The following is a 144,179-nucleotide window of genomic DNA, read 5'->3' on the forward strand; positions in this document are numbered from 1 at the left end:
AAAAAAAAGAAAGCTGGAGTGACTATATTGATATCAGACAAAGTGGACTTCAGAGTAAAGGGATAACTAGGGACTTTACAAAATGACAAAAGAGTCAATTCATTAAGAAGAAGACATTTGTGTTGGGGATCCCCAAGACCACCCCCAGGTTCAGTGATTCACTAGAAGGACTCATAGGACTTATCATATAGTCATACTTCCAGCTAAGATTTATTACAGTAATGGATACAAAGTGAAATCAGCAAAGGGAAAAGGCACATGGGGTGATGTCCAGAAGAAAACCAATGGTAAACTTCCAAAGTTCTCTCCAGTGCATTCACACAGGATGTGCTTAATTCTTCCATTGATGAGTTGTGACATGTGCAGTGTTGTCTACCAGGGAAGTTCTTTGAGTCTAGAAATTCAGGCTTTTTATAAAGGGTAAGTAATATAGGCACCCTCTGCCTAGCATGTACCAAAATTCTAGATTCCCAGAAGGAAACTGGGTATTCAGCATAAACTATATTTTTTATATAAACAGTTTAGCCACAGTGAGCCACTCTTAATATTTAGGAATCTTTTATGTCAGTATAGGGAATTGTTTACCAGTTTAGTTCCCAGATACTAGCCAAGAGCCAACCTTGCAAGCAGGCTTTTCTAAGAATCGCTGTTTCAGGACTAGCATGGTAATTTTTTTTCTGCACGACATAATAATCCAAAGTTTTTTGCACAGTACTTTTTTTATTCTACATGAGTAATATACAAAATATCCCCACTTCCCTGGAGAAACAGTATCATATCTAAAACACACTTTGATATGCACTGAACAATAGAGCTTCAAAATAAAGGAAGCAAAACCAGACAGAACTGAAAGGAGAAATAGATAAATATGCAATTGTAGCTGAAGACTTAACATTCCTCTCTGAAAACCTGATAGGACCTGTAGACCAGAAAACCAGCAATAACATAGAAGAACTGAAAAACACCATCAACAAATTGGATCTAATTGACATTTATTGAACACTCAACTCAACATCAGAGTACATATTCTTTTCAAGTGTCCACAGAACATTCACTAAAGCTTATATTCTGGATCATAAGAAAATATTAAAAATTTTTAAATAATTGAAATTATACAAAGTGTGAGTTAAACTACAGCTCAATAACAGAAAGATATCAGAATGATCTACAACACTTGGAATTAAATGACATACTTCTAAATAATCCATTGGTCAAAGAAGAAGTCTCAATGGACATTAGCAAATATTTTAAAATGAATAAAATATAAACCCAAAATATCAAAATTTGTGTGTTATAGCTAAAGTGCCAAGAAGAAATTTATTGTATTAAATGCTTATACTAGAAAAGAAGAAAAGTTTAAAATCAGTATTCTGAGCTTCCAACTGAAGAAATTAGAAAAAAAGAGCAAAATAAACCAAAGCAAGCAGAAAGAAGGAAATAATAAAGATAAGAGTGGAAATCTATAAAATTGGAAACTGAAAACAGAAGAGAAAATCAACAGGGCCAATGCTGTTTTCCTGAAAAGGTCAATTAAAAAAAGGGAAAAAGATTCAAATTACCAATATCAGAAATGAAAAAAGGGCTTTCACTAAAGATCCCCCAGACATTAAAATGATAAGAAAATAATATTATGCACTCTACCTACATATATACTTTTGATGACTAAGATTAAATGGACCAATTTCTTGAAAAACACAAACTACCAAAACCAACCCAAGATGAAATAGATACATAGCCTATTTCTATGTCCTATTAAAGGAATTGAATTTTAAATTAAAAATCTTCCAAATGGAAATATCCAGGTCTAGATAGCTTCCCTGGCAAATTCTATGAAAGATTAAAGAAATATCCCCAATTTTTACAAACTTTTCCAGAAAATAGAGGAGGGGACAGCATTACCCTGATACCAAAAACAGACAATGATAGTGCAGGAAAGTAAAATTAGAAATCATTATCCTTCATAAACCAGATGCTAAAATCCTCAAAAATATTTTAGCAAATCAAATCCAGCTACAGGTATACCTCAGAGATATTGTGAGTTTGGTTCCACATTACCACAATAAGGCGAATATCACAATAAAGAGAGTCACAGGAATTTTTTGGTATTCCAGTGCACATGAAAGTTATGTTTACACTGTACTGTAGTCTATTAAGCATACGATAGCATTATATCTAAAAAACAACATACATACCTTAATTAAAAAATTATGCCGTTGGAAAAAATGGCACTGATAGACTTGCATGACACAGGGTTGCCATAAACCTCCAATTTGTTAAAAAATGCAATATCTGTGAAGCACAATAAAATGAAGCACAGTAAAACGAGGTATGTCTATATTTTCAAAATGAATAATACACCACGGCAAAGTAGAGTTTATCGCAGAAATGCAAGTCTGGTTCAATATTTGATTATCAATTATGTAATACACCATATTTATAGCCTAAAGAATAAAAAACAAATGGTCATATCATTTGATGCAGAAAAAAGCTTTGACAAAATTCAACATCCATTCGTAATAATTTGTGGTAAATTCGTAATAATAGTAATAATAATAAAAACTCTCAGTAAACTAAAATAGAAGGGTATGTCCTTAACTTGATAAGGGGCATCTACAAAAAATCTACAGTTAATATCATAAGGCTTCCTCCCTAATATTGGGAACAAGGCAAAGAAGTCTACTCTCACTCCTCCTACTCAACATTGCACTAGAATTCTTAGCCAGCATAATAAGACAAGAAAAATAAAGCCTTATAGATTGGAAAGGAAGAAGTAAAATTGTCCCTTTTCACAGACAACATGTAAAAGATTTATGTAAAAGATTCTATGTAATAGACAAAAACACTTCTATATATAGAAAATCAATCATATTTCTATATAATTACAATAAACGATTGCAAACTGGAGTTAAAAAATACCACTTACAATAACCCTAAAAAGATGAAATACTTAGCTATAAATCTAACAACACATGTATAGGATTTGTATACTAAAAACTAGAAGATGCTGATGAAATAAATCAAAGACCTAAGTAAATGTTAAGACCTGTTGTGCTAATGGATTGAAAGATTCAACATAATAAAGAGGTCAATTTTTCCCAAGTTGCTTTATAAATTTTAATGCAATTCCCTTCAAAATCCCTGCAGCATATCTTGTAGGTATGGACAAGCTGCTTCTAAAATTTATAAGAAAAGGCAAAGGATCAAGAAGAGCCAAAATAATTTTGAAGAAGAATAAAGTTGGAGGAATTACATTACCCATTATCAAGATTTACTACAAATATGCAGTAGTCAAGACAGTGTGGTATTGGCCAAGAGATGGACACATAGATTAATGGAACAGAATAGAGTCCAAAAATAAGCTTGCCCAAATATGGCCAATTGATTTTTGACAAAGTTGCAAAAGCACTTCAACAGAGGATAGATAGTCTTTTCAAAAACGTTACTGGAATAACTGGACATCCAAATGCAAAACCCAAACCAAACCAAACCAAAAGAAACCTCATAAAACTTCAACCTAAACTGCACAACATAATTAACAATTAATTTTAAAAGGATCATAGATCTATATGTGAACTATGACATATAAAACTTCTAGAAGAAAACAAAGGAGAAAATTTTCATTAGGCAAAAACTGCTTAGATATGACACCAAAAATACAATTCAAGAAAAAATTGATGAATTGGACTTTATCAAAATTAAAAACTTTTGCTCTGCGAAAGAAACTGTTTAGAGAATGAAAAGATAAGCTAAGACTGGGAGAAATTACTTATAAATCACATACTTGACAAAGGACATTTATGCAGCCTATATAAAGAAACTCTTAAAAGTCAGTGATAAGAAAACAAACAACTCAATTAAAAATGCAGAAAAGATCTGAACAGGCACTGCACCAGAGAGAATACACAGATGGAAAATTAGCACACAAAAAGACGCTCAACATCTTTAGCCACTAGGCAAATACAAATTAAAGCCACAATGAGATACCTCTACACACCAATGAAGATGGCTAACATAAAAAATGCCGACAATTATGAGTATTATTTAAAAAATTTTTTTTCTTTTCTTTTATTAATTTATTTATTTTTGGCTGTGTTGGGTCTTCGTCTCTGTGCGAGGGCTTTCTCTAGTTGCGGCAAGCAGGGGCCACTCTTCATTGCCGTGCGCGGGTCTCTCACTGTCGCGGCCTCTCTTGTTGCGGAGCACAGGATCCAGACGCGCAGGCTCAGTAGTTGTGGCTCACGGGCCCAGTTGCTCCGCGGCATGTGTGATCTTCCCAGACCAGGGCTCGAACCCATGTCCCCTGCATTGACAGGCAGACTCTCAACCACTGCGCCACCAGGGAAGCCCCAATTATGAGTATTGATGAGCATGCAGAACAACTGGAAATCTCCTAGATTGCTGGTGGGAAAGCAAAATTCCCAAAACTACTCTGAAACAACTCTGGAAAATTGTGACAGTTTTTTATAAAGTTAAACATGCATTTAGCATATGATCCATCAATCTCACTAGTAGGTATTAACCCAAAAGAAATGAAAAGTTACATTCATACAAAGACTTGTATACAAATGACTTTAGCTGCTCTATTCATTAATTGTCAAAAACTGAAAACCACCCAAATGTTCTTCAGTGGGTCAATTGTGGTACAACGGAATACTACTGAGTAATAAACAGGAATGAGTCACTGATACATACAGCAACTTAGATTAATCTCCAAAGGGTAATGCTGATTGAAAGAAATCAGTTTCAAAAGGTCACATCCTACCTGATTCCATTTATATGACATTCTCAAAAACACAAAATATAGTAATGGAGAGCAGATCAGGGAGTTGCTGGGGGTTAAGGGAGGGGGTGGAGGAGGTGCAATTACACAGAAGTAACACCAGGGAATTTTTTGGAATGATGGAGTTGTTATATATCTTGATTGTGGTAGTGGCCACACAGATCTACATACATGTTAAAACTCAGAATTTTACCCACCCCCAAAAGTCAATTTTATTGTGTTAACTAAGAAATAAAATAAAAAGTAAGGATAACCACTAGAAGTATAAAATGGAATTTACAACTTCCAAATCAGCATAAGAAAAAAAAGGGGGAGGGTGATAAAGAAGACTTTATCAATCCAATAGCAAGTACGAAAGCTGAAAATATGAGGGAAAATAGCAATGGTAAATAGAAAACACAAAATAAGATGGTATAATATAAATAAAACCAAATATTCCAGGAATCACAGGAGTAGAGCTATGGCCAGGCACGTGGTCATCCCGTGGAGGACACTTCCAGCCTCCCTTGCAGATAATGTGGCTGCGTGACTGAGTACTTGCCAATGAGATGAGTGTAAATAGCGTGTGCTAATCCCAGGTCTGGGCTTATGACATCAGATGGGCCTGGTCCATATCCTCTATTTGCCTTCTCAGTGGTTGAAACCTAGATATGGCGGCTACTGAGCTTCTGCCACGCAGGTGATGCTGGTGCCCTGGGGGTGGTGGGGTGATGACTAGGATGACCCAGAAGGTCCATAAGGAGCAAAGCTGCCCCACTGACCTGGACGATTTTTCTGTTTAGATGAGAAGGAAATAAACATCTAAATTTTTAAAGCCGCTGTATTTTAGAGTATCTTCATTAGGCTACAAAGCCTGCCTCCTTGTCTAGGCCCTGAAGGAAGCCAGAGCCAAATCCCAGGCTCCTGGTGGAGGGAACTGCAGAGTTTCCAGAGCCTTCACACTCTTGTGCCCCCTTTCTGCTGTGGGGTCCAAAGCACCTGCAGACTCGGGCTCCTGGTTCCAGAAGAGAGCCAGGCCTGACACCGTGGTGACAGGTGGAGATTTTAACGAGGGTAGGAGAGTGGGGGCATCTGGTGGGGCCCCGGCTATAGGCTGGCCCTCTTCTTCTCCGGCTGGGCCCTCTGGATCCCTCCTCAGTAGTGGACGCAGTAGAGCTGGACGCTGCCACTGATTCGCAGTTCCCGCAGCCGCTCCAGGGCCTGCTGGCCCAGGCTGGTGGCCCCCACGCCCTGCCCACTGAGCGCCAGCTTCAGCTCTCCCTCTTGGCATAGGAGCAGAACCTGGGAAAGGAGGGCATGGGGCTCTGCAGGCTTCCAGACCCTCTCTTGCCTGCCGGATGCCCCACCTGGCAAGGACACAAAGACTGGACCCCTGGGGCACCCAGTGGTGGAAAAGACCAGGACTAGGGGCCCAGCTCATTATCAGCCCTTCCACAAGGATCTGCCCAGGCCTTGGCCTCAGTTTCACCATCTGTAAAAGGGGTCGTTGCTCTCCCTGGACGAGTGGTCTCAACCTCAGCAGCACACTGGAGTCATTAGGGGGGCTTTTTGATAATGCTGAGGCCAGGGCCCCCCCTGATTAATTAAAGAGGGGTTTCTGGGCATGGGATCCCCAGCCCAGATCTCCTCTCCCCCAGCGGGCACTGGCTTTCCTGCCTCCCCGACGCACCCCCAGTCTCCCGGATGGGAATGCAGCTCTGCACTCCACCCCAGAGGGACCAGGCATCTTGGCTCCGACCCACCTCAAAGAATCGCTGTGGGTAGAAGAGGAAGGGGGCCAAGATCAGTTTCTTCCGGCCCCAGCGGGAGACCCAGGCCAGAGTTCTGTCAGCGAAGGAAGCCCTGAGCGTCACAGGAACGTGGGCGGCCTCGTCCAGCAGACTGAGCGTGAAACTGCGGAAAGGGGCCGGAGAAGGGGCTTGCAGGCTTGATAAGTGCCAGGTGTGGTGCTAAGCCTTGATGTCGGTGGCCCAGGGCTGACTTAACCTGTAGAAATGTTCTGGCTGGTCCACGGTATTCTTCAACTTTAAAGTACTACCATTTTCAAAAATTGAGAAAGTTTATATAAAAGATAGCTTTCAGCTTCTCTTTTAAAATAATTAGAAGATCTGGCATCAGAAGACCTATGGAAATATTCTTTCCACTTCACCACATTCCCAACCTGGTGCCTCACTATTTATGTGACCTGCCTGGCCTCTGAGGACACGTGAATTCGTGGCCCTTGAGAGAGAGCAGTAAAATCATTCGCTGTGTCACTAATAATAACCATGTGAATTGAGCTAAGATAAGCACCTGGTCTCCTGTCTCCAAGCTTGGGGAGGAGTGGGGGTTCTTTCCCTCACTGGGAACTTTTTCATTTTCCCTGTAGAGTGGGATTATCTTTCTCCTTTTTTTCTGATGGGGGAACTCAGCACTCCAGGCTAAGAGAGGTGTAGTGACTTGCCCAAGACCACAGTTTTTAAGAGGCAAAACCAGGAATCCAATCCAGTCATGCCCGGCTTTGGAGGCTCACGCTATCCAGGGCTGTGCTGCACGCCTGCCCATAACTCACAGGCCTGATCAAGAGCATGCAGGGCAAGGGTTAGTGAGGTCAGTGACTTCAAAAACAAAAACAAAACAGAAGGGGGTAGGGCAGGGAGAACATAGGGCACTAGCCTTACTTCCCTGGCCCTCCGCCCAAAGAATTCTGATATCACCACATTTGTGGACCACTTGCTATGTGCCTGGCACAATTCTCCGTATTTACACCATCCCTGAAGCTGGCACTATTTTTATCCCTTTTTACAGACAAGGCAACTAAGGCACAGAAAGGAAATGTAACTGCTGTGAAGTTGCACAGGTTTTAAGTGTCCTCAGCAGAAGTCAAATCCAGGAAATCTGGCCCAGAAAAGTCATGAAATCCCATGCAATTCCAGAAGGAAGGAAGGGAGGAGGGAAGGAAGGATGGAGGGGAAGAAGGAAAGGAAAGAAGGAAGAGGAAAGAAACAAAGAAAGGGAACGAGGAGGACACTTGTCTAACTGGCTTGGAGTCCGCAGGTTTGGGAAATGGGGCAGGAGCCCCCCCTATGGGAGAAGTCAGGCAGCGTCCACTGGGTTACTGAGTCCCTCCAAGTTCCCACCTCCCAGCACTGGGCCTCTTCTCTGGGGTCGCCTGGCTGTGTTTCCTAAACCAGGGCACTGTGGGAGGTCACATCCTCTCTCTGGGTCTCAGCCTGTGCCTTTAAAGGGCCTTTCCTGAGGCTCCAGCTGGGACCTGCGGTGAGAGGCTGGTTGGCCTGACCACATGCACAGGCAGGGAAGATACGCCCAGAAGTGGGAGTTGCTGGTGCCACGAGAGCCCTGGACCCAATCCCAGATCAGACTTTCACAAGCTCTGCGGCCTTGGGCAACTTACTTCTGCTCTCTGCTCCTCTGTTTCCTGATCTGGAAGATGGGGGTTAAGTAGTGGTGCTGGAGATTAAAGCGGTGATGTTTATCAAGCTTGTGCCTGGCACAGAGATGCTCCTCCTTTCCCTCCTTCTGCATACTTACTCCTTTGGCTCTGGCAAGACCAGCCCCCTCACTATGATGACCTGTCCGGGCCAGAGACCCTGGGGAAGGGCACGCGAGCAGGGCACCTCCTGAAGGAACACGGGAGATGACTGAGAGGGGTCTCACAGAGGGGCTCGGGGAGGGATACTGCCCCTAGGAGCTGCTTCATGGGCTGCCCTCAGGGGCCAGGGAGCCCTGGGGCAGGTTAATCTCTGCCTCTAGGCCTGCAGCCAGGAGGAGACAGCTCTGCTCAGTTATTAAACATCTACTGCAGGCCTGTCTCCAGTCCTCTGCTCTCTCTGGCCTCCCCCCTACCCGCCCAGCTCCCATGCTGGGAGCCCCTAATGCTGTGCTCCAAACTGTAATGGCTCATTCATTGGTCTGCCCCCCTACCAGCCTTTGGGCAGCTGGGGGGCTGGGACTGATTTGTCCCTCCATCCTAGAGCCTGGCTCTGGGCCTAGCACAGGAGAGTATCAGATAATTTTGTGCAGAATAAATGGAGAAAAGGTAAAACGAAGCTGGAGCTTCAGCCTGAAGTCGACTGGCCCACCCATAGCCTGCAGTGTCCTATAAAGAAGGGGAGACCCTGATGCTGAGGCCATATGCCACCAGCGTCTGGGATATGAGTGGGAGGGGGTGCCCTCCCACTCCTGATGGAGCAGGTGAGGGACTGTCCCTCTGCCAGGCCGAGGAGGAGGTCACTCACCAGGCTGGGGCTCTTCAGCAGGAAAGGCTGTCAAGGAAAGAAAGAGGGGACATGGAGGCCACATGGTGTTTGCTCATTGAAAGGGAACCTCTTGATATTATTCTTAAAAAAATGGGGATATTTGGGGTTTGCCCCTCTCAGAGATAATACGGCGAAATGACTGGAACCCCAGTGGGGCCCTCTTGAATTCAGATGGACACCAGCTCTGGAATAATGCAGAAGAACTGGACGGGGGGTGAGGGGTGGGGGCGGTCCTGTTATTCACTCACTCTGTGGCTCTGAGCAAGTCCCTGGGCCTCAGCTCCCCTTCTGCCCTGCAGGCCAACCCGCTACCTCACAGGGAGGCTAAGAAGTGAAAGCTCCAATTGAGACGGATCTTCTGATAGGAAGACTGGGGCCCTGCCCATTCCGGGAAGCCAGCGCACCCCAGCCATCCTCCCGAGCTGGCCCTGGCGCTGGGAGAGGCAAATCCAGGCTCCCAGGGGCTGAGGCGGGGCCAGCCGTCTCCATGGCAACCGCCCAGTGAGGGAGGGGGCAGCTGGGCCTTGTGCAAAATGAGCAGCAGCCCAGCGAGGGGCAGGTCCCGCTGGGGGAGGAGGAAGAGCCAGTGGCTCAGCTGGTGTGGCTGGGACCGCGAGGGCCAACCCTGCTCCCAGGAGACTCACGTGTCCAACCGGATACTCGCTACCGTCCTCCACAAATGGCTGTTAGGAGACAGAAAAAGCAACAGGCCAGATTCGGGAGCACTGCAAGCCCCAGAGCTTGATTGATTTGGCTCCCACCTGCCCTCCTGTGCCTGGGAGGGGGCAGAGGCCAGCTTTGGCCTTGATACCTCCTCCTCTCCCCCGAGGCCTTGTCAGGGCTTCTCAAACCCGGCATTTTGAACATGCTGATTCCTGGGCCCCACCTCTGGCTTACTGAATCAGAATCTCTGACGGCGGGTCTCAGAAATCTGCATTTTTAATCAGCTCCTCAGCTGGGAATGATACCCCACGGGTCCAAGACTCCAAGTCATTTGCCTTCTGGCCACCGCTCCTCATTGACCAGACCCCATGCCCAGGATAGGATTCTGCCCGAGGCTCTCGGACCCACCTTCTCTGGTCACCTCACCCCTCCTCATGCCCAACACCTGGATGGATGCCCTCCACCTTGGCTATAATTGGTGTGACAGGGCTTCTCTGGGGCGGGAGGGGGTCCTGGGCCTGTCCAGGCATCAGGGGAAGTCAGAGGCTGCTGCCACCCAGGACTTGACCCCAAGGGAACTTACGCTGATGTTCAGGAATCCAACGGCCGTCACCAAGATATCTCCATATATGCCCAAGGTGTCTACACGAGACAGCGGGAGTCGGTAGCGGTAATGGAGAAAGTGTTGTCCATTTACACTCACCTAGAGAGACAGACAGACTAGGCTGGCTCAGCAGCAGCTGATGTTCCTGAGTTCACACTAACGTGCCAGGCATCATGAGCATCCTTTCTGGAATTTTCCTCATTTAACTTCACACCAACTCTACGAGGCAGGCATGTTTTACAGACCAGGTGCCCGAGGCTTGGGGAGCTTAAGTAGCTTTCCCAAGGTTGGGGAGCTGGCAACTTCAGTGCCCGTCCTGGCCCCTGACACCCCATGCTGGCCCCATTTCGCCTCTCAGCTGACCCACCAGCAGCTGGAGCAGCAGCCCCCCGAGCCCTCCCCACCATCCACAGGTGAGGACCCTCAGGAGGCTGTGTGACCCCTGTCCCACAGGTCCCTCCCTCCACTGCTGGCTCCCACCAGCTCCCTCTCCCCTGGAGAAGTCTGAAGATCTTCCTGGCAGGAGTTCACATCAGCGGTGAAAGCCTTGAGGCTTCACCCTCTCTGTCCCTTCCTCCTCTTCCGTGAGATGGGGAGAATGAAAGTGCCCTCCTCGTGGATTGCTGTGAGGATGCAGTGAGCTGATATTTAAGGGATTAGAACAGCTCCCGGCATACTGCAGGCACTCTCTAGATGCTCCTGCGATGGGGGCAGTGGCGCCCTCTGCAGGGCGGCACCATAGGGCCTGCTGAATGCTGCCATGCGTATCGGGCCAAGTGGGCCCAGGGCAGCTTGGAACCGGGCTTGGCAGCTCCTTGGTCCTCTGGGTACTGGACTCTGTGCCCCATCCCCCCAAATACCCCTTAACACAGTGACATGGGGAACTCGGCTGAAGGAAAGAGAAGCAGAAGGACACAAGTTCTAGACCCCCTGATTTCCCCTTCCGTTCACCTTCATCTCCTCATTTCCAAAGAGAAAGAGGATGAGGAAGCTCGCTCCTCTCTGCAGGGCCAGATGGGGCCACCGGGCCTCGGCTTGCCAGCGCCCACCGTGCAGGGTGTTGCAGATGACGTGCGGCTTGGTGGTGTGGAAGCGAGGGTTGAAGTGGATGGCGATATCTGGCCGGGGGTGCAGGCTGCAGCCACACTGGAAGTCCACCTGGAACCTAGGGGAGATGAGGCCCTCAAAGGGCACCTCCGGTCAGAGGCTCCCGGAGACCCTGAAGGTAGAGAGGGAGTCCTGTGGCGCACTCCCCTTACCTGCGTGCATTTACAGGGACCGCTCCCTGGAGCATGACCATCTTGCCTGCTCGCAGGCCACCAAAAATTGTCGTGACATAAGGAACCACCTGAACAAGGGGAGAAACCCATCCATACAGGGTTGAAGAAAGGGCCTGGGGACCCCTGGGTCGGGGGTGGGGTGGGGAGGGAAGAGGAACAAGAAGACTCAGCTCTCCCACCCCAAACAGAAAATGTCCTAATGGGGAAAAATTAGTTTTCTCTGAAGTGTTCTCTTCCACCTACTCCCCTTTCCTGGACCATCACACATCAAAGCCACACCGCACGGGCAAACCAGATTCAGCCCCACTGCCCCCTTGGAGCACCAGCCCAGCCCCTTACCCCAGCTCCTAGGGCACAGTAGTGTCCCCAGTGAGGCTTACTGTCCTCTGGCTGCCACCCTGGCCTCTAGAAGCCTGGTGTCAAGGCTTCCCAGGGACTGTTTATTGGCCAGAGCCTGGGAAGTGGGAGGCAGAAGGGTAGACAAATTGGGATCTGAGCACAGACCCTGATATGGACGCCTGGAGAGATACCTGATAATGACCCAGACTACCTTCCCAGCTCACCTTTCCCCTGGCATTCCTAAAATACAGCGTACACTTTTACCACTCCTGACCCTTTCTGGGGCTGTTTCCTCTGCTCTCCTTCTACCCTGTGAAATCTGACTTGACTTTCCAGGCTCTGACACCTTCTCCAAGCATCACCCATTTTGGTGCCTGAATTATTCCTTCCCTCACCGTGCTCTCCGCTGGCATGGCTAGTTTGGCCCTTGGCCGTCTGGCTTAGAGGGAGCTGAGTGGCTGGCTCTTCATGCTGGAAGGCACAAGCCCTTCAGAGCCGAAGCCCTGTCTGTCGCTTCTACAGGCTCAGTGCCTGGCGTGCCACACAGCGGACTCAGAGGAGGTATGTGCAGAATAAATGTGAACGTGCAGCAGGTACACACTGGGCAGTATCACAGGACTGGGCCTCATGCGGTGTTCTCCAGCTCCTAGCAGGCTTCAGAAGCCTGAACTGCCCAGAAAGAGCTGAGATCCAACCGTGTTGCCCTCCAGGTGGGATTTCGCAGCTTGCAAAGCAAGGAGCCACTGTAACCAGGGCGGCTGCTTGATCCCATCACTCAGGCACCTGGGGAGGTGTGGGAGACCCCCGGCTGTCAGAGCACTCACAGCTTACCCAGGCTCAGCATGTCAGTCCCTCCTGCTTCCCAGGCTCTGGGCCTGGCCTGTAATTAACTGAGCCAAAGCGGTTCTCCTGGGAGGAGAGGACCAAGTAAAGAGAAAGTGATAATTAGTGCTCATTAGTGGGAGGGTGGAGTCTGCTGGGAGTTCAGCCTCCTGTAAAGCACTGTCAGCCTTCAGGAAATCCGCAGGGCACTGAGCTGAAGGAGGAATCGAGGAAACCCCAACACCATCTCTCACTTGGGGGTTCCGACCTGACTCCCAGGCTGGAGAGGAGCCTGCCCTTCCTAGTGATCAGTGTCCCCCCAGTGATACTCCGCACCCCCCGAGACCCTCCTAGCCACCCATCGTACAGAAGGGGACACCACTCTGTCTCCAGGCCCTACTACTGTTAAAACGCAAGGACCCTGTGAACACAACAGTCACTGACACGCGAGTGGGAAGGAGCTGTCAGCCGCTTTGCTAAGCTCAGGACGGCCTTCCAGAGCCCGTGGGCAGGGGCCAGGGAAACAGGACCCATGACTGAGGGCCCCTCCAGCCCCCCACCTGGGAGACTGGGCCCAGCTGGAAGGGGGAGCCCTGAGACCCAGGAGGTTCCAGACCCGAGCGGCTGCTCACCGGGTGGAAGACTGGCGGCTGCAGGATGAAAGTGTCAGGAAGCGGGTCCAGTTTTTCTCCAGGTGACATGGTGGTGGGGGGGGCGGGCGCCTCCAGCTTGGGCTGCAGATCCTGATTTCAGGAGCCCTGCCCCCAGTGGACTGACTCACCTTTCCCAGCCAGATCCTAAATGCCTGGGGCAGCTCTCCCAGCTGTCAGTCTCACCTGCACCTGGCAGGGTCCTTCCTAATGGTGCTTGGAGCAGGTCTGGGAGGGCAGCTGTCCAGCGCCCCACCCCAGCTCCAGCCCCACCGGCTGAACTGGGTGTCAGAAGAAATCCGTGCTGAAGGGCGCGAAGCTTGTACTAACTAACCCTCAGGGTCTGAAGCACAGAGCCCGTTGCAGAGGGAAGCCAGAGGCTGGCTCCTTTGGGGCCAGCGGGGGTTTGTGGTTTCCGGGGCTGCAGCCTGAGCCCTCCAGGGGTCAGAGGCAGGGGTGATGGTACACGGGGGCAGGTCCCAGGAGAAGCCCCGCCCCCAGCTTCCTGGACACCAAATGACTGGCTTCCCCTCCCCTCCCCACAAAGGTTTCCATCTCTCTTCCATTTCCCCGCCCCTTTCCCCACTCTTCTCCCTTTGGCAAATTTTACAGTCCTTTGGGGCCCCATTTCAGCACTGGGTGGAAATGCCAGGGCCCAGCTGGGGTCACAAGAAAGTGCGATGGGGAGAGGTGAGAAAAGGCAGGGAGAGAGAAGACCCTCTTAGGCTCGGAAAAGGCAGTGGTGGGCAGTGGGGAGCACACAGCTGCACCGAAGGAGACGTGGGTTCTTGCTCAGCTTCTGCTCTAATGTGCTGTGTGCCCTGGAACAAGTCACTTACCCTCTCTGGGGCTCCCTTTGATTATCTGTATATAGAAAGGGTGATCACAGTAGCGTGTCTCCTGTCTCGAAGGGAAGTCTGTATCTGGGGGTGGGTCTAGATTTCTGTCTTTTTCTTTTTCAAGCTCCCCTATGATCCTCCGGACTGGAATCATTCCGGTTCAGGTTCAAATTCCGATAAGCCTTTCCCTTTAAAAAGCAGCACAACCTCTCAACTTTATCCTGAGTTGGGAGGCCCCAGGATCTGACCACAGCGTCAGACGTGGCAGCAGGGAATTGCTGGCAGGACCAGGCTGGGCAAAGGCTCAAGGGCACGGGGTGGTGAGGGAAAAGTAAGCAGCTGCTCTGATGGTGGGGCGAGTACTTGGGCAGTCCTGGGGAAAGACGTGTGTTAGCCATGCTACTGAAGGGCTGCCTGGAAGCTTGTTAGAAATGCAAACTTTTGGGCCCCACCCCAGAACTACTGGGGGGGGGGCAGAGCCCAGGAATCAGCATTTTAACATACTCTCCCCGTGATTCTGATGCATGTTAATGTTTGAGAAGCACTGACTTAGGTCCTAACTGGCAGGGCTTGGGCTACAGAGCCAAGGTGTTTGTTCAGATCCTTCTGGGTAGGTGGAGCTGCGTGGCTGAAGGTGTTTCGTCTGGGGAAATTTGATCAGCGGGTGCATTCAGGAAGGAGGAGAAATGAAAGGTGGAGAAACCAGTTGGGCAGGGACTAGGTTGGCCTTGCCACTGGGAGTCAGATCTGGGTCCTGGTCCCAGCCTGGCAGCACCCAAATGGTGCCCCTCCCCCACTCCCATCCCAGCCTCAGTGCCTCTTCTGTGAATTGAGGAGCCAGGGCCACCACAACAAAATACCATGAACTGGGTGGCTGAAACAACAGGAGTTTATTTTCTCACAGTTCTGGAGGCTAGAAGCCCAGATCAGGATGTCAGCAGGGTTGTTTTTTGCTGGGGCCTCTCTCCTTGGCTTGCTGATTTTGTGTCCTAATCTCTTCTTGTAGGGAGACTGGTCATATTGGGTTAGGGTCCACCCACTGGACCTCATTTTACCTTAATTATCTTTTTAAAGGCCTTATCGCCAAATACAGTCACATCCTATGTACTGGGGGTTAGGACTCAACATATGACTTGGGGGTGGGGAACTCAGCTCAGCCTGTAACAGAAGAGTAGTTATAACTGTTCTCTTTCTGAAGCTCCAAGGTATTGCAGCAGTCGGGAGAGGGGGATGCTGAGGGCCTGCACTGGGAAGGCAGCAGAAGGAAGGCGGATGGTGCATTTCATTTCTCTTTTCAGGTGACCCCAGCTTTTGACAGCTGGGAGAGACCTGGTTGGCTTAAAGCACATGTCCAGAACTTGTTGAATCTGATCTAAGAGGCTCCAGAATAAGTGAGGGTCTTAGTGTCTGTTGGTCTGTCTTGGGGTGGGCATGGGGGGGGGTAAATTCCTCTTCCTGAGCCAGAGTGAGGGGGGGACTTGTGGGAGAGCTCCAGGAAAGGGCTGATGGTGACCCTGACACTGGCAGGTGGGTTTCCCCTGCCCCAGACTGGCACCCTCCCACCCCATCCTCCCAATTCCCTCCACCCTGTACTTTTTCCTCAGAGCACTTAGCATAACTTGTCATTATATATTGAAGAATTGTTTGGAACTTCCCTGGTGGTCCAGTGGTCAAGACTCAGTGTTCCCAATGCAGGGGGCCCGGGTTCGATCCCTGGTCAGGGAACTAGATCCCACATACCGCAACTAAAAAAATAAAAGATCCCGCATGCTGCAACGAAGACCTGGCGCAGCCAAATCGATAAATAAATAAATAAATATTAAAAAAAAGAATTGTTTAATGTTTGTCTCCCATTCCCCCTACTCCCCACCTATAAGTTCTACGAGGGCAGATTTATTCTTACACTCTCAGTACCAAGCAAATGCCTGACACAGAGGAAGTGCTCAAAATCTATTTAAAGACTGAATGACTGTAAGAGGTGATGGTTTATGGCTCCTGTCCTGTCTCTGCCTCCTTCTCTGTCTCTCCCCCAGCAGGTATGGAATTGTGGCCCAAGCACAAAATTGTCCATATACTCTTCTAGCTGGCCACAGATTGTAAATGAGGCAATTTTACTGATATCTGTCAATTACCAGTTAATAGCCTGGGAAACATAATCCATGGTCAGGGATCTCAAGGTGCCCCACTCTCCCCCTTTCTATGATCCAGCAGCCTCTTTCACAATCCCTGCTCCTGAATGGGTATAATTCTCTGGGCCTAGGGAGGGACTAATGCATAGATTAACCTACTTTGGTCTACATCTCCACCCCTTTCTTCTATCTGATTCCTTCTATCTGGAAACTCTCATGGATCCTCTTTCTCTCGGGACCAGTTTTGCATCATCCTGGAACAGAGGGTAGGATAATTAGGAGAAATACTAGGCAAGAAGAATTGACAGAACCTGACAGCTGCCTGGATAAGGGAGACAAGGAGAAAGGGCCCCAAAAAGTGACTCCAACATCTTGAATCAAATGATTGGGAAGATTCTGGAAAAACAGGGAAGATCTAGGTATAATCTGGGGAGGTGGCAAGCTGGCTAATTTCAGCCAAGACCATTTTGGAGGAGGTGGGCGTACAGGAATCAGTCTGGATGGAGTCCAGATACCAGGGATGTCCAGTCAGTGTTTTTGAAGGGATGGATTCTGTTGCCTAAAAGCATGTTCATATACTCTTGAGAAAACAGTTTCAATTTCTTTCGGTGCTATTCTGCCCTGTAAGTGAGTTTTAGTGGCTGCAACAATTTTTCATAACTGGGTGCTGTGGCCGTTAAAGGGATCAACAATCAATCTTGCTCTCAGGGAGCTTCCAGTCTAATTGGAGAGAGAAGACATACACTTGGAGGGGAGAACCAATAGGACAAAGCTAGCTTCTTTTTATTTATCTTTCCCCCCCAAAGAGATAGAACCATTTGGATAGAAATATAAAATCGGACAAAGAACAAGCATCACCCATAACCTCAGTAAGCTAGCATGTCGCTTCTTGTTACTTTGATGTATATCCTACTGAACTTCTTCCCTCCCCCGCGGATCATATATTTATTACGGAATCTCAACTCAAAACCTGAAGTAGCTTGATTTTTTTCCAACCACTGCTTTTGACCATATATGTTGACTCTCTCTTCCCTGATGGGTTGAAGACCCCATAATATCCCAGGCAGTTCTTATCACTTTCCAATCACTTTTGGTTACTGAAACTCAACCCTGTTTAGCACTGATCATCAATGGTTGTTGACATCACACAAAGAAAGAGAAGCAGACATATTTACTTCCTGATGGTAGAACACATCGTCACTAATGAAATCCTCTTGAAGAAAAAGCCATCTGACCTAAATTTGATTGAGCCTCTAGACTTAACCACCAGCTTACAGGAATACAGGGCACAACTGATCATCTTGAACAATAGCAGCAAAATTCAGACCCTGGGAGACTTTACAGGACCAATGACCCAGTTTCTTCAATTAAAAAATCAAAAGGGAAAAAAAAGGTGGAGGAGAAACCCATAAGATCAGAGGTTGGCAAACTTCTTCTGTAGAGGGCCAGAGAGTAAATATTTTAGGCTTTGAAGGTCATGAAGTCTCAGATGCCACAGTAACTATGCGACCCTGACCTTGTAGTGGGAAAGTTGCATAGACAATATGTAAATGATGGGCATGCCTATGTTCAAATAAAACTTTATGGATGCTGAAAGTTGAATTTCATATAATTTTCACACGACACAAATATTCTTTTATTTTCGAAACCATTTAACAATGTATAAAACCAATCTTAGCACTTAGGCTACACAAAAACGGGCAGCGGGTGGTAGTTCGTGGGTAGCTTGCTGACTCCTGCTTTAATTTTTATTTATTTATTTATATATATATTTTTGGCTGTGTTGGGTCCTCGTTTCTGTGCGAGGGCTTTCTCTAGTTGCGGCGAGCGGGGGCCACTCTTCATCGCGGTGCGCGGGCCTCTCACTATCGCGTTCTCTCTTGTTGCGGAGCACAGGCTCCAGACGCGCAGGCTCAGTGGGTGTGGCTCACGGGCCCAGTTGCTCCGCGGCATGTGGGATCCTCCCAGACCAGGGCTCGAACCCGTGTCCCCCGCATCGGCAGGCGAATTCTCAACCGCTGCACCACCAGGGAAGCCCCGACTCCTGCTTTAGTTAAAAGAAAGTATGAGGCACATCAACCAGTTCTAACTTATGGTTTTATCTGGATTTTGGTTCAAACAAAAAAGAGTTAAACAACGTACAAACAGTCAGGGAGATGTGAACATTGATTGCCTATTTGAGGACATGGAACTGCTAAAATGTTTTAAAATGTGCTAATGATATTGTGATCATCTTTATTTCTTATCCTTTAGAAATATGTAGTGAAATATTTACAGATGAAAGAATAAGGCATCTGCCATGTGCTCCAAAATAATCTGGGTATAGAGGAAGTGGGTGGGGGATATAGATGAACCAAGACTGGCCATGTCCTGATGACTGGAGAAGCTGGGTGACAGGTAAATGGGGACCCATTATTCTGTTTCCTCTACTTTTATTTGTGTGTGAACATTTTTGTAATAAAAATTGAAAAAACCCAAACCAGACCAACACCAACATTAACCAAACGAAAAACCCCAAATCCAAAACCACAGCTCAATCAGTGCACAGCTTTTGATCTCCTATCCTATTCACCTGGGGAGAGATGTATGGCTTCATGGCCTGGAAGTGCGGGAGCACAGTCTGCTCCTGTGGACACCGTCCTACTACAGTACCCTGAACAGCAGGGGTGGCGGGAGCTACTGCAGTTGGGGGCAGGGGCGAGGAACAAGGTTGACAGATCCCAGGCAAGCTATGGGGGCTGTCATGGACTCGCTCTAGCTCTGGACAGTTCTAGTCTTAGGGGTGGGAACCTTGGTAGAAATAGTGTGCACTATTTCTACCAAGTAGTAGAAAGTGTTCCAGCACTCTCTGCCATGGAGAAGCCCCTCAGAGAGGTACCTGGATCTCCCTCTGGGCCCTTCCAGAAGTAGGAGCCCATCCTCCCCCAGCCCTCCTGCCCAGCCTGGCTGCCTGAACAGCCCTGTGGCTTTTGTTCCTCCACCTCGGCTCCTTCACATGATGCCAGGAACCTCATGAGAGCCAGGAGTTAATCACCCACAGACGTTCACTATAGGAACTTCAAAGGGCTATACTTTAGGAAGAAGAAAGATGACCTCAGAGGGACCCACTGGGCAAATCTAAGCAAATGTCTGTATAATATAATAATGGTAATAATAAAAATAAAAATAATAATAATAATAATAATAATAATAATAATAATGTGAATTTGGGGTTAAAAAAAAGGGCAGAACTAAAATAGCATGGAAGGGGCAGATTGGAGTAAAAGCATTCCAAGGTCCTCACATTGTTTCAGAGAGGTGTTTAGGATATTACTTTTAGACTTTGAGCATGAATGTTAAAATTTCAAGGGCAATAAATAAAAGAATAGAGTGTAAACTTCCAAATGAATAGAGAGAAAAATGTAATACACACCTAAGATCAGATCTGTATGAAGAATATTACAAAACTCCATTGAAATACATTAAAGAAGTCCTAACAAATAGAGAGACATAATATGTAATAGATCGAAGACTCAATTTTGTAAAGATGTCAAAATTGCCAAATTGATTTCTGGATTCAGTGTAATGTCAATCAAGATGCCAACAGAGTATTTTGAGCACCTTGACAAGCTAATTCTGAAATATTTATGGAAGGGCAAAAACTCAAGAAGAGTCAAGACACTCCTGAGGAAGAATAAGGAGGGGGAATGTGAAGCTATCCATATATTAAGATTTATCATAAAGGTATAGTAATTAAGATTGTATGATAGTAGCACAAAGACAGACACATTTGCCAGTGGGGTAGAATAGAGCCATCAACGTCCTGCTTGTCCATGAAAACCTGAAACGTGACAGAGGTGGTCTTGCTCATCACAGAGGGGGGGAAGGAGAAACTATCAGTAAGTGATGCTGAGATAAATGATTATTCATATAGGGAAAAATCAGATTGGATCTCTGCCGCACACATACACAAAAATCAACTCCAGGTTGATTAAATGAAAAAGACAACATTTAAAAACTTTTACAAGAAAATACAGGAGAATATTTTTCTTACTGCAGGGCAAGGAAGGACTTCATGAAAAGACACAGAGAGCTGACCACAAAAGAAAGAATTGGTAAATTCTACTTCTTTAAAGTCCATAATTTCTCTTCATCGAAAGACTTCATAAAGAGAGTGAAGAGACAAGCCTGGAACTGGAAGAAAATACGTGTAAACAAATACAACCGACTAAAGCTGAGTATCAAGGATATATAAACAGCTCCTACAAGTCAGTAAGAAAGCAACTCCAAAGAAAAATGGGCAAAAGACACGAACAGGCACTTTTTAAAAGAGGAAGTCTAAATGACTAATAAATATATGTAAAGGTCTCAATCTTATTAGCGATCAGTTAAATGCAAATTAAAACTTCAGTGAAGTACTATTTTACATCCACTCACCTGGAAAAATTAAGTAAGATTGTACTAAGTGTTGGTGAAGATGTAAATCAACAAGAATTCTTACACATTGCTGGTGGAAGTGAAATTGGTACCAACAATTGGGAAAACGTTTTAGTGTTCTATTGTAAAGTGGAACATTTTCATACCTTCTTAGCTATTAAATCCTATAGACTCTCTTGCATGCATACACCAGGACACAATTTGGGTTCTTTTCAATAGTTTTCTAAATCCAAATTAGAAAACAAAACAGAACAAAACCAAGTGGTTTTATCACCATATCAATAAAATGTGGTCTATTCACATAATGGAATATTTTCCAGCTCGGGAAACAAATTACAGATCTGTACAGCAATGTGTATGTATTATAGAGACAACTTTAAAAGAAGCAGATTGCAGAAGATAATACAGCGTGATACGATTTTTGTGTGTGTGTGTGATACGATTATTGCAAGCTTCAAATAAGCAAAACGAAATAACGTGTTAGGACTACAAAGAAGAGATTTTTAAAAAGTTTTAAAAAGCAAGAGCATGATAGACTGGAGAGAGGTGACCTCTGGGGGATGGGGGTGGAGGTGAGGGTGGGGCAGGGAGATGGGATCAGGGAAGAACACACAGGTAGGAGGAGCCTCTGTGCTAGGTGTGTTGCGGTTCTTACGTAGGATGGTGTTTTCACGGGTGGTAATTTTATCGTCCTCTTTCATAAGTACATGTATTCCATGGATTCTTTTGTATATATATTACATATTATGTATATAATTTTAATAAAAACATATATAAGATTATCGATCCCTCGATCTGGTCTGAATCGCCCAAGATTTTAACTCCTGAGCGTACGTCCCCAAGCCCTCCTAACTTGGCCTCAACCCCTGTCTCCAGAGGTCGCTCCTCTGTCTGCTGCGTGGACCTCCAGCTTCTCCAGCCGCATCAGATGCCACCTCTGAGTCTTACAGAAACTGTTCTGTTACTTTCCACCCCAATCGCTTCCTACGCCGCCTTTCCCTGCCTTTCCTCTCAAAGCGCCCCCCGCTGCCCGGTCCCGCGCAGGCTCCTGGGCTTTCAAGCGCCCCCATCAGCGCCGGCTGTGTTCGGGCACGTGCTCACCGCGCACGCGCCGCCCTCGCCCCGCGCGCTCTGGCCGCGCGCCCCCGCCGTTCGCTACGCGCCCGCGTGCACAGCCCGCGCCCCTCCGCCCTCCCAGAGAGCAGCGTCCCGGACACCGCGGCTCTGCCGACCCCGGGCCGCGCCGACTGGGAGCTGGCCTGGCGCGTCGCGCCCTGCGAGGCCCGGGGAGCGGCGGGGCGGCAGCAGCGGGATGGGCCTGAGCCCCGCCGCCGAGCGCGAGTGCGGGCGCCTCCTCCCTAGGTTCCCCCGGCCCCGCCTCAGGCCCGCCCCGAGAACCGCGAGTGTGCGGACGAATGACACCCAGCCGGCTCCTGGGCTTTCGCCTGGGCCCCAGTCGGGTCGCCGCGGGAGGGGGGCTCCTCCTCGCCAAGCCCCCACGCCCGGGCCTGGAACCTTCCGGGGTCGTTCTCCAGGCCCCAGCAGGCCGTCGGACCCCCAGAAAGGTCACCATGATTTCTTTCAACTCTCCTTCTCGTAGATATTTGTTCATTGTGCGAAATGCTTGTTAACCGAAATGAGTGAATATTTCGGAATGGTCGTTGGTTATTAATGTAATCGAAGCGAGCCAGGCGTCCAGTGACTCTCTCGAGTATTTACCTTCCTGTTGTATTTAGGGTGGAAATGGGACAGACCGGGTAGCTGCCGGGCAGGTAGAGTTATAACAACAGCTCTAGCTCCGCAGAAGCTTCTGCCGTTGGGTTTAGCCCCGAGGGTTCTGCCATCTGGGATAGAAGCATCCTCTTCCCGAGTCTATACCCAGGAGTTCCAAAGCCTCTCTTCCCCGGAGGAACTGAGCCCTCTCCAGGATGGTCTCACAACCCCCTTTATCCCACAGTTTATTGAGGGCTAACCAGGTGCCAGGCTTGGTTCTAGACTGGAGCTCCCACCTTTGCATAGCTGTCAAGGTGCTCGCTCCAACCCTCCTTTCATGGGTTTCACGCCCCATAGGAGGCAGCTGTGGTTTAAATATTCAATAACATTTTTTTCCCCCTTGAATTAGAAGAATCTGTGGGATCTCAGGAGTTGGTCCAGCTCTTGCCCAAGCAGCCACAGCAGGGCACGTTAGAACAGGGCAGGAGCAGCGTCCAGCAGGGGTAAGATTCTTTCTTTGTATGGAAGGACTGGGTCTTTGGGTGGTTAGAAGCCTTTTGAAGAACCGACTTTGATGACAGTTTTGTAAAACAAATCCTGAGCTGGTTTTGTGAACCAACCTACCACTAAGGAAGGCTGGTGTGATCCTGGTAATAACAGCCAGAGGGCAGTCCTGGGACCTGCTGGAGGGAGGCTACCTTGTAGCAGTTTTTCTAGCCGCAAGGCCATTCTGCAGACTCCTGAGAACTGAATTGCTTTCCAAGAGTGCTTACAGTATTTTGCCAGCTGGGCTCGGTAACTAATGAATGATGCAACCTTCTTGCCAATTTCTGCAATTCGCTTTCATTAAAAACATGATAGTTGATTTCTATTTAAAATTCTGAGAGCTGAAAGTTTGGAGAAGAGCAATATGGAAAATGAGGGGTTCCCCCACTCCCCCGCTCCCATATGCTGTACTTTTGGAGAAGAGTTAAAATTTGGGGAAGGTAAAGAAAATGCCGTTTTGGGGTTGGTAATGTATTAGATGTGTACGTATGCTTTCTCATTTAACCCTCTTGACAACTCTGTGAGAAAAATATTAGCATCTCTATTTTATAGACAAACTGAGGTTCAGACAGACTAGTTTACTAGCTCAAGGTTGAACAGCACGTATCAGAGCCAGGATTCAAACCCAGGTCTTTTTGGCCCCCATGTATCTCACTCTGCTTTTCTACCCCAAAAGCATATTCCTGCGTTTAGTTTCAATCCTCTCCTGTAACATTTTGTTTCCAAGGACAAAACATACTGATTTCTTTCACATTACTTGCAGTTACAGTGTTGTCAACAAGATTTCTCAGAAATATGGAGCTAATTATTGGAAGAAACAGCTCAAGAGTTCAAGGGGCTTGCTTCTGGCCAGGAGGACTGGGAGGGGAAGGGAAAGAACAGAAGCCTGTTGCAATTTCTTTATAAGTCATTATGTACAGTTACCATTTTAAAAAAAGCTATGTCCAAGTATCACTTTGATAAATATTAAAAAAAAAAAAGATTATCAGAGGGGGGAAAAAGCCCCTGAAAGCAACTCATTGCTGTCATTAGCATTTTAAACAATTGTCTGAAAAGCAAAAAACAGCCATTATTTTGTATGACAGCAAATGGCATCACAGAAACAAGCTTCGGGGGTGGGGGGAATGTTTCCTATAATCTGAACACTAAATGATATCTTAAAATCGTAAATCTGAAGTAATACAGAATTTCTAATAATTGTGGAAAAGTGTTTTGTTTATTAACTATATGATCACAAAATTCATTTAGGGAGAAGCCCTTGGAGTCCACACCCAACCAGAAGAGAGCAGAGTGGAATTCAGCTCCGGAGCCTGGGAGTGCAGGAAGGTTAATAAAGCAGGCAGCAGAGGTGGGTATCTCGGGAATTCTCAGACCAGGCATATCTTTAACTTCCTGGCGACTTCTTCCCTACATAATATTGTATTTACTTTATTTATACTGTGGCAGGTTGAATTGCGCACTGATTTGGGATGTGGCTTATGCCTTTAAAATTTTTTAAAAACAGCTTTGCGGAGCTGATTATTGAGCTTTATTGAGGTATAACTGACATACAATAAACTGCATATATTCAGAATATACAGTATACATTTGGATTTGTTTTGACATATGTATTCACCCGTGAAACCATCACCACAATCAAGATAACGAACATCTCCATCACTCCCAAAGCTTTCTTTGTTCCCTTCTGTAAACCCCCTCCCTCTTCCCACTCCCATCCCCAGGCAACAACTGATGCACTTTCTGTCATTATGCGTTAGTTTGCGTTTTCTAGAGACTTATATAAATGGAATCATATTGTATGTGCTCTTTTTTGTCTGTCTCCTTTCACGTAATTATTTCAAGTTATATCCATGTTGCAGGTTATCAGTAGTTTATTCCTTGTTATTACTGAGCAGGATTTCATTGTATGGATAGACCACTATTTATCCATTCACCCGTTGATGGGCATTTGAGTTGTTTCCAGTGTCTGGCTGTTACAAATAAAGCTGCTATGAACATTTGTGTACCGATCTTTGTATAGACATATGTTTTCTGTTGGGTGAATACGTAGGAATATAGTGGCTAAATCATTTGGTAGATGTTTGTTTAACTTACTGTTTTCCACAGTGGTTGTGCCATTTTACATTCCCACCAGCAGCATGTGAGAGTTCCAGTTCCTCCTCGTCCTCATCAGCATTTGGTTTGGTCAATCTCTTTAACTTTAGCTATCCTAATATGTATGTAGGTATCTCATTGCTGTTGTAATTTGCATTTCCTTAATGACTAATGATGTTGAACATCTTTGCATGTGTTTATTTGCTTTCCTTATATTTATATATAATCTTTGGTGAAGTATCCAAATCTTTTGCCTATTTTTTCTCTTGGTTTACCTGTTTGAGAGTTCTTCAGAAATTCTGTATACAAGTACAGATGAAGTTCATCATCACTTGCAATATTTTCTCTCAGTCTGTGGTTTGTGTTTTTGTTTTCTTAAGAGTATCTTTTGAAGAACAAAAAATTCTAACTCTGTTGAGGTCCAATTTATAAGTTTTTCTTTTATGAATTGTGCCTTTGGTGTTGTATCTGAGAAATCTTTGCCTAAACCAAGGTCACAAAGGTTATCTCCTCTTTTCTTCCAGCTATTTTAAAGTTTTAGATTTTACATTTAGTTTTTACACATTACATTTACATCTTCGATACATTTTGAGTTGATTTTTGTATATGGCACGAGGTATAGATCGACATTTATTTTTTTTTCCTCGTGGCTATCAAGCTATTCCAGCACCATTTCTAGAAACGACTATCCTTTTCCCACTGAGTTGCCTTTGCACCTTGTAAAAAACCAGTTATCCACATACTAGTGGGTCCCTTTCTGGGCTATTTTATTCCATTGATCCTATTTGTCTATTGTAAGGCCAATACCACACTGTCTTGATTACTGTAGCTTTGTAATAACTCTTGAAGTCAAGAATGTTAGCCCTCCGATTCTGTTGTTCTTCTTCAAAGTTGTTTTGGCTATCCTAGGTTCTATAAAACGCCTGCTGAGATTTTCCCTGGAATCACATCAAATCTTTAAGAGAATTGGTGTCTTCACAATATTGTCTCCTGACTCATGAACAAGGTGTTCTATTTACTTAGGTCTTCTTTAATTTCTCTCAGCAGTGTTTTGTAAATTTCAGCTTCGGATCTTGCACATCTTTTTGAAAGTATTTCATACTTTTTGATACTATTGAAATGGTATTTTAGAAAATTTAAAATTTCAATTTTGAACATTTAAAGTGAAAAAAATGTCAATTTCTGATTGTTTATTGCTAGTAATTGGAAATACAATTGACTTTTGTCAGGGTACTTAGATAAGGATACTTGTATCCTTCAACCTTATTTACTGACTTATTTACTTGAGTAACTTTTTTTGGGTCGATTCCATTAGACTTTTTACATATCATGACACCTATAAAGATAGTTTCACTTTTTCCTTTCCTAGCTGGATGTCTTTATTTTTGTCTTAAATTGTATTGATACTAGCCAGAATCTTCAGTACAATGCTTACTGGAAGTGGTGGGAGCAGACATCTTTGTCTAATTCCTTAACTTAGAGGGAAAGCATTCAGACTTTACCATTTAGTATGATGTAAGCTGTAGGTTTTTCATAGATGCCTTTTATTAGGTTAAGAAAGTTCCTTTCTTTTACCAGTTTGTTGAGAGTTTCTTTGAAAAAAAAAATCAGGACTAGACATTGAATTTTAACAAATGCTTTTTCTGTACCTATTGAGATGATCATATAATTTTTCTTTTTTAGTTTGAATTATATTGGTTGGTTTTCAGATGTTATAACAACCTTGAAATCCTGGGGGGAAAAACACATGTGGCCATGATGTATTATTCTTTTTATGTATTGTTTTATACAATTTACAAAATTTTGCTTTGAATTTTTGCATTTATGTTCATAAAGGATATTAATTTGTTAAATTTTATTTTCTTGTAGTTGTCTGTTTTGGTATTACGGTAATGCAAGCCTCATAGAATGAGTTTGGAAGTATTCCTACTCCACAGAATTCTTGTGAAGAATTGGTATTATTTTTTCCTTTAATGTTGGTTAGAATTTACCAGTGAAGCTGTCTGGGCCTGGTGTTTTCTTTGTTTGAAGGATTTTAACTACAAAATCAATTTCCTTCATATATTTTGGGATGTTCACATTATCTGTTTCTTCTTGAGTGAGCTTTGTCAAATATATTGGCATAAAGTTGTTCATAATTTTCCCTTGTTATCCATTTAGTATCTGTAGGACATGTAATGATGTCGCCTCTCTCATTCCTGATATTGGTAATTTGCATCTTTTCTTTTTTTCCCGATCAATTTGGTTAGAGTTTTAACAATTTTATGGATTTTCTCAGAGAACCAACTTTTGATTTCATTGATTTTCCTCTGTTGTTTTTCTGTTTTCTATATCTCTGATCCTGTTCTGATTTTTATTATTTCCTTTTTTCTATTTACTTTGGTTTTAATTTGTACTTCTTTTTCTAATGTCTTAAGGTGGAAGTAGAGGTCACTGATTTCAGACTTTTCTTCTTATCTATTATAGGCATTTATTACTATAAACTTCCCCCTAAGCACTGCTTTGTGGTTTCCCACAAATTTTGGCATGTTGTATTTTCATTTTTGTTTAATTCAAAGTAATTTCCACCCCCCTTTTTATCTCCTGTGGGTTATGAAAAATGTTATTTAGTTTCCAAATGCTTGGAGATTTTCCAAGATATCTTTTGGTTATTAATTTATTCTGTTGTGGTCAGAGAATGTATTTTGTATGACTTGAATCCATTTCAATTTAATGAGACTTGTTTTACAGCCCCAGATATGGTCCATCTTCGTAAATATTGTTAGTTTTTGGGAAGAACGTGTATTCTGCTATTGTTGGATGGAGTAGTCTATAAATATCTATTAGGTCAAGTTGGTTCATAGTGTTATTCAGTTCTTCTGTTTATATTTTTCTATTAATTACATAGAGGAGTACTGAAATTTTTGACTATAATTGTAGATTTGTTTATTTCTCTTTGTAGTTTTATCAGTTTGTTTTTAATGAATCATAAGGCCCTATTATTAGATATGTAAACATTTAGTATTGTTATTCATTATTGATGAATTGATTCCTTTATTATTACAAAAGATTCATTGCTTTGAAATCTACTTTGTCTGATATTACTATAGTCACTCCAGCTCTTTCAATTAGTGTTAGCATGGTATGGCATTTTCTTCCTTCTACTTTTAACCTATTTATGCATTTATATTTAAAATGTGTTTCTTGTAGGCAGCATAGAGTTGGGTTTTATTTTTTTATCCAGTCAACAATCTCTACCTTTTAATTAGGATGTTTAGACTGTGTACTTTAATGTGACTATTGATAGGCTTAGATTTAAGTCTGCCATCCCACTGTTTATTTCCTATCTGTCCTATCTGGTTTTTTGTTTCCTTTCTCCTTTTTTCCTGACTTCTTTTTTTTTTTTTAATTTTTTTAAATTTATTTTATTTTATTTATTTATTTATGGCTGTGTTGGGTCTTCGTTTCTGTGCGAGGGCTTTCTCTAGTTGCGGCGAGCGGGGTCCACTCTTCATCGCGGTGCGCGGGCCTCTCACTATCGCGTTCTCTCTTGTTGCGGAGCACAGGCTCCAGACGCGCAGGCTCAGTAATTGTGGCTCACGGGCCCAGTTGCTCCGTGGCATGTGGGATCTTCCCAGACCAGGGCTTGAACCCGTGTCCCCTGCACTGGCAGGCAGATTCTCTACCACTGCGCCACCAGGGAAGCCCCTTGACTTCTTTTTGATTGAGTGTTTTTTGTGATTCAGTTTTATTTCATTTGTGGTTTATTGACTATAATTCCTTGTGTTTTGTAATTTTAATTCTTGTTTTAGTTTTTATATTCTACATTTTTAACTTATTATGGTCTACCTTCGAGTGATACTATACCACTTTATTTATAGTATAAGAAGCTTACAGTAGTTCCATTTCTCCATATCTGGCCTCACTGCATTGTTAACATACATTTTGCTTCTACATATGTTATAAATCCCAACATACATTGTTGTTATTGTATTTTTGCTTAAGCTGTCAGTTACCTTTTTAAAAAATGACACCTTTATTGAGATATAATTCACATACCTAAAATTTATCCTTTTAAAGTGTACCATGTGGTGGTTTTTAGTATATTCACAGAGTTATGCAACCATCATAATGGTCTAATTTTAGAATGCTTTCATCACCCTAAAAAGAAACTCCACATCCATTAGCAGTCTCCTCATTTTCCCTTGTCCCCAGTCCCTGGAAACCACTAACCTGATTTTTGTCTCTAAGTATTTGCCTCTTCTGGACGTTTCACGTGAATGGAATCATACAATCTGTGATCTCTTGTATCTGGCTTCTTTGACTTAGCATAATGTTTATAAGGTTCATCCATGTTGTAGCCCGTGTCAGTATTTCATTCATTTTTATTGGCCAGTAGTGTTCCATTGTATGGATATACTATCAGTACATTTTGTTTAGCCATTCATCTGCTGATGGACATTTGGGTTGCGTCCACCTTTGGCTGTTAGGAATAATGCTGCTACGAACATTCATGTACAAGGGTGGACCTGTGTCCACACTTTCAATTCTCTTGGATATATACAGTTATCTTCTAAAAGAATTTAAATTATAAGAAAAGATGAGTAGATTGATCCGAAGTTTTGAAGGTGTCTTCTAGCAGTGATTATAGTGTCATGTGGTCCAAGGTATTCAGGGTCTGCTAGAGAGCTTGGCCATTACAGTTACTGCTGGGCTCACTATGACTCGCTACATTGTACTTGTTCAAATGGAGGTGAGACTCTTAATCTCTTTCGTAAAATAATAATCCTTACAGTCAAAGGTTTTTATTTCTCATTCTATGATAGGAGAGGAAGGCGCCAATTGAGTTGGTCTCAATTGTATGGTTTAGGAATATAGAGGTGTCAAGATTCCAACATTATTGCCAGGCCGGTGAGTTATCAAGCCCAACCACCAATAGGAATTTCAGTTTCTCCTTGAACTACAACAATTTCTAGAATGTCTCAAGACCACTTTGTTCAGATGATATTCTAAGGACTGATTTATATTAACAGAGAACAGAACAAGTTGGTGACAGTTATGAATATTCAGGAAGCCTCCATATTGCACAGTATCTCAAGCCTGATACGCTTGTAAGTATTTTCAATTTGATACTTTATCAAGTCAGATTCTTTAGCAAGCTTGATGCTGCGGAAAGATACAGCTATCTCTGCGGCTGCAGTGAGGCCATCACTTTAAACACTTAATTTTATTTATTTATTTTTAACATCTTTATTGGAGTATAATTGCTTTACAATGGTGTGTTAGTTCCTGCTTTATAACAAAGTGAATTAGCTATACATATACATATATCCCCATATCTCCTCCCTCTTGCGTCTCCCTCCCTCCCTCCCTATCCCACCCCTCTAGGTGGTCACAAAGCGAAGACTCCTTTTAAATGGAAATTTATAAGGACTTGCATTTTTTAAGGTTAGGCTCTGGAGTTTCTTTAGTATATGTGCTGCCCAAGTGAGCACTCTGGAGTTTCTTTTGATAACGTTATAAGCAAAAGCAGGTCTGTAGAACTCAGTGTTACTGGCAAAAATGTAATACGAGATGAATAGGATTTTACTTAATAATAGCGAAATAAGGAGTATATAGCATTGCTTCTCTACAGTTTTTTACTCAGCAGAGATCTGGGAAGATAGTCTTGTCCTTGGCCTCAAGGTGCTCGTGGACTATTTGGGTAATAGGAGGAAGAGAGGAATTTATCTTATAATATGACAAGCAACATCATTACCAGCTCCCCATTTGAAACTTTGTGTAACATTAATACATGGTTTCATTCACTTGCCCCTGTTTCAGAGAGTCAGGACAAAAACCTGCTGGGATGTATCACTTCAAGCTGTTCTGTTTTCATCTTAACCTGATTGAGGTCTGTGCGTAGGTCTTTGACGGGCGTGCTTACTTTTCACCTTCACTAACCTTGTGCCATTTTGAGGCTCTGGATACATCCCTTCTATCATTTGACTCCTATTTCTGCTGATTTCATCAAGACATGTACATACCCTTTAAAATACGTGGAACGACTTACTGCTTTGTGTAACAGGGGTGAATTAATGCCAAGATAGGACAGATGAAATAAATGCATCTTGAGGTCCTAGCACATGACGAGCGCCAGCTCTTTTACTCAAATGAGGCCTCAGAGATTGCTCACCATGGACACATGTCCACCCCCACCCTGCCCACATTCTCTCCTTTTTGCTTTCTATCGTCTGGATCTGTATATCATCTCCACATTCATCTTGTATCTCTCTCCTCCCCCTGATCACTCTGTACCAGCCATCCCCGCCTCTTTTCTGTACATTTCATGAACCCAAGTCCTCCCTTTCTCAGAGCCTTTGCACTCACTGGGTTGCCAAGACTGCTCTTTCCTGGTTTTGCAAATCCAGCTCACATATGTTGTTATGGACTCAGTGTATGTGGGTCCCTCCCTCCCCCCCACCACATTCATATGTTGGAGTCCTAATCTTCAGTATGACTCTATTTGGAGTAAGAAGTAATTAACGTTAAATGGGATCATAAGGGTGGGGCCCTAATATGATAGGATTAGTGCCCTTATAAGAAGGGACACCAGAGAGCTAGCTCTCTCTCTCCACACACAAAGAAGTAGTCACTTGGGAGTTCCCTGGTGGTCTAGTTGTTAGGATTCAGAGCTTACATTGTTGTGGCCAGGGTTCAGTCCCTGGTTGGGGAACTGAGATTCTCCCATGTGTCGTCACGTGAGCTTGCAGTGAGGTGGCAGCTGCCTGCAAGCCAAGAGAAGAGGCCTCAGAGTGAAACCTACCTTGCTGGCACCTTGGTCTTTGGACTTGCCAGCCTCCAGAACTGTGAGAAAATAAATTTTCCTTGTTTAAGCCACCCAGTATGTGATATTTTGTTATGGCAGCCCAAGCAGACCAGTGCGTGTCTTCTGGTCAGAAAGGCCCTCCCTGACCTCTCTATGGGAAGGCCAGCCCCTCCACGGGGGCTCTTGATCTCAGCCCCTCCCACTTTTTCAGGACCCTTTGCTGCTGATTAATCTCTCTCTGCTGCCTTCAACATCTCCCTCCCGCCGGAGCCGTGCTACCAGCACTCACATGTGCTGTCGTCTTTCCTGTCTTGAAAATGCCCTCCCTGGACCCCTGTTTCTGTCCATTTCCCACCTGGTGCCCCTCCTCCCTTTCACAACCAGTATCCTGAAGGACTCGTCTGCCCTCATGGTCTCCTGTCTATAACTGGCGTCGGAAAGACCTCCACCTCCACCATGATGGGGTCCCTTTCTTCTTCTAGAGTCTCATCCGACCTTCTCTCCCTGCATATTCAGCCACGCTAAACCCTCCTGCCCAAGAGTCTTTGTCCTGCCCCTGCCTGGAATGACCCTCCAGATGATCACATAATTTTCTTCCTCATGCCCTTACCTTCTCAGCCTAAATCTTACCTCTTCATAGAGGTCTCTCCTGCCCTTGGGGCCCAGAGTGTATCCACAGTCACCCGCTACCACACCACCCCCTTTCAGTTGGATTATAGAAAACCAGCTTTAGCTAGTATAAGTCAAGAAGAGATTTTTTAAATTGGAAGGTTACTAGGGTAATTTAGAGTCAGGGAGGACTCACTGTAGGAACCTGGGCAGATCTGGGCTCTTTAGAGACTGGAACCAGGATCTGGGCCCCTGCCGCTGCCAGGGGATCCTGTCTGTCTGGCCACCTCTCCCCTTGGTTTCTTTCAGATCGATGACCTCAATTTTCTTCTGCATCAACAGCTTCTTCCATGCGGTTTAGAGAAGGGAGGCCCCGCTTAACAACCCTAGAAGAAATAGACAGCATCCCTTCCCTTGCTTTAAACACAAAAAATCCTGAAAACAGACAAACAAACAGACCCCAACCAACCAACCAAGCAAACACAAAAACCCCCGAGTTCATAGATACAGAGAACAGATTGGTGGTCGCCAGAGGCAGGGGGTGGGAGGTGGGCAAAACTGATGACGGGGGTCAAATGGTACAAATGTTCAGTTATGAAACCAAACAGCCTGTGATGTACAGCATGGCAGCTATAATTAATAATGCTGTATTGCATATTTGAAAGTTGCTAAGAGACTAAATCTTAACAGTTCTCTTCACAAGGAAAAACAAATTCTGTAACTATGTATGGTGATGGGTGTTAACTAGACTTATTGTGGTGGTGACCATTTTGCAATATATACAAATATCAAATTATTATGTTGGATACCTGAAACTAATATACTGTTGCATGCCAGTTATACCTCAATAATAATTTTTTAAAAAAAATCCCAAGGGAAAGGCTCAGATTGGCCTGAGTTGAAAGGGTGCAATGATTGGCATCCCCACGAGGATCACAGGGATGGGGAGGAAGGGAGAAATTACCCAAAGAGAAATGAGAGGGCTGCTATCAGAAGAATCCAAACCATCTACCATGGCTACACTTTAGTACATATGGTACTAAAGTAGTCTTAGCATTCCATCATATCACCCCATTTATTGCCTTAATAGCATGTATCACATTATATAGTCATTTTGCTTATTGACTGTCTGTCTCCTTCCAAAAGAGGGCAGAGCTCTTGTCAGCCTTATTCACTGCTATATTCCCAATGCTTAAGCTAGTAGGTGCTTGGTAAATATTTGTTGATTGAATACATAAAGGGAGAATTTCTGGGGGGAATAAAACCATCATATTCACTGCAAGGGATTAGAAAAAAGCTCACCATGGCAGATTCATAACAGAGTAATTAGGATTGAGGCGCTCCATTGGGGCATACAATAATGTTTTGACATTTGTAAAATGTTCTTTTGTAAAGACCAACATCTTTGCTCTCTAAGAAATTCTACTGAGAATGTGTCGAACACCTAGTAAGTGGCAGAGTTGGGATTTGAACCAGGTCTCCTAACAACAAAACCTGTCTTCTTTCTATGACTTTGCAGCTGCCTACCATTCTAACTCAAATCTCTCCTTGGTGTCATGTCAGTGTCTGAGGCTTCAGGTTTTATTTCTGAGATATCATCCGGGTTAGGGTCAGAGCTGAAAGTATAATTCCTAATACCTGTATCATGATGATTTTCTTCTGCTCCTAGCTTCCCACATCTGCTCCAGTGCCTGGTCAGGGACTGACCCAAGAATCAGTGTGTTTCAGAAACAGCTAGGGACTTTCCATTTTTACTCCCAGGAGTTCAAAATAAAGCTCTTTCTTTGTGGTTTTGTTCCTGCCTCCCTGCCACATGCTGCAGGCAGGAACGAGCCCTCCACCCACTTCCCTGCACCACCCCTGTCATAGTTATAAGACTTTCAGAAACTGTTATCATCCAGGGGACTTATGAAAGACTGGTTTTTCCAACCAGGTGCCTATTTCTGGGAGAAGGGCCAGAGCTGGGTTGCCAGCTTGTGCAAAGGAAATAAATAGCAGATGGATGGAGGATTTCGAAGCCATATCTTATTCCAAAGAGAGAAAAAGGGGCAGAGAAACCTTAATCTGGATTTGAAGATTGGAGCATCAGCTGGGAGTGGAGTTCACCCTGGAGGATATAGACAGGTTCCCTAAGGTTCAAGAAATGCTGGGGACAGGGTAAAGTCAAGGAAAAAGGAAGGATGGGACCTTGGAAAAGCTCCCAATATGGCTACAACCTTGGCTGCCATTAGAGTCACCTGGGAAGCTCTTAAAATTCTGATTCCCAGGCCATACTCCACATCAATCTTAATTTTTAAAAGCTCCGCAGGTGATTTCCATGTGCAACCAAGGTTGAGACCCAAAGCTCAATACCATCAATTTATAGTGGGAGAAACTTCAGCAAGAGAGCAGGTAACTCTAGGTGACTATTAAGTCTGTTGTGAATCCCATTCAAGTTTTCACCTGAGTACCCCTATCCAGTGGCAATATTGCAGGTGGAGAGTACTGAGGAACAAAAGAAAACTTAAAATTCAAAAATCCACTCCCCTCAACCGCAGAAATTTCTGTTTCCTGTACCACAAAGCTTGTTCAACATCCTTGATGACCAGCACATGGATTTCTTTTGATTTTTTTTTTTGGCTTAGACTAGCATCACAATGAATTGTGCTGTCTTCCTACTGGCAGATAATTCGAGGGAAAAACAGCAAGGATAGTGATTCTGCTTTCCAGATGAGAAGGCTAGTTTGGAGCGCCCTCTAGTGGGAGCTCAGTTGCCACCATATTTTCCCTTTAAGGCAGAAGGAGTTGGTTTGGTCAGGGACCCCAGTTCTGGTCCTAGCTCTGCCACTGACTTGCCTAGGACCTTGGACGAAGCACTTCATCTTTCTCGGCCTCAATTCCTTCCATGTAATATCACTGAGTAGATGGTCTGCTCTTTGCCAATAAAAATTCATTCTGTCAGGTGGGCAGGACTTCTGGAGTGGCTAACTGATCATCTCAGAAAAATCTCCCCAAACAGCAAAAATAAAGCTGGACAAAACCATCAAAGACAACCATTTAAAGACTCTGGAATTTGACCAAAGGCATACAACAAATTGATAAGTGTTGAATCAAGAAAGCCTACTGAATCTTGGAGTCTCAGAACAATGGAGATCTGTAGTGTCTTAGTAAGTCCCCCGCCTCCCCCAGCTCTGTGGTGGGGAAGTTGCACCTGGGTGGGTGGGACATGCCAGGAGGACTGGCAGTGGCAGCAGAGGGCAACTTTATTTGGAGCAGAGTGTGGAAAATTCCATGCGCAGAGATGTTGTTGAAAACAGTAGTTATCTCAGTGACAAACATCATGGAAGGCCAAAATTGCAGCTAGCCTGAGGTTGCAATACTGGTTGGGACAATGATGGACTAACAGACCAGCCAGAACTTTTTTTTTTTTTTTTTAAATAAATTTATTTCTTTTATTTATTTATTTTTGGCCGCATTGGGTCTTTGTAGCTGTGTGGGCTTTCTCTAGTTGCGGCGAGAGGGGGCTATTCTTCATTGCAGTGCATGGGCTTCTCATTGCAGTGGCTCCTCTTGTTGCAGAGCATGTGCTCTAGGCGTGTGGGCTTCAGTAGTTGTGGCATGCGGGCTCAGTAGTTGTGGCGCCTGGGCCTAGCTGCTCTGCGGACCAGCCAGAGCTTTAATACAGAAACCCAGGTAATGAGACAGCTAAAGAGGGTCTAGAAAAGCTGCTGTTCTCTAAGGGGTGCACAAGGCTGCACACACATTTGGGAGAGACTAGAGAGGCCTGCGTGAGTCTCTAGCTCCTGGAGGAACACGAGGCCTTGTGAATGCAGAAAGTAACAGCTGGGACAGACTTTTAAACTTCAGAACCTGAAGGAATTCTCCAAACCACACCGAGCTCCGTAGGCAAAGATTGATGCCTTATTGGCCCAAGATGTGGCTTAACCTCTGACCAGTCACTGGCTGACCATTATTTTTATGCCAGGCTTAAAAATAAAAGCAAGAAAAAACAAACAAACAAACAAAACTGAAGCAGATACACCAGTGGTTGCATGCTCTGAGGGAAACAGACATCACAGAATCAATCCAGGCAAGCCTCTAAACAAACAAACAAAGAAACAACAGCAACCACCAGCCCTGGGGGGGAATCAGAATCCAAACAGCTGAAAGCCAAACACAAAGAGAAAATCTTGAAAGCAACAAGAGAAAAAAGAACTCATCATGTACAAGGGAACCACAATAAAATTGATAGCTGGCTTTTCATCAGAAACGACGGAGGCCAGAAAGCAGTGGAATGGCATATGAAAAGTTCCAAAAGAAAAAAAAGCTGTCAACCAAAAATCCTATATCCAGTAAACTGTCTTTCAAAAATGAAGGTAGAATAAAGGTAGTCTCAGATAAATGAAGACTGCCTTAAAGGAAATAGCAAAGAAAATTCTTCAGGCTGAAAGGAAGTCACACCAGATAGTAACTAATCCACATGCAAAAATACAAAGCATGGGAGATCCCTGGTGGTCCAGTGGTTAAGACTCTGCTCTCTCACTGCTTAGGGCCCAGGTTCAATCCCTGGTCAGGCAACTAAGCTCCTACAAGCCATGCGGTGTGGCAAAAAGAAAAAGAAAAAAAGCACCCATAAAGGTAATTACATTGGTTATTATTATAAAAGAGTATAAATATATATTTTAGCTTTTATCCTAACTAATTTAAAAGACAATCGAATTAAACAGTAATTATAAAATATTATTATTGGGCTTTTAACATGCAAAGATGTAATAAATATGACAATAATAGCACAAGGGAGGGAGGCTGAAATGGAGCTATTTTGGATCAAGGATAGGACACTAGACAGTAACTCAAATCAACAGGGAGAAATGTGACTCAATTAAACGGTCCAGAAAAGGCAGAGATCACCTGACTTGATAATACAAGATCCAGTTATATGCTACCTACAAGAGGCATAGTTTAGATTCAAGGTCATAAATAGGTTGGAAGTAAAAAGATGTAAAAAGATGCAAGCAGAACCACAGCTGGAGTGGTTACACTAATATCAGAAAAAATAGACTTTAAGGGAAGAAGTATTACTAGGAAAAAAGAGAAACTGTTTGCAATGATAAAAGGTTAATTCATCATGAAGATATAACAATTATAAACACACACATTTAACAACATAATCCCCAAATTCATGAAGCAAAAGCTGATAGAATTGAAGAGAGAAATAGACAATTCAGAAATAATAGTTGGGGGACTTAAATACTACACTCTCAACGCTGGATAGAACAATGCGACAGAAAATCAGTGAGCATATAGAAGATTTGAACAACGATATTAACCAACTTGACCTAACTGACGTTTACGAATAGTCCACTCAACAATAGCAGAGTACATATTCTTCATAAGCAGACATGAATATTCCCCAGGATAGGCCATATTCTAGGCCATAATGCAAGTCTCAGCAAATTTAAAGGGATTGAAATAATATAAAATATTTCTTTGTTCACATGAAATTAAATTAGAAATTAATAACAGAATGAAATTTGGGAAATCTACAAGTATTTGGAAATTAAAAAACATACTTCTAAATAACCCATGGGTAAAAGAAAAAATAGAGAAATTGGAAGATATTTTGAGTTGAATGAAAATGAAAACAGAGCATATCAAGTTTTATGAGATGCAGTTAAAGCAGTGCTTAGAAGAAAATTTAATATAGGCTGGTGCGGGTTCGATCCCTGGTCGAGGAGCTGGGATCCCACGTGTGTCATGGCCAAAAAGCCAGAACATAAAAAACAGAAGCAATATTGTAACAAATTCAATAAAGACTTTAAAAATGGTCCACATCAAAAAAATCTTAAAAAAAAAGGAAGATTTCAAATCAATAATCCAAATTCCTACCTTAATAAACTGGAAAAAGGAAAGCAAACTAAACCCAAAGCAAGCAGAAGGAAGGAAATAATAAGTATTGGAGCAGAAATCAATGAAATAGAAAACGGAAATAAATGGAGAAAATCAGTGAGGCTGTATGTTGGTTCTCTGAGAAGGTAAATAAAATCAACAAAACTTTGACTACGTTCATTGACCAAGAAAAAGAAAACTCAAGTTACCAAAATCAAGAATGAAAGAGGTGGCTTACTACCAGTCTTGCAGAAATTAAAAGGATAATAAAGGAATACTATGAATAACTTTATGCTAACAAATTAGAAAACTTACATGAAATGAACAAACTCTCAGGAAGACACAGATTACAAAACTGACTCAGGAATAACTAGAAAATCTGAACAGACCTATAACAGGTAAATTGAATTAGTAAATAAAAATCTTTTCACAAGGAAAAATTCAGGCCCAGAGGGCTTCACTTGAGAATTCTACCATACCTTTGAAGAAGAAGAATTACCAATCCCTCACAAACTCTAAAAATAGAGGAGGGAATGCTTCCCAACTCATTCTGAGGTCAATGTTACCCTGATACTAAAGTCAGGCAAAGACAAGAACTACAGACTAATATCCCTTATGAATGTAGACGTGAAAGTCCTCAACAAAATAGTAGCAAACTGAATTCAGCAACATATAAAAAGGATTATACATCATTACTAAGTGAGATTTATCCCAAGAATGGGAATTTGGTGTAACTCCCCAGCCCAAAGCCAGAACCTGCAGGATAACCTTTTCCTCTTGCAGTGTCTCTCTAGCGCCCTCTATTGAGAAAACTCGCATGGTGCTGAGTTTCAAGGAGAAATGCTTACGGGAGCTCCTTCACGTATCACAGGGCATGTATACATACGGAGCTGTGCCTTTGGAACTGGCACTGTCAGCCTCGGTGGCTTTAATAATGAGGGTGGTAGCAGGAGTGGGCGGCTCCCTCGACCATTTGTGTGAAGAGAGCTTTTTGCAGCCTGAGTTTCTGTAAAGTGATGAAAGGCAGTGTCTTCAGGCTGAGCTGTAGCTGATCCCGAAACAGGGTCTCTGGAGTTCCTTGGGCATGTGAAGTCTCCTTTATTTTATTTTATTTTAGTTCATTTCATTTAATTTCATTTCATTCCATTCCATTCCACTTCCATCATAGGGTAAACCAAGACCCAGACCTGGAGACCTGATTGAGATTTTCCGGACTGGCTACGAGCACTGGGCCGTCTATGTGGAAGATGGCTGTGTGGTCCACCTGGCTCCCACAAGTAAGAGTGATGCTCTATTGAAATATGGATATTGAAGTTAGCAAAGTAAAAAGAAGGGCAGTTAATTACTGTGTTGCTCAGCTGCTGCCTTACTTTAGCAACAGAACACCCAAAGCATGACTGGACCTTCATTTACTGTGTGATACAGCTTGGTCTCTGTCCACCAAAAACCACTGAGTGTCCAGCCCTAAGACAGATGAAAGTATAAAGATCATTCCTGGGCTTCCCTGGTGGCGCAGTGGTTGAGAGTCTGCCTGCCAATGCAGGGGACACGGGTTCGAGCCCTGGTCTGGGAAGATCCCACATGCCGGGGAGCAACTGGGCCCGTGAGCCACAGCTACTGAGCCTGCGTGTCTGGAGCCTGTGCTCCGCAACAAGAGAGGCCGCGACAGTGAGAGGCCTGCGCACCGCGATGAAGAGTGGCCCCCCCGCTCGCCGCAACTAGAGGAAGCCCTCGCATAGAAAACGAAGACCCAACACAGCCATAAATAAATAAATAAATAAATAAATTTAAAACACCACACACACAAAAAAAATCATTCCTAAGTTCCCTGACCACCTAGACCACTCTTTCTTTTAAAATAGAAATGTGAGAACTGGAGCCTCCATTTTGTAATGACAGCAGTTCAGTATCCTTCCTCTGTTTCTGAGGGTCCCCTGGGAGGGGTGCAGATGCTTATGCGTTCTGATTGTCACTTGCTTCCTATTGTCCCCAAATGCTGCATCCACCTGGCTTCCTAGTCACCTTTGGCACCTCCATCCTCACCTTGTCTCCCCGCTTTTCCAACCCGTCCCAGGCTGCTCCGCCCCCAGTGTGGACATCGTTCTTCTTTCATTGCAGCGTTAACACAAGGCTGAGATTAAAGGGGTGACTAATTAAATTTTAGTGAAGATTTGATGGGGGCAGAAGTGGGGATAGTGGAAGATTACAGCACAGAATGTGAAACAGCTTACAACTGGACATCCAGAACCATTGGTCACATGGTGGCCTCAGGAGAAGGGGGAGCTGAGAGAAGGGGAGGCGGGGGCTCCTCTGTGTAATCTTTGATGCTTTTGGGATTTTGCCTCCTGTGCAAGTACTGCCCGTTCAGGATGAGATTACAGAAGGGCACCGGTACCAAATGCCTGTGGCCGCACCTTGTTCACAGCTCTCATCCTTGTCTCCTGTCCCCCTCAGTTGGCCCCGCCTCTCACCTGACTGAGACCTTCCTGCAGAGCAGAGCCCCTCTCCTCTCGCTTTGCTTCCCCACCCCATCCACTCACACCCGTCCCGCTTCCTGTCTGGATGCCTACACGAAGAATGAAAAATTGCTTCACGTTGCATTCATCTCCACCTCTCCTTTCCAGACTAAGTCCAGGAGCCTTCCTCTTGCGTAACCAAAGAGTTGTACAAGTTAACAGTTTTGTCACCACCGCCCCCCATCAGATCTTCCTCCAAAAATGAATTCTGCCATCTTTGTTCCTGAGAGCCGAGTTGCCTACTGCCAGCTTTTGTAAAATCAGCAGATAGTCCTGAAATACTTCAGAAAGGTACAAGGGACATTTCTTGCACTCAGACAACTTACAGAGGGGGAGGGTTCCCACGTTTGCCTATCCATATGGTTGTAGCAGAAAAACAGTCCTGATATTAAATTACCACCCACCTGGCCTTGGGCAGCTTCCAGACCTTCTCTGGAGCTCTCTCTCCTCTAAGGACTGAATATGATAATACAGCAGTTTTCAAACATTTCTGTTTTTCCAAGCTGTGGAACCCTGTTTTCAAACAAACCCTCAGTGAGAATCCTGATACTTGAGTAGAGAGAAAGGCAGAGTGCCTCTGGGTGGAAGCGGGTTGGAGCGGCTCTGCGTGGCCTCACCTGCGCCCCTGCAGTGGTGGCAGAGGGAGGCCTATCCTGGAACCGCACGACAGCCCCTTGTCCAGGAGCTGACTCTTACATGTAAGGGTATTCGTCACATGTTTGTGAAGATTACTGGAGTCTGGTTAGGAAAGCAAGACTCCAGTCCTAGGACTTGGTGAGGTCAGTACACAGAGTGGAGTCTGGGCCTACACCATAAGGTACCCCTGGAGCTTGATGAGAAGGAGATTGCAGTGGTGGTTGGAAGTGGGGAGTGCGGAAAGCTGGCCCTTTGCAGTTCATTTAGTCCAACTCCCCATCCTCTGCTGTGTCTTTTAGAGACGGTGAAACCAGGACCCCAAGAGGAGCCATGGATCCAGCGCCTGGAGTGAGCCGGTGCTCGGCCCCGCTGCCCCTTCCAGCTTCCAACTTTGGCTTGTCTTTGGCCCCTAGGTGAGGAATTTGAGGCCAGCGGCATCGCGTCCGTCTTCAGCAACCGGGCGGTGGTGACATACAGTCGTCTGGAGGACGTGCTACACGGCTGCTCCTGGAAGGTCAACAACAAGCTGGATGGGACATACCTGCCCCTGCCCGTGGACAAGATCGTCCAGCGGACGAAGAAGATGGTTAACAAGATAGTGCAGTACAGCCTGATCGAAGGGAACTGCGAACACTTTGTCAACGACCTGAGATACGGCGTGCCCAGGAGCCAGCAGGTGTGGCAGCCCCTGCCCCCGCCCGGCTCTGACTCGGGGTCTCGGCGCTTGTTGCTGCCTCAGGGGTCCAATCGGTGATCGGTGTTTCCATTATTATTTGTGGGGCCTTCCATTGCTCCAGGGCGGCTCAGGAGGTGTTTTCTCCTCTACTGACCCATGGAGGAGTAGAGGGGGCACCGGGCTGCATAGGAAGACCACCAGGTGGAATCCCTCCCCAGCCACTTAAGCTGGCATGGTCTCCTCGGTCAGATCATCTTAGTTCTGAAGCTGTTTTCTTCCTTTACAAAAAGGGGAAAAACTGCGGTAGATACTCAGAGCTAAAGTTGCAGACTAGCAGCCCGCGGGCCACATCTGGCCCACAGACGTGTTTTGCTTGGATGACTAGTATTTATTTATTTTTTTTAATTTGAATGACTTGCAAACATTTAAGAATATAGAAATTTTATATAAAAAGATCTAGATTCCCAGCCTCTCTTGGACAACCTATTGATCAGGCCACTGGGCCCTCGTTCCAGCTTGCTAACACCCCATAGGGCCGAGTAGGAGCTCCCCCTTTAGATGGGGTGTGGGGCATCGGTGTGTCACCTACCAGCTTCACCCACATTCCCTGCCTGGCTTGTGTGCATTTGGGTCTGGCCTCCTTCCCCCCTCCCCGCTCCCCCCCCCCCGCCCGCTGCCATATAGGATGGTGATAAATTAAATGCGGTACACTACATGTGAAAAAGCTTTGGAAGCCTAAATACCTGTGACAAGTTGAGCTGCTCTTGTTACTATTTGGACCTTTTACTAAAACCCCATGAGATGAGAGGAGGAAGTGTGTACTGTTGCCTTTTTTTTTTTAATTTTTATTTATTTATTTATTTACTTACTTATGGCAGTGTTGGGTCTTCGTTTCTGTGCGAGGGCTTTCTCTATTTGCAGCAAGTGGGGGCCGCTCTTCATCGCGGTGCGCGGGCCTCTCACTATCGCAGCCTCTCTTGTTGCGGAGCACAGGCTCCAGACGCGCAGGCTCATTAATTGTGGCTCACGGGCCCAGTCGCTCCGCGGCATGTGGGATCCTCCCAGACCAGGGCTCGAACCCGTGTGCCCTGCATTGGCAGGCAGATTCTCAACCACTGTGCCACCAAGGAAGCCCCCTGTTGCCTTTTTAATAGATTAAAAAGATCAAGGTTTAAAGGTGGAACATAATTTTCCCATTTTCTTTTCTATGTTACTTGTGTTCTCTTGACCTACGGGGCTCGAATCCCAGCGCTGGTCTCTCTACTGTCCCTCTCCCGTTTCTCAGTGAGGGCTAGCAGCCCCGCCCACTCGCCCCCTCCACCCTCTGCATCTCCCTCCTTCCTGCTCTGCCTCTTCTCTCCGCCATTCCCCGCTTGTGAGACCTTGTTCTAGTGCTCGGGCCTGGTGGGCTCTGGTATGCGGGACCTCCTGTCTCTTGAGCATCTGTGCATGGAAAGAAGACCCCAGGGAGCAAGAGGGTTATAGGAGGTCCTGCTAAGGAGCCTGGGCCTGGCGTTCATGAGACCCAAGCCCAGATCTAAGTGCGGATGCTGTTCACTGTGTCACTTTGTCCAAGTGAGTTCCCCTCCCTGGCTCTCAGCTTCCCTGTGTGTAGAATAAGGGACTCAGTGGCTGTGCTCCTCTGAGCCCCATGCTAGTGGCAGACCGTGGGCTGAATGGCTCTCGGGGAGGAAGGGGACCAGGAGCCCTGGATGCCTCCTGGGGAAAGGGCTCGCTCCTGCCTCTGATGTGCACCTCAGGCCGTCCTGGCTTCTCCAGGTCTCTTGCAGTTCTAGGGTCTTTGGGAATCGAGGGTGGCTTCTTCTTAGGCAGGCCAGCTCCTGATGGGGTGTGGTGAGGTGGGGGTGGGGCAGGGTGCGAGCCTAGGAGCCTCACGGAGGGTCCTATGAACTGGTCTGCTTTGCAGGTAGAGCACATGCTGACGGAGGGAGCGAAGGCTGCAGGGGCGGTGCTTTCAGCCGTGGCGGGCAGCCTAAGGCCCAAACCAGCAATGGCCCGAAGGCTCTGAAGAAGAGGAAGAGCTACTGACGGCGGCAGAGAGAACGCGCCTCCTTCCCTCCCCTGCCTTGCTCTCTCCACCGCCCCGTGTAAGAAAATTGTGAGTTTCTGGAAGAATCTAGAATGTACCCAATTACCCCTCCAGAAATACATCCAATATATGTGCTCATCGACCCCTGGACTTTCAAGGTGGGAAGAACCTAATATTTATTCTGCATCTATTAGGTGCCAGACACTGTGCTAGGCATTTCACATACTTCGTCTTACTCTCTTTGTAGGAAGGAGCCTTACTTACTTTTTAGGCTGGACCTAGTCTGTGGCGCTTGAAACATCCTGGAAATCTCTGCCGAACGTTCCCAGGAATGAAGAACCCTTTTCAGAAGGTCTTTTTATTGCCCTTTCAGACCCACAGTGCGATTCAGGGGAGGAGGCCTTTTAGGAAACCTGTAACTCGCTGCTCAGGGCCACCTGTGCCTTCATCTAGGAACACCTTTCCCAAGAAATATTTTCTTTTAAAAATTATACATGAGTTTTTTTTTTAATTTATTTTTTTATTGAAGTAAAGTTGAGTTGCAATGTTGTGTTAAATACTGCTGTACAGCAAAGTGACTCTTACACATACGTACATACATTCTTTTTCATATTCTTTTCCAGTATGTTTTATCACAGGATATTGAATATAGTTCCCTTTGCTATACAGTAGGACCTTGTTGTTTATCCATAGCTTTATTCTTTATTGTCTAAAAAACCTCCCCACTTAAAGTTTAATCAACGAGAGCATTTATCTTGCTTTTCTGCGTCATAAGCACCAGAAAATTAGAAATTTCTATCTTCACTGATTTCAGAGGAATACTTAAAATAATTTAATCAATGGACTTCGGTGTGAATGAGGGAGAGAAAGGAGTGGTTTTTGTGCTTTGAAGAATGTGGACATGATGGAAGATCTAAGATGATGGCTGGAGATTGTTAGTGCCAGCTGAGAGCTGAAGCCACCCCAGAAAGCCAGAGAAGGGCTCTCGAAATGCCCTGGGGAAGCATGAGGAACGTGAAGGAACATGAAGAGAGCAGGATGGAACCCCCGAGCATCTCACGTAAGATCTGTTAGGATCTTCTAGAGTCTTTCTCCTGTTTGGAGGAAATAGACCTGCAGGGAAACTCTTCAGTTTCCCCCGCTCTGTTCTGTTCTTAGCAATCCAAGCTTGACTGCCTCTTCCTGTTTCCTAGATGCTGGAGTGTGGGTGTGTCTCTTTGATTGTCTTCCCTCTGCCCGTCCCGAGCGGCCCCTCTCTCTGCTTTGCACAGCAGTTACAGGTGCTGGTAGGTGGAGCTCGCCCCCATTTCTGTGAACCATGACTAGGATAAAGCCACTGTCCCTAGTTCCCGTAATCACCCCCTCCCCACCCCACAAAATCACTGGAGTTCCCAATACCCCTCCCTCAGTCTCTTTATCCACGATACGGTCTAGGTTGGAATCTTCCTTTGGAGGAGAGCCCAAGTGCCGGGAATTTATACTTTATAAATTTTAGCTTTGAATTAACTCAGTCATGGATTAGCAAACCTTTTGACCTGAAGATCACTTTGAACTCATAGACCATATTAATCATTAATCAAGGGAACCAGGTGTTGTTTGATTAACAGACCAACAACTCCCCCACCCCAGGGCGTATGTAGTAACTTCGAAATACAGCCCTCATCTGTCTCTCGCTTATTATGTTTGGGACAGAAAGACACTTCCCTGGGTCCTTTCTGGTTTGTACCCAGTGAGGCAGAGACCCTCAGGAGCATTTCAGGGCTTATGTTCACTCATTCATCCAACAGACATTTTGGAGTGTCTGCCACGTGCCAAGCCCTGGCTCCGCCCGCCTCTGCCTGAACCCATGGGCGGTGGTCAGGGCTGGCAGCGAGCAGTTCTGAGATGGTTGGGGGGATGCAAGACACAGTGGAGCATGGGGTGGAGACTACCTGCTGGACAGTGGTCTCCCCCTGCTTCCAAGCTGTCCATAGAGTCATGAGCTCTGGAATGCACACACCACACTTTGCAGATGAGGAGTGGAGTGTTTCCTGAAGTGTTACTAAAAAACCTGTAGCAGTTCCTGCATTCTAGGGTAAAAACAACTCTGCTTTGAGTGGGACCCCTTGGTGAGCCTATTTAGTCTTGTAGATATAAGGCACGTACCCACCGTTGGAGGGGAGATCCCAAGGGAAAGTCATCTGAATACAAATGTTTCTGAGATGTTAAATACTGGTCTCTTGTTTGTGTTCTTATTTTTTTTAGTGTTTATTCCTTTTTGCTTTGGGGGGGATGGGTGAGTGGGGACAGTGGTGGCATTGGTTCGCTTGGCATATCACAGGGAACAGAGAACAGAAACGTGCTGTGTTCCTTAATAGGGAGGCCCAGTCTAAGTGACACATGGCCCGGCAGGTGCTATGTACAACCCAGATGTTTTGCTTAATGATGGAAAGATGGACTTCGGGAAACCCTGAATAACCTCTGCAGAGATTATTGTGATGACAAAGGGATCTGGTTTTGCTGGCCAGGAGTGGGAGATAACGAGGGGAAAATATACCAGTCAGGCGTGCCAACTGACACGAGGGGAATGAACCCCATCTCTGGGGCAGCAGGCCAGAGGCTGAGGGGAGAACCAGACAGAGGGGACCCCCTAGTGACACTGGGAGTAGGGATGAACTGCTCCCCAGTTCCTAGTTTCATGTTTTTGTCTTATGCTTATAATCACCTTTTGTTAGCCTCAAGCCTCCTGCTCGCTGTGTGTGTGGGGGATAAAGGAAGGGGCCAGTGTGCATGGCTTTTAGCACCTGAGAGGGCTGCAGCTACGGGGAGAAGAGGTTCAGGGACCCCCAGAGGGAGTCCACTGGGAGCAGGCAGACCAGAGTTTCTGTGTGGGAGTCCTCTGGAATCTTCTGGGACAGAACTGGATTTCCTGCAGTCAGGCGGGAGGGGAGCTTGTTCAAAAAAGTAAAGATTTTAAAGGGAATCATGACTTTTGATTCTGCAGGACTGGGATTTTTATGTCACACGTAGTCAAGCACAGCACAGGGGAGGGGGTGTTGGATGCATGGCATGCTGATGCTAATAGACCATTCTGACCCTGCACTGTGCCTACTGACACTTCTTTTATCACTTTAGCCGAACAATACAAACTCTAAGAATGCTTTCTGAGCCACTCAAAGTTCTGTTCTCTTGAAGTGTCTGTTCCCAGTGCTTTTGAAGCCCACCAGCCCATCGTTAACTGGGCAGATGCTTTAACCAGAAGACAACTATTTATGGACCACATGATGTCTCTTGTTGCAAAGTCGTTCGTTGTTTTTTTTTTTTTTTCTTCTTTTTGTTTGATTATGGTGGGTATTAAAAAAAATATATTCGGTTTACTAGGTTAAATATAAAAAGACTTAATTTTTTCTGTGTGTTTTCAGAAAGATTGCTTAAAGTTCAACTTCAAAGTTAAAGCATATTTGAGTTTGTAGTAACATGGGGGGGGTGCCTTGTAAATGAGTAATTTGGGGTTCTTCCAGTTCCGTTTCAAAAGAAGGGCGTTTGAAAAGAAATCAATGGAGGCCACAGGTTCCTGGCATTTCCATCTTGATGCAGGATGGCTCCCCCAACCTTTGCTTGATCCTGCGAGCCGTGAGCCTGGTGGCAGGGAGAATTCTGAGTTGGAAAGACAAGGGAGGTCTGGCTGGCTTTAGTGGATTTTCCGGAGCCCTGGCTTCTGCACTTTGCATGAGCATCAGAACCCTCCCTTTAGGCATAATATCATCGAGCTGCCTGATGAGTGAAACGGGAAAAATGGAGCAGCTCTGGGTTAGGCAGGGCCCAGAGCTTCACTTGGGCAGCCTGGGGGGCGTGTGCTAGACCCAAAGACCTGGCGGACAGGCTCTGCCAACAGTTGAGGGGAATAAAGTAATAATGACAAGGACAGCAGTGACATTCGCGGAGCGTTCATGCTGTTCCAGGCACTGTTTCTTTCTTTTTTAAAAATCTATAGTGAGTTTTATTAAAAAAATTTTTTTAATGTAATTTTTATTTTATATTGGGGTATAGTTGATTTACAATGTTGTGTTAGTTTCAGATGTACAGCAAAGTGGTTCAGTTATACGTATACATATACCCATTATTTTTCAGGTCCTTTTCCCATATAGGTCATTACGGAGTATTGAGTAGAGTTCCTTGTGCTATACAGTAGTTCCTTGTTGATTATCTATTTTATATATAGTAGCGTGTATAGGTTAATCCCAGCCTCCTAATTTATCCCTGTGCTGTTTTAAATACTTTTGGACGACCTTCAGTCACCCTGTGGCTCTATGTGTTCATTATCTCCATTACAGACTCCATTACACAGTCACCCTGTGGCTCTATGTGTTCATTATCTCCATTACAGACTTGGCCCCCGTGAACAAGTAGCACCCACTCACCCAGCTTTACACAGTGCTCCAACTGGGTAAATGTTTATAGCAGTAATGTCTCCACTTGGCAAAATAAGGACTTTAAAATCAAGAGCTGCTTTATCATGAACCCAGAGATAAGTACCGGAAGAGGGTATTTAAGGCCTGAAGATGCATAATTGAAAAGGGAAATGTGGGCAGGGAGAAAGGGCTAGTCATCCACGGGGCTCACAGCAGAGGCAGAATTAATTGCATATAATCCTAATACCAGACCTTGGCTTTTGGGTGAATAGCAATAGATATTCATGAGTAGGATAAGCTTTCGAGCTGACCTATGATACCTTTGGGACAGAAAGTCCCTGCAGGGTACAGACACTGAATTTTGATTACCCAAATGCAGTGTCTCTCACAGGGCTGAAGCAACAAGGTGTGTCCTCTTTACCGGGAGGTGGTGGGAAAAAACTCGATCCCGGCAGGAACTCGGGAGCCATGGATCATCAGAACCTCTTTGGTGCGAATCCACTTCCAGGATTGATGCTGCACAGGGCCACCCACCAGTGGCTGCAGCAGAGCTTGCCCGGACGCTGAAACCCATCGGGAGGGCAGCTCTGGCGTCTCAGGGATCCCAGTCTGGCACATTGTAGCAGGAGCAGCCTTCACCACCATCTCGGCTCAGGGGGATAAAACGAGAAGTTTCAGTATTTCTCACTCACGTGCATGAGGGTTCTGTTCTTCCATTCCTCTGTGCCCCATGGGTGGCAGCCCTGGGGCTTCGCAGGGCAATAGGAAAACAGTGCTCTAAACTGATGAAACTGCCTTTTGGGGGCTCACACTCAGGACTTCTACTCTGCAAGGCTGGGCTCCGGAAGGGTGGGGCGGGAGAGGCTCCCTGAGCCTTGTCTGTTTAAGGGCACTACCCAGACCCCAAACACAAGGACCCGGTCAGATATATAATATTAAGAAAAGTGTGGAAAGAAGGATATTTGGCATGGTTGAGCTGTCACCCTCCAAATACAGGGAAATAACCTGTGAGAGACGTCTTGAAGTCTCACCTCTGGATATTCCCTGAGCCACAAGTAGACCTGTGTTAGGACGCTCTTAGTTTCAAGGGACAGAATACTCAACAACAAAATTGCTTAAGCAAAGTGACGAACTTACTGGCTTAAGTGACTGTCAAATCCTGGAACAGAAAAGAGTACATCTGGATTTAGGCTTCATAACATCAGCGTCAAAATACCCTGATGGGCCAGTTCTCCAGAACTGTGTGATTATTGTGGATTAGGAAGTGAAGGCGTCAGGCGGGCAGAAACAGCAAATGACCACAGTACACCTTATGATCTTAGATCTTTGCTCTTCTGCTCCCAGTAGGACCCCAAACATGACCTAGTGCACAGAAGCTGATCGTTCTGTCCAGACTCATGGCTGGGATTCCTTAGAGAAGCTTTATATGTAGTGAGATACACGGGTAGCACTTGTTAACAGATTTCCCCCCTTAGGTTACTCCATAGGAAATGTGTGTTTTGGGGTATACAGTTTTTGTGGTTTTAGTTCAATTCAGCATCGTAGAGAATCTATGGTTACAGATCGGGCTCCGTGGAAAACAGAGACTCTGAGGTGGAGGTTCGTGGGCAGGAAGCTTACTAGGGGAAAGTGGAGGAAGCAGGCTGGGGCGGAGGGAGAAGCTGAACTGTAATGGGGTCCCAGCAGAGGCCCAAGCCAGCCTAAAGGGAGCTCTGGGGCTGGGATGGCCTTACAGAGTGGTCCTGCCTTGAGGCAAGAGGGCCAGTCCTCTCCGCCTCTCCATTTATTAGTGTGTGGCTGCCAGCTGCCAAGGATGCGGGGGTGACCTTCCAAGAGAGGGACTCAGCTGGGAGCTGTCAACCACCACCAATCCTAGCAGTTGGGGGAATTTGCCCCTCAGACCTAAAGACGGGAACCGGGCAGCACACACTTTTCACCGCACCTACCGTTTTCTGGGCAGTGTGTCAGTTTCTGGAGGTTCAGTGATAGAGACTCCTTGAGAAATTCAGCCTCTGGAAGAGACACCCACAGGAGAGAAAACCACAGGGTTGCCTGCCCTCCGCATATGCTATCAATGGGATCCTGTCGGCAAATGTGAAAATGATTTCCATGTTAAGGGTGTTTGGATTTTACTCACCAATGTAGAAGTTGCAGATGGGACTTTCTTTACAGCCAGGTAACTAGTTTGTGCAAAAGTGTAACTTAGAGAAAAAGAATATAACTTCACCTCTACTTGGAGTCCCAATTCTGTCTGATGGCAGACAGCACTGGTAAACTCAGTCATTTCAGGTTTAAATTGAGCCATTTCAGAATATTTTCTTCTCTTTCTTTTGCCCAAGAATGGTACCTAAGTGACACGGGAGGAGGCTGGAGTCCAGTCTTCTACTCCCCTCTGTCCTATTCTTGCATCTGCCCCAATTGAACTTATCCTGTCTCAGTCTGTGACTGTCCCTCTGACCCAGCATCTTGCTGAGGAACTTGCAGGTTTGTTCCTTTCCCAAAGGTGCAGTTCATACCACTTTCCAGTAGGGTGCACCCTCCTCAAGACTCTGAAACTCTTCAAGCCATCGGCCCCCAACTCCCTTTTTAAAAATGGAAATATAGTTGACGTGCATATTATGTTAGTTTTGGGTATGCTACACAGTGATTTGACATTTGCATACATTATGAACTGATCACCACGATGTCTAGTAACCATCTGTCCCCATACCAAATTAAATATTATAATATTATGGATTGTACTCCTTAATGCTGTACATTACATCCTTGTGGCTTATTTTATAACTGGTGGTTTGTACCTCTTAATCCGCTTCACTTATTTCAAGCCATCAGTTCTTAGCTTTAGCTGTTCTCCTGGCCTGTTTGGAGGCCTTGAGAGTCTTGGGTCTGTCGTCACGCCCTTTCTGACATATAGTTGCCTTTACTCTGCTGCTTCCTTATCTTGGGGCAGGGGAACATCCAGACTAGAATGCAGGGGATTTCCCCGGTGGTCCAGTGGTTAGGATTCGGCGCTTTCACTGCGGTGGCCCTGGGTTCAATCCCTGGTCGGGGAACTAAGATCCCACAAACCACATGGTGCGGCCAAAAAAAAAAAAAAAAAATTGCAGACTAGAATGCAGTCAGCTGACAAAAGCCTCCCTTGGGAGTGGGGCACAGATTCCTTCCGCTCTCATTTCCCTAATTTGAGGGGGACAGAACCTGGCGTACATGTCACCTGGAATGGGTCATATTTTAAGCACTTTATCCTCTATGTCAAAATTAGTTTTGGTAATAGTCATGAAATGAAACAAATAATAATAATAGCCAGAATAAATATATAGTGAAAAAAAATTTTAAACTTCGTATACATAACCATGCAACAAAAACAACAGAATAAAGTAAAAAAAAATTACAAAGCACAACTACTTACTCAAAAGTTTTTGTTCTACCTTACAGCTTGAACTTTAGTTCTTTAACTACAGCCTTATATAATAACATTTTATGTAAATAACTGTCCAGTAAGCAAATTAAAAAAAAAAGAAACATCACCAAAAGGTACAATCTAGGCAGCTATTAAATTGTACCACTGATACAATATTTTGTTTTCTTAATTTTTCTCTTTAGTTTTAAATGAGTTAATCACTTAAAAACTGTAAAATTCAATGTAAAAATATTCAAATTCAGTAAAATATTTCATGTGCAAAATGAAATGTTCACTCACAGAACAAAAATTTACATCTCACAGTTTTTGTTTTACTGTTTTAAATTTTAAACACAGATAAAACTTCAAGTTGTCACATAAAATGACATAGTCAAAGTCATTCAAGTTCAGGTTCTCTATCTTTCCAATCACTATGCTTTCATTGTTTATTTTGAATCCTCTATTTAAAGTCAGGAATATGTCATACCACAGGGACTGCAGACATAAGTGTCCAAAGTGAGCTGGTATGATTCTGAATCCTCATGAACTTGTTCTTGAAATGAATGTGTGTAGCTAGGCCCACAGATGCCTGAAACCAACTGGAAAACTGGGAGTTCTCCAAATCAATGTCCATGTAGGGTACAGTATTTATTAAGTGATAAGTAACAAAATGTGCTAATTTGAAGCCTGCAGATATATTATTAAAACTTAACAGTAGGGACTTCCCTGGTGGCACAGTGGTTAAGAGTCCGCCTGCCAATGCAGGGGACACGGGTTCGATCCCTGGTCCAGGAAGATACCACATGCCTCAGAGCAGCTAAGCCCGTGAGCCACAGCTACTGAGCCCGAGCACCACAACTACTGAAGCCTGCACCCTAGAGCCTGTGCTCTGCAACAAGAGAAACCACTGCAATGAGAAGTCCGCGCACCACAACGAAGAGTAGCCCCCAGCCTCGCCGCAACTAGAGAAAGCCTGCGGGCAGCAAGGAAGACCCAATGCAGCCAAAAATAAATAAATAAATAAAAACAAAAAACAACAGTAATCACATCAATTATTTAGAAATTAGACCAACAAAATATTGTTTTTGGTTGGTTAGAAGGAGCTTATCATTTACATGAAAGTCACCGATGCTCGGTGATAATAAAACAGAGACTGACTTTGGGTTAAGTTTTATTATTGTTTTCAAATTCTCTATGTAAATGCACCTCCTTTGTTTCCTACTGAGTGGGTGAGTTCATTGTCTCCGTTGTGGATGGTGGGGTGTGTACCCTGACCAAAGTTCTTTATCAGCTCCTACTCTCTCTCTCAATTTTTTTTTTTTTTTGGAGTCTTAAAAGCTCCTACCCTCTTGTTTCCTCTCAGACACTCCTTCTCCACCTTAGAAGATCTTTGGCTAGTTTTGGGGTTGAGGGAATGACATAGAGGACAGGACTCGCTAAATACAATGCCTTCCTAAATCTTTCTTACACTTGGACAAAGATTTTTGAACCCAAAGTAAAAAATTTGCTCGCTTCACCTTGACAGTTTCCCTCCTATGACATGGTGACTTGCTTCTAGGTTTAATAATTCATTTCTAAATGGTTCTGAAGAACCTAGGGGCAGGGCAGGAATAAAGACGCAGACGTAGAGAATGGACTTGAGGACACAGGGAGGGGGAAGGGTAAGATGAAGTGAGAGAGTGGCATTGACATATATTCACTACCAAATGTAAAATAGATAGCTAGTGGGAAGCAGCCGCATAGCACAGGGAGATCAACTTGGTGCTTTGTGACCACCTAGAGGGGTAGGATAGGGAAGGTGGGAGGGAGACGCAAGAGGGAGGGGATATGGGGATATATGTATACATATAGCAGATTCACTTTGTTATACAGCAGCAACTAACACAACAATATAAAGCAATTATACTCCAATAAAGATGTTGAAAAAAAATTCATTTCTAGCTAGTTGACCTGAAAAGAAAGGTCTTAGGTAGGATGATCATAAAAATGAAACAGGCACTTTCGGTAGTAAAAGGAGACACTCTGAATAATTATTCCAAGATAACAGGTGTAGGCTGGGCAAACCAAGATGTATCCACCCTAGTGCATAAGTGAAGAAGTTAAATGGAGGTGTGTGTGTGTGTGTGTGTGTGTGTGTGTGTGTGTGTGTGTATTTGGGGCTGGAGAAAACATAAGACATAACAGTTAGTACTTAAAAATATTATCTTGTTTCATGTAAAAATATAACATACAGCATGGATAAATACCCCAGGCCTTTAAGATAAATTTTTGATGATATAATTCTAGCATTGCATATATTATTTTAAATTATGTTCTTTCCCTTTGCACTAAATACAGAGTCTTCTGACTTAAGCCAAAGTATCACCTAATGTAACCAAAAAAAAAGTTTTCTAGTTTTTAAGAATGCCAGATAATTTTTTTCTTTTCCTCAGCAATCATTTTCTGAGACCGTATGTTTCTTTTTTACTAAAAAAATGTGGTGCTTTCATTTTTACATTTTCCAGTTATTTTGTAAAATTATTTGCTGCTTTCCCGGCATTGCTCAGAAAAGTCATTAACTATTTAATAAATCAGTCCCTGATGTAACTCAACCTGGAGTTCACTACCGGATTTGCCCCTGTGCGAAGCAACTGGATTCCAAATTCCAACCCTTGTCATTCAGAGCATTTGTTCTTATGCCCTTCAACTTGGGACCGTATTTTAAATTATACTTGAAATCACATTGTTTTCTCTGTCTTTGGCCTCCTTTGGGGCTTTAGGTCCTGCTGCTCTAGAGGGTGACTGCTCATGCTCTTGAGGTGCTTTGAAGGTCTAGCCAAGAAAGTTTTGAGCCTATGAATGGTCTAGATTTTAAGGCAGACCACCCCCCAAATAAATTCCAAATTTAGTGAAATCCATCCAGCGGTTTTGTGTGATGTTTTTATATACAGACAGAAAGTAGCTTTTGTTTATACAGATAAAAGTGTCAAATACATCAAGTATAAGTGCCCAAACTCTGCTATGTAGTCAGAGATGGTGGTGCTGCCACAATGGAACCGTTAATCTGGTGGGCAGTATAACTGCTCGGTAGCTGCAAATGTTTATCCATTGGTGTATGAAGAGCAGCCCATCAAAGGTGCATTAATGTACTAACACATAGAGATGAAGATTGTATGAAACTCAAGTGCATGGAAGACGAAGCTGTTCCTTGCCCCGGTCAATGCAGCATCACAATAGCTACCGAGAAATGCATTAGTCTTCCAAAAGGCAGGAAGTGAGGGAAGGGCACTTCTTCAGAGAAGAAAGAGCCTATTCCCTGTCTACTGATAAAAGAGCCATTTATTCATGGCTATGGATGAATACATTTGAACTAAGCTGACCATCTTAAATGGGGTATCTCTGCCCTTGGATTAATCTTTCACAGCTAGGGTCGACTGGATGTGAAATATGTATGAGGTTGCTGGAGAATCATTCTGAGCAAACATTTCTGTCCTGGGAATTTGAAACTTGGCTGAAGAGATGCACAGAAGGGAAATTGTTGGGTTGAGTCATTTTAATGGCTTCAGAGTACAAGTTCCAGATTCCTGCTGCCCGGGCTCCAGAGGTACCCTCATCCCTGCCTTTCTGAGACCTGTTTCTTCAAATCTTCTTTTGATTTTCTAAGCTGCCCCAATATCCTTTCAAGAACCCTCCTTTTGTTGCGTAAGCTAGCTGGCTCTATTGCTTGAAGTTTGAAGAGCCACCTCCACCCACCAAAAAAATCAGAAACCCTGTTTGATTGTCAGGAATTGTTTTTCAGGCTAAGATGGGTCAAAAGTCAGTGAGACTTCCGTTCCTTACTCCTGGATGGGAAAACTGTAGCCTGTGACACACGGTGGGGAATCAGTTTGTGGTTGTCTGTTCTATGTCTTCGGTGAGAAAGAAGGTGCTGTCTAGACCAGAGGTAAAGAGGATGAGGAATGGGAGACTCTGGGTTGGGGTAGTGGCTTCTAGCTGCTCTGCATACCTTAAAATGGAGCTCAACAGAGCCAAACCTTGACATTATTGGTCCGGCACATGAAACTCAGGGCATTGCCTGAGCCCCCGAATATCCTCTTAACCACTGCGAGATAATTGAAGGGAGGAGACCTTGGTGTTGTGCGTCAGGACTCTCCTCTCACTGAAGAGTCAAGTTTTAATTACCACAAGCCCTACCCCCCACCAAACTTTAGGGGCTCCAAAAAAGCCCAGGGTTCAGGGAGATGGGGTAGGAGAAATACGGCCCCTCTTTGTCCATTGCTGGTCCTCCTTTTGCTGGAGGGTGGGTGCAGGTCCCCAGTGCCAATAGGCTAGAGGAAGGATTCCAAAATCCTTTGATGTTGCCACCTCTAGCATTATTGAGGTAGAACAAGCTCCTCAAACTGGCTGCTACCAACGTCTCCAGCGGGAGTCCCAGTTCCCTTCTGCCTCTCCAGGGGGCTCTCCAAGATCAGCCAGTGGGTCTGACCCAGGCTCCTTTCAAACTACTACCTCTGTGCTAGGACTTGGAGCTTGTGAAAATTTGCATGCCCCATTTAAGAGTGGACTTTGTTTCCTGCAGCTCTCTGGCTCTCCTGAATATAATCCCTCTGGTTTTCAAGTGAGACTTTCTGGGGTCTTGTCTTCCTGGTGCAGCACCCTTGGGCTGGGGAGCCTGATGTGGGGCTTGGACCCCTCACTCCTTGAGGAGGACCTCTACACTTGTGATAGTCCTCCCATTTGTGGGTCACTGACCTGGGGGTCTGGATCATGACAATATCGTGTCTCTGTCCCTCCTCCTGTCTCATTGTGGTTCCTTCTTTATGTCTTTAGTTGTGGAAAATCTTTTCTGCTAGTTCTCATAGATAGCTGTTCTGTAAGTAGTAATTTTGGTGTGTCCATGGTAAGAGGTGAGTTTTGGGTCTTTCTACTCCACCATATTGGTCACCTGCCAAATCACTTCACTGTGTGAAGTAGTTGCTTCACACAGGGGCAAATCCTAAATATTGAATTTAGGAATAGGAAAAGGGAAAAAATCAAATTGACTCCTAGATTTCTTTCTTCTGCATCAGAATGACATTCTCTAAATACAGAATACGAGAAGGGCAGATTTATGCTTTCCTTCTATTATTTTTTTGGGGATGTCTAGGTAGGGTTTTCTAGTTGGTATTTGAAATATACGTTTAGACAAACTAGAGGGTCTAGGTTGTAGACATAGTAGGTACAGGTGCACACTAAGTCCCTATCTGTGTCAGGAGTACCAAAGAAGGTCATGTCAAAGGAGAAGAGAAGAGGGCTAAGGATAAGCTCTTGGAACTCTGATTTTAAGTAGAGCATTGAGAAGAGAGAGCCAGCAAGTAGATATTAAGAGTGGCTAGACAAACTACAAGAGAAAAAGAAATGTATCTTGCTACTATCTCCTTCTGATATTCTACCTCTTGCTACCACTTGCTCCTCTTGTTTATCTCTGTAAATCGTACTCCCCTTCACCCAGTTACCCAAGTCAAAGCCTTTACAATACCCTTTGACTCTCCTTTATACTCACTCAAGGCTCAGTCAGTTCCACATCCAGTGAATCCTACTTACTAAACATCTTTCCATCATCACAATAAGACCAGAGAGAAAATTGTAGTGTTGCCTGACTTCATATGGTTCTAGCCAAAACTGAAGAAATGATATTCATGTTAATTTGGGCTGCTTCACTGCAGACCCATGAACACTTTAGTATTTGTCTCGGGCTGGTTTCCTGGAAAAGAAGTTCTGAGGCACAAATGTGCACACAGGAGGTTTATTACAGTGTACTCTTAGAATTACATTCCATAAGTACGTGATGGAAGCCTGATTGTTGAGAGGTACATGTTGAAGCATGATAGAGAATCCTTAAGCCATTTCATGCGCAGGTGTGGAGATGGAATTGCCCTTCAGAAGTGTCTGGAATTAAGCCATAGTGGGAACCTTTGTAACCCCACATTGACTAGTCAATAGATACAGGCTGCCCCTCACTGGAGGGATGTAACCTTGGGAAATGTAGTTCCCTTTGACCAAGGGCAATTCTATGGGAAGCTATGAGCCATCACTTGCCAAAACTCACAGCAATGGGGGATTAGTATTTTGGTCCTTAAAGGGAGATTTAGGTGGTACATCAAAGCTATCACAGTTTCCATTACAGTCCACGATTTGTGCCACACAGATCCACTTGACTTGTATGAATTCATCTCACCAGGGAACAGCTCCTTCAGGGAAAATTTATAGGAGAGAGTTAGAGTGGTGATCTACACACAGATCCCACCATTGTAGCTGGTCTCAGTGTTGCAAATGTTACTTATCATCTCTCTCCTGCAAGATCCATTCTAGATATCTCTTGGTCTCCTGGTCTGGTCTGCACACCAGGAGGAATGACACAAATCCAATCCCTGAGGCATCAGAGGTCCTATTCACCATGACTTTTTCAGGTCCTGGCAAATTCTCATGTCCCCTTATTGTCAAAATCATGCAGGGTGGTACCAAGAGATGTCCCAGTGGAACACTGATAGCAGAGAAAAATGATGTCAGGCACACTGGGAAGATCAGCTCTACTTCCTGCTGCTGATCAGGGTCTGTTAATCTAGTCAGATTGGTGACTCCCTTCTAGAAATCTAATGTGAATTAAGGTAGGCATAGCTTAATGTTTGAGGCTCTCCCTGTGTCTCCTGGTGGAAATGTTCCCATTCCGTATACCAGGATCTCTGTACTCAGAGACCCTTGATTTGCAGTGAGAGAAAGAACACACTTCCCAAATGGGGCGCTGAGAGTTTGATAAAATTGAGCCATTTCAACTTCTACCATTTTGTTCTCAGGCTATTTAATTCTACCTATGGGGGAACAGTACACCATATACTGGTCATTGATTTAGAGTATATACTGCATCTAAAAAAAGTTTCGCATTGTAGCAGAGCATCATCTGCTAACTGAAGTCTCAACTGCACTTTCACAAGGCTGCGCCATTGCTCTTGGGATTGGCATCTTCTAGGTAGTAGAGTGTGTGATAGAACCAGGGGATCCCATGGTTGTGAATCCACTGCCATGCTCTTTTCCTTCCACGTCTGTTGGTTCAATGAAATGTTATGAAGAATCCTGTTTGGTTGACCATACATTCTCAATGCCTTTGGATAGTTGAGGACTGGTTGAGGGCATGAAGGCAAAAAAGAGAAATCTTTGCCCAGAATATATGTTAATTTTATTCACGATGACCTCTACCCCTTTGGAAATGAAAGGGATCTGATGTAATCAATTTGTCATCAAGGTGCTCGTCGGTCTCCTTGAGGAATTGTGCCATATTGGTGACACAGCGCTTATGCCTATTGCTTGCAGTTTAGACATTTGGCAGCAATGACAGCTAGTTCAGAGGTAGTGGGTGGGATCCCATGCCATGGGACCTGTACCTAACCTCAATCCCTGCCTCCAATCAGAAGCCAATTTTGCTTACACTGGAGAGGCTGATGACAGACAATGGTGGGCATCAACTCTAAGTCATTTTGGTTATCTCACTGCTTAGTGCCTCGTCTATCCTCTGTGGGCTCTAGTGGGTGATAAATATGATACAAAGACCTTCACAACTCATGCCACTCCCATAGGCGCCTCCACATGCCTCTTGCCCAGGCCTTCTATCCCCCTACTATCCAATCTTTCTGTGTTTAGGCCCAGACTAACAAGCTAAGCCATTTGAAAATCCCTTTAATCCATATATATCTGATGGCAGGCTACTTCTCTTTTTATACAAAGTAGATGATCAGGTGTCATGCCTGAATCTCTGCCCATTTAGAGAAGTTCCTGTAAGCACTGACATTCAAGGTCACCCAGAGTGGGCCAATAGTTCAGAAAACAGTCAGTTTGTGACTTGTATGCATATACCGAGTCATTCCACATGTGAACCTAGCTCAATTATTTTCTTCCGCTGTCTTCTAGTCATGACAGATACCCAGGGGGGCTTGGTGTGAACTGAGATGAAGTGTAATATTAGTAGATAACAGAGACTCTGAACTACACTCTTATGTAACTTATTTTTGTCCTCTGTCCCTGCCTGTGCTTGTCCCTTGCTTCAGAATTCTTGATCCTCAGAAACTGTGAGAGAAAACAAATGTTTCTTGTTTTAAGCTGCTAAATATTGGAGTGATTGTTTTGCAGCAATAGATAACTTCACATTTCTACCAACGTTTATCTTTTTTCTTTTTTATAATAGCCATCCTAACAGGCATGGTTTTGATTTGCATTTCCCTGATGATTAGTAATGTTGAGCACCTTTTCATATCCCTATTAGCCATTTGTATGTTTTCTTTGGAAAAATATCTATTCAGGTCCTTTGCACATTTTTTAATTGGATTTTTTTTTTTTGCTATGGTTTCATGAATTCCTCATTTTCAATACAGTTACTGTATTTTTCAGCTCCAGAACCTTTTACAATTTCTATCTCTTGTCCTTATCTTGTTCATATACAGTGTTCCTGATATCTTTCAGTTCTTCGTCCATGTTTTCCTTTAGCTCTTTCAGCATATTTAAGGCAGTTGTTTTAAAGTCCTTGTCTATTATGTCTGAGGCCTATGTTTACAAAGGGATATTTTCTGCTGCCATTTTCTTCCTTTGATTGCGCCATATTTTTCTGTTTCTTTGTATACTTTGTTTGGTTGAAAACTGGGCATTTGAAGAAACAGCCACCTCTGCTAATCTTTGTACATTGGCTTTCTTCTGGGAATGTCCATCACTAGTTAGCAGAGTGTGTTTTGAGCCTTAAAATCAGCTCAAGGTGAAGCTTAAGGTCTTTTCTGAGAATGCATCCTGTGTGGGTCTTCATGTGGCTTTTACAATTCCTCTGTATACACTGCTGCTTTTGAATTTCTTAATTTTGCAAAGAGTCTCACCTCAGCTTCCCCTCGGGGCTTTCATGGTTTATTGTATTTCTCCACCAGTAATCTCTGCCTGAGGCTTCTGTAGATCTGTGGTCCCGCCCAGTTTTTATAACCATTGCCCCTTACTCTTAGTTTCTTTTTTTCAGCCTGAGATCTGAGTTATGCACCTTTTCCTGTCCTGAGCTCTTTGGTGAAACAGAGACCAGTACTTCAGGCAGCCCCCAAATCAATTAGAACATTGCAAATAAGGTCGTCTTTGCTCCTTCTGGTTCTGCAGAAGGGATTGGGAGCTGGGCTGCTACTTTCCCTGGATTATTACTGTGTTACACTGGGGAAGGGGTGGAGTAAATGTGAGTAAAAATTTCTTACCCTTTTGAATGTCCTTTTTCTTGATTGGTGTTCTCTTGGTTGCTGTAGTCCTTTGATTGTTTTCCAGATCTCCTATAAAATTATTTTAGGCAGTCTCTAGTTTTTTTTTTTTTTTTTAATTAATGTTGCCATGGGGGAATGAGTGCTTTGTGTTTCCTCATTTGCCATCTTTCTCCTTCTTATATTTTGAAGGTCTCTTATTAGGTGTGTAAATATTTGTAATTGTTAGATGTTCATACTGCATTGAAACTTTTATTAATATATAATATTCTCTTTTGTCTCTTGTAAACTTTTAGATTTCAAGTCTATTTTTTCTGATACTGATATAGCCAACCCAGACCCATTTGCATGGAATATCTTTTTCCATCCTTTCACTTTCAACCTATTTGTCTCTTTGGCTCTACAGTGAGAACTATAAATATATCAGCCCCTGCCTTTTTACCCTTGTGTCTTTCCCACATTCCTATAGTTTGTCATGTCTGTGCTTCTTTGTCTCCTGGAAGGCATTTTGCAGGTGAAAAGCAGAAGAAGCTTGTAAGACTGATTGACTTTGTTTTAAAAATCTGAAGTCCATGGGGATAACTAGAAGGTCTCTGGAAGAGGTAATGAAAGAAGGGGAAAGACACTGAGTGTTTGGGAAGGGTAGAAAAATGGGGGAGATTCTGTGGGTTATGGAGGAGAAGGACCCAGTAGCGCCCTGGGGAAACAACAGACCTATAACAGAGTGGCTGCATGAACTGTTGATCAGTAGGCCAGATTCCAGCGCCTGATGTGGCGGTGAATGGCAAGGTGGTAGCAACCAAGTGTGTACAGGGCCAGTATTAACAGATAACTGACAATCAGCTATCTTGTTCTTAACTCATCACTGTGGCATTGCATATGCCCATGGGATCTAGACAGTCCTGGTAGGGAAGGATTATAGAAATAATCCCCCAAACTGACTTGTGATTGACTGTGAACCTGGAGGAAAAGGGAACTTAAAATTATGTTCACCTGTAGAAAATAAAGATGTGAGACCACACCTGTAGCTGTGTACTGCGATATATACTGTTACACCTGCTTTAGGCCCATCTTTTTCATTTCATCTGTGTATGTAGATTGCTTACCACACTCCTTGGTAATTACTATGGGCTCGGTCAACGGCTGCTGGATTAATGAAAGTTTATTTTAAAGCTCTTGATAATGATGCCAAACTGTGTTTTTAGCACCGATCTAGCATGAATTATTTTATAATTCCACCATCGATTAATACATTTCCGTTGAACTGCACTCTCACTAGTCTTGACAATAAACACACTTTAATTTTTGGTCTTTTGAAAATAAAAGTTGATATTTCATTTTAACTTGTAGGTCTTTAATTTCCAGTGGGTTTGTTCAGTTTTTCATACATTTATTACCCATGTGGCATTTTTTTTCTCTTACAAATGTTATGTTCTGGCTCTTACCCATTTTTCTATTGACTTATTTATTATATTTTTTTGGTAGATATTTATGAGAATTCTACATATTAAAATACACTTTGAAAATTTTTTATTTTGTCATTTGTGCTTTCATTTTTGAAACCTTATAATATTTTGAAATTTTACATATTCCTTGATTAAAACTTTGAATACAGAAACTTATAGAAAAGAAAATAATAATCACTTAAAAGTCCACTATTAAAAGTGAATTGTTGGGACTTCCCTGGTGGTGCAGTTGTTAAGAATCTGCCTGCCAATGCAGGGGACACGGGTTCGAGCCCTGGTCTCGGAAGATCCACCATGCTGTGGAGCAACTAAGCCCGCAAGCCACAACTACTGAGCCCGCATGCCACAACTATGGAAGCCTGTGTGCCTAGAGCCCGTGCTCCACAACAAGAGAAGCCACTGCAATGAGAGGCCCATGCACCACCATGAAGAATAGCCCCCATTGCTGCAACTAGAGAAAGCCTGCATGCAGCAACGAAGACCCAATGCAGCCAAAAATAAATAAATAAACAAATAAATTTATTTTAAAAAGTTAACTGTTATTATCATTATGGTGAATATTTTTCTAGTTTCCTTTGATAAATTGTTAGACATTTGTCAAGCATAGGCTTTAAATGAGTATTATTCAACTTACCTGTCTTTAAATTTTTGGCATTTGCTTTACTATTCAGAATTTTTTTTAACATCTTTATTGGAGTATAATTACTTTACAATGGTGTGTTAGTTTCTGCTTTATAACAAAGTGAATCAGTTATACATATACATATGTCCCCATATCTCTTCCCTCTTGCATCTCCCTCCCTCCCACCCTCCCTATCCCACCCATCTAGGTGGTCACAAAGCACTGAGCTGATCTCCCTGTGCTATGCGGCTGCTTCCCAATAGCTATCTATATTACGTTTGGTAGTGTATATATGTCCATGCCACTCTCTCACTTTGTCCGAGCTTACCCTTCCCCATCCCTGTATCCTCAAGTCCATTCTCTAGTAGGTCTGTGTCTTTATTCCCGTCTTGCCCCTAGGTTCTTCATGACCATTTATTATTATTATTTTTTTAGATTCCATATATATGTGTTAGCATACAGTATTTGTTTTTCTCTTTCTGACTTACTTCACTTGGTATGACAGACTCTAGGTCCATCCACCTCACTACAAATAACTCAATTTCATTTCTTTTTATGGCTGAGTAATATTCCATTGTATATATGAGCCACATCTTCTTTATCCATTCATCTGTTGATGGACACTTAGGTTGCTTCCATGTCCTGGCTATTGTAAATAGAGCTGCAATGAACCCTTTGGTACATGACTCTTTTTATATGGTTTTCTCAGGGTATATTCCCAGTAGTGGGATTGCTAGGTTGTATGGTAGTTCTATTTTTAGTTTTTTAAGGAACCTCCATACTGTTCTCCATAGTGGCTATATCAATTTACATTCCCACCAACAGTGCAAGAGGGTTCCCTTTTCTCCACACCCTCTCCAGCATTTATTGTTTCTAGATTTTTTGATGATAGCCATACTGACCGGTGTGAGATTATATCTCATTGTAGTTTTGATTTGCATTTCTCTAATGATTAATGATGCTGAGCATTCTTTCATGTGTCTGTTGGCAATCTGTATATCTTCTTTGGAGAAATGTCTATTTAGGTCTTCAGCCCATTTTTGGACTGGGTTCTTTGTTTTTTTGATAATGAGCTGCATGAGCTACTTGTAAAGTTTGGAGATTAATCCTTTATCAGTTGCTTCATTTGCAAATATTTTCTCTGATTCTGAGGGTTGCCTTTTCATCTTGTTTATGGTATCCTTTGCTGTGCAAAAGCTTTTAAGTTTCATTAGGTCTCATTTGTTTATTTTTGTTTCTATTTCCATTTCTCTAGCAGGTGGGTCAAAAAGGATCTTGCTGTGATTTATGTCATAGAGTGTTCTGCCTATGTTTTCCTCTAAGAGTTTGATAGTGTCTGGCCTTACATTTAGGTCTTTAATCCATTTTGAGTTTATTTCTGAGTATGGTGCTAGGGAGTGTTCTAATTTCATTCCTTTACATGTAGCTGTCCAGTTTTCCCAGCACCACTTATTGAACAGGCTGTCTTTTCTCCACTGTATATTCTTGCCTCCTTTATCAAAGATAAGGTGACCATATTGCATGGGATATCTCTGGGCTTTCTATCCTGTTCCATTGATCTATATTTCTGTTTCTGTGCCAGTACCATACTGTCTTGATTACTGTAGCTTTGTAGTATAGTCTGAAGTCAGGGAGCCTGATTCCTCCAACTCCATTTTTCTTTCTCAAGATTGCTTCGGCTATTCGGGGTCTTTTGTGTTTCCATACAAATTATGAAATTTTTTGTTCTAGTTCTGTGGAAAATGCCAGTGGTAGTCTGAGAGGGATTGCACTGAATCTGTCAATTGCTTTGGGTAGTATATTCATTTTCACAATGTTGATTCTTCCAATCCAAGAACATGGTATATCTCTCCATCTATTTGTATCATCTTTAATTTCTTTCATCAGTGTCTTATAATTTTCTGCATACAAGTCTTTTGTCTCCTTAGGTAGGTTTATTCCTAGATATTTTATTCTTTTTGTTGGAATGGTAAATGGGAGTATTTTCATAATTTCTCTTTCAGATTTTTCATCATTAGTGTATAGGAATGCAAGAGATTTCTGTGCATTAATTTTGTATCCTGCTACTTTACCAAATTCATTGATTAGCTCTAGTAGTTTTCTGGTAGCATCTTTAGGATTCTCGATGTATAGTATCATGTCATCTGCAAACAGTGACAGCTTTACTTCTTCTTTTCTGATTTGGATTCCTTTTATTTCTTTTTCTTCTCTGATTGCTGTGGCTAAAACTTCCAAAACTATGTTGAATAATAGTGGTGAGAGTGGGCAACCTTGTCTTTTACCTGATCTCAGTGGAAATGGTCTCAGTTTTTTGCCATTGAGGACAATGTTGGCTGTGGGTTTGTCATATATGGCCTTTATTATGTTGAGGAAAGTTCCCTCTATGCCTACTTTCTGGAGGGTTTTTATCATAATTGGTGTTGAATTTTGTCGAAACTTTCTCTGCATCTATTGAGATGATCATATGGTTTTTCTCCTTCAATTTGTTAATATAGTGTATCACATTGATTGATTTGTGTATATTGAAGAATCCTTGCATTCCTGGGATAAACCCCACTTGGTCATGGTGTATGATCCTTTTAATGTGCTGTTGGATTCTTTTGCTAGTATTTTGTTGAGGATTGTTGCATCTATGTTCATCAGTGATATTGGCCTGTAGTTTTCTTTCTTTGTGACATCTTTGTCTGGTTTTGGTATCAGGGTGATGGTGGCCTTGTAGAATGAGTTTGGGAGTGTTCCTCCCTCTGCTATATTTTGGAAGAGTTTGAGAAGGGTAGGTGTTAGCTCTTCTCTAAATGTTTGATACAATTCACCTATGAAGCCATCTGGTCCTGGGCTTTTGTTTGTTGGAAGATTTTTAATCACAGTTCCAATTTCAGTGCTTGTGATTGGTCTGTTCATATTTTCTATTTCTTGCTGGTTCAGTCTCTGAAGGTTGTGCATTTCTAAGAATTTGTCCGTTTCTTCCAGGTTTTCCATTTTATTGGCATATAGTTGCTTGTAGTAATCTCTCATGATCCTTTGTATTTCTGCAGTGTCAGTTGTTACTTCTCCTTTTTCATTTCTAATTCTGTTGATTTGATTCTTCTCCCTTTTTTTCTTGATGAGTCTGGCTTATGGTTTATCAATTTTGTTTATCTTCTTTATACTCTAATAAAGATGTTAAAAAAAATGAAAGTGGAGAAATTATAACTGACACCACAGAAACAAAGAATCATAAGAGATTACTGTGACCAATTATGTGTCAATAAAATGGACAACCTAAAGAAATGGATAAATTCCTAGAAATGTACAATCTCCCAAGGCTGGATTCAGTCAGAAAACTGGAAGACTGGATTCAGGAAGAAATAGAAAACAAGAACAGACCAATCAGCAGTAATAAAATTGAATCAGTAACAAACTCCACCAAAACAAATGTCCAGGATCAGACAGCTTCACAGAGGAATTCTATCAAACATTTAAAGAAGACTTAATACTTATCCTTTCAAAATTTCCAAAAAATTGAAGAGAAAGGAACACTTCCAAATTTATTCAAAAAAGCCAGCATCACCCTGTTACCAAAACCAGACAAAGACACTCACACACACCAAAAATACAGACTAATACCACTGGTGAAAATAGATGCAAAAATCCTCCACAAATATTAAGAAACTGAATTCAAAAATACTTTAAAAGAAAGATACAACATGATGAAGTGGGATTTATCCCAGGGATGCAAGGATGATTCAATAGTCATAAATCAATCCATGTGATATACCACATTAACAAGCTGAAGAATAAAAATCATATGATCAGGCCAATAGATGCAGAAAAATCTTTTGACAAAATTCAACATCCATTTATGGTAAAAGCAGTTGACAAAGTGAGTAGAAAGGGAACATAATAAAGGGTTATATATGATAAACATACAGCCATCATCATACTCAATAGTGAAATACTGAAAGCATTTTCTCTAACATTGGGAAAGAGACAAAGATGCTCACTCTTGCCACTTTTATTAAACATAGTACTGGAAGTCCTGGCCACAGAAATTCACAGAAAAATATTCAAGGGATCCAAATTGGAAAGGAAGAAGTAAAACTGTCACTGTTTTCAGATGACATAATACTATACATAAAAATCCCAAAGAGGCCACCAATAAACTGTAACAACTAACTAATTTTGTAAAGTTGCAGGATATAAAACTAATATACAGAAATCTGTTGCATTTCTATACATTAAAAAATATTAGAAAGAGAAATTAAGAAAACAATCCCCTTAAAAATTGCATCAAAAGAAAATTTAACCAGGAATGTGAAAGACTTGTATTTGGAAAACATAAGACATCAATGAAAGAAACTAAAGTAGATACAAACAACTGGAAAGACACACTCATCTACAACACAAACCACAAGATTCTATATTTGTCTCTATATTTACCTTTATCAGGGATTTTATACTTTTACATGGTTTTGTGTTGCTGTTTATTGTCTCTTTGCTTCAACTTGTAGGACTCCTTTTAACATTTCATGTAGGTCTGATCTAGTGGTGATAAACTTCTTCATCTTTTGTTTGGGAAAATCTTACCTTCTCCTTTTTTTTAGGGATAGTTTTGCTGGATATAGTATTCTTGGTTGGCAGTTTTTTTTTTTCCTTTCTTTGAATTTATCATTCCACTCCATTCTAGACCACAAGATTTCTGTAGAAAATATGCTGATAGTCTAATAGGCACTCTCTTGTATATAACAAGTTGCTTTTCTCTTGTTGCTTTCAAGATTCTCTATCTGTGGCTTTTGACAGTATGATTATAATAATGTATCTCAGGAAAGGTCTCTTCAGATTTATCCCAATTGGAGTTCTTTGTGCTTCTTCAACTTGTATGTCTATTTCTCAGACTTGGGAATTTTTTGGCTATTATTTCTTCAAATAGTTTCTCTTCTCCTTTCTCCCTTTCTTCTCCTTTCAAGACTCCCATAATGTGCATGCTGTTCTGCTTGGATGTGTCCCATAAGTCCTTTTGGCTCTCTTCATTTTTCTTCATTTGTTCTTCTTTTTGATCCTCTGCCTTGGTAATTTCAAAAGTTCTGTCTTCATGTTCATTGATTCTGTCTTCCGCCTGGTCAAGTCTGTTGCTTAGTCCTTCCCATAAATTTTTCAATTTAGTTCTTGTATTCTTCAGTTCCAGAATTTCTGTTTGGTTTTCATTTATAGTTTACATCTCTGTTGATAGTCTCATTTTGTTCATGCATTTCCCCCCTGATTTTGTTTAGTTGCCTTTGCTCTCTTTAATTCATTGAGCATCTTTATCATGGTAATTTTGCATTCTTTGGCAATTCATGTATTTCTGTTTCCTTTAGGTTCAGTTTCTGGAGGTTTAATTGGTTCATTTAAATGTGTCATGATTGCCTGTTCTTTTTATGTCTTGTTATTTTTGTTATTGAGGTTTTTAGCATCTGAAGAACGAGCTAACTCTTCCAAACTTTGTACTCTGGTCTCATACAGGGAGGACTTTCTTCACAAAGCCTGGCTAGAGATTCTGGAGACCTCTCAAGCCTTTTCTTGGTATGTGCCCTCTCTGGCTTTTGTGTGTAATCTCCAATTTGAAGAAGTTGGCTGGTTTTTACTCAGGACCTCTCCCTATTGTTTGTAGTATTGAGACCTAGCAGACACTGTAGTAAATCACTGTCCGGGGTCTCCACCTAGTGTCTATTTGTGGTATTGCACATTCTGGTGCAGGGTTTATGTCTTTTTTTCAGAGGATGCCCCCCCCAACCTGGCATCCATTCTTATTTGTATAGGTGATGGTCTCCCCAGAAGTGGCCCCCCCAATAAATCAGTTGGACATACAATCTTCTAATTTCCTCCCCAGAAAGAAGATAGGAGTTGGTGGTTTCCAATCCGATGCACCTCAGTGTGAGGTGTGGGGAGGGGCTCTAACCAGAGAGAGTGGAGAGTGTCAGGAATTCCCTACTGGTTGATGCTGTTGGCTTCATGCTCATCTGGGGTACATGAATTTTTAACTGGCTTCTGGATTTCTCACAGAAGTTTTTTGTCATCTTCTTGTTAAATCTGTGGGGAAGGAAGGTCTAGGGCTTCTTATTCTGCCATCTTGCTAATGTCACTCCCAGAATTAATAGAATTTTTACTTTGAATTGGTTACCAGTGAATTCCTAAGGAAAAGTGAGAAAAATCCTATTGGAACCTGGAGAAGTGAGGATCCATATTATGTAGTTGCAGAAAGCTTAATAACACTGTCCTTACTAATATGTGGAAAGTGGAAAATGGGCTTAATAAACTGGGTGATATATCTAAGAAAATTATCAAGCAAAATGTCAAAGATGTCACTTGATTTTTCTTGCTGGTTTTAGAAAAAAATGAAGGGAGAGAGATAAATTAAGAACTACTAAAGTAAGAAGAATGAGGACATGATGGTTTTTAGTTTTATTTCTAGATAGCAGGTGAGCTAAAAATTAGCATTGGGGCTTCCCTGGTGGCGCAGTGGTTGAGAATCTGCCTGCCAATGCAGGGGACACGGGTTCGAGCCCTGGTCTGGGAAGATCCCACATGCCGCAGAGCAACTAGGCCCGTGGGCCACAATCACTGAGCCTGCGTGTCTGGAGCCTGTGCTGCGCAACAAGAGAGGCCGCGATAGTGAGAGGCCCACGCACCGCGATGAAGAGTGGCCCCCGCTTGCCACAACTGGGGAGAGCCCTCACGCAGAGACGAAGACCCAACACAGCCATAAATATATAAATAAATAAAAATAAAAAAACAGGAGCTGAAAAAAAATTAGCATTGGATTCTCAGGAAGGACCAAATCCAGGCTATTATCAGAAAAAACATTTTTACACATCAAGTAGAGATGTGAGTATAAAATCATTTGATAAGACCTCACAAGGATCAAGGTGTTGCTATAGATGAGTTTATGTCATCTGATAAGCTGCTATGGATGAGAATATGGAAGGCTATAAACTTCCATTATGGGTATTGTAATTCAGGCCTGGGTTTGTAATTGAAAATAAGATAATGAGACATTCACCCAGATTCAGACAGACCAATTTGTTCAATTTGCAGCATCAAGCTACTAGGGACAATTATGTTTTCTCCTGCTCCTTGGACAATAACATATTCTCTTGTGTTTCTGGAAAATGATTCAGCTCCTGGGCAATAAAAACCACAGAATTAAAGCCTGAACACAAACTATGGTATATGCTCTTTAGGCTACTGGGCAGTTAAACAGGCCAATTGAAGATCCATACTGTAGGACTCTTATGTATCTGATGATTACTTTAGGGGGTACCCACAGGAGTGACTGATAATGTTCTCATGATGGATATTACCTATTGATAACAGGCCAGCAAATGGCAACAAACTTTTAAGATCCAGATTGAAGATCAGTGAGCTTTCTCATTTATAGTGCACAATCTGGCTCCCTCCCGCCTATGCTGTGTGGAATGGTATTGATTCAATGACTTTGACGTAATCCCTATAGTCAAACTTTATCCGTTCAAGGAAAAACAGAACTGGGGCAAAGTCTAAAATTCATCAGTTCCTAAGGAGCACCAGATACATTATGCACTGATGAAGGTGTATTGGGGAACTTATGGCAACAAAGGAATCTCTTCATATTTTTGGATACTGAGGAATAATTCACTGTGCTGCCAGGAGGTACTCATGTTACATTAGGAAATTACTTTAACTGGATATGGAAATAGCTTTCAGATTGGACAATGGACTGTTATAATTTTGTGGGTGGGAACTTTAGGGCTATTTCACATCAAGTAGTGGTGATTGATACTGCTGAATGTATTGTGGGAATAGATATATTATCATGTGTAGTACGCTGGTTATTGTAAGGGATGTTCCCAATGGGGAAATGTTGTAATTCAAAGCAGATTAGTAAGATAAGTGTACACCAGGAACCATCTATCTTCCCCAGCATTGTCACGTAGTTCCTTTGTGATAGTAGAAGATAGCATTGTAGAGGGAAGCAGGTTACTACAGTAATCATGGAGATAATGGAGGAAGAAGAGCTGAATAAAAATATCACATTATTAAATAGCTTTGTGTGATCAATCAAAAAAGTCCAATGAAGCTTGGTGCTCCACTGTGGACCCCTGAAGTTTAGGGAGGCATTATCTCCTCTGCAACTGCAGTTGTGATATCATGAAGTCGTGGAGTCGTCATGGAGTCCATTGTGCAGACCGAGGGCACGTGTTAATCAGTGATGACACTGCTAATGCCTGTTAAGAGACAGTTTCTAGTTGCCATTTGGGTTCTAGAGAGGTATGAGCCTTCCTGCCCTGCCTCCCTCAGAATGGAGCTGCTGAGTATAAAATATATACTTTAGCTGCAGACTAGCATCAGCTCTTCATCAGTGGGGTGTCCCACAACTCAGATTGTAGTCTTCTGGCCCCTTTTTGTGACCTCCTTTGTGGTTTGTGGGACAAAGACTATGAAGAACTTGTATCCTTGGCTACTCTTCACTTCACTGTCTATGTAGATAAATAAAAATGGTTTGTTTTATCTGTACTCTCTGAATTAGTTAAGGCCCTGATCTTTTGATGTGATCTTGACAGACTAAGGATGAGCTCTTGGAGTTGTGGTTCGAAAATGGAGCATGGAGGAAATATAACCAGCAAAAGAGATATTAGGAATAGCTAGAAAATCTATTTTAGATATTGTTTACTTCAGATATTCTTTTACTTATTATTGCTTGCTTCTCCTGATATCTCTGTAAATTTTACCCTCATCCATACAGTCATCCAAATAAAATGCCTGGTTTTCCCTTAACTCTTTATTGTCATTCACTCAAAATTCAAACAATGTCAAATTCGGTCAATTCTATCTACTAAATCTATTTCTATCATCATAATGAAATCAGAATGAAAATCATAACATTTGCTGACCTAATACAATTTTAGCCCAAAATGAAGAAACAGTATTCATGGTCTCTTGGTGTGCAGTAAAGATTTTAACTCAATGGCTTAGGATGTTCAAAACCTGCTCTATCTGAGGAAAGGACTGGCCTTTTTCTCTCTCCTTGGAGACAACCTATAAGCCTTTTGAATATTTTATTTGATAAGGGTTTATTTGTATATTTGGGACTTGGGCTATGACAGATAGTTTAGCTATGAATCTGATTTATGGTGAATGAGTGCTTTTGTTAACCTGGGGCCATGGGTCATTTTATATCAGTCTGACCTCTTGGGGGACCATAACTGAGTAGTTAAGGGAAGTCACTTGGGGCTGTCCATCTTACAAGACAGACACCCAATAAAAACCCTGGACACCTAGGCTTGGGTGAGTTTCTGTAGCTGGAATTTCTTCATACATCTTGTCATATACCACATACGTGTTGCTGGTAGAATTAACCAGTGTGTGTAACTCCAAACAGGAAAGGACAACAGGAAGCTTGTGCTTGATTTCTTCTGGATTCCACCTAAGGCATTTTTCCTTTTCTGATTTTAATTTTTCTTTCCCCTGTAATAAACCATAAGCATACTATAACAGCTTTTCAGAATTCTGTTACTCCTTCCAGTAAATAAGGAAACTCAAATGTGTTCTTGGGGACCCCCAACACTCTTGGGATACTTCAGTGAAGGTAAATCAACAGATTAGTCTTTGTTTTGCATCTGGTGTTTTGGGATAAAAAAAACCTCTTAGCCATTAATTTTCATGCAGGAGGTTTATTAGAACTACAGTCTGTAAGTTTGTGAGGAAGGCATGACTGGTTACAGCTAAATGTTGAACCAGTATTGTTGCAACAGAGTGCCCAGGCAATCTATGGGAGGAGGTAGAGATGGAAGAGCCCTTCAGAAATGTCTGGTATCGAGTCACAGATGAGCCAAGTTAACACCACAAGGATGAGTTATTGTGTATGAGCAGTCCCTCAGGAGTGTAACATTGAAGGATGTACATCACTTTGACCAAGGACCAGTCCAAGGAATAAATGTGTGCATTAAGTCATACTCTTGTTGTAGTCCATCTGTCTTGCCCATAGGGATGGTATGCTTTATTTAACATTGCCATAAGTTATCTAAAATGGAACAGTATCTGCTATATCTAGGAAGTGAAACACATTGATAAATGACAAAAAGCAGCTCTTTAGTTGAGATATCCTTGTATAAGAGTTTTCAGCTCCTATAGAACATGCTATACAGACAATGGCTTATGGTGACTAAGCCACTTAGTCTCTGTCTTGTGATCAACAGCAACTCATGGACTCTGGAGAAAATAGATTCTGGGAAACAGGGATCAACTAATGTATCTTTGAGTTTTCTGAAAAGAAGGATGACAGGATGGTAAAAAACAAAAATAAACAAACCCCACCTTTACTAAATAGCATGAGTGCAATTGCAGGTCTCTAGTTTTCACACATTTCCTTTCTCAGGTTCACTACAAGACTATATTCCACTCAGTGATGTCATAATAACTTTGAGAATAATAAAGGGTAATAACTTAGAGAGGGTACCAATGGAAGCCTCTTTCAGCAGAGATTTCCATGTCATGTCATTCCATAAATCACCTGCTGGCCTACTAATAGCTGCACTTGCTTTATGTACTATCCTTCTTTAGGAACCGTTGACTAGATTCCATGATACTATTTCTGAATAATTAATAGAATCAGGTTTTATATAACGATTGTCAAAAATTATATACAGCCTCATGGTTCAAAAAGGTATGGTTGCCAAGGCCTCTGTTAGTGGATAGTCTGTGTCTATGTCCAGGAAGAAGCTCTAATATTACAATTAGGAGACAAGATTTGCCATATAGCATTTCCTCACTTGATTTTAAATGTCATTAGTTATCTGAATTCGGTTTTTCCTTTTATAAAAATCCTTTTAAGAAATACTACAAAATACAGAGTAAATGAAACATGTTCACTGATAATCCTGTTGCAAAACAGTGACAGATTGGAAACAATTGATCATGTTCACTGATAATCCTGTTGCAAAACAATGGCAGATTGGACGTTTTTGAAGAATGACCCTGCAACTCTGTGTCAGACTGAAAGGAAAATTCCCCAAGCCTCTCACCACAATTTTCTATACTTGTGCTTACTATACTTCTCCACCAAAATATACCTCACTCTACTCTCTATCACAGAGCATCTGCTGGGCCACAACTGCTGGTGTAACGTCAAAGACCCATGAGGACCTGTGGGACTTTTTCTGCCATGAAACCTCAGATTTTATGGACTGGCAGCTAGCCTTTGGGGTGATGTACAATAGATGCTGTCTAGTCTTTCTCATGATGGGATATCAAACATTTCATTAGGAAGAAGACTGGATAAACCAATGACATTCATTATTGATAATTCCTTGACATTTCCTTTCTCTCTTTCTCACTTTTTGCAAGTGGTAATTTCTGTGCTTCTTGATCTCTTGGAAGTCATTTGGCAGGGAAAAGGCAAAAGAAGACGTAAGACTGGGGCTTCCCTGGTGGTGCAGTGGTTAAGAATCCGCCTGCCAATGCAGGGGACACAGGTTCAAGCCCTGGCCCGGGAAGATCCCACATACCATGGAGCAACTAACCCCCTGAGCCACAACTACTGAGCCCATGTGCCAAAACTACTGAAGCCCATGCGCCTAGAGCCTGAGCTCTGCAACAAGAGAAGACACCGCAATAAGAAACGTGTGCACCAAACTAAGAGGAACCCTCACTTGCTGCAACTAGAGAAAGCCCGCGCACAGCAATGAAGACCCAAAGCAGCCAAAAATAAATGAATAAAAATAAAAAATAAATAAATTTATTTTAAAAAGAACTGAAATTTAAAACAAAGAAGACTGTAAGACTGACTTGATTGTGTTTCAAAAACTAAAGCCCATGGGGTAACTAGAAGGTATGTGTGGAAGAGCTAATAAGAGAAAGAAGTTGAGTGTCTAGGAAGTCTGAGGATGGAGGAGTGCTTGTAGGTTCTGGGGGAGCAGGGACCCAGTCCTGAGCCCTGGCAACACTCTATGGAAAGAGAAGACCCCTTCCATTGTGGCTGTAAAAGGAGCTGAGCTGTCAGATGAGAAACCCCAGATTCCAACATTTCATTGTGGTGTGGATGGCAGAATTGCTGCACCTGAGTGTCCACTGGTCCAGTAGTAACCTCTTTGAACAGGTAACTGATAACCAGTGCAGCTCCTCCTTGTAACCGTATATACTCCTGGAATCTAGATAGCTCTGGTGTGGAAGACTTGTGGAAATAATTTCCCAAAGTAACTGATTTGCAATTTTCTACCAGCCTGGAGGGAATGAGGACTTTAAAATAAATTTTCTTTGCCCATAGAAAATAAAAATGTGATGCCACGCCAGTACACATAGAGTAATATCTGCTACATCTGTTTTTATAACTTTTTTTTCATTTCCTCTTTGTATCCAAGGTTCCTATCATACTGCTTGGTGGCTATTACATGCTGAATAAATGGTTGCTGAATCAATGAAAGATTTTTAAAGCTCTTTATAATGACACCATTCTGTTTTATGCAATTGTATGGCATATGTTATTTTATAACTCCACCATCAATTAACAAGTTTCCATTTACATTCTTCGGAAAATAAAAGTTGGTATTTTACTTAGTTTATATGTCTTTAAATTCCAGTGGTTTTGTACAGTTTTTCATAAATTTATTAGTCATAGGATTTTTTTCTTTTGAAAATTATATGCTCTTGCCTTTTGACCATCTAATATTGAATTATGTATTCTTTTCATGAATATATATTAGAATCCTACATATTAATATATAATCATTTTGAAAATTGTTAATTTGTCTTTTGCAGTTTATTTTTGATAGTATCTTGTAATATTTTAAAATGTTGCATTATCCTTTTAAAATTTAGAGTACAGAAACTTACAAAGAAGAAAGTAAAATCTCATAAAGGTACACCACTAAAAGTTAACAGCTTTTATCATTTTGGTGAATATTTTTTCTAGATTTCTCCCATAAGTTTTTAGAGTTTTGTCCAATAGAGGTTTTAAATGAGTATTTAGTCAAATCTACCTGTATTTAAATCATTGGCATTTGCTTTACTTATCAGAACATTTTCTTAATCCCAAGATTTTGTACCCACATTTTCTATTGAATAACATGGCTTAATTGTTCCATTTGTCATTTTAACCATATGGAATTTTGGTTTAGAGAATGAAATCAAATTATTAGTCATTTATTTCTAAAGTTAGTTAATGATATTTATTACATAATCATTTTTTTCTACCAGTGATTTATGATGCCCAAATTATCAAATTTTAAGTGTTCTACACACCACCGTCTCATTCTGGACTTCTTTTGATTTGTAAATGCATCTGCGTTTCATTTCAGCATATGCTGCCCCAAATACTTGCACCACCTTCCCTCCATAAACTTCATTTTTCTGGATCTTGTCTATAATTAATTTGTAGATATATTTGGAACTTTTTCAAATTGTCCCCAAAGTAATTATTACATCAATTACTCAGTCATTAATTAGAGCAGAATCAATGTTTTAAATACTATTCTAGCTTTCTTTCCAGAAATGTGCTAGGGTGCTACAATTATACACATATTTTATTATGATTCCTTTAAAAGTATTATGACTTTCCTCAAACTTCTTACTATGATTAGTCATAGGCATTTTATATATAGTTTTTTAGAACTGCAATTGTAAATGGGGTCCATTTTTCCTTTATATCTTTTTATTTATTTGTTTTCCAAATTTTGCCAATATCTGGGAATGATCCCAATTTTTCTTGTTTATCTTGCTCTTTGATTAGCAGTTAGTTCCTGGAATCCTTTAAAACTGTGTCACTTTCATGGAGGTATCTTCCTGCTTTGCTTTTCTTGAGCCTCTTCTCCTAGAGCAAATACAATGAAAACAACAAACAAACAAAATTTTAAAAACATGGAAAAACATCTATGTCCTGCATTCTTTAGAGCAAGCTGATTCTTGGTCCATAAGTTTTGATAAAAACCATGACACCTGCCCTGAGAATCTGAGTGAATTTTGTGAAGAAAAAAGCCAAGCTCCCAGGGCAGGATCTGGAGACGCAGCTTTGATAGTTTCAGCGCTCACCCTTGGACACCATGGTATTGGCTAACGGGGTCTTTGGAAGAGGAAAGGGAAGTATATAAAAGTTTTTAAACCCTTTCAAATTCTTGATCACTTAAAAATACCAATAACTACCACCTTTTTCCTCTCTTTTCTTAACAATTTCATTCCCAGTGAAAACCAGACGGTCTGAATCTTACAGGCAGCACAATAGGACTCCTTCCCCTGAGATATATTGTCATCTGTGGAAGGGGCTCTTGTCCTCTCCCTGATCTCCCTCAGATCTTCAGTGACCAGGGCAGGTCACAGACCTACAGACACCAGCAATCTCAGAGAGGTTACTGCCCTCACTGGGCTGAGGGCTGCCAGGATCTGAGGGATGAGAATCTGGTGTCTGGATCTGTGCATGTTTGTGAAACACCTTCAAGGGTATGTATGTCACACTAGGGCATTAATTTTGGCTTCTTCATCACTAAACCTAGTGGTGCCTACTGGTGTTGGTCTGTGCGATCTAGGGAGGCTTGGGGGAGTCTGAGGTCACTGTGAGGAGGGATGAGGCTGTAGCTAAACCAAAGGCACTGACCACCTGGAGTAGTCTAGGTGTAAGCCTTCTCCTGGGGACAATGACCCTGCATGGTGCCTTGCCCTCCTCAGCACGAACCTATATCACACAGCAACCCTAAGGGAGAGCCAGCGGTTTACTCACTCCTTTTCCACATCCTGGATGGAGTCAGGCAGAGGCTTGTTCCTGGTTTCAGGAAGGAGTGGAACAACAAGGCCAGCGAGGATGGAGCAGACTCCATAGATGATCCAGGGTAGGTGGGGAGAATATACTGTTAGGATCATCAAGAGGGGAGCCAGGGCTGCCCCAATATTAGAAGCAATTCCCATGAATCCTGAGGCTGTTACCCTTGGAGTGCAAACAACAATACAAAAATCATCTGGTATAAATCCATACAAGTAATTTGTAATTTCTTATTTTGCTTTGATTATGGGAGACACCTCAGCAGCATTTAGACACATGAAGGCTGATGACGTACTCTTACATTTAAAATATGCTCTTATTTGCTCACAGATTTTTCAAGTGCACAAGTGCATTAAGACATGTTTTCATTATTTAAAAAATACTCTTACCAACAGCACCTACCCTTTAATGGTTCAGCAGATTATGGGAGATGATACATTAAAGGGCTTAACTCATGCCTGACAAAAGTGAGATTTTAACAAAAATTTTGGCTATAATTTTTGTTATTATTAATACTATTATAATCAATGCTTTTGATAATGAATCAGATTAGTTTTCTTCCCACTATAAGTCTTGATTAGCTGGGAAAGGTCTGTTTTGACCCTGATAGAGCTTCCATGAGATTGTGTACCTGATAATGGTGGGGACTAGTTCATTTCCATGGACAAAAGTACACATGAGAGCCATAGAAGAAACTGCTATTCCCAAAGTTGACAAAGCCACACGCAGGGTCTGTATTTCTGGAGAAGAAGACAAGCGAGACTCAGGAAATCTGAGCTGAAGAAATCACCATCCACCAAACTATAAGTGAAAAAGACACAGTTGGGGGACATCCCTGGTGGTCCAGTGGCTAAGACTCCACGATCCCAATGCAGGGGGCCTGGGTTCGATCCCTGGTCAGGGAACTAGATCCCACATGCCGCAACTGAAGATCCCGCACACGGCAATGAAGGTCCCGCGTGCTGCAACTAAGACCCGGTGCAGCCAAATAAATAATTAAGTAAATAAATAAATATTTTTTAAAAAGAAAAAAGAAAGAGACAGTTGGAGACATTTGCATGTGTTAAATACCTGGTAGAGAAAGCACACAGGGGCAAAGAATGTGCACAGCCTAATAGCTGAGAAATGTGACATCTGTATATTACAGCTTAAATAAGAAATTAAAAACCTGAGTTATTGCATCAACTCTTCCTACATATCAGAGATTTCAGAAATTTGCCGAAGATGGAGAGGGGAACAAAAGCCCAGCAAGAGTTTGTTTTCATTTACTCTGTCCAGTGTCTCCTCTGCCTTCCATGTATAACATAGGACTATCATATGAGCAATTACTGATGGATGTAAGATTCATCAATATCCTCCAGGAGTTCAAAACCTGGGTGTTTACACAATATTGACATGGGGCTAGTAATGCAGTAGAGAGTAATAAAAGAATGGGGCTCATATTAATGGATACGCTGGAGAATTGCTTGATCTAGAATAATATTTGAAGATTCAAGAATAAGGATCTGTTTTAGGGAAAATATAGTTAGACTTTGGAAACCTCTGAAAGGAAGTTTCAGAAAGTCAGTTTTCTATTCCATTAGAAAAATCATGAAAGCGTTACAACATGGGAGTGGGCTCTGTTGTAAGGCAGCAAATTCACGTTGATGCTGATATTCAAGATGGGATCCTGTAAAGTGTATCACTGCACTGGGAGTTAGCTGAAACATGGTGACCACCTGGGTTCCCCTATTCATTACATATGGTCATTTAATTTAGTAAAACTGATTTTAAGAGAGGCTGTTAACAGCTTAATGCCTTTTTGCTACTCTCTGTACCTTCTATGCTTGAAGACAAAGGATTAAAAATACCTTAAAGTCAAGATGACACCCTGGGACCAGGGTTACAGTTATGGTGACCTAATTCCAGACACAAGAGTGGATATATAGAATCAGGGAGTAAATTTTCACTGAAACTGTAGTAATAAGAAAGAGACCAGACAGAGAAAGTGACAGTTGTGTCCTCACATGAGATACAATTATACATAGTGACATAATACTGTCATTTACAGGTACAAGTGTGATTGGCCAGAGAGACAGTGATCAATTGCTCTCCCAGAGAAACTGTCAGGAATAAATGCCACCAATTACCAAATACATCTCAGATATGGTGAAGACAACCGTATGTCTGAACTGACTTTTCCTGACCTTTGACTATTTCTCACCCACTTAATGACAGAATCTATCCTAAATCCTCAGATTGGTTTTGGAAAATCCTTAGAATCCTAGTCTTCACTTCCTTCTGGCTTCAGATTCTGTTTTCAAATCTCTGAGGTAAGACATTTTCTTATCTCAACCTGTGCTCTTTTCTCACCTTGAGGTGCAAATGTGATGGCCAGAATGGAGACTCCAAGGAGAAACATGAAGAGCGTCTGGCTTACTTGACGGCCCAGGTGATTCAGTGCCAAAAATGCAACATAATTGGCTGGGAGGTTGACTGCACCAAAAAGAACCTGGAACAGGAAAACATTGCTCCCCATGTACTGGAGGTGGAGAATCAGGCCAAAATAGGACATGAAGTTTGCAAATCTGTGGTGAACAAAAATGAAAGACACTTACCATAAGGTTTAGAGCCTTTGTCTTACAAATGATGACAATAAATATTAACCAGGCAGCCAGTGGTTGGTTTTAAAGTATAAAAACATGGTATATTTTATGGAATAATTCATCGCAAGGTGATGATTTTAAAATTCTAAAACTGGAGCCCCTAATTATTGTTAAGTTTTGGGGGAGGGTTTGGAGTGTTTTTTGTGGAGGATGCATGATGGAGCCTTCTAGTGTTTTAGAGTTTTTTTCTATATCTTTATCTGGGTGATGGTTGCATATTTACATATGGAAATATTCATTGAGCTGTACATTTTTGTGCACTTTACTGCTTGTAATTTTACCTCCATTAAAATGGAAGCAAACAAGTGAAGAAAGTTAAAGCCAATGTCTGTACCATGACTGAAGTTCTCAGTCTCAGTTTCCAGTGATGAGATTGGTAGGGTGATATGATAAACAAAACTCTCTGCTGTATAAATAGTTCTGGGTCAGTATTTTCATAACCCTTTGACTACTCTAAACACAGCAATTATCATTATGGCTTCCTCTGTATTTTATCTCAAATCTGTTCCCACAGCATGTTGTATCCTTTGATATGAGGTAGATTCATGTCTCCACTATTTTAATGTCCCTCATGCACTCTGAGAAGCCCACCTCACAAAGGACAGGAGACAGATGCTCTTACACAGGCTGGGTGTGCGGAACAAGTCAAACACAGAAGGTTTGGTCTGTGCGGCCTCCAGCTCTTCCTGCAGGATGGATCTCACAACCTTCAACAACAACAACGACAGACTGTTCAGTTGTCACACAATGGGAGGCACTGTGAGACCCTCAACAGATGACAAGATAGATGATGTCCCTTTCTGTCTACTGGAAAATATAGCCACTGAGGATGTAATGACAGGAGTAAAAGTGGTATGAATAGAGAATTACAGAGTTAAAGGGGACAGAAGGAAATGATGTAGCAACAAAAATATTCAAACATAAGATTCGAGAGGGCTACAGGGCATCAGAAAGGGAGTGTACCTTAGATACTCAGATTAGAAAGGGAATCAAATGCAGAGTTGCTTGGATTATGTTCCAAAGCTCCATTTGTGCCAGATGGGCATGAAAGACCTGAGAACTAAGCTTGGTTATCAGCTGGCTGTCTTTTGCAGAGAAACTGTTTATCTCAGGAAAAAGAACATTTCCTGAGAATCTTTATTTTGGTTCTTGTCTCAGTCACTTTGGGGGAAATCCTGGCATGTTATGCCTCCATGATTGAGATGCCTAGAATTAAAACTGAGGATGAAATAGGAGAGATCTTGGTATAGAATGATTTAAACCCAGAGTTGGTTATAATCTGGAGTTACTTAATAGCCCTGCGACGTGCTAAGTATATACCTTGAGGAAGGTAATTAAATATTTCTAAAACTCAATTTATTTGTCATTAAAAAGAAGAATAAATAGAAGAATCAGAGTAGGAGGAGAGTAGGTGGAGAAAAATAATAGCATTTCCCTCACAAGGATTTCCTGGTCCATACATGAGACTAAAAATATGCATAAGGAATTATATCCAGCATACCTCAGATACTTACTTATTAGTTATTCAAACAATATAGTCTTAATTCTTATCCCACCTCTACAAATGAGAATGTACCATGAAGTCCATTGGAATAATTCCATGAGGAATTCAGAGAAATGAAAGGCCACCCTAACTGAGGACCTCCACATGCAAGAATGTCCTTTCATTTAAAGAACAAGCCTAAATAGTGAAATATTGGACTTACATTTTTAGAAGAGAGGAGTCAGGATTGCATCTAACACCAGAATCCCATGACCACAGGCCATTGTCATGGATGATAATGTCAGAATGTGCTCAAATAATACTTTAAACTTGGGCCAGATGAGGGATGCAATGCCTGCAAGACTAGTCTTAAGTTACATTCAATATCAAAGTTAAAGTTTGGGATATGGTGTGGTTATTTTACACTGGCCGTTCATTTTTGGTGAGCAAGCAGAGATATGAATAGTGTTAGCAGATGTATTTGGGGGGCGATGCCAGATCACTTACAGGAACTCAAGGAGCTCCTCCTACCTGGTAAAATCCTTATTCAGGGGAAAAGAGGCCCATATTCAAATGGGAGCGTGCTGTATCTTCACTTTTTAAAAGGCACTTTTCTCTCTGATCTTCACTTCATTTTCTTGCTTAAAAAATGCTTTGTACCAGGCTGGTACTGCGCCCTGGTGGCGCAGTGGTTAAGAATCCACCTGCCAATGCAGGGGACACGTGTTCGAGCCCTGGTCTGGGAAGATCCCACATGCCTCGGAGTAACTAAGCCCGTGTGCCACAACTACTGAGCCTGTGCTCTAGAGCCCATGAGCCACAGTTACTGAAGCCTGCGCGCCTAGAGCCTGTGCTCTACAACAAGAGAAGCCCCCGCAATGAGAAGCCTGCACACTGCAACGAAGAGTAGCCCCCCTGTGCATCGCAACTAGAGAAAGCCTGCACGCAGCAACGAAGACACAACACAGCCAAAAATAAATAAAATAAATTTATTAAAAAAAAAATGCTTTGTACCACTCATAACACTATCCTGGGGTAAAAAGCATGAAACAGCCCTCGTCTGAACCCTTGCCCAGTAGCATTCTGGAATCAGTGTGTAAAAATTCACAAAAGCCCTTTGTTAAATTTTTAGATAGTTTGTAAAGCAGTTGCCATCTTGTTGGTGGCATGAAACTCACTGTGGTGGTAATAGTCACACCACGGAAATTGATAATTACCACAAATCTGAGATCTATGGCTTTTTTTCCTCTTGTAATGTTAAGTGTTAAACATTTACCAACACACCACTGGCTTGACCCCTCTGCAAGTCATTTGGACTGCTCTCAACTGCAAATTTAATCATCTCTCTGCCTGGTTTAAACCTGGATAGTTCTACCTTAACCTGTAAGACCCATTTCAGATATAACTACTTCCAAGATGCATTCATTGCCCACATACCTGCAGTTCAGATTATATGTCCCTCCTTGACATTCACATTCCACCCTTGCTTTAATTCAAAGAGACTTTATCAAGCCCATTTTACTTGTTGAGTGTGATCTTTCTGAAGATAGAAACAGTAGACTTTTCCACTCCGCGACTGTCACAGGATCTGTCATCAAGTAGTCCTGAAATAAACTTGGAAGGGAAAGAGGAAGACAAAAAGAAAGAGGGAAGACAGGGAGGGTGGAAGAAACTGGCTGAAGGTGGAATGCATTTAGAAGCTGAAAGATCTGAAATTCAAGAACCAATATAGGCATAAAACATTGATCTGGAGAGTTTTGAGAAGATGTTTGTCAATGAGATCAGAAATGGAGAAAATGGACATGTATTTCTTCAAAATTACAATTTATGATATTTAGAAAGAAACGTCTCTTAATGTAGAATAGTTGGGAAAACTCTGAAGTTTTATGGATGTAAGAGAAACCTGTGGAGGATTCAGGGGAGAAATTTGTGTTGCTCTATCATAGTTGCCATGTCACTTACCATCACATAAGTGTGCCATCACTGAGTTTGTGAGAATTGAGTTTCAATTGAATACTTTTTTATGGTTTGATTGGACAGTGCACCTTGGGATCCTTTAAGAAAGTGTATTTCTTATACAGCCTGAAGTGTAATTTGGGCTGGGCTACTGTGGAACATGAGTTCTTGTGTTTCTACTGGGTCTGAAACAATTAGGACAATAGAAAAGAAGACTGAAAAAGACTGTACATGTCACACAGGAATGGGAGGAGGAAATTGGACAGAGCAGAGGTGAGAGGAGAGTATCAGAATTTGGAATGTACAGAGTTTAGAGCAGGAAGGAAGGTAGATAAGACCACAACTGCATTGAAATACCAGAACCAGTAGAATGAAATGAGCAGGGGAGGAGGACAATTTATTAAAAGATAAAGAAGGAAAAGATGGAAAAATGAATCTGCCAAAGGATGATTGAAATAAGAACTGACCAAAAAGAAGTTGCCTGAGAAACACTAGTGGCTTGGGGTAGGGACACTTTCTTCATAATCTTCATGTTTCCAAGAAGAAAGACTTTGCAAGAGTAATACTACAGACCACTTTATACCTACCCTCACTGCCCCTGGAGGACTGAGGTATTTGACTGGTAAATTAGGAGAATGCAATGGATATGCTTCAGTGACCCAGAATGCCTTTAGAATGAAAATTCATTCAGATTTGCTGCCTGGGTCACATCTTATATTTAGCAATGTAGGCTCTGCATCTGTGGGAAAAACCTGGCACTTGTGAATAAGTTCAGTTGTGGGTTGAAGTGTTAGCAAACTTATTGTTGCTTGAAATTTAGACATTTCCTCTATTTCAGTTTTCACTGTAGTGAAAAACAATTTTTTATTGTCATCTTTCTGAGCACATTAACTATCCCTCAGTTGGGTGTGATTTAGGCAGAGGAAATGTTTATCATTTACTGGACTCCAAGACATACAAAACTGAATTAATCAATGGATTGTTATTGATATAAAGGGGAACAGCTTTAAGTTAGAAGGATTGTCTGGAGTGAATGTGTTTGGCAATCTGTCAGATGGAGGTTAAACATGACTAAGACCACAAATTTCTGAATAATCTTTACAAAATTTAAAAAATGAAATTAAGGCAATTTTGGGTACTCATTCATGCATAGAATCCAGTTCCTAAACCAAATTTCATTTGTTCCTCTTGTACAATGTTGTCTTTCTTCTTGGCACTGAGGTGATTGTCAGTTGCCATTTACCCTGATAATGCATTGTTCCTTTCTTTCTTCCAGCTCGTAACACTTATTTTTGTTATTTACCTGGCAAATAACTTTCCTGTAAGATTTAAGCTTTAATTCTTTGGATTGGGCCAACCTGGTAGACAAAATACTAGGTGCGGGCTTGGAACTAAAGATACTTCCAAGATGTTAGTTGGCCCAAAATAATTTCCTATAAGTCAGGTATATATTGACACAGTCTCAGAGTGCCATAGAGCTCCACCTAAATTTCAAAATTTCTTTAAAAAAAGGACTATGCCAATGGTTCTTTATCATCTCAGGGCCTCTCAGTGCCACTGCCTCTGTGTAATAACCCCAGGCACCACGCCACCCTTCTCAGGACCCCAGCAACATGCCTGCCTGTGGATCCCATCACCAGACCTGCCCTTGGCCCATGACCAGCAGCAGGCCCATCCAGGGACCCTGAAATGAGACTTGCCTACCAACAACAGCACCTGTGGACCCTGGCATCTAGGCTGTCCACAGACAATGGCACCGGGCCTGGCCACAGACCCCAGAACAAGTTCTGCCTCTCCATGGATGCTAGCAGTGGACCCTCCCACCTGCAGACCGTGGCTGAAGGCACAGCCATATGTGGACTGAGGCAGTAGGACCACTTATGAACCCTGCTAACTGACCCACCTGTAGTCTCTGCCAAGTGGCCTGCCCAGAATTTCCAGGTACTGGTGAAGAGCTTCCCTGCCAAAGCCAGACTGTAAAGACTGGAAGAAGTAACTGCTTCTTCATATGCACAAACACCAATACAAGGCTGAAAGGATCACAAAGAATCAGGAAAACATGACATCACCAAAAGAACAAAATAAAGCACTAGTAACCAATTCTTAAGAAGTGTAGATCTACAAACTGCCTACAAAGATTTAACAATAATCATAAAGAAGCTAGTGAGCTGCAAGAGAACCCAGAAAGACAACAACATGAAATTAGGAAAACAACACATAAAGAATATAAGGAGTTCAACAAAGAGACAGAAACCATAAAAAAAAAACCAAACAGAAATTCTGGAGCTGAAGCATATAATAAATGAACTAAAAAATTCAATTAAGAGCTTCAACAGCATATTTGATCAAACAAAATAAAGGACCTATGAACTCAAAGACAGGCCATTTAAAATTATATAGTCAGAGGAACAGAAAGAAAACAGAATAAAAAAGAGTGAAGACAGCCTAAGGAACTTATGGAACAATATAAAAAAATCAATATACACATTATAGGAATCCCATAAGGAGAAGAGAGAGAGAAAGGACCAGAAATCTCATTTAAAGAAATAATGGATGAAAACTTCCCTTATCTGGGAAGAGTGGTGGATATTCAGATTCACAAAGCTCAAAGGACTCCAAAAAGGTAGACCCTAAAGAGGTCTACATGGAAACATATTATAACTAAATACTCAAAAGTGAAATATAAAGAGAAAATTTTGAAAGCAGCAAGAGAAAAGTGACTCACCACACTCAACAAAACTCCCATAAGACCATCAGTGGGTTTCTCAGCAGAAATTTTGTAGGAAAGGAAAGAGTGGAATAATATATTCAAAGTACTGAGAGAAAAACCTGCCAACCAAGAATGGAGTACCCAGCAAAAATGTTCTTTAAAAATGAGGAATATAAAGACTTCCCCAGAGAAAAACTGAGGGAATTTGTCACAAATAGATGTGCCTTACAGGAAGGGCTAAAGGAAGTTGAAATGAAAAGGATACTAAACAGCAACATGAAAGCATGTGAAAGTAAAAATCTCTATGGTTAAAGTAAATATAAGACAAATACAGAATAATCCAATACCGTAATGGTGGCATGTAAATTTCTTTAACACTAGTATAAAAGTTAAAAGACAAAACTGTTAAGAATAACTAGAACCACAAAAATTATTAATAGATATATGATTTGAGAGAAGTGAATTCTCACATTAATAACATCAAACGTGTTTAGGGAAAGTAAAAGTATAGTTTTTGCTCATAATAGAATTTAAGTTGTTATCAGCTTAAAATAGACTGTTATAACTATAAGAAGTTTTATGCAAGTCTCATGGAAACAACAAAGAGAAAACCTACAGTAGATATACAAAATAAAAACAGAAAAGAATCAAAGTATTGTATATCACTACAAAAAATCAAATCACAAGGGAAAATAGCAATAGAAGAGAGGAAAAAAGAACTATAAAACAGAGAGAAAACAATTTATCAATTGTAAGTACTTACCTATCAATAATTACTTTAAATGTAAATGGATTAAACTCACCCATCAAAAGATATAGGGTGGCTGAATGAATTTTTTTTTAAAAATCCAATTTTATGCTATCTGTAGGACAGTCACTTTAGATTTAAAAACACAATAGACATAAAGTGAATGGATAAAAAAAGACATTCCATGCAAATGAAAACCAAAACAGAACAGGGATAGTCAACTTGTATAGATAAAATAGACTTTAATCAAAAACTGTCACAAGAGACAAAGAAGGTAATTTATAATGATAAAAGGATCACTGCAACACAAAGATATGACATATAACCCACAAAGATTGAATCAAGAAGAAACAGAAAGCCTCAATAGGCCAATAACTAGTAAAGAGTATGTGGCAGTAAGTTTTAAAATCCCAGAAATAAAAGCCTAACACCATAGGACTTTACAGGTGAATTCTACCAAACATTTAAAGATTAATTAATTAGATATTAATTAATTAATACCAATCCTCTCAAACTCTTCCAAAAAATAGAAGACAGGGACAGTTCTAAACTCATTTTGTCAGACCAATATGATCCTGATATAAAAGTGAGACAAAGATACCATAAGAAAAGAAAAGAAAAATGCAGGCCAATATTCTTGAAGAACATAGTTGAAAAAATCATCAAGATATTAGCAAACCAAATTCAACAGCATATTAAAAGGATCATGCACCATTACCCAGTGGGCTTTATTCCTGGGATGCAAGGATGGTTCAATATAAGCAAATCAATGTGATACACCAAATTAACAGAATGAAGGCTAAAGACCGTGTGATTACCTCAATAAATGCAAAAAACACATTTGACAAAATTTAATGCACTTCCATGGTAAAAATTCTCAACAAATTAGGTATTGAAGGAACTTACATTAAAGCCCATGTATGTAAAGCCCACAGCTAACATCATACTCTATGGTGAAAAACGGAAAGCTTTTCCCTTAAGATCTGGAAAAAGACAAGGATCACACTTCAGTGTAGGACTGGAAGTCCTGGCCAGAGCAATTAGGTAAGAAAAAAAATAATAAAAGGCATTCAGATCAGAAAGGAAGAAGTAAAATTATCTGTTTGAAGGCAACATGATCTAATTTGTAGAAAACCCTAATACATATCCAAAAAATTGTTAGAACTAATAAATGAATTCAGTAAAGTTGCAGGATACAAAATTAACATATAAAATCAGTTATATTTCTATACACCAGCCATAAACTATCTAAAAATAAAATTAAGAAAACAATCCTGTTTGCAATAGCATCAAAATAATAAAGTATTTAGGGATAAACTTAACCAAGGAGGTGAAAGACTTGTATACTGAAAACTATAATCCCTGAAGAAAGAAATTAAGGCAGATACTAGAAAATTGAGAGACATCATGTTCATGGATTAAACAAGTAAATTAATACTGTTAAGATGTCCATACAACACAAAGCAATATGCAGATTCAATAAATCCCTGTCAAAATCTCAATGGCATTCTTTACAGAAATAGAAAAAACAATCCTAAAATTCATATGGAAACACAGAAGATCCCCACAGTCAAAGCATTTTTTTTGTTAGTTTCTGCTTTATAACAAAGTTAATCAGTTATACATACACATATGTTCCCATATCTCTTCCCTCTTGCATCTCCCTCCCTTCTGCCCTCCCTATCCCACACCTCTAGGTGGTCACAAAGCACAGAGTCAAAGCATTTTTGAACAGAAACAAAGCTGGAAGCATCACATATTCTGATTTCAAAATATATTACGAAGCCACAGTAACCAAGGGTGTGATACTGGCACAAAAACAGACATATAGACCAATGGAACAGAATAGAGAGCCCAGCAATAAACTCATGCATATACAGACAATTGATTTCTGACAGTTGTGCCAAGAATTCACAATGGGGACAGGATATTGTCAATAAATGGTGTTGGGAAAACTGGATATCCACATGCAAAGGAATGAAACTGGAAACTTACACTATACACAAAATCAACACAAATGGATTAAAGACTAAAATGTAAGATCTAAACTGTAAAATTCCTAAAGAAAACATAGGAGAAAAGTTTGTTGATATTGGTCTTAGCAATAATTTTTTGGATGTGACACCACAAGCACAGGCCATGGGCAGAAATAGACATATCGTACTAAATACATCAAACTGAAAAGCTTCTACACAGCTAGGAAATAACTGACAAAATGAAAAAGCACCTACAGAATGGGAGAAAATATTTGCAAGTCACATGTCTTATAGAGGGTTAATATCCAAAATACATAGGAAACTCGTACAACTCAATAGTAAAAAAGCCAAATAACTTAATTAAAAAATTGGCATACGAACTGAATACACATTTCTGCAAAGACAACATACAAGTGGCCAAGAGGTACATGAAAAAGTGCTTAACACCACTAGTTGTTAGGGAAAGGCAAATCAAAATTATGAGTTATCACTTCACACCAGTTAGGATGGCAATTATATAAAAAAGTATTTAGTGTTGGTAAAGATGTGGAGAAAAGGGCACCCTTGTACACTGCTGCTAGGAATGTGAAATGGTGTAGCCACTATGAAGACAGTATGGAGTTTCCTCAAAAAATTAAAAATAGAACTAGTATATTATCCTGTAATCCCTCTTCTGGATATATATCCAAAGGAATTGAAATCAAGATCTTGAAGAGATATCTGCACTCACATGTTCACTGGATCATTATTCACAATAGCTAAGATATGGAAACAACCTAAATGTCCATCCATGGATGAATAGAAAATATATATGTGTGTGTGTGTGTGTATACACATATATATGTAAAATGGCATATTATTCAGCAATAAAAAGAAGGAAATTCCACCCTTTTCCACAGCATAATGAACCTAGAGGTCATTATGCTAAGTAAAATAATCCATGTGCAAAAGAACAAATACTACATGATACCACTTATACGAGGAATCTAAAAGAGTCAAACTCGAAGAAGCAGAGAGTAGAATGGTGTTTGCCAGGTGCTGGGGGATGTGAGAAATGGGGAAATATTTGTCATAGAGTACAAAGTTTCAGTTGTGCAAGATAAGTCAATCCTAGGAATCTACTTTACAGTCTAGTGTCTAGGGTTATAATACTGTACCGTATACTTAAAATTTGCTGTGAGGGTAGATCTTATGTTGAGTGTTATCACAAAAAATAATGAATAAAGGGCAGAGAAAGTTTTAGGAGGTAGTGGATATGTTTATTGCATAAACTGTGGTGATGATATTTAGATGTATACTCATCTGCAAATACATCAAGTTGTGTACATTAAATATGTACAGCTCTTTGTATGTTAATCATACCTCAATAAAGTGTTTTTTAAAAAATCTATCACATGTGCAATTGAACTTATTTGCAGAAATGTTTTATTGCTTCTCTTTGGCTGTCTAGCTCCTAGCACTCTCTTTTTCCTGTTAAATGAGGGCAGATGATTTCTCCTTGTCTCTATTAACATTCTTTTCATTCTCTTATCATTGGAAACAAAAAAGTTAATGACAGAAATACCATATGATCTGGCAATATCAATTATGGTTATATAGCCAAAAGAATTGTACACAGGATCTTGAAGAGATATTTGCATACTCATATTCATTGCCACACTATTCACATATGGAAACAACCTAAATGCCCATCAATGGATGAATGGATAAAGAAAATGTAGCATATTCATACCATAGGATATTATTCAACCATAAAGATGAGGAAATCCTGCCATATGCTATATCATAGATGAATCTTGAAAATTTTGCTAAGTGAAGTAAGTCAGTCACAAAAGGATAAATAGTTCTCGTAGAAGGACAAATACTGCATGATTCCACTTATATGAGGTATCTAAAATATTAAAATAATAGAACAATAAGTAGAATGGTGGTCACCAGGGACTGGGGACAAGGGAATTGAGAAATTGTTGTTTAATGGGTATAGAGTTTTAGTCATGCAAGGTGAAAAAGTCCTAGAGCTCATTGTACTTATAGTTAACAATACTGTATTGTACAGTTAAAATTTTTAGATTTCATTCTATGCATTTTGACCACAATAAAAGTTATTTTAAAACATATGTTAAAATTTCTCTCATTAATATTAAAGCTCTGTGAAAAATGGAATTCTGACTCATACTGCTATGCATGACCAAGCACCATGCCTACTACGTTTTTTCAATAAATAATTTATATGTTCATGACATGATGAATGGTCTACTTTATGACATACAGCAGCGTCTGCCTTCCATACCTGGGGTGGAAAATAAAAAAAGAGAAAGACCTCTTTGAAGCATTTCCACTCAGTCATGCTCTTGGAACTTGTAATAAGTAGGATGTAAACTCCACAAAACAGGGATTTGGACTATTGTGGTCATTACCATATTTCCTATATAGAACAGAATGCCCTTTCAGTAAATATACCATGAATGGAAGCATATATGATTGACTTGACAAATAAGCCTCCTTATGCTCTATTCTGCATGGTCACTAAGCTGCCCTTCAACTTGCCTTACTATCCTGAAAAAAAAAAAACCATTGAAATGTTAATTGGAAAGAAATGGATTAGCTTTTGTTACTTTCTCTAATACAAAGTGAGAACAATAACAACCTTTACAATCATAAATACTGTACCATTTTTCTAGATTCCACATACATGCGTTATCTGCCTCTGTTGAGTAAAATATCTGCATCCAGTCCTTTCGGCATCAGAATCCTAACGTTCACTCAAACCATGTTGACAGCTATTGAAGACCAGGACAATGAGGTAAGAAGACCCCAAACCACACCAGTGTTCCCACCCTTTATTCACTTTATGGACACCGACTAGTGTATATGTCAGGTCATGTCTTTCCTATATTCCATAACCAACTCCCTCTGCTGTTCACCTCCATGGTTAGGGCGTCTCCAGCATTCTTCCTTCCATTCCTGTGAGCAGCTTTTCTAAGTTCCTTTAAGCCCTCCTCGGGTTTGTTGGTGATAATCAGCCACCGAGCAGACTCTGCCAGCCACCTGATCAAAGAAGAGGACAGAGGTGCCGTCAACTTTCATTTGCCCATTTTTTTTCACATAGGCTTTTTCCTGAAATGCCTCTCCCCTCCCATCTAATACCTATCTCTTGTTTTGTTGTACCAGGAAATATAAACTTATGTTCTTTTGTACCATAACTAGGAAGCTGTGAAGATGACCTCTCCATGCAGTACACCTTCACTGCCGGGAATATAGAGTTGGAGTCATAGTGCCCTCCCCCCATTATTCAGGGGGATATTATCAGTTTTAGCAAATAAAACACTGTGCTTGGGCTTCCCTGGTGGCACAGTGGTTGGGAATCCGCCTGTCAATGCAGGGGACACGGGTTCGAGCCCTGGTCCGGGAGGATCCCACATGCCACGGAGCAACTAAGCCCGTGCACCACAACTACTGAGCCTGCGCTCTAGAGCCCACGAGCCACAGCTGCTGAGCCTGCGTGCCACAACTGCTGAAGCCCATGCGCCCTGGAGCCCGTGCTCTGCAACAACAGGGGCCACCCCAATGAGAGCCCCGCGCACCACAGCGAGGGGTAGCCCCACTCGCCACAACTGGAGAGAGCCCGCGCGCAGCAACGAAGACCCAAGGCAGCCAAAAATAAATAAATAAATAAATAAAAACTAAAAAAAGCACAAACAAACAACAAAAAAACCCACTGTGTTTAGTTAAATTTGAATTCAGATAAACAGTGACTATGGGTAATTCTTGAGGATGACTATGTCCCATGCAATATTTTGGACATACACTAAAAAGTATTTGCTGTTTGTTTGAAATTTTACTTTAATGAGACACTATTTTATCTGGTTAGTAAATAAAAATACAGAATTCTTAGGTAAGTAGAAATTTCATATAAACAATGAATAATTTTTAGTGTAACTATGCTCTGTACAATATTTGGCATACTATACGAAAAGTTTGTTGTTTTATCTAAAATTCAAGTTTAACTGAATGCCCTTGATATTATCTGGCAACCCTACCCGTTCTGCTTCTTTAAGTGTACATAGGGCACAGATTAGTAGAGCATATGCTCAAGTGTTGACTAAGACCAACCAGAATTCTTGCATCCTACCTTCAGGTACCTTGCATCTAGGATCCTCTAAGACAAAGGAAGTAAGAAAGCTTATACCTTGAGGAAAGAAAGAAGACAAATAATGGGACAGAAAACACCAGCTGAAGGGTGTGCCAGTCTCGAATGGCAAAAGCTAGTCCTCCTAGGGCGATCTGTCCCATGCAAGCAGCACAGATTGACATGGTCATTCCCATGACTTGGAATCGGGGCACTGTCCATTCTACAACTGAAAGAAAACACAAACAGGATTTTGACTTCAAACAAAGTTAGAATTTCAAAGTCAAAGTTAAGGCTTGGAAAATGTCAAAGACCCAAAGTTTTGACTTACTAAGCACAGAAATATTTGTCAGGATGCTCATGGTAGAAAACCCAGCCAAGAAGCGTAGGGAGCAGTAAATGAGGAAGGTGGGAGCAAAGGCTGCACAGGTGTCAGTAATGGCGAGCTGGAGCAAACACCATCTGAGCATGAACCTCCTCCCAAACCTGAGAAATGGAAACAGGTTAGATATAGTAATAGTAACAGCCTGTTGTAGAAATGAACAAAAAGAAGACACACTTTGAAATTTAGGGGATGTTTTGTTATTTTTATTTTATTTTAAAATGTTTTCTGTTTTTCTTTTTTTCCCCAGTTTTATTGAGATATAATTGACATACAGCACTGGACAAGTTTAAGGTGTACAGCATAATGATTTGCCTTACATACATCATGAAATGATTATCACAGTGTTTAGTGAACATTCATCATCTCATATAGATACAACATTAAAGAAATAGAAAAAAAAATTTCCTTGTGATGAGAACTCTTAGGATTTACTGTCCTAACAGCTTTCATATATAACACACAGCAGTGTTAATTATATTTATCGTGTTATACATTGCATCACTAGTACTTATTATCTTATAACTGGAAGTTTCTACCTTTTGACTGCCTACATCCAGTTCCCCCTCCCCTCATGCCCGACTCTGGTAACCAAAAACTGATCTCTTTTTCTATGAGTTTGTTTTTGGAGTATAATTGACCTACAACACCGTGTTAGTTCCTGTTACACAACATAGTAATTCCATATTTCTATACATTTCAAAATGATCACCACGATAAGTCTAGTCTGTCACCATACAAAGATATTACATTGTTATTGACTATATTCCCCACACTGTACATTTCATACCCTTGACTCATTTATTTTGCACCTGGAAGTTTATACCTCTTAATCTCCCTCACCTATTTCTTTCCCCACACACCTGTCCCCTCTGGTAACTACCTGTTTGTTTGTTCTCTGTATCTATAACTGTTTCTGTTTTGTTATGTTTGTTCACTGTTTTCTTTTTTAGATTCCACATATAAGTGAAATCAGTATTTGTCTTTCTCTGTCTGAATTATTTCACTTAGCATAATACCCACTAGGTCCATCCATGTTGTTGAAAATGGCAAGATTTCATTCTTTCATATGTTTTATATGTTTCATATATATATATATAAAACATATCTTCTTTATCCATTAATCTATTGATGGGCACTTAGGTTGCTTCTATATCTTGGCTATTGTAAATAATGCTGCAATGAACTTAGGGGTGCATATATTTTTTTGAATTATTGCTTTTGTTTTCTTCAGATAAATACCTAGGAGTGGAATTTGTGGGTCATACGGTAGTTCTATTTTTAAGTTCTGAGGAATCTCCACACTGTTTTCCATAGTGGCTGCACCAATTTACATTCCCACTAACAGTACCTAAGCGTTCCCTTGTCTACACATCCTCACTAATTTATTGTCTTTTTGATAGTAGCCATTCTGACAGATGTGAGGTGGTTTCTCATTGTGGTTTTGATTTGCATTTCTCTGATGGTTGCTGATGCTGATCATCTTTTCATGTGTCTGTTGGCCATCTGTATGTCTTCCTTGGAAAAATGTTTATTCAGATCCTCTGCCCACTTTTTAATTAAGTTGTTTGCTTTTTTGATGTTGAGTTCTATGAATTCCAGTATATTTTGGATATTATCCCCTTATTGTATGTATCTTCTCCCATTAAGTAGTAACCTTTCATTTTGTTGATAGATTCCTTCCCTGTGTAAAAGCTTTTTAGTTTGATGTAGTCCCATTTGTTTATTTTTACTTTTGTTTCCCTTGCCTGAGGAGACATACACCACCCCCCCTCAAAATTACTAAGACCCATGTCAAAGAGTGTGCTGCTTATGTTTTCTTCTAGAAGTTTTATGGTTTCAGGCCTTACATATAAGTCTTTAATTCATTTTAAATTTATTTTTGTGCTTGGTGTGAGAGAGTAGTCTAGTTTGATTCTTTTGCGTGTAGCTGTCCAGTTTTCTCAACACCATTTATTGAAGAGACTGTCTTTTTCCATTGTATATTCTTGCCCCCTTTGATGAGACTAATTGCCCACATAAATGTGGGTTTATTTCTCGGTTTTCTATTGTGTTCTATTGATCTATGTGTCTGTTTTTGAGCCAATATCATACTGTTTTGATTACCGTAGCTTTGTAGTATAGTTTGATACAAGAGAGCATGATACTCCAGCTTTGTTCTTTTTTCTCAGGATTGATTTGGCTGTTTGGGGTCTTTCATGTTTCCATACAAATTTTAGAATTATTTGTACTAGTTCTATGAGAAATACCATTGGTATTTTGATAGGGAGTGCATTAAATTTGGAGATTGCCTTGGGCAGTATGGTCATTTTAACAATATTTATTCTTCCAATCCTTGAGGACGGTTTATATTTCCATTTGTTTTGTTCTCTTCAGTTTCTTTAATCAGTGCCTTATAATTTTCCAAGTACAGGTCTTTTACTCCCTCAGTTGGACTTATCCCTAGGAATTTTATTCTTTTTGTTGCAATTGTAAATGGGATTGTTTTCTTAATTTTTCTTTCTGATAGTTTCTTGGTTAGTGTATAGAAATGCAACAGATTTCTGTATACGGTAAGTTCCCTACATATGAATGAGTTCCATTCTGAGAGCACATTCCTAAGTCCAATTTGTTCGTAAGTCCAACGAAGTTAGCCTAGGTACCCAACTAACACAATCAGCTGTACAGTACAGTACTGTACTGTAATAGGTTTATAATACTTTTCAAACAAATAATACATAAAAAACAAACACAAAAATAAAGAAAACATTTTTAATCTTATAGTACAGTACCTTGAAAAGTACAGTAGTACAGTAAAACAGCTGGCATACAGGAGCTGGCATCAAGTGAACAGGCAAGAAGAGTTACTGACTGGAAGAGGGAAGGGAGGTGGGAGATGGTAGAGCTGAAAGATCGTCAGCAATAGGAGACTGAGTGCAACCTGCAATTGCACTCATAGGTGACGTTGATGGCACAGCTTCTGGTTCCTTGATAGATTCAATTCTATCTACCCTCTTGAAAAACCAATCCAGTGATGTCTTGGTAGGAGATCTTTTTTTTTTTTTTTCTCATCATAGATGACACAGTAGCACTGGATTGCATTCTGAATGGCTGCTGCAAACTTCATGTACTGTTCTACATTTTGGTCCTGTGTCTCAAAAACTAACAGTGCCTCCTCAAAGAAAGAAAATCCCCTTGCCATCTCCTGCGTCATGAATCTCTTTGGTTCTTCAGTTACTTTTTCTTCCTCTTCTCTCTCTTCGTCCTTTCTCTGGGCACATTCACATCTTTGAAAGTTTGCAACTTACTGTATTAATTTTATATCCTGCAACTTTTGCCAAGTTCATTGATGAGTTCTAGTAGTTTTTTGGTAGCATCTTTAAGATTTTCTGTGAATAGTATCTTGTCATTTACAAACAGTGACAGTTTTACTTCTTCCTTTCCAATTTGGATTACTTTTATTTCTTTTTTCATCTGGTTGTTGTGACTAGGACTTCCAAATCTATGTAAATAAAAGTGAATAAAATTGGTGAGAGTGGGCATCCTTGTCTTCATCCTGATATTACTAGAAATGCTTTCAATTTTTCACCATTGAGCATGATGCTACTTAGCTATGGGCTTGTCACATATGGCCTTTATTGTGTTGAGGTATGTTCCCTCTTTGTTGAGAGTTTTTTTTTTATTATCATAAATGGATGTTCAATTTGTCAAGGTTTTTCTGCATCTATTGAGATGATCATATGATTTTTATTCTTCAGTTTGTTAATGTGGTGTATCACATTGATTGATTTACAGATATTGAACCATTCTTGCATCCCTGGGATAAGTCCCACTTGATCATGGTTTGTGATACTTTTAATGTATTATTGATTTCTGTTCTGATATTTATGATTTTTTTTCTTTCTATTAACTTTGGGTTTTGTTTGTTCTTTTTCTCGTTCCTTTAGGTGTAAGTTTAGATTGTTTATTTGAGATTTTTCTTGTTTTCTGAGGTAAGCTTGTTTAAAACTCCCTCTTAGTACTGCTTTTGTTGTATCCCATAGATTTCAGATTGCTGTGTTTTCCTTTTCATTTGTCTCTAGGTATTTTTAAATTTCTTCTTTGATTTATTCAGTGAACCATTGGTTATTTAGTAGCATTTGTTTAACCTCCACATTCTTGTGGTTTTTGCAGTTTTTTTCTTGTATTGGATTTCTAGTCTCATAACATTGTTGTCAGAAAAGATGCTTGATATGATTTCAATTTTCTTAAATTTACTGAGACTTGTTTTGTGCCCTATCATATGACTTATCCTGGGGAATGTTCCATGAGTACTTGAAAAGAATGTATATTCTGCTGCTTTTTGATGGGATATTCTATATATATCTATTAACTCCATCTGATTTAATGTGTCATTTAAAGCCCTTATTGATTTTCTGTCTGGAAGATGTCTCCATTGGTGTAATTGAGGTGTTGAAGTCCCCTAGTATTATTGTGCCATGTTGATTTCTCCCTTTATGTCTGTAAATATTTCCTTTATGTGTTTAGGTGCTCCTATGTTTTATATATGTATACACACACACACATACATATATACATATATATTTGTGTATATATATATATATATATATATAATTTTTATATCTTCTTCCTGAATTGAGCCCTTGATCATTATGCAATGGTCCTCTTTGCCTCTTGTTACAGTCTTTGTTTTAAAGTCTCTTTTGTCTAATATAAGTATTGCTACTCTGGTTTTCTTTTGATTTCCATTTGTATGGAATAACTTTCTCCATTCCCTCATTTTCAGCCTGTATGTGTCTCTAGATATGAAGTAAGTCTCTTGTAGGCAGCATATATAAGGGTCTGTTTAGGTGTGTGTATCCATTCAGCAACACTATGTCTTTCAACTGGAGCATTTAGTCTATTTACATTTTTAATAATTATTGTTAAGTATGTACTAATTGTCATTTTGTTAATTATTTTTATAGTTCTTTTTTGTTCCTTTCTTCTCTTTTGTTCTCTTCCCTTGTGATTTGATTTTACTTGTGATAGATTTTACTATCTTTATTGTTATCTTTGAATTCATTCCTCTTTGTTTGGGGGGGGTGGGGAGTGCATCTATTATAGGTTTTTGGTTTCTGGTTACCATGAGGTACATATATATCAGTCTCTCTATATGTGTGATTATTTTAAGCTGCTGATCTCTTAAGTTAAATGATTTTAACAACCCTGCATTATTACTCCCCTCCCCCAACAATTATTGTTTTTGACGTCATATTTTACATCTTTTTGTTTTTGGAAACCTTTAAGTACTTATTGCACATAGAAATGATTTAACTAATTTTCTTTTAACCTTTAGCTTTATACCTGGTTCATTTACTACCTTTACTGTATATATGCCTTAACCAATGAGATTTTTCCTTTCACAATTTTCTTGTTTCTTTTTTTTTGAATTTTATTTTATATTTTTTTATACAGCAGGTTCTTATTAGTTATCTATTTTATACATATTAGTGTATATATGTCAATCCCAATCTCCCAATTCATCCAAACCCCCCCCCCCACTTTTCCCCCTTGGCATCCATACGTTTGTTCTCTGCATCTGTGTCTCTATTTCTGCCTTGCAACCCAGTTCATCTGTACCATTTTTCTAGATTCCACATATATGCGTTAATATATGATATTTGTTTTTCTCTTCTGAATTACTTCACTCTGTATGACAGTCTCTAGGTCCATCAACGTCTCTACAAATGACCCAGTTCTGTTCCTCTTTATGTCTGAGTAATATTCCATTGTATATATGTACCACATCTTCTTTATCTGTTTGCCTGTCAATGTAATTATCAATATGTATATTCCTATTACCATTTTCTTAATTGTTTGGTGTTTGTTTTTGTAGGTCCTTTTCTTCTCTTGTGTTTCCCACTTAGAGAAGTTCCTTTAGCATTTGTTTTAGAGCTGGTTGGGTGTTGCCAAATTCTCTTAGCTTTTGCTTGTCTGTAAAGCTTTTGATTTCTCTGTCAAATCTGAATGAGATCTTTGCTGGGTAGAATAATCTTGATTGTAGGTTCTTCCTTTTCATCACTTTAAATATATCGTGCCACTCCCTTCTGGCTTGTAGAGTTTCTGCTGAGAAATCAGCTGTTAACCTTATGGAAGTTCCCTGGTATGTTATTTGTCATTTTCCCCTTGTTGCTTTTAATAATTTTTCTTTATCTTTAATTTTTGTCAGTTTGATTACCATGTGTCTTGGCATGTTTCTCCTTGGGTTTATCCTGCATGGGACTGTCTGTGCTTCCTGGAGTTGGGTGGCTATTTCCTTTCCCATGTTAGGGAATTTTTCGACTATAATCTCTTCAAATATTTTCTCATGTCCTTTCTCTCTCTCTTCTCCTTCTGGGATCCCTATGATGAGAATGTTGGTGCGTTTAGTGTTGTCCCAGAGGTCTCTTAGGCTATCTTATTTCTTTTCATTCTTTTTTCTTTATTCTGTTCCATGGCAGTGATTTCCACCATTCTGTCTTCCAGGTCACTTATCCGTTCTTCTGCCTCAGTTATTCTGGTATTGATTCCTTCTAGTGTATTTTTCATTTCAGTTATTGTATTGTTCATCTCTGTTTGTTTTTTAATTCTTCTAGGTCTTTCTTAAACATTTCTTGCATCTTCTTGATCCTTGCGTCCATTCTTTTCCCGAGGTCCTAGATCATCTTCACCATCATTATTCTGAATTCTTTTTCTGGAAGGTTGCCTATCTCCACTTCATTTAGTTGTTTTTCTGGGGTTTTAACTTGTTCCTTCATCTGGTACATAGCCCTCTACCTTTTCATTTTGTCTATCTTTCTGTGATTGTGGTTTTCATTCCACAGGCTGCAGGATTGTAGTTTTTCTTGTTTCTGCTGTCTGCCCTCTGGTGGATGAGGCTTTCTAAGATGCTTGTGGAAACTTCCTGATGGGAGGAACTGGTGGTGGGTAGAGCTGGGTGTTGCTCTGGTGGGCAGAGCTCAGTAAAACTTTAATCTGCTTGTCTGCTGATGGGTGGGCTTGAGTTCCCTCCCTGTTGGTTGTTTGGCCTGAGGCAACCCAGCACTGGAGGCTACAGGCTTTTTGGTGTGGTTAATGGCAGAGTCCAGGAAGGGTCATGCCAAGGAGTACTTCCCAGAATTTCTACTGCCAGTGTCCTTGTTCCTGTGGTGAGCCACAGCCACCACCCGCCTCTGCAGGAGACCCTCCAGCACTAGCAGGTAGGTCTGGTTCAGTCTCCTATGGGGTCACTGCTCCTTCCCCCTGGGTCCTCATGTGCACACTACTTTGTGTGTGTCCTCCAAGAGTGGAGTCTCTGTTTCCCCCAGTTCTGTCAAAGTCCTGCAATCAAATCCCACTAGCCTTCAAAGTCTGATTCTCTGGGAATTCCTCCTCCCATTGCCGAACCCCCAGGTTGGGAAGCCTTACGTGGGGCTCAGAACCTTCACTCCAGTGGGTGGACTTCTGTGGTATAATTGTTCTCTAGTTTGTGAGTCACCCGCCCCGAGGTTATGGGATTTGATTTTATTGTGACTGCACCCCTCCTACCATGTCATTGCAGCTTCTCCTTTGTCTTGGATGTAGGGTATTTTTTTGGTGAGTTTCAGTGTCTTCCTGTTAATGATTGTTCAGCAGTTAGTTGTGATTCTGGTGCTCTCAAGAGGGAGTGAGCGCATGTCCTTCTACTCCACCATCTTCCCTTTTTATTACAATTTTCTTTTTTCTTATTGTGGTCTTTTCTTTTTCACTTAAAGACTTCCCTTTAACATTTCTTGTAAATCTGGTTTGGTGGTGCTGAACTCTTTTAGCTTTTGCTTGTCTGTGAAACTTTTGGTTTCTCCATTAAATCTGAATGAAAGCCTAGCTGGGTAGAGTATTCTTGGTCAAAAGTTTTTTCCTTTCATCAGCTTAAATATTTTGTGCCACTCCCTCTGGCCTGCTGAGTTTCTGCTGAAAAGATAGCTGGTAGACTTATGGGAGTTCCTTTGTACATAACTTGTTGCTTTTCCTTTGCTGCTTTGAATATTCTCTCTTTATCTTTAATTTTTGCCATTTTAATTACAACGTGTCTTGGTGTGGTCCTCTTGGATTAATACTGTTTTGTACTCTTTGTACTTCCTGGACCAGGCTGTCTGTTTTCTTTCCCAGGTTAGGAAAGTTCTCAGCTATTATGTCTTCACATATGTTCTCTGCCCCTTTCTCTCTCTCTTCTCCTTTTGAGATCCCTATAATGTGAATGTTAGCCCACTCGATGTTGTCCCAGAGGTCTCTTAAACTGTACTTATTTCTTTTTATTGTTTTTTTCTTTTGCTTTTTCTTTTGTTCAGCTTTAGTGATTTCCACTACCCTGTCTTCCAGTTTGCTGATCTTTTCCTCTTTATCACTTACTCTACTGATTCCTTCTAGTGTATTTTTCATTCCAGTTATTGAATTCTTCATCTCTGTTTGGTTCTTCTTTATATTTTCTAACTCTTTGTTAAAAGCTTCTAACTTTTCATTCTGTTCATCCAATCTTCTCTCGATTTCTTTGATCATCATTATGATCATTACTTTGAATGCTTTATTGGGTAGATTGGCTATCTCCACTTCACTTAGTTCTTCTGGGGTCTATCTTGTTCCTTCATTTGGAATGTCTTTCCTCTGTTTCCTCATTTTGCCTAATTTGCTGGGTTTTTTTTTTCTTAACATCTTTATTGGAGTATAATTGCTTTACAATTGTGTGTTAGTTTCTGCTGTATAACAAAGTGAATCAACTTTATGTATACATATATCCCCATATCTTCTCCCTCTTGTGTCTCCCTCCTAACCTCCCTATCCCACCCCTCTAGTTAGACACAAAGCACCAAGCTGACCTCCCTGTGATATGCAGCTTCTTCCCACTAGCTATCTATTTTACATTTGGTAGTGTATATATGTCCATGCCACTCTCACTTCATCCCAGCTTACCCTTCTCCCTCCCTGTGTCCTCAAGTCGATTCTCTTTGTCTGCATCTTTATTCCTGTCCTGTCCCTAGGTTCTTCAGAACTTTTTTTTTTTTTAGATTCCATATATATGTGTTAGCTCTATTTATAATTTGCTGGTTTTATTTCTATGTATTTGGTAGGTTGGTTATGTTTCCTGACCTGAAGAAGTGGCCTTTTGTAGGAGTTGTCCTATGCATGCCAGCGGTGCAATTCCCTTTGGTCACCAGAGCTATATGCTCTAGAGGTGCCCCCTATGTGGGCTGCATGGGTCCTTCAGTTTTTGTGGATGCTTACTGTGGGCAGTATCATAGGAGTTGCTGGTCCCCAGTCCAGTTGGTTGCCAGGCCCTGCCTTGTGCAGAGGCTGCTGGCTGCCGGTTGGCTGGGCTCAGTTATAAGGAGGCTGATGTAGAGTGTTGCATTGTCCCAGGGCTAGTGCTGGCCCACTAGTGGGTGTGTTCTGGTGTGGCTGCTTTTGTGGCCAGTGTTCCAGATCTAGTGTTGACCTGCCGGTTGTTTGGGTCAGTTCCTGACATACCTGGCTGTGAGGTCTGGGTTATTCTAAAGCTGTTTCTGGCCTGTTGGTGAGTGGGGCTGGATCCTGGGGCAGCTGGCTGAGGGACCCAAAGTGCCTTGGAGCTGGTGTTAGCCTGCTGGTGAATGGGCTTGGTCCTGACATGGTGAGCAGTGGAGCTGCCATGGTTCTGGGGCTGGAGTTTGCCTGCTGGTGGGCAGGGCTGGGACCCAGTGGGTCCTGGAGTTGATGCCTGTCCACTGTCATGTGTGTGGCTGGCCCAGGGCTAGTGCTGGCCATCTGGTGGGTGAAGCTGGGTTCCAGATTCTCTGGTTGCAGGGCCCTGGGTGTCCTGTGGCTAGTGATGGCACACTGGTGTGTGTGGCTGGGTCCTGGGTCCTCTTGTGGAAAGGGATGTGTGCTGGGGTTGCTGTGGCCTCAGGGGATCTTAAGGCTGCTCTCTTGCTGGTGGGTGGGGCTGTGTCCCTACATGGCTAGTTGCTTGGCTTGAGGCATCTCAGTACTGGTGTTGACAAGCTGGTGAGCAGGGCCAGGTCCTGGGAGAGGGAGGATTCCAAAATGGCACTAGCCAGCAGCAGTGTCCACATTGTAGAATGAGCTCCCCAAATGGCTGATGCCAGTGTCTATGTCCCCAGGGTGAGTTCCAGTCACTACCTGCATCTCTGGGAGGCTCCTCAAGATCAGCAAGTGGGTCTGACCCAGGCTCCTTTCAAATTTCTCTTTCTGTGCTGCATCGCAGAGCATGTGAGATTTTGTGTGAGCCCTTTAATAGTGGAATCTCTATTTCCCACAGCCCTCTGGCTCTCCTGAAATTAAGCTCTGCTGGCCTTCAGAGCCAAACCTTCTGGGGGCTCATCTTCCTGATGCAGGGCCCCAAGGCTGGGGAGATCAATGTAAAGCTTGGGCCCCTTGCTTCTTGGGGAGAACCTCAGCAATTGTAATTATCCTCCCTGTTTGTGGGTCACCCACCTGGGGGTATGGGTATTGACTATACTGCATCTCTGCCCTTCCTACCTGTCTTGTTGTGGTTGGTTCCTTCTTTATATCTTTAGTTGTAAAAGATTTTTTTCCTGCTAGATTCTGGTCTTTCTTATCAATAGTTGCTATGTAAATAGTTGTAATTTTGGTGTGCCCAAGGGAGGAAGTGAGCTCAGGGTCTTCCTACTCTAATCATCTTGGCCACCTCCCCCAAAACAGCAGTCTTGACTTTCTCCTCTGTATGTGCCTCATTCCCTATTCTCCTTCATCTCACTAAATGGTATCAGCATTCATCCATTTCCTCAGCCTGGACACATAGATATCTTCCTTGACCCTCTGCCACACCATAACCTCCTTCTTAAAAATCTGAAAGCATCAGGAAGTTCTACTGCATTGTCCTCAAATTATGACCCAAATCCAGCTATTTGTTACCATTTCTGTGGTCATCTTCCTAATTCATATTCCCACTATCTTTCCTAAGACCTATTTTGACAGACTTTTGAAATGTCTTCCCTAACATGATTCTGGCTCTCTCAGTTAATTATCAATGGAGATTCAAGAATGAGGTTTAAAATATTGTATTATAATATTCCTCTTAAAAGCCTCTGATGCATACATTTCTGGTTCCAGGAATAAAGGCCTTAAACCCTATTATTTGCCCTCCATTCCCTCAGAAAAGAAATATAATGCAGGTACATACACAAAAAGAAACTACTGGAACATAGGTGAGAGTGAACAAAAGCAGATAGACTGTAACGGGGAGTGTATACTCTCTCAGATAAGAGCAGATGGAGAGCAATATAAAGAAGATCCTGTTTCCATGGCTGTTAGCCTGGAATAAGGTGCAGTCCTCACAGTAAAGTGAAAGAGGTGCATGAAAAAAACCTGCCATCCTGCAATCTGGAGAATCAGGGCACAGATGGTGGGAAACTGGGAACAATGAAAAAAGTGGGGGTTCCAGCAAGGGAAAGTGGTAAAGAGGGGATCCCAAAATTGTGTCTACCATACATCTCCCAGATGGCCCCTGAAACATACACCTGCAGAATAAGTTCAACTAAGGACAAAGATCTAAACTGAGGTCAGAGCTGCTGCATAAGAAATAGTTTTTAGTTTAATTTCAGGCATGAAAATTACTTGCTAAAATGAAGGAATCAGTATTACTGATGAATAATAATGGAAAATAGAATCTTCACAACTTAATATTTATAATATTCAAGATATAATTCAAAATATCTTGATATGTGAAGAACCAAGAAAATGGAACTCATTCCCAAGAGAATGGAAATCTTTCAAATCTTCTCCTGAGATGAGACAAATTTTGGAACTAACCAACAAGGATTTTAAATATCAAAGATCCATTTGATACGATTGATGAACCTACAATTATACATCATTATCCCCCAATGTTCATAGTTTACATTAGGATACACTCTTGGTGTTGTACATTTTAAGGGTTTTGACAAATGTATAATGACATGTGCCCACCATTACAATATCATAAAGAGTAGTTTCACTGCCCTAAAATACCTCTGTACTCTGCCTATTCATTTATTTCCCCCCTTACCAACAACTTATCCTTTTACTGTTTCCATAGTTTCAACTTTTCCAAAATGTTATATAATTGGAATCACACAATATGTAGCCTTTTCAGATTAGCTTTTTTCACTTTGTGATACATATCTAAGGTTCCTCCATGTCTTTTCATGGCTTGATAGCTCATTTACTTTTAGCATTGAATAAGATTCTATGGTTTGATGTATCACAATTTATTTATGCGTTCGTCTACTAAAGGACATGTTGGTTGCTTCCAAGTTTTGGCAATTATGAATAAAGCTGCTATGAACATCCACAGGTAGGTTTTTGTGTGGACATAACTTTTCAACTCCTTTGAGAAAGTTCCAAGGAACATGATTGTTAGATTATTTGCCAAGAGTGTGCTTAATTGTGTAAGAAACTGACAAAATGTCTTCAAAAGTGGCTGTAACATTTTGCATTCCCATCAGCAATGAATGAGAGAGAGTTCCTGTTTCTCCTCATCTTTGTCAGCATTTGGTGTTGTCAGTGTTTTGGTTTTTTGCCATTCTAATAGGTGTGCAGTAGTATATCATTGTTTTAGTTTGCATTTCCCTAATGACGTATGTTGTGGAGCATCTTTTCATATGCTTATTTACCATCTGTATAACTTCTTTGGTGGGGTGTCTTTCAAGTTTTCTGACCATTTTTAAAGTGGAATGTTCATTTTCCTTTTGTTAAGCGTTCTTTGTATATTTTGGATAACAATTCTTTTTCAGGTCTCTTTTGCAAGTATTTTTTCCAAGTCTGTGGTTTGTCTTCTCATGCTCTTGATTAAGTTTCTTTTTAATTGCAGTATAATATATAAAATATGATTTGCTATCTTAGCCACTTTTGATTGTATAGATCACTCACTGGTATTAATTACATTTACAATGTTGTGCAACCATTGTCACTAGCTACTGCCAAAATTTTTCAAAATCCTCAACAGAAACTTTGTACCCATTAAGCAATAACTCTCCATTCCTCTTTCTCCCCATCTTCTGGTATCTATATTCTACATTATTCTCTATGAATTTTCCTATTCTACATATTTTAAATAAGTGGAATCATAAATATTTGTCCTGTTTTTTCTGTCTTATTTTACTTTACATGTTTTCATGGTTTTAGTATGATTCAGAACTTTATTTCCTTTACGGCTGAACAATTTCCATTGTATGTACATATCACATTTTAACCATTCATCTGTTGATGGATACTTGGGTTGTTTTCATTTTTTGGCTATTGTGAATAATGCTGCAATGACATTGTTGTATAAGCTATCTGTCTGAGTTCCTGTTTTCAATTCTTTCTGTTTTATACCTAGCAATGGAATGCTGGGTCATGTGGTTTCCCTAAATTTAGCTTTTTGAAGAACTCCCAAAATATTTGTCATAGTGGTGGCACCAATTTTACCTCCCCATCAGTAATGTACAAGATTCTAATTTCTCTATATCCTTGTGAATACATGTTATTTTCCTTTTTTTTTTTTTTAATTATAGCCATCCTAGTAGGTGTGAAGTGGCATTTTATTGTGGTTTTTGACTTGCATTTTTTAAATGACATCATGTTGAGCATCTTTCTATGTACTTATGCACTATTTGTATAACTTCATAAAAGAAATGTATATTCAAGTCCTTTGCCCATTTAAAAATTGAGTTTTTTGTCTTTTTGTTGTTCAGTTGTAGGAGTTCTTTGTATAGTCTAGATATTAAACCCTATCCCCTTGGTCTATTTGCCTATCTTTATTCTTTATATATGATTTACAAATATTTTCTCCCATCAGATAGGTTATCTTTTCACTTTCTTGATAATGTCCTTTGATGTGCAAAAGTTTTTAATTTTGATGAAGTCCTATCTATATATATTTTCTTTTGTTACTCAGGCTTTTGATGTTATATCTAAGAGTACATTGCCAAACCCAAAGTCATGTAGATTTACACCTGTTTTTTCTTGAGCTTTATAGTTTTAGATCTTATATTTAAGTTGCTGATCCATTTTGTGTTAATATTTATTATGGTTTTAGGCTTTATCACATTCTTTTGCATGTGGATATCCAATTGTCACAGCACCATTTGTTAAATGGGCCGAATTTTACCCATTGAATGGTCTTGGAACCTTTTTCAAAAATCAATCAGCATAGATATATTGTTTTATTTTTATTTCTGCAAGATGAGTAGTTCTGTGTTACAGAACTGTTAGAAATGAACATTCTGACTCTGAACACTTTTATAAGGTACCTTTTATAAGGTCATAAATTCAGAATTCACAGTTTTCACCTGAGATAACAGATGGCATTATGCTAGTAGTGGTAAGGGGCACCTTAATTCCCCATACCCTTTAGAGGAGACAGGCTTGGGTGGTGGCAATGGTTGGCTGTCTAATTCAGAAGTGGTATGGTCAGGCACAGGGTATTCCAATTTCTAATACCACAAATGGTGACAGAAATTGTCATTAGATTAATTACCTTACATGGTTGAAAATTTTACCTTTAAAGTAATGTTTCAGCAAAAATAAAAATCAAGGTCATTGGAATACACCACCAAGACACTTTGCTATGTATAACACAGGTTTCTTAGGAATGTCTACCCATCACACTTGAGAAACAGGGACATGATGACCTTGCTCTGAAAATCCACAAGCATTCAGCTAAGAGAGACTGAACAGGGCCCCCTGCCTAAGGCATGCAACACTGTTTTCCATATTGTATCATTGAACAGGTTGAATCTCATGATGTGAAACATCTTTCTCTCTGTTCCCATAGGTACCTCTTTCTCATCTTTATAAACCACATGTTGTGGCACCTCTGTTCTAAACCTCATCCTAAAATGCTCCCATATCTGATGGAGATGTTTCTGTATCCCATACACAGTGCTCACAGCTGATAAAATAGCCCTCGCCACATGGACTGTAATTCTCCATTTGTTTGTGTTTCTAGATATCTGGGGAGCAAGGAAGCCCCAGGGCAGTGTAATTTGCCATAAGTGTTTCTTAATGGAAGAATGACTCATGAGTTCATGAAAATACCTGAGTAAAGAGAGCTGTGATCCAGAGACACTCACCTGTCTGATAAATGGCCATATATGATGCTTCCCACCAGCATTCCAGCCATGAACAAGAATTTGACCATTGACTTTAGTGACTGAGATTCACATACCAGGTCCCACTGGAAGAGAAGGAAACCAACAAAGGAGAGCTCCACAACTTATAACCCCTCAGTGGAAACCTGATTGAAACAGTTTAAATGATTTACACGTTTCTTTATTTCAGCCCCTTTTTCCTCTCCAGCTTCCTTTTTTACTTTAGTTGACTTTTATCATTCAGATATCAACTTAAACATAACTTCCTTTAGGAAGCCTCCTCTAAACCTGTTGGTTATATTGATGCCTTTTAAAATTCCATAATAAGTGATTCTCAAACTTGGCCACAGAGTGCAATCATTTGAGGAGCTTTAAAAATTTACTGATGCCAGAATTTCATTACAGATCTTCTCATACGGTTGCTCTGGGGTACAGTGCTTGGAGATTTTGATCAATATCCCTGATATTTCTAATTTTCAAGCCAGGCTGAGCATTACTGACCTTTTAAACACATCGCATAAATTATTTGCTTAACCTTTGGTCTTTTAAAAATAAAAGCCATATAATAGCAAGGTCACATCTAATTTTGAGTTCATTAGACTCATTAAATATATAGGTGTCTGGCATTCAGTAAAGAAGTAATTAATATTTGCTGAAAGAATGAAGAATGAGCCCCTAATAGTGACTAAAATGTCTAGAAGTTTGTTCATTACTCTGTTACCCTTAAACACCCAGACCATGCACTCATAAGATGTAAATGGGGCCTCTTACCTCAGTCACCACAGTGGAGGAGAAGGAGCTTTGGTCATACACCCAGCCATCCACACAGGGTTCTGTGTCCAGATCACTCATGTCGGGGAAGGTCCCATTCAGGTGAAGGAGCTGCCACTGGGGGAGGAGGAAGCGACGACACTTCTCGGGCCTCAGGTTTGAGTCCAGTGGGATGGAGATTCTCAGGAGGGTGTCTTGGCTGAGGGTCCCAGTGCCATTAGCAGAGTCAGTGTCATTGTCAAGGATGTGAACCCAGCAGCGATGACCAGGAACAGCTGCAGTGAAGTTCTCCAATAGAATATGAGGGTACACTATGAGGCTGGAGATACAAAGGAAAACCATCTGAAGGATCTGGAATCTCCCCAGGCCTCCAACTTGATCCAGGAGGTCCTGAAAGGCCATTGAGCTGAGCAGTGATCCCCAAGGGGAGGCAAAATGACTGTTTAGAGAAGTTCAAAGGGAGGCGAAGCTTCCTCTCACTATGTCACACACTAAGTGTGTATTGATCCTGATCTCAGTGTAAGCTCAATGGGCCCTGTCTCACCTTCACAACAAGGCCATGGAAGCTATTTCTCCAACTTGTTTGGGGATCAGGTCGGTAACTGTCTTCTTTAAAGTCACAGAGAAATATTTTGCTGAGATGCTTCCAGCAATTGACAAAACTGTTTAAAGGTCTACTTTGTGAAAATTCTTTTTGTCAGCAGTGTCCCAAAGTGACATCGGACTTTGAGCTACACATCTGTAAATAAAATAAAATAAACCTGCTACATGGTTTGCAGTCCCTTTCAGAACATGTCATTTGTCAGACTCGAAAGTGAAACGTTTTTTGTTTTTCTGTGAAAAGTACTGAAAGTAAGTGCTTTGCTTGCTTAGTACTGAATTTTGATTAAAAGAGTTAATGAAAATAGTCCTGAGTTAATTTAAAGCAAGTGAAATATGATACAATATTTTTCTTTTGGTAAATGACATTATTCTGCTCAAAGTCAAATCAAACCATAATTTCACATTGAAAATAAATTACTCAAAATGGGGGCAGGGTGGGTAGTGATGGAGGGCAGAGGGCTAAGTCAGTGGTAAGTGCATAGAGAAGTTTATTTTTTACAGGCTTACAGATTCATTCAGATAATATTTGTGAGGACCTTTTCTGTTCTAGGAACACAGTGTTGTGCTAGACAAGGTCTTTAAGTGTAAGACTATGGTGAGTAAGGGAGAGGTATGTAAATAACTACAATCTGATATTATAAAACATATATATGGTAAATGCACAATGTGCTATGGAAGAATTGAAGAGCAACATAGGAAAAATGTCACCTTTGTTAACATTAAATCTTCCATTGAAAATTCTTTTGAAGCCTTATTGTGGTATAATTCATATAACACATAATTCTCTTTAAAATATACACTTACATGGATTTGATTTGTTCCCAGTTGTGCATCCATGACTACGCTCTCATTACAGAACATTTTTGTCACCACAAAAGAAACCTGTACCCACGAGGAGTCACACTCCATTCCCCACTTTACCCCTAACTCTTAGCAACCACTAATCTACATCTGTCTCTATGGATTTGCCTAATTTATGTATTTCATAGAAATCACGTTATAAAATATGTGGGCCTTTGTATCTGGCTTCTTTCTGTTTTTTTTTTTCACTTAACATAATGTTTTCAAGTTTCATCTATGTTGTAACATATGCCATTCTTTCATTCCTTTTTATGACTAATTAATTTTTTTTGGCAATTAATCTAACTTTATTATTTTTCTACATATATATTTAATTTTTACTTTATATTGGAGTATAGTGGATTAACAATGTTGTGTTAGTTTCAAGTGTACAGTAAAGTGATTCAGTTATACATGTATCTATCCCTTTTCAAATTCTTTTCCCATTTAGGTTATTACAGAATACTAGGCAAAGTTCCCTGTGGTATACAGTAGGTCCTTGTTGGTTATCTAGTTTAAATATAGCAGTGTGTAAATGTCAATCCCAAATTCCCAATTTATCCCTACCCCCACCTTTCCCCTTTGGTAACCATAAGTTTGTTTTCTAAGTCTGTGAAACTGTTTCTGTTTTGTAAATAAGTTCATTTGTATCATTTTTTTAAAGATTCTGCATATAAGAGATATCATATTATATTTGTCTTTCTCTTTCTGACTTACTTAGTATGATAATCTCCAGGTACATCTATGTTGCTGCAAATGGCATTATTTCATTCTTTCTTACAGCTGAGTAATACTCCACTGTATATATGTACTACATCTTCTTTATCCATCCCTCTGTTGACGGACATTTAGGTTGCTTCCATGTCCTGGCTATTGTAAATCTCATTGTAGTTTGCATTTCTCTAATAATTAGTGATGTTGTACATCTTTTCATGTGTTTTTGGCCATCTGTATGTCTTCTTTGGAGAAATGTCTATTTAGATCTTTTGCCCACTTTTTTTTTTTTTAATTTTTATTTATTTATGGCTGTGTTGGGTCTTCGTTTCCATGCGAGGGCTTTCTCTAGCTGCGGCAAGCGGGGGCCACTCCTCATCATGGTGCGCGGGCCTCTCACTATCGCGGCCTCTCTTGTAGCGGAGCACAGGCTCCAGACGCGCAGGCTCAGCAGCTGTGGCTCACGGGCCCAGTCGCTCCACGGCACGTGGTATCCTCCCAGACCAGGGCTCGAACCCATGTCCCCTGCACGGGCAGGCAGACTCCCAACCACTGCGCCACTGGGGAAGCCCCTTGCCCACTTTTTGATTGGGTTGTTTGCTTTTTTGATATTGAGCCACATGAGCTGTTTGTATATTTTGGAGATTAATCTCTTGTTGGTCGCTTCATTTGCAAATATTTTCTTCCATTCTGTGAGTTGTCTTTTCAGTTTTTTTTTTTTATGGTTTCCTTTGCTGTGCAAAAGCTTTTCAGTTTAATTAGATCCCATTTGTTTATATTTGTTTTTATTTCATTACTCTAGGAGGTGGATCCAAAAAATATTGCTATGTTTTATGTCAAAGAGTGTTCTATGTTTTCTTCTAGGAGTTTTATTGTATCTGATCTTACATTTAGGTCTTTAATCCATTTTGAGTTTATTTTTGTGTAAGGTGTTAGAGAACGTTCTAATTTCATTTTTTTTACATGGAGCTGTCCAGTTTTCCAAGCATCACTTATTGAAGAGACTGTCTTCTCTTCATTGTATATTCTTGTTTCCTTTGTCTTAGATTAATTGACTATAGGTGTGTAGGTTTACTTCTGGGCTTTCTATCCTGTTCCCTTGATCTCTATTTCTGTTTTTGTGCCAATACCATACTGTTTTGATTATTGTACATCTGTAGTGTAGTCTGAAGTCAGGGAGCCTGATTCTTCCAGCTCCATTTTTCTTTCTCAAGATTACTTTGGCTATTGGTGGTCTTTTGTGTATCCATACAAATTTTAAGATTTTTTTGTTCTAGTTCTGTGAAAAATACTATTGGTAATTTGATAGGGATTGCATTGAGTCTGTAGATTGCCTTGGGTAGTATAGTCATTTTGACAGTATTGATTCTTCTAATACAAGAACATTCATATATCTTTCCATCTGTTTATGTCATCTTCAATTTCTTTCATCAGCATCTTACAGTTTTCAGAGTATAGGTATTTTGCCTCCTTAAGTAGGTTTATTCCTAGGTATTTTATTCTTTTTGATGCAATGGTAAATGGGATTGTTTCCTTCATTTCTCTTTCTGATCTTTCATTGTTAGTGTATACGAATGCAAGAGATTTCTCTGTATTAATTTTGTATCCTGCAAATTTACTGAATTCATTGATGACCTCTAGTAGTTTTCTGGTAGCATCTTTAGGAAGTTCTACGTATAATTTCATGTCATTTGCAAACACTGACAGTTTTAATTCTCTCTTTCCAATGTGGATTTCTTTTATTTCTTTTTCTTCTCTGATTGCTGTGGCATTTGCCTTATATATTGACTTGCTCCTATGTTGGGTGCATATAAATTTACAATTGTTATATCTTCTTCTTGGACTGATGCCTTGATCATTATGTAGTGTCCTTCTTTGTCTCTTGTAACAGTCTTTTTTTTTTTAAAACAACTTTATTGGAGTTTTATTGCTTTACAATGGTGTGATAGTTTCTGCTGTATAATGAAGTGAATCAGCTTTACGTATACATATATCCCCATATCTCCTCCCTCTTGCATCTCCTTCCCACCCTCCCTATCTCACCCATCCAGATGGTCACAAAGCACCAAGCTGATCTCCCTGTGCATTGTGACTGCTTCCCACTAGCTATGTATTTTAAATTTGGTAGTGTATATATGTCCATGCCACTCTCTCACTTTGTCCCATCTTACCCTTCCCCTCCCCGTATCCTCAAGTTCATTCTCTAGTAGGTCTGTGTCTTTATTCCCGTCTTGCCCCTAGGTTCTTAATGACCATTTTTTTGTTTGTTTTTTAGATTACATATATATGTGTTAGCATACGGTATTTGTTTTTCTCTTTCTGACTTACTTCACTCTGTATGACAGACTCTAGGTCCATCCAACTGACTACAAATAATTCAATTTCGTTTCTTTTTATGGTTGAGTAATATTCCATTGTATATATGTGCCACATCTTCTTTATCCATTCATCTGTTGATGGACACTTAGGTTGCTTCCATGTCCTGGCTATTGTAAATAGAGCTGCAATGAACATTGTGGTAATTGACTCTTTTTGAATTATGGTTTTCTCAAGGTATATGCCGGGTAGTGGGACTGCTGGATCATATGTTAGTTCTATTTTTAGTTTTTTAAGGAACCTCCATACTGTTCGCTATAGTGGCTGTATCAATTTACATTCCCACCAACAGTGCAAGAGGGTTCCCTTTTCTCCACACCCTCTCCAGCATTTATTGTTTGTAGATTTTTTGATGATGGCTATTTTCACCAGTGTGAGGTGATACCTCATTGTAGTTTTGATTTGCATTTCTCTAAAGATTAGTGATGTTGAGCATTCTTTCATGTATTTCTGGGCCATCTGTATATCTTCTTTGGAGAAATGTGTATGTAGGTCTTCTGCCCATTTTTGGATTGGGTTTTTGTTTTTTGATATTGAGCTGCATGAGCTGCTTGTAAATTCTGGAGATTAATCCTTTGTCAGTTGCTTCATTTGCAAATTTTTTCTCCCATTCTGAGGGTTGTCTTTTCATCTTGTTTATGTTTTCTTTTGCTGTGCAAAAGATTTTAAGTATCATTAGGTCCCATTTGTTTATTTTTGTTTTTATTTCTATTTCTCTAGGAGGTGGGTCAAAAAGGCTCTTGTGTGATTTATGTCATAGAGTGTTCTGCCTATGTTTTCCTCTAAGAGATTCATACTGTCTGGCCTTACATTTAGGTCTTTAATCCATTTTGAATTTATTTTTGTGTGTGGTGTTAGGGAGTGTTCTAATTTCATTCTTTTACATGTAGCTGTCCAGTTTTCCCAGCACCACTTATTGAAGAGGCTGTCTTTTCTCCATTGTATATTCTTGCCTCCTTTATTAAAAATAAGGTGACCATATGTTCGTGGGTTTATCTCTGGGCTCTCTATCCTGTTTCATTGATTTATATTTCTGTTTTGGTGCCAGTACCACACTGTCTTGATTACTGTAGCTTTGTAGCATAGTCTGAAGTCAGGGAGCCTGATTCCTCCAGCTCCGTTATTCTTTCTTAAGATTGCTTTGGCTATTCAGGGTCTTTTGTGTTTCCATACAAATTGTGAAATTTTTTACTCTAGTTCTGTGAAAAATGCCATTGGAAGTTTGATAAGGATTGCACTGAATCTGTAGATTGCTTTGGGTTGTATAGTCATTTTCACAATGTTGATTCTTCCAATCCAAGCACATGGTATATCTCTCCATCTGTTTGCATCATCTTTAATTTCTTTCATCAGTGTCTTGTAGTTTTCTGCATACAGGTCTTTTGTCTCCTTAGGTAGGTTTATTCCCAGGTATTTTATTCTTTTTGTTGCAATGGCAAATGGAATGTGTTTCCTTAATTTCTTTTTCAGATTTTTCATCATTAGTGTATAGGAATGCAAGAGATTTCTGTGAATTCATTTTGTATCCTGCTACTTTACCAAATTCACTGATGATCTCTAGTAGTTTTCTGCTAGCATCTTTAGGATTCTCTTTGTATAGTGTCATGTCATGTGCAAACAGTGACAGCTTTACTTCTTCTTTTCCGATTTGGATTCCTTTTATTTCTTTTTCTTCTCTGATTGCTGTGGCTAAAACTTCCAAAACTATGTTGAATAATAATGATGAGAGTGTGCACCCTTGTCTTTTTCCTGATCTTAGGGGAAATGGTTTCAGTTTTTCACCATTGAGAATGATGTTGGCTGTGGGTTTGTCATATATGGCCTTTATTATGTTGAGGTAAGTTCCCTCTATGCCTACTTTCTGGAGGGTTTTTATCATAAACGGGTGTTGAATTTTGTCAAAAGCTTTTTCTGCATCTATTGAGATAATCATATGGTTTTTCTCCTTCAGTTTGTTAATATGGTTTATCACATTGATTGATTTGCATATATTGAAGAATCCTTGCATTCCTGGCATAAACCCTACTTGATCATGGTGTATGATCCTTTTAATGTCTGTTGGATTCTATTTGCTAGTATTTTGTTGAGGATTTTTGCATCTATGTTCATCAGTGATGTTGGCCTTTAGTTTTCTTTTTTTGTAACATCTTTGTCTGGTTTTGGTATCAGGGGAATGGATAAAGAGGATGTGGTACATATATACAATGGAATATTACTCAGCCATAAAAAGGAACGAAACTGGGTCATTTGTAGAGACGTGGATGGACTTAGATACTGTCATACAGAGTGAAGTAAGTCAGAAAGGGAAAAACAAATATAGTATATTAACGTATATATGTAGAATCTTAAAAAAATGGTACAGATGAACCGATTCACAAGACAGAAATAGAGACACCGATGTAGAGAACAAACGTATAGAGACCAAGGTGGGAAAGTGGTGGAGTGGTGGGTGGGGTATGAATTGGAGGATTGGGACTGACATATATACACTAATATGTATAAAATAGATAACTAGGGCTTCCCTGGTGGTGCAGTGGTTGAGAATCTGCCTGCTAATGCAGGAGACACGGGTTCGAGCCCTGGTCTGGGAAGATCCCACATGCCACGGAGCAGCTGGGCCCGTGAGCCACAGCTGCTGAGCCTGCGCGTTTGGAGCCTGTGCCCCACAACGGGAGGGGCCGCAATAGTGAAAGGCCCGCGCACCGCGATGAAGAGCGGTCCCCGCACCGCGATGAAGAGTGGCCCCCACTTGCCGCAACTAGAGAAAACCCTCGCACGAACCGAAGACCCAGCACAGCCAAAAATAAATAAATAAATAAATAAATAAAATAGATAACTAATAAGAACTTGCCATATAAATAATAAATAAAATAAAATTTTTAAAAATTAAAATAAATATGTCATTTATTATAAACATTATGAATAGTTTTCTCATGAATGCTTGCCTTTGAATTCTTAAATTATTTTATTTCACAATTTACATTTTTTTAAACACCATTGGGAAAGTGGCGGAGGTGTGTGATGATGAGATGAATTGGGAGATTTGGATTGACATATATACACTAAGATGTATAAAATGGAAAACTAATAAGAACCTGCTGTATAAAAAATAAATAAAATAAAATTCAAAAATTCAGAAAAAAAAAGGATAATAGTACGTGACTTTAACTCCCCACTTACAGCAATGGACAGATCATCCAAACAGAAAATAAATAAGAAACACAAGCTTTAAATGACTCATTAGACCAGATGGACTTAATTTAAATTTATAGGACATTCCATGCAAAAACAACAGAATACACTTTCTTCTCAAGTACACACAGAACATTCTCCAGAATAGATCACATCTTGGGTCACAAATCAAACCTTGGTAAATTTAAGATAACTGAAATTGTATCAAGCATCTTTTCCAACCAAAACACCATGAGACTAGATATCAATTACAGGGGAAAAAACTGCAAAAAATGCAAACACATGGTTAAACAATATGCTACTATACAACCAAGAGATCACTGAAGAAATCAAAGAGGAAATCAAAAAATACCTTGAAACAAATGACAATGAAAACACGATGACCCTAAACCTTTGGAATGCAGCAAAAGCAGTTCTAAGAGGGAAGTTTATTGCAATTCAATCCTACCTTAAGAAACCAGAAAAATCTCAAGTAAACAACTTAACCTTACACCTAAAGCAATTAGAGAAAGAAGAATAAAAAAAACAGAAAAAAAACCCCCAAAAGTTAGCAGAAGGAAAGAAATCATATAGATCAGATCAGAAATAAATGAAAAAGAAACGAAGGAAACAATAGCAGAGATCAATAAAACTAAAAGCTGGTTCTTTGAGAAGTTAAACAAAATTGATAAACCATTAGCCAGACTCTATAGGAAAAAAAGGGAGAAGACTCAAATCAACAGATTTAGAAATGAGAAAGGAGAAATAACAACTGACACTGCAGAAATACAAAGGATAATGAGAGACTACTACAAGTAACTATATGCCAATAAAATGGACAACCTAGAAGAAATGGATAAATTCTTAGAAAAGTACAACCTTCTAAGACTGAACCAGGAAGAAATAGAAAATATAAACAGACCAATCACAAGCACTGAAATTGAAACTGTGATTAAATATCTTCCAACAAACAAAAGCCCAGGACCAGATGGCTTCACAGGTGAATTCTATCAAACATTTAGAGAAGACCTAACACCTATCCTTCTCAAACTCTTCCAAAATATAGCAGAGGGAGGAACACTCCCAAACTCATTCTACGAGGCCACCATCACCCTGATACCAAAACCAGACAAAGATGTCACAAAGATAGAAAACTACAGACCAATATCACTGATGAACATAGATGCAACAATCCTCAACAAAATACTAGCAAACAGAATCCAACAACACATTAAAAGGATCATACACCATGGTCAAGTGGGGTTTATCTCAGGAATGCAAGGATTCTTCAATATACGCAAATCAATCAGTGTGATACACCATATTAACAAATTGAAGGAGAAAAACCATATGATCATCTCAATAGATGCAGAAAAAGCTTTTGACAAAATTCAACACCAAATTATAATAAAAAACCCTCCAGAAAGTAGGCATAGAGGGAACTTACCTCAACATAATAAAGGCCATATATGACAAACCCACAGTCAACATCGTTCTCAATGGTGAAAAATTGAAACTATTTCCTTTAAGATCAGGAACAAGACAAGGTTGCCCACTCTCACCACTGTTATTCAACATAGTTTTGGAAGTTTTAGCCACAGCAATCAGAGAAGAAAAAGAAATAAAAGGAATCCAAATCGGAAAAGAAGTAAAACTGTCATTGTTTGCAGATGACATGTTATTGTACATAGAGAATCCTAAAGATGCTACCAGAAAACTACTAGAGCTAATCAATGAATTTGGTAAAGTAGCAGGATACAAAATGAATTCACAGAACTCTCTTGAATTCCTATACACTAATGGTGAAAAATCTGAAAGAGAAATTAAGGAAACACTTCCATTTCCCATTGCAACAAAAAGAATAAAATACCTAGGAATAAACCTACCTAATGTGGCAAAAGACCTGTATGCAGAAAACTATAAGACACTGCTGGAGGAAATCAAAGATAATACAAACAGATGGAAAGATATACCATGTTCTTGGATTTGAAGAATCGACATTGTGAAAATGACTATAATACCCACAGCAATGTACAGATTCAGTGCAATCCCTAACAAATTACCAATGGATTTTTTCACAGAACTAGAACAAAAAGTTTTACAATTTGTATGGAAACAGAAAAGACCCCGAATAGCCAAAGCAATCATGAGAAAGAAAAACGGAGCTGGTGGAATCAGGCTCTGCAACTTCAAACTATACTACAAAGCTAGTAATGAAGACAGTATGGTACTGCCACAAAAACAGAAATATAGATCAAATGGTACAGAATAGAAAGCCCAGAGATAAACCCTTGCACATATAGTCACCTTATCTTTGATAGTGGTGGCAAGAATATACAATGGAGAAAAGACAGCCTCTTCAATAAGTGGTGCTGGGAAAACTGGACAGCTACATGTAAAAGAATGAAATCAGAACACTTCCTAACACGATTCACAAAAATAAACTCAAAATGGATTAAAGACCTAAATGTAAGGCCAGATACTATAAAACGCTTAGAGGAAAACATAGGCAGAACACTCTAAGACATATATCACAGCAAGATCTTTTTTGGCCTACCTTCTCGAGTAATGGAAATAAAATAAACAATAAACAAATGGGACCTAATGAAACTTAAATGTTTTTTCACAGCAAATGAAACAATCAAAAACCAAAAAGACAACCTATAAAATGGGAGAAAATATTTGCAATTGATGCAGCTGACATGGGGTTAATATCCAAAATATATAAACAGCTTGCAACACTGAAGAAACAAATAATCTGAACAAAAATGGGCAGAAGACCTGTACATACATTTTTCCAGAGAAGACAAATGGATGACGAACAGGCAAATGAAATGATGCTCAACATTGTTAATGACTAGAGAAATGCAAATCAAAACCACAGTGGGGTATTAGCTCACAGCTGTCAGAATGGCTATCATCAAAAAGACCACAAATAACAAATGTTGGTGAAGATATGGTGAAAAGGGAGCCCTTGTACACTGCCGAACGGAATGTAAATTTGTGCACCCACTATGGAAAACAGTGTGGAGATTCCTCAAAAAAAACTGGAAAAGAAATTACTATATGATCCAGCAATTCCACTCCTGGGTATACATCCCCCAAAAACCAAAACACTAATTGGAAAAGATATAGGCACACTAATGTTTGTAGCAGCATTATTTACAATAGCCAAAACATGGAAGCAACTCAAATGCCCATCAGCAGATGACTGGATTAAGAAGATATATTCCATAAGTATATATGGAACATTACTCAGCCAAGAAAAAGAATGAAATATTGCCATTTGTAGGAACATGGATGGATCTAGAGAATATCATGCTGAGTGAAGTAAGTTAGACAGAGAAAGACAAATACTATATGATATCAGTCATATGTAGAATCTAAAAAATAATACAAACGAATGTATATACAAAACAGAAACAGACTGACAGACATAGAAAACAAATTTATGGTTACCAAAAGGGAGAGGGAGTGGGAAGGGACAAGTTAGGGGTATGGGATTAACAGAAACAAACTACTATACATAAAATAGATAAGCAATAAGGATTTACTGTGTACGGGGAATTATACCCAATATCTTGTAATAACCTATAATGGAAAAAATCTTAAAAATCCCTGAAACACTATGCTATACACCTGAAAATGACACAATATTGCACATAAACTATATATCAAATTACAAAAAAAAAAAAACCAACCCTAACAATCTTATTTTAAAATGGTCAGAGGAACTGAATAGACATTTCTTCAAAGAAGATATTCAAATGGCCAACAGATGCATGACAAGGATTTCAACATCACTGGTCATCAGGGAAATGTAAATCAAATCTACAATGAGATACTACCTCACACCTGTTAGAACAATTATTGTATAAAAGAGGGGAGATGTTAAGTGCTGGTGAAGATGTGGAGGAAAAGAACACATGTAAACAATTGATAGCAATGTGAATTGGAACAGCAACTAAAGAAAACAGTATGGAGGGTCCTCCAAGTATTAAAAATATAAACACAATATGATCCAACAATCCTACTTCTGGGTACCTAACCAAAAGAATGAAATCTCTATCTTAAAGAGATATCTGCACTACATGTTCATTGCAGCATTATTTATAATACCCAAGACATGGAAACAACCTAAGTATCCACCAATAAGAGAATTAGAAAAATATATGTATATACCACCTATGAGATATAGATAGATGAAATATAATAGATACAGATATAATAGATAAATAATATGAAGAATATTATTCAGCCATGTGAAAAATCAAGAAATCCTGCCATTTACAACACGGATGACTCCTTGAGGGCATTATGCTAAGTGAAATAAGTCATAAAGAGAAAGACAAACACTGTATAACCTTCCATATATGTGGAATCTAAAAAGCCTAAACTCATAGAAACAGGGAAGTGATTACCAGGTTGGTTGCCAGGGGTAGCAGAATTGAGTGATGTGTTCAAAGGGCACAAACTTCCAGTTATACACTTAATAAGTTCTGGGAATGTTATGTACAGCATGTTGACTAGAGTCAGCAATATTTTACCTTAAATTTGAAAGTTCCTAAAAAATTAGATTTTTAAAGTGCTCAACAAAAAAATATATAACTATGTGAGGTGATGGATGTGTTAACGTACCTTATTGTGGTAATTATTTCACAACATGTACATATATCTAATCATTATGTTGTACATTTTAAACATACACAATTTCATATAAATCTTATCTCAATAAGCAGAAATTTTTTAATTTTAAAAAAGAAATAATTTGAATTGTAATCTTTTGGAATTGGGTTTTTTCACTAAGCAAAATTATACAGATATCCATCCAAGTTGCTATGTTTTTCTATAGTTTGTTTTCTTTTTATTGGTGAGTACACAAAATGTATATGCAAAAGTTAGTTTAACCAATCTTCTGGAGAAGGCCATCTGGATTGTTTCAAGTTTTTGTTTGCTTGTTCTTTATTGTAATATAATTGACATATAAGCTGTATAAGGTTAATGTACACAACATGTTGATTTGATACATTTGTATATTGTAATATGATTACCAGCATAGTGTTAGCTAACACTTTATTCATGTCACAAAATTATTATTTATTTTTTGTGTTGAAAACAATTAAGATCTAACTTATCAAGTTTGACATTTATAAAATAGTATTGTTGACTATAATCGCTAGCTGTGCATTACATCTCCAGACTTTATTTATCTACTAGTTGCAAGTTTGTAACATTGAACATTTCCCCATTTCCCCCGTCCCCTGATAATCACTATCCTACTCTCTGTTCCATGAATTTCCTTTTTCTTTTTTAGATTGGACATCTAAGTTACCTACAGAATCTGTCAATCTCTGTCTAACTTAATCTCACTTATCACAGTGTCCTCAAGGTCCATCCATGCTGTCACAAATAGCAGCACTTCCATTTTTATCATGGCTGAATTATATTCCATTTTTTATACATATATCATATCTTTGTCCATTCATCTGTGGATGGACACTTAGGTTGCTTCCATATCTTGGCTATTGTAAATAATGATGCAATAAACATGAGAGTGCAGGTAACTTTTAATTATCTTGTTTTCATTCCCTTTGGATATATGACAAGAAGTAAGATTGCTGGATTTTATGGTGTTTTTAAAAAAAAATTTTTTTTGTGGATCCTTCATACTGTTTTCTGTAGTGGCTGTTCCAATTTACATCAGCATCAACAGTGTACAAGTATTCCCTTTACTGAACATAACTTATTATCTCTCGTTTTCAGATGATAGCTGCTGATGAAAATTAATCAATCTTCAATCAAAAGGGAGAAATAAAGAATTTCATTCGAGCCAAGCTGAGCATTATAACCCAGGAGAAAGCCTTCCAGAAAATTCTGAAGCCTATCCCGTTTGTTAGAAGTCAAAAGCACAGTCACATACATTTTTGAGACAAAGAATTTTACATCAAAATGACACACTGATATTTTACATCAAGTTCACCAAAGATACATAGTCCAGTTCTGCACATACCAAGCAAGGAGCAGGTCACCATGACCTGTTAAATCAAGCATGCATTCCCTCCTTTCAGGAGGTCTGGTTAATGTATAATGCAGAAGCACATTGCCTACTAAGGAGAGTTCAATATGGGCAGGGAATATGCTATGCTTAAATTTTCTCATCCTGCCTTAAAACATAAATTTTTTTCCATCATAGCCATTCTAAGAGGTTGAGATGATTTCCCGTTGTATTTTTGATTTGCATTTCCATGATGGTTAGTGAATTTGCGCGTTTCCATATACCTGCTGGCAATTTGTATGTCTTCTTTGGGGAAATGTCTATTCAGGTTCTTTGCCTATTTTTAAAGTAGTATTTTGGGTTTTGCTGTTGAGTTGTAGGAGTTCCTTAAGTATTAAACCCTTATCAGATAATGTGGTTTGGGAATACTTCCAAGTCCGTTCTATGTAATACTACACAGCAATAAAAAGGAATAAAATATTGATACAAACAAAACATACATTAATTTCATGTACAATATACTGAGAAAAAGCCAAATACAAAAATATTAACCTGTAATTCTAATTATAGGTTAATAATAAACCTAATACCTAGTGAAATATATATTGGAAGAGAAGTGAGGGCTATGTGACAATTCTGACTGAGGAATGAGCACAAAAGAGCTTTCTGGATGATGGAATTAATCTGTGCCTTGAAAGGATTGTAGATGACACTAGTATATGAATTTATGCAAATACATTGAATTTTAACTTAGGATTTGTACATTTGACCATGTGTAAATTTTATCTAATAAAGGAACCATAAACAACAACAAAATGATATGAATTGAAATGATTACTATAAACATTTAGAGGGTGATTATTAATAAAATGGTAAGAAGGAATATTACTTTGTACAGAAAATGTGTATCATCTTATTTACTAGTATATTTTCTAATTTGGGTGGTGGTTAAACAGTTGTTGTCTTTATAATAATTCTTAAAATATACTTATATTTTAATATACCTTTCTGTATGTAAATTTCAGTGCTCACAAGTTTAAAAGTGTACGTGGAATAAAAATGTTTTGCTGATAGCTATGCTAATTTTGAAAAAGAACAAAGGTAAGTGACTTTCTCACCCAGATTTTAAAGATACATAAAACAAGTGAGTTACTGAAGTTAAAGAAACACTGAGTTATAGGAACAGGAGGAGACAAGCTGACCAATAAAACAGAATAGGTGTTTCTGAAAACAAAGGATCTGTTATACAATGCAGAAAGCATAACATATAGAGAGGTTAGAGGATTTGTTTTAAAAGATTGTGATGGAAGTATATCCCATTCTGAACACAAATATAGGTGGATATCACAGCTTTTGCTAGAGTTGAACCCCAATAGAATTTAATAACCAGGTTGGTGTCCTTGCAAACTACATTTCCAGATGGCCTTGCCAATTGGACTATGGTTCGGGCAGTAGGAGGTGATGGTGAAAGATTGGAGAGCAAAAGGAGAAGGGAAGCAGTGACTTCACCAGTGACAATATCTCCTCTGTTTCTCCAGCAACCACCACCTGGTCCATTTCTTCCAGGCTCCTCTGGGTGCCTCTGGAACCTGAACCTCCTCTGGTAGCACCAACTCCTCTATGTGTTGTCTAGACTTGTGGTAGCAGCTTCTTGTTACTGATGACCTAAATTGTCTTGCCACCACTTGTTGGAAAATTTGCAACTTAGTTCCCCATATTAAATCCTTCTTATTGAAATAAATGATATTTTGTGGGTTATATGATTGGATCCCAATACCTCGGGCTTTCTCATGTTCCTTTTATTCAATATTCCACAGTCACTTAATATGTTTCCAAAACTCTTAATGTGCCAAGAATTCTTCAACGTGATACAACACAGAACAAAACATACCTCTTCTATTTGAATAATGAGGAAATAGACAATATTCAAATATATAGCTGGGAAGTACTAAGTGGTGTGAAGAAGATGAAGCAGAACAAGGAAATATTAACATGTAAGGAGAATGCATAGGGAAATTCTCTCAAATGCGGTAACAATTGGCTAGAGAACTGAAAGAACTAAAAAATTTTTGAAGTAAGTATTTTGTGGGGAAAAGAAAGGCAGTGGGAGTATGCCCGGTATCTTTTGAGACATAAAGGAAACTGGTGTGTCTATAACAAAGTTAGATAACATAAGAAAGGTAAAAGAGACAGAGGGGGACTAAATCTAACATGAACTTGAGTGTAACAGTGTTGACTTTCATTCTGGATGAGTTGGAAGCCATAAGAGATATTTGAGCAGAGATTTGACATCACATGATAAATTTTAAAAGATTTACATGAAGATTTATTTGGAGAAATTGGGGAGGGGACAATAGTCCAGATGAGAAATGAGAGCGACTTAGACTTGGGAAGTTATAGTGCAGATAGTTAGGGTCAGCCAGATTCTGGATGTCATTTGAAGGTAGAGCAAGATTTAAAACCTGGGGTTTACAGGAGAGGCTATGCTGGAGATGTAAATTTAGGAGCCATCAGTAAAGAGATGAAGAGAGTGGGTACACATAGAGAAGAGAAAATATTCAGGACCTGAGCCCTTCAGCACTCCAGTGTTGGAAGAGTCAGCACAGGAGAATGACAAAGAGAAGCCTGCAATGAGCTAGTAAAACAAAAACAGAGTAGGGTTTGGTGGCCAAAAAAAGTTTCTAGGAAGAGGAATTCACCAGCTACCACAAATAACCATTTGGATGTGAAAATATGGAAAACATTAGGATCTTAAGAAATTGGTGGGGTTGAATATGTTATAGGAATGGGTAAAAATATAAATGGGAAAGAAAGAAATCAGAGAATAGGGCAGTAGCTGAAGGAGAAAGTGGGTTCATAAGAAGTTTATTTTGTTTTCTGTTTAAGTTGGAATACTTCACTCCCTGTTTGTACTTCAGGGCCCTGGTGATTAGAGAAAGCTTATCTCATGCCACAGAATTCTTCTGTCTATGTCCTATTTTCTTGTCTCCCCAAAATTTGGGACAGCTCGGATCCCATTGATATAGAAGAATATGTCTTTTGGTTGAGGACAGCATCTTCCAGGGGCATCTTTCTTGGGAGGCCCCTTGAGAAGACCTCAGTTTTCAGCGCAACCTTGCCTTACAGAAGTTTCTCATGTGGTCTAGGCACTGTATGTCTCCACTAAGCAAACATGGATATGAACCCTAATTTTGCCCCCTTGTAATATTGAAGGGTTTCAATGAGATCAAAGGAATGAATTGAACTTTGGAACAAATCAATGAGAATGTCTTTTTGTGTGTGTGGTAATATATTTTGATACTTTCCTCTTTATCATTTTGTATCTACTGTCAGTGTTTCCTTTCTGGTTACCATATTCTTGCATAAAGCTTTTTATAGATTGGACAGTCTATTTTAATCTGATAACAACTAACTTCGATTGCATGCAAAAACTCTACAATTTTACTTGCCACAAAACACACATGGTATATGCTATTTGTGTCAGAATTTACATTTCTTATTCTGTATTTATAAAACAAATTTTTTATTATATTTCACTTTATTTTTTTAACATCTTTATTGCAGTTTAATTGATTTCAGTGTGTGTTAGTTTCTGTTTTATAACAAAGTGAATCAGTTATACATATACATATATCCCCATATATCCCCCCTCTTGCGTCTCCCTCCCATCCTCCCTAATCCACCCCTCTAGGTGGTCACAAAGCACCGAGCTGATCTCCCTGTGCTATGCGGCTGCTTCCCACTAGTTATCTATTTTACATTTGGTAGTGTATATACGTCCTTTCCACTCTCTCACTTCGTCCCAGCTTACCCTCCACCCTCCCCGTGTCCTCAAGTCCATTCTCTATGTCTGTGTCTTTATTCCTGTCCTGCCCCTAGGTTCTTCAGAATGATTTTTTTTTTTTTTTTAGATTCCATATATATGTGTTAGCATACGGTATTTGTTTTTCTCTTTCTGACTTACTTCACTCTGTATAACAGACTCTAGGTCCATCTACCTCACTAAAAATAACTCAATTTTGTTTCTTTTTATAGCTAAGTAATATTCTATTGTATATATGTGCTATATCTTCTTTACCCATTCATCTGCTGATGGACACTTAAGTTGCTTCCATGCCTTGGCTATTGTAAATAGAACTACAGTGAACATTGTGGTACTCTTTTCAAATTATGGATTTCTCAGGGTATATGCCCAGTAGTGGGATTGCTGGGTCGTATGGTAGTCCTATTTTTAGTTTTTTAAGGAACCTCCATACTGTTCTCCATAGTGGCTGTATCAATTTACATTCCCACCAACAGTGCAAGAGGGTTCCCTTTGCTCCACACCCTCTCCAGCATTTATTGTTTCTAGATTTTTTGTGATGGCCATTCTGACCACTGTGAGGTGATACCTCATTGTAGTTTTGATTTGCATTTCTCTAATGATTAGTGATGTTGAGCATCCTTTCATGTGTTTGTTGGCAAACTGTATATCTTCTCTGGAGAAATGTCTATTTAGGTCTTCAGCCCATTTTTGGATTGGGTTGTTTGTTTTTTTGTTATTGAGCTGCATGAGCTGCTTGTGAATTTTGGAAATTAATCCTTTGTCAGTTGCTTCATTTGCAAATATTTTCTCCCATTCTGAGGGTTACCTTTTTGTCTTGTTTATGGTTTCCTTTGCTGTGCAAAGGCTTTTGAGTTTCATTAGGTCCCACTTGTTTATTTTTGTATTTATTTCCATTTCTCTAGGAGGTGGGTCAAAAAGAATCTTCCTGTGATTTATGTCATACAGTGTTCGGCCTATGTTTTCCTCTAAGAGTTTTACGGTGTCTGGCCTTACATTTAGGTCTTTAACCCATTTTGAGTTTATTTTTGTGTATGGTGTTAGGAAATGGTCTAATTTCATTCTTTTACATGTAGCTGTCCAGTTTTCCCAGCACCACTTATTGAAGATATTGTCTCTTCTCCATTGTATATTCTTGCCTCCTTTATCAAGGATAAGGTGACCATATGTGTGTGAGTTTATCTCTGGACTTTCTGTCCTGTTCCAAAGAACTATATTTCTGTTTTTGTGCCAATACCATAATGTCTTGATTACTGTAGCTTTGTAGTACAGTCTGAAGACAGGGAGCCTGATTCCTCCAGCTCCGTTTTTCTCTGTCAACATTGCTTTAGCTATTCGGGGTCTTTTGTGTTTCCATACAAATTGTGAAATTTTTTGTTCTAGCCCTGTGAAAAATGTCATTGGTAGTTTGATAGGGATTGCACTGAATCTGTAGATTGCTTTGGGTAGTATAGTCATTTTCACAATTTTGATTTTCCAATCCAAGAACATGGTCTATCTCTCCATCCGTTTGTACCATCTTTAATTTCTTTCATCAGTGTCTTACAGTTTTATGCATACAGGTCTTTGTCTCCTTAGGTAGGTTTATTCCTAGGTATTTTATTCTTATTGTTGCAATGGTAAATGGGAGTGTTTCCTTAATTTCTCTTTCACATTTTTCATCATTAGTGTATAGGAATGCAAGAGATTTCTGTGCATTAATTTTGTATCCTGCTACTTTACCAAATTCATTGATTAGCTCTAGTAGTTTTCTGATAGCATCTTTAGGATTCTCTATGTATAGTATCATGTCATGTGCAAACAGTGACAGCTTTACTTCTTCTTTTCCGATTTGGATTCCTTTTATTTCCTTTTTCTTCTCTGTTTGCTGTGGCTGAAACTTCCAAAACTATGTTGAATAATAGTGGTGAGAGTGAACAACCTTGCCTCGTTCCTGACCTTAGTGGAAATTGTTTCAGTTTTTCACCATTGAGAAACATGTTTCCTGTGGGTTTGTCATATATGTCCTTTATTATGTTTCGGTAAGTTCCCTCTATGCCTGCTTTCTGGAAGGTTTTTATCATAAATGGGTGTTGAATTTTGTCAAAAGCTTTTTCTGCATCTATTGAGATGATCATATGGTTTTTCTCCTTCAATTTGTTAATATGGTGTGTCACATTGATTGTTTTGCGTATATTGAAGAATCCTTGCATTCCTGGGATAAACCCCTCTTGATCATTGTGTATGATCCTTTTAATGTGTTGTTGGATTCTGTTTGCTGGTATTTGGTTGAGGATTTTTGCACCTACATTCATCAGTGATATAGGCCTGTAGTTTTCTTTCTTTGTGACATCTTTGTCTGGTTTTGGTATCAGGGTAATGGTGGCCTTGTAGAATGAGTTTGGGAGTGTTCCTCCCTCTGCTATATTTTGGAAGAGTTTGCGAAGGATGGGTGTTCACTCTTCTCTAAATGTTTGATAGAATTCACCTGTGAAGTCATCTGCTCCTGGACTTTTTTGAAGATTTTTCATCACAGTTTCAATTTCAGTGCTTGTGGTTGGTCTGTTTATATGTTCTTTTTCTTCCTGGTTCAGTCTCAGAAGGTAGTGCTTTTCTAAGAATTTATCCATTTCTTCTAGGTTGTCCATTTTATGGGCATATATTTGCTTGTAGTAGTCTCTCATGATCCTTTGTATTTCTGCAGTGTCAGTAGTTACTTCTCCTTTTTCATTTCTAATTCTATTGATTTGAGACTTCTCCCTTTTTTTCTTGATGAGTCTGGCTAATGGTTTATCAATTTTGTTTATCTTCTCAAAGAACCAGCTTTTAGTTTTATTGATCTTTGTTACCGTTTCCTTCATTTCTTTTTCATTTATTTCTGATCTGATCTTTATGATTTCTTTCCTTCTGCTAACTTTGGGGTTTATTTGTTCTTCTTTCTCTAATTGCTTATGGTGTTACGTTAGGTTGTTTATTTGAGATGTTTCTTGTTTCTTGAGGTAGGATTGTGTTGTTATAAACTTCCCTCTTAAAACTGCTTTTGCTGCATCCCATAGGTTTTGGGTCATCGTGTTTTATTGTCATTTGTTTCTAGGTATTTTTTATTTCCTCTTTGATTTCTTCAGTGATCTCTTGGTTATTTAGTGGTGTACTGTTTAGCCTCCATGTGTTTGTATTTTTTACAGATTTTTTTCCTGTAACTGATATCTAGTCTCATAGCGTTATGGTTGGAAAAGATACTTGATATGATTTCAATTTTCTTAAATTTACCAAGGCTTGATTTGTGACCCAAGATATGATCTATCCTGGAGAATATTTCATGAGCACTTGAGAAGAAAGTGTATTCTGGTTTTTTTGCATGGAATGTCCTATAAATATCAATTAAGTCCATCTTGTTTAAGGTATCATTTAAAGCTTGTGTTTCCTTATTTATTTTCATTTTGGGTGATGTGTCCATTGGTGAAAATGGGGTGTTAAAATCCCCTACTATGATTGTGTTACTGTTGGTTTCCCTTTTTATGGCTGTTAGCCATAAAACAAACTTTTATGGTCATAATTATTAATACTTTTGTATTTAACTTTTATGTCAGTGCTAAAAGGTAATTTACATATCACTGGTCCAGTATTACATCATTATTTGTCTATATATTTACCTTTACCTTTACCAGTGAGATTTGCACTTTCTTATTCTTTCATATTGCTGCTTAGCATCATTTCATTGCAACTTAAAGAGCTACCTGAACTTCTCTGAAATGATTATTTTGAGTTCTTTGTCAGGCAGTTCATAGATATCCATTTCTTTAGGGTCAATTAGTGCAGCTGCATTTTGTTTCCTTGGTTGTATCATATTCCCCCAAGTCTTCTTGGTCCTTGCAGCCTTGCATTTCTGTCTGCCCATTTGAAGAAGCAGTCACCATTTCCAGTCTTTACTGACTGGCTTAGGCAGGGAAATGTCTACACCAGACAGCTTGGCCAGAGACTCTGTACAGTTCCGTTGTCAGGGACCCTGGGCAGGCTGTCTGGTGACATCCATGGCTGTGGCCTGATGCTACAATCCACAGACAGTCTTTCTCTCTCTTTCACCAGTGAAAGAACTTGTGGGCCAAGGGGATCTTTCTCAGTGCTGCTCCGTGACTTGTTGGGAGGAGAGTGACAGGAGGAAAGTGGAACTTTTCTGTTCACCCTTTCAAGCAGGTCTTTTCTCATTTCTGTGCTGCACCACGCTGATGAACCCTCTCACCTGGATTCCAGGTATCTCATAAAGGAATTTTCATCCATGGACAGTTGTTAAATTGGTGTTACTGTGGGAGAGGAGGGCTGGGACCTCCTATCCTGCTATCTTTCTGATGTCAATCTCTTTTATCATTTGTTCTTTTGTGTCCCATTTAAGAAATCATTGTCACCAAAATTGTGAATATTTGCTCTTATGTTCTCTTCTGAAAATTAATGGTTTTAGTTCTTATATTTAAGTCTATGATTCATTTTGAGACTTTTGTTTGTTTGTTTATGGTATAAGATAGAGGTCCTGAAACTTTTTGTATGTGTATATCTATTTCTCCAAGCATCATTTCTTGAAGACTTCCTTTCTCCCACTAAATTTTTCGGTCCCCTTTGTTAAAAATCAATTGACCATAACTTTAGGTTTTATTTCTGTGCTCTCAATTTTATTCCTTTATGTAAAAGTCTATCCTAATGCCTGAATTACACTGTACTATAGCTTTGCAGTAACCTTTGAAATTGTAAAGAGAAAGTCCTCTAAGTTTATTTTTCTTTTCCAATATTGTTTTGGTAATCTGGGTCCTTGAGTCCATATCAATATTAATGACAATGATATTATAAATTGACAATTAATGATATAATTGACATTAATGTCAATTTCCACCCAAAAGTAAGCCAGCTGAGATTTGGATAGAAATTTTGTTGAAACTATAGGTCAACTTGGGGGTATTGCTTTACTGACAACACTAAGCCTCCCAATACAAGAATATGAGCTATCTTTCCATTTATGTAGATCTTCTTTATTTTCTCAGAACACTGTTTTTTTGGTTTACACTGGGCAATTCTTGCACTTCTATTAACTTTTTCTGTGTATTTTATTCTCTGTGATACTATTGTAAATTGATTGTTATAAGATTTGTTTTTGGATTGTCTATTGCTAGTGTAAAGAAACACAATTGATTTTTGCAATTTATTTTGTATTTTGCAAAGTTCATAAACTCATTTATTACTTCTAACAGATATTTAGTGGATCCTTGGGAATTTCTACATGCAAAGTTATGTCATCTACAGATAAAGACAGTTTTGCTTTTTCTTTTCGAATATGGTTATCTTTTATTTATTTGTCTTCTCTAATTACCTTCACTAGAACTTTTAATATTTTGTTGAATATACATGATGATAGCTGACATCATTATATTTTCCCTGAATTTATGGTGAAGAAATCAGCCTTTCACCATTTAGGGTGAGAATTTCTGTAGGTTCTTTTATTTGCTCCTTTTTAGTTTTATTGGGGTATAATTGATATACCAAATAATACACATTTTGTTGAGATTGTGCATATGCATACACTTATGATACCATCACTAAACTAAGGTACTAACCATATTGATCACCTGGAAAAATTCCCTTCTGTTCCTTTGTAGTCTTTTTTTATTGAACACAACATAAGATCCATCCCTTTAACATATGCATGTGCATAAAATGCACAATACCATATTGTTAACTATAGCCTTATTCATCATGAATTTAAAAACTTTATACCCATTGGAAAACAATTTCCAACTTCTCTCTCCCCCCAGCCCCTGACAACTACCATTCATTCTACTCTCTGCTTCTATGACTTTGACTATTTTAAAAACCTCATATAAGTGGAATCATGCCATATTTGTCATTCTGTAACTGGATTATTTCACTTATAATAATGTCTGTATGCTTATCCATGTTGTCCCAATGGCAGGATTTGCTTCTTTTTTATGGACAAATAATATTCCACTTTTAAGCAAGATGTAAACACTGACTTGGAACTCTAAAACTCCTCAGAGAAAAAGCTAGGGAAAAACTTCTTTGACATTGTTGGTGGCAATGATTTCTTGGATTTGGCATGAAAATCACAGGCAACAAGGTCAAAAATAGAAAAGTGGACTACATAAAACTCAAAAGCTTCAAAAAGCAAAGGAAATAATCAACAAAATGAAAAGGCATATATGCCGTTTACCAGGGTGAACTCCCTTTCTTTTGCTCACTTCTCACCTATTTTCTAAAAGAGCTTGTTAAGGATTCATGTTAATTCCTTTTAAATGTTTGGTAGAGTTCACCAGTGAAGGTAAATTAGACTGAGCTTCTCTTTGTAGGAAGTTTTAAAATTAGTAACTTAAGATCTTTAATTTTTATAGTCTTATTCAGATTTTCTATTCCTTCTTTGAGTCAGTTTTGGTAAATTTTGCCCTTCTAGGAATTTGTCCATTTCATCAAATTATCTTATTTCTTGGCATTCAGTTGTTCACAGGATTGCCAATCTACTCTCTTTTATTTATGATTTTAGAAACTTGAGTCTCTTCTAATTCTTTTCCTGGTTAAGGTACTTAAAGTTTATTCACCCTATTTTGTTCACCTTTTCAAAGAATAAATTTGGTTTCATTTGTTGTTCTCCATTGTTTTTCTATTATCTCTCTCTTTTTTATCTTTGTACTAATATTATTGCCTTCCTTCTGCTTTCTTTGGATTTAGTTTTCTCTTCTTTTTCAAGTTCAAATATTGAAGGTTAGATTGCTGATTTGTGCTCTTTTTCTTTAATATAGTCATTTTTTCCCATGTCTTTTCCCCTAAACATTGCTTTAGTGCATCCTATAAGTTTTGGTATGTTATGTTTTCCTGTTCATTCATCTTGAAAAGTTCTCTAATTTTCCATGTGATTTCTTCTTTAACTAATGGTTAGGTAGAAGTGTATAACAATTTCCTCATATTTGTACATTTCTCAAATTTTATATTGTTGTTTTCTAATTTAATTCTATTGTGATCAAAGAACATATTTTGCATTATTTCCATCCTTTACTGTGTATAAAGGCTTGTTTGATGGACTAACTTATGGTCTATTCTGGAGAATGTTCCATGAGTTCTTGAGAAGAATATGTATTGTGATGTTTTAGGTGAAGTGTTCTATATTTGTTAGGTCTTGTTTGTTTATAGCATTGTTCAAGTCTTCTTTACACTTCCTGACCTTCTAACAAAGTTTCTATCCATTATGTTTAGCAGGATATTGATATTTCCAACTATTATTGTTGAATTTTCTATTTCTACCTTCAGTTCTGTCAGTTTTTGCTTCATCTATTTTAGGGTTCTGTTGTTACATTTATGCACATTTATAATTCTATATCTTCTTGATTAATTGACCTATTTATCATCCTAAAATGTGCAGATTTTGCTTTAGTAACAGTTGTTGTCCTAAAGTCTATTTTTTATGATATTTATATAGTCACACCAGCTATCTTGCAGTTGCTGTCTGAACGGTATTTCTTTTTCTATCCTTTTACTTTCAGTCTATTGGTATCAGGTCTAAAGTATATTTCCCAACATGTAGTTGGATATTTTTGCTTTTCATCCAGCCTGTCTCTGCTTTTAATTAGATTGTAACTATTATTATTGATACAGTTGGGATCACATCAATTATTTTGATCTTATTTTTCTTTCTGTCTCATGACTATTTTATGCCTCTGGTCCTCTTTTAATACCACCTTTAAAGTAAATATTTTCTAGTGTATCATTTAATTCATTTAGGTATTTTAAACTCTTTTTTTTCTCAGTGGTTTCTCAGTAGTTGCTCTAGAGCTTATAATACACAGCATAAGCTATCAGAACCTACTTCATATTTATACTCACTGAATTCCATAATATATGGAAACTTTACTCCTATAGAGCTCTATTTCCTCCCTCATCTACTTTGTGCTATTATTTTTTAGACATGTTAATATATTACTATATATACTTTCACAGTCTAAAATAGTTGCCCCATGAGTTCTTTCATGGTGCATTTAGTCAAAAGAGAACAGATTCAGTATGCTTACTCTATCTTCTTCAGGATCAGAACCCTTCTCCTTTTTTAAGGGAAGCTCTGTACCACAGCAAACTAGTCATATATGTTTAATTTTGGTATATATGGTGTATATATGCGTCTTTTAAAAACTGTTTTCTGTAGATAATTAAGTTCCATAATTAAAATTTTTAAAAAGAAAAAATAAAGAATAGGACAAAAGGGAAATGAACAGGAAGCAGAGAAACACATAAAGTTTGGTAGCAAGAGAGAAAAAGATGATGAAGAGGGAGAAATTATGAAACCATGCTCCATAGGATTAATGGAAGCTGGTGTTTAACAGAAATCATTGAATGCATCTAACAGAGCAGCAGATAAGGGAACAGTTTCTTAGAAAACCCTCTGCTTGTAACCTGCCTTTACTGATTAAGCCTACTTCATTTGTATTTTTTCCCCTTTCTCTAACTGTAAACCCTCCAAACTTCATGAACCCTACATAATTTATCATCAGACTTCTAACCACCCCTATAGATAATACTTCTGATGTATGAGTCACTATAGTAATGGGGGCTTAAGTTGTTTTCCAAAAATTTGGAGTCAGCTCCTGCCCAATACACCTGGCTAAGACTAGCTGAGCCCACTGACCCTAAAGCTGGACCTGCACAGAAATGAGTTACTTCATCTTTCCCCAATCTCCAATCACCTTTCCAAATGCCTGAGACCACTCTGCTTCTTTATATCATAAATATCTCAAGCCTCTGGCCTTTGGAGATGCATATCTGAGATTTATTCTCCTGTGCCCTCACTTGGCTACCTCACAAATAACACTTTCTCTGTTGCAAATGTCAGTGACTCAGTGTTTGGCTTGCTGTTCGATGGGCAAACAAACCTGGTTTTGTTACATATTTGGTGAGCAAGCCAGGAGATAACTCCAGACAGTCCTTTTGCCCATGGTTCTTCAGCCCCTCCAGTATTGATAGCCTGTGGATGAGTCCAAAGAGCTGCCTGGTAGACACTCCACAGGATTTCCCCCAGACCCAAAAAGATCAGTGTTTTCAAGTCACTTTGGCATAACCCGAACAACTCAATAATATTTTTAGGAATAAAAACTATCTAGCACCCAAGAAGTTAAGAAACAATGCTTGGCATCCATCAAAAATTAGGTAAGTAAAGTTATAGGAAAATAGAATCCATGATAAGGAGAGAAACTATTAATGAAGAAAAAGATAAACTAAATAGTCCTATATCTATTACACAAAATAAATTTATAGTTAAACATTCTCCCACAAAGAAAACTACAGATATCTTCACTGGAAATTTTACCAACTATTTAAGGAAGACATATTACCCATTTTACGCCAACTCCTTCAGGAATAGAAGAGGAAAAAATGTTTCCTAACATTCTATGTGGGTACCATTTTTCTGATCATGGAATTACATGTTCCAAGAAATCATATGTTTAATTGCAAATTAATGCCATGATTGTAAATGAGATTCATGTTCCAGGATATTTTCTTGCTAGTATGTAAAGATAAAGGAAAACTCCCATTTTTTTCTTCATATTTTTATTTTCCTCACCAGTCATCTCATGAAATCCACTTAAAATTTTGTCACTTTAATGTAGAAATCTTTTTCATTTGCTTCTCTTGAGAACTTTTTGCTGGAAAAACAAAACAGAAACAACCAAATCAACCAACCAATTAGCAAATAAAAACACACATTAAAAAATAGAAAAAAATAAAATAAGTTTGGATGCCATCCCTGCACAAGTACAAACTGATCCTTAACCATCAGCTTTTATTTTTTTATTTTTTAATTTATTTATGGCTGTGTTGGGTCTTCGTTTCTGTGTGAGAGCTTTCTCTAGTTGTAGCAAGCAGGGGCCACTCTTCATCGCGGTGCGCGGGCCTCTCACTATCACGGCCTCTCTTGTTGCGGAGCACAGACTCCAGACGCGCAGGCTCAGCGATTGTGGCTCACGGGCCTAGCTGCTCTGCGGCATGTGGGATCCTCCCAGACCAGGGCTCGAACCCGTGTCCCCTACATTAGCAGGCAGATTCTCAACCACTGCGCCACCAGGGAAGCCCCATCAGCTTTTTATAATCCAGTAAAATCCATGAGAGATTGACACTCATCCTGCAAAAGGCTCTGCTGACTGTGCAGACCCAAGAAAGCAGTTAGAAAGTGCTGCTCTCACTTGGTCTTTTTAGACCTCTGACCAAAGACACCTTTGGGAAGTCAAGGGGTGAGTTGAAAATCTTAACCCCATTTGTTATGCAGTGAAATGTGTCCCTTCAAAAATTCATATGCTGAAGCCTTAACTCTCAGTATCTCAGAATATGAGATTGCCATATTTAGAAACATGGTTCTTGCAGATATAATTAATTAAGATGAAGTCATACTGGACTAGGTTGGGCCCCTAAACCAATTTGACTGGTGTCATTATACAAAGGGGATATTTGGACGTAGAGACATGCCAGGGAGACGCCATGTGGAGACTGGAGTTAAGCTGCCACAAGCCAAGGAACTACCAGAAACCAGGAGAGACCTGGAACAGACCCTTCCCTAGAGTCCTCAGAGGGAGCATGGCCCTGCCAACAACTTCAGCTCAGACTTCCAGGCTCCAGAACTGTGAGACAATACATTTCTGTTGTTTAATTCACTCAGTTTCTGGAACTTTATTATTGAAGCCCTAGGTTACGAAGATAGCATATTCCTCATATTAAAAGACTTTTACCAGTTTCTTTTTTCCCCATCCTTGATACTTTCCATTACTTGTAGTGACAAAATTTGCCTGAATCTTGCAAGCACCTACACAAGATTTATTTCTTTATTATCTTTTCAAAGAGAGTCTTTATTTTTTTTCTTTTAAAAAGTTATTTTAACATCTTTAATGGAGTATAATTGCTTTACAATGGTGTGTTAGTTTCTGCTTTATAACAAAGTGAATCATATATCCCCATATCTCCTCCCTCTTGCGTCTCCCTTTCACCCTCCCTAACCCACCTCTCTAGGTGGTCACAAAGCACCGAGCTGATCTCCCTGTGCTATGCGGCTGCTTCCCACTAGCTATCTATTTTATGTTTGGTAGTATATATATGTCCATGCCACTCTCTCACTTCGTCCCAGCTTACCCTTCCCCCTCCCCGTGTCCTCAAGTCCATTCTCTATGTCTGCATCTTTGTTCCTGTCCTGCCCCTAGGTTCTTCAGAACCTTTTTTTTTTTTCTTTAGATTCCATATACATGTGTTAGCATACGGTATTTGTTTTTCTCTTTCTGACTTACTTCACTGTGTATGACAGACTCTAGGTCCATCCACCTCACTACAAATAACTCAATTTTGTTTCTTTTTATGGCTGAGTAGTATTCCATTGTATATATGTGCAACATCTTCTTTATCCATTCATCTGTCGATGGGCACTTAAGTTGTTTCAATGTCCTGGCTATTGTAAATAGTGCTGCAATGAACATTGTGGTACATGACTCTTTTTGAATTATGGTTTTCTCAGAGTATATGCCCAGTAGTGGGATTTCTGGGTCGTATGGTAGCTCTATTTTTAGTTTTTAAGGAACCTCCATACTGTTTTCCATAGTGGCTGTATCAATTTACATTCCCACCAACAGTGCAAGAGGGTTCCCTTTTCTCCACACCCTCTGCAGCATTTATTGTTTGTAGATTTTCAGAATGGCCATCATCAAAGAGTCTTTAACTCAACATGATCTTCCTAACATTGTTCCTTCACTGGTCATCCCATTTCTTTTCCTTTTATATCCCCTACTCTTATGGATCTGAGGATCATGAAATATTATCATGAGGGCAGGTAGGATATGCCCTCACAACAGATCTAATTACTGTCTCTTCAGCACTAAAACTACCAATGAGAACAAAGCAGAGAGGAATCTCTGCAGTCTAGACTGGAACTCACAATGGTTAGAAATGACCTTGCCACTTGTGAAGGCAATGACCCAAGATGGAAGTATCCCAGGCAGGCTCAGCCTTCCCAGTGGTCTGAGGGACCCATTCTGTGTTTTGTCTTTCTCACTCACAGATCCAAAGCACACAGTCTCTCCCAGGGGATGGCTAGAAGCATTACTCACTTATTTTCCACATCTTGGATGGTGTCAAGCAGAGGCAGATTTCTGGTTTCAGGTTGGAAAGGGACAACAAGACTAGCAATAATGGGACATACTCCATAGATGATCCAGGGCAGAGTGGGTAGATACACCACCAGGGTCATCAAGAGGGGGGCCAGTGCTGACCCACACCTACTAGCCATTACATCTAATCCCAAAGCTTTTGCCCTGAGGGGTAAACAAGAATACATAATAATCCAGTAAAAATCCACACATGTAACTTATGATCTATTATTTGATGTGATTATGGAACACACTAAAACACAATTATTACATATGTGGGCTTTACGAAAACACTCGTTTTTGTGATTTGCTCTGTGATTTTCTAGCTGCCTTTGACAAGGTCAAAATGTGTTAAGACCCATTTTCATCATTTTAATAAAAACAGATGTATTGAAGTACTGCTTAGCACAGTACATGGCATCAAGTCAGCTTTTTTGATAAACTTTGGTGACAATTGTTTTTTAGTATGTTGTTACTATTACTATTACAAATAATTGCTTTATAATTAAAATTTCTTATTATGTTATTCCACAATAAGCATCAATTAGCTGGGAAAGTCCTATTTTTTGGCCCTGGAGGGATATTCAAAGTTCTTTATTTTTGATTTTCCATTTTTCTATTCTAGTAGTACAGTTTACAGCTATTAGATGATAAACAATAAAAAGTCACTTTTTAGAAAATCCATATCCAAAGCCAACCTCAAGTACACAGTAATTAAGGTTAAATCCACTTTTTGTTTTTGTTTTTAGTTTCTAATATGTTTGGTGCTTTATATTTCTGTTTTACACTCATAACTGGAACTTACAAATGGGCAACTACTACCTTATTATTAGTGGAATTAGAACATTTTCCTGGTCCCTTTCCTAAACCACAAATTATATTAAACTACTGGACACTATATATCAATCTTTACTCAGGCTTCGGAAGGATATAAAAAATCCTTATACCTGAGGAGAGTGGGGATGAGTTCATTACAGTGGACAGAATAACTGGTGATAGAAGCGGCAACACAGCTGATTCCCACACTTGCCAAAGTCACACGCAGGGTCTGCATTTCTAGAGAGAGGAAGACCAGTGAGATTAAGAAAGCTGTGTTCAAGGAATCAGCATCCACCAAATTTATTCAAGACAAACAACTCTACAGGTTATTTGTATGTTTGAAATAGATTGTAGAAAATATTACAGTAGCAGGATCATGGAGTCTTTTATAAACTGAGAAAGATAAAGTTATCAACATAGGTTGTAAAATGTACATAAAATTATCTCGGTTAATTGTAGCAAATCTCTCTGTATATCTGAGATTTGCCAGAGAAGAAGAAGAAAAGGTGAGTGTGGCAGAAAGTTGCTTTTAGTTATTCTGTCCAGTACTTGCTCTATGCTTATTATAGAAGGTAGGACTGTCATGTGGACAATTACTGGGTCTAAGTCTCAGCTCTAACCTTGAGGACTTTACAATTAAAGTGCAGAATTTAAAGTGACCAGTCATCCTGGTTTTCCTGGGAATTAGGAGGTTTTAGCAATGTGAGATTTTCATTAATAAAACCTGGAAAGTCCCAGACAAACCTCAATGAGTCAGTCAACCTAGTGTAGATACAGCACTGCCATGGGGTGAATATGGCACAAGAGAGTACTAGAAGGACAGGGCCTTTCTGTTAGTGGACAGGCTGAAGAGAAGCTGGATCTACATCAATGTTAGACATGAGGAACCAAGAATGGAAACTTCTTTTTGGAAAAAAAGAATTTGGGACCACTAAAAAAAATTTCAGAGAAACGGTTTTCTGCACAGTATAAAAAGAAATCTAATTATAGCTTTATAATATTGGAAAGAACTCTCGTGTAAGGGAGTAAGTCTGCATCATTAATGATATTCTAAAGAGCAGAGTCCACCCATCTGTAATGCTGTGAAGCATATTCTTGCATTGGGAGATGGTGAAGCATAGTGCCCACTAAGGTTCTACTAATCATTACATACCATCTTTCTATTAACTTGTAAAGTAATCTAACAGGGAATGGACAAGGATTTTAATCTGCTTAAATTCTATTCCTACTGTTCACTCCTTCATTCCTTGAAAAAGGGGGATTTTTTTCATTTCCTGGGAGACTCTCATGAGCAAGAGCTGCAGTCATGGTGACTTAACACCACACTCATGTGTGGGTATGTAGAGACGGGGAAGTGACTAGTCATCAAAGCTGGTAATGAAGAGCCCAAACAGAGGGAGTGACCATGCTGTGTCCTCACCTGGGGGATCACTGCAAGGCCTCAGCCCTCCATGTTTGTTATTTGAAGTGTGAATGGACAAAAGGCAGGTAAACAATTGCTGTCCTAGAGAAATAATCTGGGATAAATTGTACCAATTTAAGACACTTCACAATGTGATGAGATGAACATATGCCTGATTTGCCCCTCGCTGACCTTTAGTTTTTTTCCCAAAAATTTTTAGCAGAATTTCTCATAAACCATCAGATTGGTTTAGGGGAATACTTAGCGCATAACTGGTACATCTTTTCAAACCTGACTTCAGACAAGTGTGACCAATGCAATCCCTGAAGGGTGGGAAAAAGACACTTTTTTCCCCAAAGTCCAGTCTTCTCTCACCTTGGGGCACAAACGTGTTGGTCAAAATGGAAAGTCCCACCAGGAACATGAAAAGCATCTGGGTTGCTCGACGGCCCATATAATTCAATACTAGAAGTGCAAGACATCGGGCTAAGGCAGTGAGAGCTCCAAAGATTACCTGGAACAGGAAAATATTGCTCCCAAAGTGCTGTAAATTGATAAAGATGCCAAAAAAGGGTATTGTGCTTGCAAATCTGTAGTGAACAAAAGAGGAAAGACACAAACTGTAAGATTTAGAGCCAACGTGTTGCAGTCGATTATTATATTGACCCAGGCAGCCAATGATCAATATTTAAGAATAAAGGTCTAGTCTGATTTGTATAACACTTCCTTTTAGGGTAATAAAGTTACCATTAAAATAACATGGCTATAAAGGAAAACGATATTCCTTTTGTCCTTCTTTTTTTTGAGTCCCTAAGCATAGAGTTGGCAGTGACGGGAAAACATAACCTGACTCAATCACCAAACTGGATGGTACAGAGAATTTGAATATATGAGCATTAAAACTTAAAATTGAGGGAAATCATTTCTTTTTGAGAGTTGTCTGTATGCTGTGAGTCCTCCCTCTATTCCGCCAACCCCAATACTGTAAAGCATTTCCCTTTTCTCAACTAGTGACTGAAACTGCAAAGAAACTACCTGTGTCCCCTTGACTGGAAGCATAGTGTCCTGGTTTCAAACACAGTTCTGGGAAATTTAAAGTTCATATCAGAGTCCTTGGGGCTAAAAGAAAATGTAAGAATTCAGGAAAGCAAATATGTACCAACTGTGCCATCAGAAATGGAAGCAAAGATTCCCACTGAGGATCTACCTTTTACCCAAAGAGCATCTAAGGGAAAGGAGTCCACCTAAAAGATCTATTTCACCCAGAGAGAGACAGATTTAGGTATTGCAATAAAAGAAACCATCACACTAAATAGGCATTTCTCCAAAGAAGATATACAGATTGTCAACAAACACATGAAAGAATGCTCAACATCATTAATCATTAGAGAAATGCAAATCAAAACTACAGTGAGATATCATCTCACACTGGTCAGAATGGCCATCATTAAAAAATCTACAAACAATAAATGCTGGAGAGGGTGTGGAGAAAAGGGAACCCTCTTGCACTGTTGGTGGGAATGTAAATTGATACAGCCACTATGGAGAACAGTATGGAGGTTCCTTAAAAAACTACAAATAGAACTACCATACGACCCAGCAATCCCACTACTGGGCATATACCCTAAGAAAACCACAATTCAAAAAGAGTCATGTACCAAAATGTTCATTGCAGCTCTATTTACAATAACCAGGACATGGAAGCAACCTAAGTGCCCATCGACAGATGAATGGAGAAAGAAGATGTGGCACATATATACAATGGAATATTACTCAGCCATAAAAAGGAACAAAACTGAGTTATTTGTAGTGAGGTGGATGGACCTAGAGTCTGTCATACAGAGTGAAGTAAGTCAGAAAGAGAGAAACAAATACCGTATGCTAACACATATATATGGAATGTAAAAAAAGAAAAAGAAAAAAAAGGGTCAGAAGAACCTAGGGGCAAGATGGGAATAAAGATGCAGACCTACTAGAGAATGGACTTGAGGATACGGGGAGGGGGAAGGGTAAGCTGGGACAAAGTGAGAGAGTGGCATGGACATATATACACTACCAAACGTAAAATAGATAGCTAGTGGGAAGCAGCCGCATAGCACAGGGAGATCAGCTCCGTGCTTTGTGACCACCTAGAGAGGTGGGATAGGGAGGGTGGGAGGGAGGGAGAGGCAAGAGGGAAGAGATATGGGGGCATATGTATATGTATAACTGATTCACTTTGTTATAAAGCAGAAACTAACACACCATTGTAAAGCAATTATGCTCCAATAAAGATGTTAAAAAAG

General features: G+C 40.3%; 4 protein-coding genes across 6 annotated transcripts in view; 1 reads left to right on the forward strand and 3 right to left on the reverse strand.

The window, feature by feature from the left end:
• Positions 1 to 713: 713 nt before the first annotated feature.
• LGALS12 (galectin 12) lies at positions 714 to 13,800 on the reverse strand. 3 transcript variants are annotated; one of them, XM_057553957.1, is made up of 9 exons: positions 13,380 to 13,800; positions 11,566 to 11,654; positions 11,258 to 11,471; positions 10,286 to 10,405; positions 9,684 to 9,722; positions 9,019 to 9,045; positions 8,312 to 8,400; positions 6,523 to 6,673; positions 714 to 6,061 (listed from the first exon to the last, which is right to left on the reverse strand). In XM_057553957.1, exons 1-9 carry the CDS (start codon positions 13,446 to 13,448, stop codon positions 5,915 to 5,917), a joined length of 945 nt encoding a protein of 314 aa, XP_057409940.1. In that variant the 5' UTR covers positions 13,449 to 13,800; the 3' UTR covers positions 714 to 5,914. The 3 variants fall into 3 exon arrangements, with proteins under 3 accessions (XP_057409940.1, XP_057409941.1, XP_057409939.1); XM_057553958.1 differs by lacking the exon at positions 8,312 to 8,400 and adding an exon at positions 8,175 to 8,230 and having other exon boundaries at positions 5,973 to 6,673; XM_057553956.1 differs by having other exon boundaries at positions 5,973 to 6,673.
• Positions 13,801 to 22,093: 8,293 nt separating this feature from the next.
• Positions 22,094 to 44,828, forward strand: PLAAT5 (phospholipase A and acyltransferase 5). Its single transcript, XM_007174471.2, has 6 exons — positions 22,094 to 22,346; positions 22,904 to 22,997; positions 24,289 to 24,388; positions 39,567 to 39,675; positions 41,964 to 42,226; positions 44,154 to 44,828. The coding sequence occupies exons 1-6, from the start codon at positions 22,094 to 22,096 to the stop codon at positions 44,253 to 44,255; spliced, it is 921 nt and encodes a 306-aa protein (XP_007174533.2). The 3' UTR covers positions 44,256 to 44,828.
• Positions 44,829 to 75,755: 30,927 nt separating this feature from the next.
• Positions 75,756 to 110,650, reverse strand: LOC103017070 (organic anion transporter 7). The gene is made up of 10 exons (XM_007174364.3): positions 110,009 to 110,650; positions 109,220 to 109,323; positions 94,101 to 94,255; positions 93,830 to 93,998; positions 92,565 to 92,688; positions 81,359 to 81,474; positions 80,475 to 80,689; positions 78,754 to 78,862; positions 78,084 to 78,287; positions 75,756 to 77,183 (listed from the first exon to the last, which is right to left on the reverse strand). Exons 1-10 carry the CDS (start codon positions 110,408 to 110,410, stop codon positions 77,123 to 77,125), a joined length of 1,659 nt encoding a protein of 552 aa, XP_007174426.2. The 5' UTR covers positions 110,411 to 110,650; the 3' UTR covers positions 75,756 to 77,122.
• A 26,456-nt stretch (positions 110,651 to 137,106) lies between these two features.
• Positions 137,107 to 144,179, reverse strand: part of SLC22A10 (solute carrier family 22 member 10) — a 23,183-nt gene continuing 16,110 nt past the window's right edge. Inside the window, exons 7-10 of the mRNA XM_007174365.1 lie at positions 142,270 to 142,484; positions 140,621 to 140,729; positions 139,635 to 139,838; positions 137,107 to 137,195 (exon numbers count right to left, since the gene is read on the reverse strand). Coding sequence (XP_007174427.1) covers positions 137,135 to 137,195; positions 139,635 to 139,838; positions 140,621 to 140,729; positions 142,270 to 142,484 — 589 coding nt within the window. The 3' untranslated portion in view covers positions 137,107 to 137,134. The remainder of the gene's footprint in view (positions 137,196 to 139,634; positions 139,839 to 140,620; positions 140,730 to 142,269; positions 142,485 to 144,179) is intronic.

The sequence above is a fragment of the Balaenoptera acutorostrata genome, chromosome 9 (genome assembly GCF_949987535.1).
Source record: "Balaenoptera acutorostrata chromosome 9, mBalAcu1.1, whole genome shotgun sequence".
Taxonomy (NCBI): Eukaryota; Metazoa; Chordata; class Mammalia; order Artiodactyla; family Balaenopteridae; genus Balaenoptera; species Balaenoptera acutorostrata.

What these genes read in the sequence shown, in the direction of transcription:
- LOC103017070 (XM_007174364.3), bottom strand. Translation starts at nt 110,410, where the DNA reads ATGGCCTTTCAGGACCTCCTGGATCAAGTTGGAGGCCTGGGGAGATTC. An exon ending in GTCTTCTTTCTTTCCTCAAG is followed by an intron (nt 92,689 to 93,829) that starts GTATAAGCTTTC and finishes TTCTTTGATCAG; the next exon opens with GTGGCTGGCAGAGTCTGCTC. An exon ending in CATCACATTTGCACCTCAAG is followed by an intron (nt 78,863 to 80,474) that starts GTGAGAAAAGAG and finishes CTTCTTCTCCAG; the next exon opens with AAATACAGACCCTGCGTGTG.
- PLAAT5 (XM_007174471.2), top strand. Translation starts at nt 22,094, where the DNA reads ATGGGCCTGAGCCCCGCCGCCGAGCGCGAGTGCGGGCGCCTCCTCCCT. An exon ending in GCCGTCGGACCCCCAGAAAG is followed by an intron (nt 22,347 to 22,903) that starts GTCACCATGATT and finishes CCCTTGAATTAG; the next exon opens with AAGAATCTGTGGGATCTCAG. An exon ending in GGTCCACCTGGCTCCCACAA is followed by an intron (nt 39,676 to 41,963) that starts GTAAGAGTGATG and finishes TTTGGCCCCTAG; the next exon opens with GTGAGGAATTTGAGGCCAGC.
- LGALS12 (XM_057553956.1), bottom strand. Translation starts at nt 13,448, where the DNA reads ATGTCACCTGGAGAAAAACTGGACCCGCTTCCTGACACTTTCATCCTG. An exon ending in GTCCCTGTAAATGCACGCAG is followed by an intron (nt 11,472 to 11,565) that starts GTAAGGGGAGTG and finishes CATCTCCCCTAG; the next exon opens with GTTCCAGGTGGACTTCCAGT. An exon ending in GCGAGTATCCGGTTGGACAC is followed by an intron (nt 9,046 to 9,683) that starts GTGAGTCTCCTG and finishes TTTCCTTGACAG; the next exon opens with CCTTTCCTGCTGAAGAGCCC.